Source organism: Macrosteles quadrilineatus, unplaced genomic scaffold, assembly GCF_028750875.1.
Source record: "Macrosteles quadrilineatus isolate MER2022 unplaced genomic scaffold, UCM_ALF_1.0 Scaffold_1__1_contigs__length_201487025, whole genome shotgun sequence".
Taxonomy (NCBI): Eukaryota; Metazoa; Arthropoda; class Insecta; order Hemiptera; family Cicadellidae; genus Macrosteles; species Macrosteles quadrilineatus.
This window is the reverse complement of record NW_026542594.1, coordinates 188,171,655-188,315,833: the sequence shown is the minus strand read 5'-3', so window position 1 is coordinate 188,315,833 and position 144,179 is coordinate 188,171,655. Positions and strand designations below refer to the sequence as shown.

General features: G+C 34.3%; 8 protein-coding genes across 11 annotated transcripts in view; 4 read left to right on the top strand and 4 right to left on the bottom strand.

The window, feature by feature from the left end:
• Window positions 1-5,596: 5,596 nt before the first annotated feature.
• On the bottom strand, window positions 5,597-21,154 carry LOC128992273 (coiled-coil domain-containing protein 12-like). Its single transcript, XM_054415766.1, has 4 exons — window positions 21,046-21,154; window positions 19,054-19,252; window positions 9,172-9,310; window positions 5,597-5,878 (listed from the first exon to the last, which is right to left on the bottom strand). The coding sequence occupies exons 2-4, from the start codon at window positions 19,191-19,193 to the stop codon at window positions 5,678-5,680; spliced, it is 480 nt and encodes a 159-aa protein (XP_054271741.1). The 5' UTR covers window positions 19,194-19,252; window positions 21,046-21,154; the 3' UTR covers window positions 5,597-5,677.
• A 10,855-nt stretch (window positions 21,155-32,009) lies between these two features.
• LOC129003402 (baculoviral IAP repeat-containing protein 7-A-like) lies at window positions 32,010-38,186 on the bottom strand. Its single transcript, XM_054431697.1, has 2 exons — window positions 37,811-38,186; window positions 32,010-32,182 (listed from the first exon to the last, which is right to left on the bottom strand). The coding sequence occupies exons 1-2, from the start codon at window positions 38,184-38,186 to the stop codon at window positions 32,010-32,012; spliced, it is 549 nt and encodes a 182-aa protein (XP_054287672.1).
• Window positions 38,187-63,503: 25,317 nt separating this feature from the next.
• Window positions 63,504-84,333, bottom strand: LOC128992283 (uncharacterized). The gene is made up of 3 exons (XM_054415778.1): window positions 84,233-84,333; window positions 67,783-67,917; window positions 63,504-64,300 (listed from the first exon to the last, which is right to left on the bottom strand). The coding sequence occupies exons 1-3, from the start codon at window positions 84,264-84,266 to the stop codon at window positions 64,068-64,070; spliced, it is 402 nt and encodes a 133-aa protein (XP_054271753.1). The 5' UTR covers window positions 84,267-84,333; the 3' UTR covers window positions 63,504-64,067.
• Window positions 71,043-71,445, top strand: LOC128992301 (cytochrome c-like). Its single transcript, XM_054415802.1, has one exon. It carries the CDS (start codon window positions 71,089-71,091, stop codon window positions 71,413-71,415), a length of 327 nt encoding a protein of 108 aa, XP_054271777.1. The 5' UTR covers window positions 71,043-71,088; the 3' UTR covers window positions 71,416-71,445.
• Window positions 84,334-91,709: 7,376 nt separating the features above from the next.
• Window positions 91,710-98,421, top strand: LOC128992224 (neurogenic locus Notch protein-like). Its single transcript, XM_054415698.1, has 7 exons — window positions 91,710-91,843; window positions 93,239-93,427; window positions 94,776-94,970; window positions 95,799-95,990; window positions 96,844-97,014; window positions 97,269-97,574; window positions 98,155-98,421. Exons 1-7 carry the CDS (start codon window positions 91,751-91,753, stop codon window positions 98,338-98,340), a joined length of 1,332 nt encoding a protein of 443 aa, XP_054271673.1. The 5' UTR covers window positions 91,710-91,750; the 3' UTR covers window positions 98,341-98,421.
• LOC128992242 (mitochondrial E3 ubiquitin protein ligase 1-like) lies at window positions 92,688-115,240 on the bottom strand. 4 transcript variants are annotated; one of them, XR_008490702.1, is made up of 8 exons: window positions 115,184-115,240; window positions 114,071-114,171; window positions 110,744-110,937; window positions 108,091-108,338; window positions 107,616-107,751; window positions 107,218-107,419; window positions 100,276-100,384; window positions 92,688-92,737 (listed from the first exon to the last, which is right to left on the bottom strand). XR_008490702.1 is itself a non-coding variant. In XM_054415721.1 (7 exons), exons 1-7 carry the CDS (start codon window positions 115,206-115,208, stop codon window positions 106,134-106,136), a joined length of 1,026 nt encoding a protein of 341 aa, XP_054271696.1. In that variant the 5' UTR covers window positions 115,209-115,240; the 3' UTR covers window positions 105,316-106,133. The 4 variants fall into 4 exon arrangements, 3 of the variants coding, with proteins under 3 accessions (XP_054271696.1, XP_054271705.1, XP_054271717.1); XM_054415721.1 differs by lacking the exons at window positions 92,688-92,737; window positions 100,276-100,384 and adding an exon at window positions 105,316-106,253; XM_054415730.1 differs by lacking the exons at window positions 92,688-92,737; window positions 100,276-100,384; window positions 115,184-115,240 and adding an exon at window positions 105,317-106,253 and having other exon boundaries at window positions 114,071-114,197.
• Window positions 115,241-116,663: 1,423 nt separating this feature from the next.
• LOC128992206 (microprocessor complex subunit DGCR8-like) lies at window positions 116,664-126,759 on the top strand. The gene is made up of 3 exons (XM_054415674.1): window positions 116,664-116,738; window positions 121,514-121,578; window positions 123,865-126,759. The coding sequence occupies exon 3, from the start codon at window positions 124,018-124,020 to the stop codon at window positions 126,202-126,204; it is 2,187 nt and encodes a 728-aa protein (XP_054271649.1). The 5' UTR covers window positions 116,664-116,738; window positions 121,514-121,578; window positions 123,865-124,017; the 3' UTR covers window positions 126,205-126,759.
• An 11,489-nt stretch (window positions 126,760-138,248) lies between these two features.
• Window positions 138,249-144,179, top strand: part of LOC128992217 (RUS family member 1-like) — an 11,637-nt gene continuing 5,706 nt past the window's right edge. The window contains exons 1-5 of the mRNA XM_054415686.1: window positions 138,249-138,515; window positions 139,266-139,432; window positions 140,149-140,309; window positions 140,640-140,835; window positions 143,098-143,213. Of these exons, the coding sequence (XP_054271661.1) occupies window positions 138,443-138,515; window positions 139,266-139,432; window positions 140,149-140,309; window positions 140,640-140,835; window positions 143,098-143,213 (713 nt within the window). The 5' untranslated portion in view covers window positions 138,249-138,442. The remainder of the gene's footprint in view (window positions 138,516-139,265; window positions 139,433-140,148; window positions 140,310-140,639; window positions 140,836-143,097; window positions 143,214-144,179) is intronic.

Sequence of the window (144,179 nt, the reverse complement as noted above, 5' to 3'; positions counted from 1 at the left end):
AGGGTTAAGCTATAATTGATTACAATGTAAGGTGGATTCCCCATCTTGAATGAATATAAATATATGAATACATTATTATACGAGTGTATCTTTTTATTTAAAAATTACCGTATACAGAATGATCCAAAATGATGTAAACAATGCGTTGAGAATATTACTCATTATGTAAATTGTGTACGTTTTAAAACTACTCCCTTTTTACTTTTATTTAAATTTTGTTAAAATTTTTATAATTTGATTTTCAATGGTGGTTAATGAAAAAAATAGGTTTGTGTAGGCCTACATACTTCAGGTTTATTGGACTTAAATGCTAAAACCTTAAAACTCAAATATCTAATCGATATTCAGTAGATGTAGTCCATGATGGACTTCTGTTGGTTCCTTCATCTGCACAACGCAACCCGCAATGCTTGAGTGAAAAGAGGGTGTTGCGTGGACAAAATGCAGGCGCTTCAAATGTGCAAGATGCCAGTATGTTGTGCAGCTTTTGTCCAACAATACGGTGATTTTTTAAAGTTATTTGTACAGTAAATAATGTTTTTCTGTGTGGTTACTCACATTTTAGATTTTAATATTAATTTTCAAAATTTGTACGTGCATTACACTAGTGAATAAAGTAAATATATTTGGATTATCAAAATTGTTAAATGGAAGGATGTTTCTATATCATGGATTGAACTTGCCATCAAGAATTACATTTAGTTTGAACATAATTTCCGTGTCCGGAAATCAGACTTCGCTTTTCCAAAAATTAGCTACCGATATGGCTTTGTCATTCACTTGTAAAATATCATCTAATGTGCAAGACTGGCCTAGGCTTGGACAGATCAGCAGATGGCCAGGATCCTGAACAGCACCACACGCACACAAGATGTTTTCTTCGTCTGGTAAGAGACCCCATTTCTGCATGTTTGTCTTGCATTTTGGTACCTCGACTCTAATTCGATTTAGGGTCTTCCACATCATGTAATGAAGGCCCCCACCAGGAGCCAGTTCCTCCCTGGCTGGTATGGGAGGGTTATTCAACGTGGCCTCCCACCTTGCCGATTGCTTGACAGTGTCCATCCAGGACTCGTGTCCGTGATAAAAAGCTCTTTCTGGACCGAAGAAGTCGCTCTGCAGGTTAGTGGCAGTGTAATGGGTGACAAGGTTCTGTCTCTTGCTTAGTCCTTTCTGCATCGGCAGCGACATCACGTCGGATTGTCGATTGATGGAGGGGCGATCCCTATGATAGGAGTTTGTGTACTGGGGTTGGTTTCAAACGCCCAGTTACAATCCGAGCCATGTCATTGACTGCAATGTCAACCTTTTTTGCATGTGACGATGCATTCTATACTGGTGCAGCGTACTCCACAGCCGACACACTGAGCGCTAAAGCTGAGGTTCTGAGGACATTAGGGTTAGCACCCCAACATCTGCTGGTGAGCTTCCTGATGATATTATTCCTCGCTGAGACTTTACCTCTTGTCGCAATACAATGCGCCTTAAATGTCAGTGTGCGGTCCAGTATGACACCAAGATAGGTGTAGGGCTGAAGACAGAACTTTTGTTTAAACATAAAACACATACTAAAATTGTGCAACTAAGTAGGTGTTTAAAGTACTAAAAAACAGGGATAATTCAGGGAGAGAGGTACCCACAGTTTCTAAGATATAAATTATGATCTTCAGATTCTCAGATAACATTTGTTTTCATTAAATCTTGTATAATATAAATATATTTAAATATATAATTCAGAAATTAAACTCCAATATAATTATCAGGGGTTCTCAACCTTTTTCGCTTCAAACCCCCCTTTTTTTGTCCTAGGACGCTAGGCACGAGCCTGGGATTGTTTTTCATATTACTTCAGGCTAGACCTAGGGGTTGCGGCATTATCACTTAGATAAAATCCATTGGTGACTTGGCGGGGATCGAATCCGGGAGCTCAGGGACTGAAGTCCCGTGCTCTAACCACTACGCCACCTCGCCCCCCCTTATAACCCTGCATTTTTTCACCTCTCAGCCCCCCACCAACCATCTCTTATATCATATTTAATTGCGATTCTAATCTCTCTGTGTAATGAATGATCGATATTATATTTTTGATAGGGTAATGTGAATAAATTTAAAGTCTTTATATGGCTACAATCATTGACTATACACAGAAAGTGTATAGTCAATGCTACAATCCCAAATTAATTTTATATTAATTTAGATTTATAATTTGTTTATGTTTATTCTCTTTCCAGGAGAGTGCCCTGAAATCCTTCCACACCCGCAGTTGAGAACCACTTAATACAAAGAAGAACTTCAGGGGAAGTCTTGGAATCTTTATAAGGTAAAGGTTTACACGGTTCACACGAGCGACACACCTAGCTGACTAGGTAAGCAGGACTATATAGCGGACCACAGGATCAAATGGAGCCGTTCACACGAGAGCACGGCAACGGCAATCGAGCCGCGATTGAGCTTGGTGTCGCTAACCATCACCAGGCCCTTCTTCCTAGCCAAGTGTCGCCACTTATCGCAGCTAGCAAGTCAATTGCTCTAGCGGCATAGCAGTACACGTAGCCATATGGGAGCGGTCGGTCATCACGCTGCAGCTCGCATAGTTGCCTTTGTTTTCATTGTGTGCCAGTGATGTTTCCGAGTAGCTTTGATTTAGATATTTTCTTTGAATCAGTGAAGCAACACCCGTGTCTTTGGAAAACTTGTCTTTTTGGAATAGCATGATGAAAATAAGAAAACAAAGACAAATGTGTGGGAGGAAGTTTGTTGTGTTTTTTACTCAGAATTATAATTTTGAGCGTTATTGATTGAAAGAATATAAGCAATGTTCTAAATTGCATACAGCTTTTTGGTAAATTGTGTATTACAAGTCCAATAATACAAATAAACAAAATTTCAGTTGATAAACGACTGAGAGGTTTCTAAAGTATAATTTGAAACTGCCCTAAATCCTCTTAACAATAATGATTTTTGGAACCAGTTAGATTGATGGTTTGTTACCTGAATTTTATTTGTATATGTGAATTTGGTTACAAAAAAACTTTGATAATTGTCTAAAACATCGTTATTGTCCACAACATTAATGCAACAAAACATCTTTAACTAACCATCGCTGCAAGAAACATGAAATATTGATAGCAAACATTGGCTTATCAAAAACATAGTTTATCGATGCCCATTTATGTCACGCTTGCGATCTAGTCGGTGGACTCGTCGCTCATGTGAACACGTGTTGCCGGGTCGTGAGGAACGCATATCTGAATATCTGAGGTCCGTTACAGTAGGAGCGACATATCTAGCTGACTGACATTGACTAGTCAGTCAGCTAGATATGTCGCTCGTGTGAACCCTGCCTTATAGTTTACTTAAGTGTATTGATCCCCAATTTTGAAAATAATTAATTGACACACTATTAATATATTGATTTAAGGTCCTTTAGAATAGTTTGCAAGTCACCTAAAAACTTAATTTGCTGTTCCCATTTATTTGTTTGAGTGCAGTTGGTACTACATTACAGTGACTTGGCATGTAGATAGATTTAACTGTTTACTACAGCTTATGTGCAATTGATATTACAATGCGTTTACTTGGCATGGGGTAGGGCCTCGTCTAGGGTAATTTAGCCGCTGAACATTTCACCAAGATCTTTGATGAAAAAGTTTTTTACTAACGGCACAGTTATAAAAAAGATTAATTAAATTTTTGTTATAGCCTCCTACAACTTGGCAGATTGGTAAGGGATTCACCCTTTTACATAGCACATTTTATACCTTAATTAACTTACCCTTTAAAATCATTAATGTCTAGGAATCGGATGGTGCTGCAGGGACGCTGGTTCGTTTGCCAAACACTTGATAAGAACATACATTTTTTTACTGTTGGCTATGTTCAAGGCTAGGATTGGGAAAACGTTTCTCCACACATTTAGCTGTTCAAATCCGTTCAAACCAAACCTTGAATGGTCAATCATAAGTCATCTTTTACCAACCAATTTTAACTCAAACCTTGTAAAATTTTCCATTATGTGATGGAAAAGGGGGAAAAGTTATCTGCAGTGTTGACAGCAAAAAAGACTCAAACAAAGTTCAAGTTTTTAAGACACAAAAAAAGGTCCAAAGCTAAATAGAGTGTCTTACGCAATAAAATGCAACAAATTGTCCTCCCATATATAATGGTAATGCACCTTAATAACGACTAATCAAATTTACAAGAAACATTGATCTTAAAAAAATTATCACCGGTACTGCGAGTTAGAGATGACTTGCAGGTTTTTGAACAAATATTGATTTACAGTCCGTTCTTACAAACAGCAACATTAAGTAAATGTGATGTAAATTTGACACGAGTTACTTGCACACGCAATGAGTGCCTTAATAAACAAATAACGAAAAACTATTTAACTGTTATAAGGACGATTGGATGAATTATTATAAGTCTAAAAATAGCTTCGCTGGTACCTAGAGGGTTTACCACCAGAAAATTTGTATTGTTTTCTAATTTTATTTGATATTTTTTCTTAGTTCTTCTATTTCTACCCTGATAAAACGTATTTTTGTGTCTTAATGTATAACATTATTTGACACATATCACAAAGCTTATGGAATTTTTCTTAACACTTGAGATAAAAATTTTTGAGCTATCTTCTATGTTTGAGGTCAGTGGTTCCGCAGGGCTGTATAACATAGGTTCAAACATTTAAATATAATGTTTTTACAAAGGTATAACTTTTATCCTTTTGCACTTAAAAATAATTAATAAAAATAAAAAACCTTTTTAAAATACCATGTTTTTAAACACACTAAAAAGTAGAAAATAATTTATAAATATGTGGAGAGAATAAATACTTGTAAGATTTAAAATAAAAAAACGTGGGACGCTTGCATTAGCTAATTTACGATTATCTTAACCTATTGAATTATTATTAACTATTACATGCGCCCCACGTTTTTCGTTTTTAATCTTACAATGATTTATTCCCTCCACATATTTATAAATTATTTTCTATTTTTTGTGCGTTTAAAAATGTGGTATTTTAAATAGGATCACATATTTTAAATAGTATAACTGCAATCACATGTTGTTGCTACTTTTCTCATAATCATAAAATAGAATCTCTCGGGGAGCAGAACCTTTACCTCTTAACCTCTTTGATAAAACTGTCAAATTAAAGTACGGTATTTACATCTGACTTTAATTGATATATTTACATTCATCCAAAATGTAAACATAAAAAATTTGGAAGCCCATGGGGTGTATCCCAAGGGAAATATGAAAATTAATATTGCATTGTCATCCATTTGTGAACTATGTTTCAAGTTTCAAGTCTCTAGCTTATCGGAAAGTTGTTTTAAAATCGGTTGCTAAATTTGTACAGAACAGACAAGAAAGCGAGCTAATAAAGACGTTTTAAAAACAGTAAATTTTATTTAAACAGACAGCTGACTGAAATTATGTAATAATATTTTCCACAAGCGGAAAATTTAGCATTATATAATGGTAGAACCATAATAGTTTTCCAAAGAGCCACACCATTCCCTTTTTCTCCTGATGCAAAATTACACTAGTTAGGTAAATACTAAATAGGTTACCACAGAGGTGTTTCAGAAAATATAAATTATTTAGGTTCAGTACAAAAATGTATTGGTAATATTTACATGGATATTTACAACCTAAGATCTACAACTGTCTAGTCCTCGTCAACATCTTCTTGCGTTGCACGAGCTCCTATGTTGACACTGGTGGCAAGGTCCGTTTGTCCTGTCTTGAGCCGATCTCTAATCAATTCTGCGATGGCCCGCTGAGTTCTCTTCTCTAACCTCTCGAGTTTTTTCGCAACATCTCGCTTCAAGTCCCAGTCTGGTTTGCGAGGAGCCAAATTTGAAAGGTCCTGAAACATAGCAACACAACAGTGTGTAATATTTTTGTATACATTCGTTTTATTATTAGACTCAAGTAGTTTAAAATAAAAATGACACATTAATCTATGCTTTGCATGATTTGATTAATTAATTTGAATTGTTGCTGTGTGCAGTGTGCAGACTTGCAGCCTCAGCCACCGGATATTAGTACAACAAGAGCCTACTTGGTGCGGAAGCTTGTGGCACAAGGGGATGCGACTCAACGCGAGACCCAGCAAACGCCTTGCTCAACTTTTCAAAAGTGCAGCTAAAAGAGGGTGAAAAATGTTTTAATTTGGTCCAAAGCTCTACCTACAATGATATCGCCAAGCATCTCAAACAGCTGGGGGTCCTAGCTTTCAAAAGATACATGAACAAATTGTAAAATAATTCTGTGTATGGTTCTTATTTTATCATACTCGTTGTTTTGATCATAATTACTGCATATGTTATTTTATTATTATTTGACAAGAGTAAACCTTTAAAGCAGTGTTTGTACTGAACTCAGAAATAAAGGAATTTTTCATTATTAATTTGTGATGTTTATTTTATTTTTATTTTTTACCTTTGATTGTTTAATTTAAAAGGATTTTAAGATACAAAAAGGTTGATATTTGGACGATCACAAGTAGGCAACCATGATAAACTTTGTTATACAACTATTTCTGCAAGTGAATCTCAACAAAAAAAGTTGACATGAGCTGCAACCTAGAAGTCAAGCTTGAAACTACAATGTTGGAACGCTGGGTTTATTACTTTGGGTTAGAAACAAACTCTTTCAATAGAACCTTTGACTATTAGAAATTCCATCCCCATGTTTAAGTTGTCGCCAGTTGTTTAAACAAAATTGTCGTAGTTGATGTGAGCCACCTACAGATTGCGCTCATCTAATTTACTGATTTATTTTTAGTAAAAGAACTTTTTTCCATTTCAGACTGATTCAACGACTTATTGTGAGCTATAGCAACTGTCATGACCCATAAACTATGTTAGCGACAAAATTTAACTTACAAAATAGCATTTTAGACACTAGCGTATTCTATGACTGGCTCACACAACAACTATGTTCTTTTTCAATAAATAATTGGTGACAGCTGGTCCATATAGATGGGATGTCTACTTCAGTATCCAATAGCCAATAGCCAATGATAGAACTCCTTGATTAGAAACAAGTAGGCCTACTTTGGGTTTATTACTCAATTAATTATCAATTAATTGAGAGGGGAATGCAACCTAGGTGCGTATTTAAACCCAAGTATAAGCGAAGGATGAGTGTAGAATGGAGTGAGATGATCTGTGTAGCTTTTAACTAAGATCAGCTGTTTCATTAGCCAGGATCATTTACTTAAAACCCAATGATCAGGGACAGCTGGGTCCAGTCAAATGATCTTAAAGCTACTGAGTTTCACAAGATCGAACTGGCGACCTTTTAATTGTTAGTCGAGCACTATAACCACTCAGTTACTAATGCTGCTGTACATGCTGTACATATATACACTAACCAAACTAACCAATAACTAAGGAGTCTAAGGCATATTTAAAGAACTATCTAACTAGTCCAAATAATGTAATCATCCTACTAATATTATAAATGAGAAAGTTTAGATGTATGGATGTATGGATGTATGTTTGTGACAAGTGAACGCGAAAAATACTGGTCGGATTGGGCTGAAATTTGGCATGATGATAGCTCACATTCCCGATTAACATATAGGCATATTCTTATTTCAAAAATCCTTTCGGGCTCCGCCCCAATGGCTCTGGAGTTTCCCATGTTAACCTTATGAGAAATGGAATTATTGAATCTTAACAGCTGATTCAACTAAACAAGTTGGTTCTGTTCTATGATGTTCAATAGCATTAAAGTTACAAGGATTACCAACAGGGTGCAGCACTATTATTTCTTTTACATTTATGACAACAGCTAATTTGCAACCAAAAGGTGAGTGAGCGTAGCGAACGAACTTCAACCTGGAGGCAAATTAGCGTAGCGAATGAGCTAACCTGAAGGCAAGTGAGCGCAGCGAACGAGCTCCAACCTAAAGGTGAGTGAGCGTAGCGAACGAGCTCCAACTTAAAGGTGAGTGAGCGTAGCGAACAAACTTCAACCAGGACGTGATTGAGCCATGCGAACGAGATAATCTTAAAAATTAAGAAGTTAAACGGGGCAAAGCCCGCGGGTTACAGCTAGTTATATATAATACTTGAAGGCGATTTCTATGAAACACTACTACTCCGTTAATAATGGACAGATTTTTACAAACGATGAGTCAAAATGAAGGATTGTTTGAGTAGATGCCTCTTTTCACCAATTCCTGTAATAAAAGTCCTCGGGCTTTGCCCCACAAGCCATTAAAATCCCAATGTATCTCTTATGGATAAAAGATTTTGTTTACTTAAACGGACGAGTAAATTGTATTAGTATTAATTACAGCTGTTCATAGTAAAAACATGACACACACAAGAGCGTTCGTTTTCAGTTTCTATAACTCTAGTGGAGTGATTGATTACATTATCTTTGAGTTGACTTTTGGACTGTTATTCGTTTTGAAATAACGCCCGTAATACTTTGCAATTGCTTGAATTAAAGCAACAGGTGCACTAGTACAATTATAATTGGAGAGAATGATTGTATGTGTTAGTCTGTTGTTCCATCACATGAAAACTACATGTCCAATAGTATAAATAGAAAAATGTCCAATAGTACATGTCCAATAGTACTGAGATCGTGCAGGTAAAAGCTCGGCTCAAAATATTAACCCACTAACAGATTATTTGTGAAGTCCATTTTCCTAAAAAAAGTCCTTGCAGGCACCCGGCAACTGTTGTGTACACCCTTAGGGAAATACGGCCCAGAGCATAATACGACTAAACAATGTCTCAATTGTCCTCGTTGCATTTTTTACTAAATATGTGTTGGATACAAATACAAAATGTCCCAAAATGTATTTAATAGAGATAAATTATGTATTTTAAATTGTGCCAATATTTCTTTCTTCTATTTTATTTTAATGCAGATTTTACAGGGAAATTTAAGTTACTACTAACGTACACCACAATAAAGCACCCATTCCTAGCTAAACGCAGACATAAAAATACCCGATCTTTCTTTAAATGCTGTGCAAAAATTTAACGGAATATAGGGGGGAGCATTTAGCGTGACAGAAAGGAACTATAGCAGTCACCGGTGAGTGGCCTGCAGCGAACGTGTTAATCAGCTCTCAATCGTAGCAATAATTACTTAGAAAGAACCTTCATAAACATTACATAACTAAACACTGACCAGTTCTTCAATGACCACTTTGGAGTTAGCTGCCTCTAGTTGGGACTTGACTTCACTTTCTACATCTCCAGGTTTAGCTGCAGGAACGACATTCTCCTTCAGTGATTCATCCTCAGGAACGTAACTCCGGAATTTGGGTCTGGGGAAACACAAAGAATTAATAATCACTTTACTAAGCCAAGCGGTAATTAGGCTTTAACACTTCATCTAGGCCTACATACTTTAATCTTCATATGAACACAGGGTGAGTGTAAAATCCAGTGGATCTGGGTACCTATGTTACTGACTAAGATCAGTTGTTTCTTTAGACAAGATAATTGTTTGAAGACCCAATGAACAAGGATCAGTTTCAAACCATCATATAGCTTCTGATTTCTCTCAGATGTAGCAAACGACCCTCTTTTTGGGAGTGTTACATGACGTGCAATGATATAATTCAATGACACAACGTCCAAAATATAATTTTTGAGCTCTTACGACGTCCAGTAGGCTATATAAACTATTTGACTGTTGCATGACTAACAAATCTCATCATGTCCAAAAGTACAATAACTGAAAGAAACATCTAGTCTTTCTACAAGCTTTGGACGTCATGGGATTGGTCATCGCGCTACAGCGATTTTATATTCTTAAAAATTAGCAGTAGCACCACGTCCAAAGCCACTGCTACCAGTTGCATAACGTCCAAAGCTCCTGCATAGGGAAGTAAATTAGACTGTTAAGTTTGGTAGTTTAGGTTAGGGTCAGTTAGGATAGGTTAGTATGCGCTACAGTCGGTATGGCTGTTTTCACAGTGTGCCGGCACTCTGGATGTCATGGGACAGCGCTGAGCTATTGGTCGTCGTGCAACTGGCAGTGCTATTGGACGTGGTTCAACTGCTACTTTTTTAAGAGTGTAAAGTGCGCTGTTTCACATCGACCAATCTCATGACATCCAGAGCTTGTAGAAAGACTATGATCACTGAAGTTACTGTACTTTTGGATGCCGTGCAACAGTCCAATATTTTATATTGGAAGTCACGGCACTGTCTTATATCATTGGATGTCATGAGACAAAACTCAAACAATTTTGTACAACATTTTGTATAGCCTAGTTGAAGTTTTTATAAAAAAATAACATACCTAAATACCCCCGCCGCAGCAAACCTGCAGACTAAGCGAATTTCCATTAGCCTGATAGGATCTACACTAAAATGTCTCCTTAAAAATATCATATTTATTCCCTACTAGCTGTGTACCCGTTCTACGCACGGGGATCTTATAATATTCAGTTGAAACCTTCTTATATAAAGAACAGCAGTTGGTTTGCATATTTTAAGATATGCTGGCCAAACTATTATACATAGCTTCATTTTATGTTGTTTTTTGTTGTTCCGGATCGGTATGACAATCAATAAAAGGTTAAATTACCTCTGTGTCTGCCGGTCGATCCTATAACGGTAGGCTTACTTTTATTTTTACTATCTGATCTCGTTTGCATGGCTCAATCACGTCCTGGTTGAAGTTCGTTCGCTACGCTCACTCACCTGTATGTTGGAGCTCGTTCGCTGCGCTCACTTTCCTTCAGGTTAGCTCGTTCGCTACGCTCACTTGCCTTCAGGTTAGCTCGTTCGCTACGCTCACTCGCCTCCAGGTTGCAAATTAGCTGTTGTCATAAATGTAAAAGAAATAATAGTGCTAGTGCTGCACCCTGTTGGTAATCCTTGTAACTTTAATGCTATTGAACATCACAGAACAGAACCAACTTGTTTAATTGAAACAGCTGTTAAGATTCAATAATTTCATTTCTCATAAGGTTAACATGGGCTTCCAGAAATTCCACGTCAAAAATCGACAAAAACTTGATTTTCAAGGGTTTACTGTTAAATATCTAACTGTCTCATATTCGATGAAATACGTCTAAAACCATCTCATATATGTATAGTATTTGGAAAATAAGTTTCAGGCGGGACAGTGCTATAGTTATTGAGGAGTAGTTGTAATAAAGTGCGTATTTTAGCGTTACCAAGAGAATGACAGATAGACAGACAGACAGACAGACAGACAGACAGACAGAAATTGAGATAAGGTTTGATTCGGTTTCTCTGACCTATGAAATGTAAAAATAACCAAAAAGTTCATTATTCTAAGCAATGTACAGACAAAACTCTAATTTTATTTATATAGATTTAAATAGAATTAGTTAAACGAGTACTTAGGTTTGCTGCAACAGGGTGGGTAAAAAAGTCGTTTTTTTTTTATGTTAATAGGTTAGTAAGAAATTAATGTATTTTCCAAATTCGATCAAAATATGTTCATAAACAAGCAAACTACAACAGTTGACTTTTCCATTTTTTTGAAAATCCTTTTGGATTTTAAATTTACAGTTTTTTGGAATTTTCTCCGTAACCATTAGGCGCACAATAACGCTTCAATATACTAAATTATTTGTTTTTTTATGCTCTACAAAATTATGTGAAAAGAAATTGTAAAATTTTGTGTTTTTAGGGTCAAAAATGGGAAATACCTATTTTTACGCCATAAAACCCCCCATAAACCCCCGTTCCCATAGTCCGATCATGCTGGTTCGCGAACTCGTTCGAATAAATGTAGGTTTACACGTTTATACCAAATTTCATCAAAATCGGATGATTTTTGCTCGAGTTATCGTGCTAACGGACACATATATATATATATAAATATATATATAAATATATATATATATGAATTTGAACGGATGGTGTTTTTGGCCTCTAGGGACCTCAAAACGAAAAAATAAATCCGTACCGGGTCCAGGTGTTACCATGAGTGCTACGGTAATAGCTTATTCCCTATATGGGAAATTCGCTAAAACTAATAAAACAGTATTGTCCAACAGTGCACTGACAATGTACAAACACACCAAAAAGGGTTACAGTGAAAATGTTTAAATTTAGTTTCATCCAATACGAGAGACACAGTATAGCATTTAATGTGTTTCAGTTGTTGTGGACGTAGTTTTACAAGAACCCAACAGATAGCAGCACTAAACAAGATTGTAAACAGATCAGTATTGCCTAAAGCAGAGAAAAAAGCAGGGGCAGAGTACCCGGAGACACTACCAGTAAAAGGTGCCATGTGATAACCGACACGGCACAAATTTGATGTTAGGTTCCTTCCATAATAGTACACCACACTAAACTTTTTTAGGGCAGTGCTATCTGGTTACTGACACATTTATATTTGGAAGAAAAGGGGAACAGGTGATCCCGTGCCAAAAATGGCTCGCGCGATCAGCTGTGGGAAACACCTAATGTGTTAAATGTCACAATGACATGTTGATATATTTGTTTGTTTAGGCCTAGATGTTTGATTTTATAGATTTTAAATTTAATGTTGGCAATAAGTCATAAAAGCAAAACTAGTTGGTAAATAGGGCCTATTCTGAAAATACTATCTTTGACTATTAATAAATACAACTAGACATTCCATACCCACGTTAAAGCTGTCGACAGTTTTTTAATCAAAATCGTTGTAGTTGATGTGAACCACCGATTGATTGCGCTGATCTAAATCATTATATTTCTGTTAAATATACAGGGTGTTTCAAAGCGTAGCGGGCTATGCAGATGTAGATTCTACATGCAAAAATAAGTCAAAAATGTAGAATAACTTTTGTCAATTTCGGCTTAAGTAAGCCGTAATCTGCCATTTTGTATATTTTTGAAAATAATTAATATCTCAAAAGCCCTGAAGATATTTTTATAAAACTTGGTATAAAATTTAAGTCTACAGGTATAAATATTCTCTGAAAATATCTTTGATCAGGCTCATCAAATTTAAAAGGCGGCCATTTAAACATTTTTGGAGTAAAAATCCATCAAACCAGCCATTAAAACAAAAACGTAAATGGCTACCATTTTGAAATTTGGTGAGCCTGATCAAAGGTATTTTCTGAGAATGTTTATATACCTGTAGACTTAAAGTTTATAGGCTACCAAGTTTCATAAAAATATATCCAAGCCGAAGTCCGTACGGAAATTGAGAAAGTCTCCGGGAAGCTCAGAATGCCGATCGTCCACGACCATCTGAAGGTGGAGAACACTCGCTTCACCTGGGAGGAGAATAAATTGATGGCTGGGAGAGAAGACGGAGGGCAGAAGCTACTACACATCCTCGGCAAGGACTTCACGGATTTTCTTAAGAATCTCGCTGAGAAGGGCCCTGGGAAGAGGACAGACCGCAACCCAGGTGTGAGAACAACGTACGCGGAGGCGACGAAAGTGGCGAGGGAGCAGCAGCACGTGTCGACGGCGGCGGGTACGACCAAACCGACACCGACAGTATCGCCGGTGGAGTCCATGGCTTCATCTCCAGGTGCCAAGGTCTAGGGAGTGGACGCCGATCCTGTAAGTGTCACTACTTTCAGAGCGAACAAGGAACTTAGTATATTAGCATACAATGTTTGTGGACTTAAAAATAAGCTAGAGGATAATTTATTTATAGATTTTGTCAATGAGTATGATTTAATTTTTTTACAAGAAACATTTATTAATCACGAGCAACATGATTTAGTTTTAAAAAGATTAGTTAACTTTAAGATAGATTTTAAAATTTGCAGTAAGAAATGCAACACTAGGTAGACAGTCAGGTGGTATAGTTTTAGGAATAAATAAACAGTCAAAATTCTTCAATAATATTAAGTTTGAATATTTTAGAAATATAACTGCTTTTAAGTTACTGGAAGAAAACTATAATAGAGAATTTATTATTTTGCCAATTTATTTGAATTATAGCACTTGGGAAAATTATTTCGAAAATTTGTATGAAATAATCCATGGTAACAATGGTAAAAATTTAATCGTAATTGGAGATCTAAACAGTCGAATTTCTAGTGAGCAAAACATTACTGAAGATACTAATATACTAACCAATGCATGCCTAAATTATGATCGAAAGTCAAAAGATACAGTTTTAAATGTAAATGGGAAAAAATTTTTAGAAATGTGTGATGATTTTGGATTACTTGTATTGAATGGGAGAACAAAGTGTGATTCTAAGGGTGAATTTACTTTTGTAAATAAATTGGGAGCGTCAGTGATAGACTTAGCACTTGTTTCAATTCATTGTTTACAAATAGTTAGTGATTTTAAGATAATAGAGTACATTGGGTCAGATCACTTGCCAATACAATTAACTCTTAAGATAAGGAAAGAATTAGATTCCAGAGTCGAGGGACAAGTTTTATCTTTACTTCCAAGATTAAAGTGGACCAATTTTGATGATTTTAATTTTAAGGAAAGAATACACACTGCTGCTTTAAATTTGCAATTGGACATAGACGAGGAAAGAAATGTTAAGAGTCTCATTCAATGCATTACAGAGTCAGCTCATGTTAAACAAGTAAAGTCAAATACAAATAACTCTTTCAAGTTTGCAAGGAAACAGCCATGGTTTGACTTACAGTGCGCTAAAGCTAGGCACAATGTGTTTAAACTATTGAGAAAGTACAGAAAAAGCGATGAAATTGAGATAAAAAATGAATATATTGAGGCCAACAGATCATTAAAAAATTTACTTAGAGAAAAAAAAAACTGCTTACTTTGACAATATGTATTTATCTTTGACTCAGGCTAAAGACAGTAAATGTTTATGGAAACTTATAAATAGTTTTAAGATTCAAAGTCCTAATACAGGTGGTCAAGTCAGCCCAAACGAATGGTTAGAACACTTTAAGAGCCTCTTGAACCCGCCCCTGCTGTCAGCCAATGTCTGTTATGCGCTTCCTCTTATTCAAGACGACTTTCTAGATAAAGAATTTAATTTGAACGAATTAAAAACAGTTTTATTGAAAGTAAAGAATGGTAAGGCACCAGGAGCTGACGGAATACCCTACGAGTTCTTTAAAAATGGTTCAGAGTCATTTTTAGTTAAGTTGCTGAATTTTTATAACAATATTTTCAAAACTAATAAAGTACCGAAAAGTTTTAAACAATCAATTATCTATCCTCTGTTTAAGAAAGGTGATAAAAACATTGCACAAAATTATAGGGGTTTATCATTTATAGATTGCGTAGCTAAGTTATACACAAGTTTACTGCACAACAGATTAAATCTTTGGATAACAGATCATGATAAGCTGTGTGAATATCAAGCTGGTTTCAGGAGTGGCTATTCGACAATTGATAATATTTTATTCTTTCAAATGCTGCAAAATTGTGTCTCAGTAAAAAAAAGGGTAAATTATATACTTTTTTTGTAGATTTTACTGCAGCTTTCGATACAATAGATAGAAATGCTTTGTTTTATAAGTTATCATGTCTTGGTATTTCTACGCATATGTTACGCGTTTTAATGGATTTATATAATGGTACTTCGTCAGATGTCTGGTGTAAAGATGGAATAACAGACTACTTTGAAACAGACCTCGGTCTAAAACAAGGAGATGTTTTGAGTCCTTTATGTTTTAACTTATTTGTAAATGACATTATAGATTCATTAAGTGGAGGCTGCATTTTTGGAGATGTTCAAATTAAGGCTTTGTTATATGCTGACGACATTGTGTTGATGGCTCCGACGGGAACCAGTCTGCAGTTAATGATAAATGACCTTGAGAGATATTGTCAACAATGGAACTTGACTGTGAATTTAAGTAAGTCAAAGATTATGGTTTTTAGGAAAGGAGGGAAACTGAGGAAATATGACAAATGGTATTTTCGAGGTGAAAGAATCGATGTGGTTAATGATTATAAATATTTGGGAATAAACTTAAATTCTAAACTATCCTGGGGTTTGCATTTAAAACACAAGTGCAGCTCTTCAAAATTAGCAATTAACAGTATTTGGAATACATTTCTAAATAACAAAAATGTACCTTTAAGTAAAAAATTCACTATTTATTTTTCAATTGTCAGATCAACTCTTTGTTATGGGTGTCAAATATGGGGTTTATGGGAAAGTGATTATGTAGATGGGACTCTTTGTTATTTTGTAAAGACAATTTTAGGATTGGCAAAAAATACTCCCAACTATGCATTGTATCTCGAAACTGGACTAGAAAAAGAGTCCATTTATACACTCAGCATGCATGCTCGTTACATCATACATGCTCTGTTACTGCCGCCGAACCGTCTACCAAATAAATTAGCAAAGAAAATAATCAGCGAAAATATTTATTGGAGCAGAGATTGGAAGGGTCTTGGAAGTAAACATGGAATTGAATTATCCTTTGATGTGAATTCCATTGAGGATACCCAGCGACACCTGTTATCAGTAGTAGAGGCAGTAAGGGGGGAGAGCAGGCGGGGGTTAGTCCAGGCGGCATTGGCCTCACGATACCACACAACTTATGCTTCACTGAATCTTGACCTTGGAGATAATGGATATCTATCAGATAACATTCCTGATATTGTTAGACGATGGGTATTCAAAGTAAGGACAGAGACTATTTCCTTAAATTTTAAACCTTGGATGACAGACGCTAATTTTATATGTTCTTTGTGTAATCTAAATGAGAATGAGGACACTTATCATTTTGTTGCTCGTTGTCCAATTTTAACACAAATTAGAAATAAATGGCTATTGAAACCTGTTTTAACTCACTCAGAGTTTATAGATTTTCTTAATGGTAAGGATTGGCGTTCGCTGGCAAATTTTCTTAAAGAGGCTTGGAAGTATAGGTGGGATTTGGTTTTAGAATTCAATGTCTAGCAGCAAAACAATATACATATTATAGCTTATTACAAATATTTCACATTTATAGTTGTATAAAATAAAATGTTGTCAACCCGGCAGACGGTCTTATGACCATTGCTGTAATGTGCTGTTTTTAGTAATTTTGTTGTTGTTATGCAGAAGATTATGTTTAGTTATAAGTTCATATGTATTTATGCAGTTTATTTTTGTGTTAACCCTCCGAGTGTCACGTGTTTTGGCCTTAATGTCAGCCTATTTTTTGCTCATTTGCAAGGTTTTATTAAAACTGATCTGAGAAGCTTAAAAACAATGTTAATTATACTGTTCTATATACCATTTTGTTTGGAAAATCTTGGGCTTCAATATTATATATAAAACATAAGGAAGATTTAAAAAAAAAAAAAATTTTTTAGGTAAAAAAATGTATAATTTCGAAAATTTTCAAAAAAAAATAAGTTTGCGCTCAATGAAATTGTATAAATTATAGGCCTATAAATATTTGAAAATAGCCACTTTGTTCTAAATTTTATGAGGATTACAAATCTATAATAATATAAGGAAGTAGATTTGCAAATAAAAAAGTTATGGGCAAAAAACAGATTTCAGTACATAGCGTTTAGCTAAGAATGCATAGCCCAACCATAGCTAGGAATCTGGCTGATAATTTACATCAATATTACTACCTACTTCTTCAGGATCATCAACCAGCACTTCAAAACCACTTAAATCTTCTTATAATGCACCACGTATATCACTACTTTTGATTTTTAACACTAAAACAATGATAAACGTAATAAAACACATCAGTCATCGGTCCGAGGGTAACCTAGCTGTTTACAAATACACGCACGTCGACGTCAGCTCAGTCAGCTGTCTGCTACAATATTTTCGGAACTAAAATGAATAGTGCTTAGAGACAGACCTCTGCAGAAAGCTTAGAATATTACGGACAGAACGATACCTAACTCAATCCAGTACAGTCCGATTCAGTTAGTCATAGAGCCTTCGCCGTAAACAGTGTTCGCGAGTCGCTGCAGCGACGCACGACACTATACAAAGTGCGTTACGCGTCGCTGCAGCGACGCATGACACTCGGAGGGATAATAAAGCACTTTTCATTTCATTTCATTTCATTTCAAAAATATATCCAAGAGCTTTTGAATAAACTTTGGCTAAACTAAGCCGAAATCGAAAGTGTTCAACAAAGTCAAACTATTGGAATGACTTTTGGTGAGCTATAGCAACTGTTATGACCCATCAACTTGGTCAGCAACAATAAAATAGGTGGAAAATGGAATTTTAGCCCATAGCGCATTCTGTGACTGGCTCACATAACTAGGCTATGTTCTTTTTTAGTTAAAAATTGGCGACAGCTGTTCCATATAGATGGGATGTCTACTTGCGTATCCAATCGTAACTAATCGAATAAATAGTCGATGATATTTAAGATGGGTTTTCCAAGGCACAGAAGCGGTACGTGGAGAAAGCAATTTTAATGGCGGTTCGCTTCGCTTCAAGGAAAACAGTTCTATTAAAATAGCAAAATAGCTGAGACAAGAGGTGCATGGACTCTGCACTCCCCATTCCGGGCCTAGGAAAACCCAGCTTAAGACTGAAGATGGATAAGGTAGGTAACATTTTATATCCAGGCCTTATTAGGATTCTCATTTTGGTGACAAGAATATTAAGAACTGAGCAGCCAACAAATTTCTGACAGTTAGTGATGGGATAACTGAATGGTTTCCATGGCTGAATAATCAATCAGTTATTTTTTGTCAATCGGTTATTTTTAGTTGAATGAATAACCAAATCAATTTAGTCATTATTCACTGTCCCAAACCATGACTAATTTTATCTTATGGGAAACTGAATAGCATTTAGTCATTTAGCGTCAATCAGTGATTTTTAGTCGAACGAATCGCCGAATAAATTTTAGTTACCGTACCTGAGGATGATGTGACAAACTAAATCAACTAAATAACTAAATCACCGAATCGCTCGGTAAGACCAATTTAATCGAATCTGGATAAAATAACCAAATTAGTCTGTTCAGCCTCAAACACCGATTAATTTGGTTATTTTCATTCAGTGATTCCATCCACTACTGACAGTGATGTAATTGAGTGAATAGTTCTTAAGGTACCCAGATACATCTAAGATAATTTAGGTACCTATCTTAAACCTAGGTAGACACTAAAGAGATTTAAAAGTTTGATTCATTCCACTTACTTAGGCAGCGTGCCGACCTCTGAAGTTGGTTTGCTCTCTTCTTTATCATGATCTTCAACTTTCCTCTTCAAATTTTTTAACCTTTCTTTCCTTTTGATTGCTTCTTCCTCCAAATTACCTATCTTATCTTCTGAAGTCATTTTCTTACAATTTATTTAGTATGGTTCAAAGTCAGGGTCTTAGTCTTAGCGTTTTTATCCTGTAAAAAAAGGAAAATGAAATTATTAAGTCTCAAATAATTGTTCCTTTTTTAAGTTTATGTTATGTGTGCATTTGTGCAGTCCATTAATATAGGCCTTCAAGCTCAAGATCCATTCTACTTACAAAATTAAACTATAATTATTTTGAACTTTATTTTAGGCCTACCCCGGTACACATTTTTACACTAAGTTATCACTTGGTTCAATGATGGCAATATGACATATAGAGACATTAGTCATATGAATTTAGTTGGCCTAAATGATTTACGATTCAAACTTTAAAATGATTTATATATTAGCATAAGTTACCTAATCATAAATTTGTTATAACATAATGGGACTGCTAAGTTTTTAAAAGTAATTTCAAGACTGGCAAGGTTTGATTTTTTAAGGCTCTTATCCAACCCCATAAAGATAGGAACTACCACTCTCTCTTCCATAGCCATATAAACTATGGTCTGGCATTGTGGGGGCATAGCCCCGCCACCCAAAGTCTGCTGCTACTTCAAAAGAAGGCCGTACGAATAATAACATCGTCGAGTAAAACTGACCATTGTCAGCAAATTTTCAAGGAGCTTGGTATCCTGACCATACATACCCAATATGTGCTTAACATCCTAGCCCTCCTGAAAGAAAATGAGTCATCCTTCATGACTAGAAGTGTGCAGCATGATTACGGGACGCGCAGAGCATTTGATCTTGACCTGCCCCGCTGCCAACTCAGTCACAGTCTGAACTTCTACCCATGGCTACATATTTGACTTTTTAATACGCTGCCAAAAGGAGTTTATGCTCTTGACAAAAAGTGATTTAAGTAAACGCTAAGCCAGAGTTTGCTCAGTTGACTGTTATATTCCTGGCAAGAAATGTTTGACGAGCCTCTAGTATTTTTAAATAGTACCGCCACACCTGCCATTTTTGCTTTGTTGTGTATTTTTTTGTAAATATATATTGTAAATAAGACGCAATCTATCCAACCTTGTTGGTCAAAGATGAAGAAACCAAGAATTTTTGTTTGGAAAACCTGAAACTGTTTAGCCTAGAGCTAGGGATGAGCATCGACAGTAGTTGTTTTCGAAACATCAATGTTTCTCTGTCGATGTTCAATGTTTTTTACATCGATTAATAAAAGTTATTTTAGAACGTTTAAGCTGGGGTCTGTGTCCTAAATAAGTAGGGCCTACCGAGTTTACCAATGTTTTCGTCGAACATCGATGTCTTTGACCAAGTAGGGAAGTTATTGAAATATTGATGTTTTCCATGACTGAATTGCATTAACTTACTGTAGGTTAATTAGCTAGGCCTTTGTAGCACAGAGAGCAGACAAAATACTGAAAAAAACATAGCCCTGAAAACGTTGATGTTTTTAAGTTCCTAAACTTATCGATGATCATCCCAAGAGCCTATGATAATATAGAGTAAGGTAAGTTACGTACGGATTATCTGACCCATCCCATGTTAATGTTACGGTTGGACAAGCTTGCGTTCATCAGTAAGGTTACGGTAGGCCTAATCCACTCCTAAATCTGTAAATCGGCAGTTGAAAACAGTGTTTTGGAAGCCGGCACTAATAGGCCTTCATATGCCTACCGGTACTGCTTTGAAAAGTGTTTGAAATAAATGGGCCAAGCGTTTTGGTAAACACACAAATCCTCCAGACTTGCCAAGGCCAACAGTAAAGGATTAAAGATTAAATACTGTAGGTCTAGTTTAATAGGCTACCTAATCATACTGAGAACGCATTCCAATGGCTTAAAAGTGAAGGGTTTTGTGCCTAGTTAGTAACTATTACCTTTGAAATTGAACTAGTGAACTGCAGTACTCATCCTGTAAGAATATCATAAAACTGTTTTAACTAAACTGAAGGTGAAGGTGAAGGTACAGAATGTGGAATAAATGGGATATTACGTTTTGAGGTTAGTTTTGATAGGTTAGATTAGAAAAACAAAAACAGCAAAAAGGTGCATTATGAAAAAAGGCCACGAAAGGTGAACTGGTGTTTTGTCCGTTTTGTCATGAGGCTGTGGAGTAAAGTTGAATTGGATCGGACCCGTGCGGTCCCATATGGCACGGCCGCCTTGAACTGCGGCCGTGCATATGGTCAACATTTCAAATTTAAAAACTGAAATATTCCCATATAGCCGACAGTGAATGAGATGTCAGCGATGATGTATCCGATGTATCATTGCTATCGGTCATATGTAATCCACAATCCACCCATCGAATCATACTAACAAAACAAGAGACTCTCATATTAGACGTATTGAATTGAATACATTACCGATAACGCCAACAGTAACCATGTCTCTGAACAGCAACAGCATGGTTTTCAAGAATCAAGAATTTTTATTTCCATAAAATGCAGTTACATTACTGGAAAACGTCAGTACAACCATAGATAAAACATACTCCCTTAACTACAGCTAAAATAAAAACTAAAATGGGAGAATGGTACAAGGTTTATTACCAATATAAAGAATTAAATTCCTTTTGTTTTGGCATAGATAAAACCATAGATAAAACATAAAACCATAAACAAGTATATAGTCATTTCATCCCATCGTAAATTTTTATAATTATCTTTCGTAAATCTTGCTAAGTGTCGACGATATTTTGTTTTTATTATCTTAGATAATTTTGTGATTTATTTGTGCTTTACTGTTTGGTATTATCGCTAGGGGACGAGTTATTGTCTATGATTAGATCGTTTTATTTGGTTAAACGAGGTTCAAAATTATTGAAATAACAAGAAACAAATTGTAAACAAAACACAAAATTCAGTAAAGGTTATATAATTTTTCGTGTTTTTTGAAATTAATTTCTAACACGGTAGGGTGGTGAGAAAAATAGTTCGATTATAGTGTTCTTCGTATTTTTGAAATAACAAATCCCCGCCACAGCAAACCTGCTGACTAAGCGAATTTCCACTTGCCTAATTGGATTTTCTATTAAATCTTTGTAACTGACATTAGGTTTGCTGCTAGGGATGGTAATAAAGTGTGTTTAGTAAAACATTAATTAGTAGTATAAAACAAATAAATATATCAAGTTTAATCAAAATATGTCCACAAACTAGCAAAATACAGCAGTTTACTTATTCCCCATAAGAATAAATTTGGAATTTTAAATTTACTATTTTTAGAATTTTCTCCGAAAGCAATAACCCTACAATAACACTTCAATATACTAGATTATTCTTTTGCACTCTTAAAAAATTGTTGGAAGAAAAATTGGGGATTTTTATATTGGGCAAAAATTAGAAAATCCAATTTATACCCCCCTAAAACCCCGTTCCCATTGACCGATTATGCTGCTTTGCAAACTCATTCAAGTTTATCCTGCCTTAACATCTTAAGCCAAATTTCACTGAAATCGGACAACATTTACTCCAGTTATCGATATGGAAAAGTTAATTGATCCCGGGTCTGGGTCTTACCGTGCCACCTATGGTAATCATAGACTAGTAAGTTAATAGCTACCGGTACTTCCCTATATATTCGCTAAAATGATTGGCTGTTATAATTAAATACACTTACATTCTGCTTACAACTGTTCTCCTCCTCCCGCAGTCATCAAGATTGGGATTTGTCATATTTTCTTCGAAAAATTGTTCCTCGGGATTTATGAATCGTTGTTTATCAGATCGTGTTCTTTCATAAATTTGTCTAGGTTCTAGTCAAGATGTATGGAGTAAAATTAATTTTACATTCCATTTCATTTCTTTTACTCCATACATCTTGGGTTGTGGGGTTGTAGTAGCAAGGGACTTTCCATAAGCTAATTTTTATGAAATTATAATAGCTATAGTAAATTTACGTATATCAAGTAACAAAGACTAACAATCTTTTAACCTTTCATACTATTGTTTCACAATTATGTTGTTGTGGAATATTTTACAAACATAAATAACAACACACTGTTAAGGGAGTTAACGAAGTTACGATCTACAAATTGTGCAAAGTTGGCAGAGTGAGTTTCGTGCTTTGTTTGGTCATTTACACAAATCAGCGAACATGACACCTCGTTTATCTTGATTCCTTTTTGTTGGCTGCAAAATACTGTTTCGGGGTTACTTAAGTGAGCTTTTGAAGCTGAATGAAAATTGAGTACACCAATGTGTGTGCTTATTTTCAATATATAAATTTTCATTGGCGATATTAGGCCTAATCCATCATGTTCGGTGTATCGTATTCACGAATAGTCAATTGTCTAACCAATTGCCATTAAATGTACTCCCTTTTACTTCTGATAGTCGACCTAAACAATTTGAATAATTGTACCAACTGAGTATCTTTCTCATATGATTGAGAACGTATGGAGAATGGAGATAGGCTACTATGTGTAATGGAAAAATGAATTGTAGTTTACCAAGTAATAAATATTAGTTATGGGGAATTATTAAATTTAATATTTTTGTTTGATTCAAAAAATATACGCAGGGACTACTTCTTTACACGGATTGGAGAGTGGTTTCAATCCTCATTCATTTTGAACTCGAGCTAGTATATAGAAAAGATTCACTTAAAGTACATTAGTACAATGTTTCGCTGTAGTTTTACTCTTTTTGCAGATAGAAAGAAATTAATATTTTTAGAAGAAAACAATTAATATGTCGAATTGCATTGCCCTAGGTAGGTAGTCTATGAATTATTATGTATTAGCATTGATAAGAATTAATACCTTGAAAAAATATAAGAATAAATAGTCCAACAATTAATAAAAGAACTGCTTCAAGCGTAATAAAGAAAATGGTGTTTGATTAAACACTGTTTGATTATTAAAAATATATACTTTGGTATATCATAAACATAGCACATTGAAAATTCTAAAATCAAGGAAAAGATATAAAGATAATACCCCCGCCGCAGCAAACCTGCAGACTAAGCGAATTTCCATTTGACTGATTGGATTTACACTGAAATGTCTACTTAAAAATATAACATTTATTCTTGATTTAAATAGAATTAGTTTAACAAGTACTTAGGTTTGCTGCATCAGGGAGGGTAAAACTTTTTTTTGTAAAATGTGAATAGGTAGTGAGAAATAAAAACATTTTCCAAATTTGATCAAAATATGTTCACAAACAAGCAAACTACAACAGTTTACTTATTCTCCATAAGAATAACATGGGAATTTTAAATTTACAATTTTTTGGAATTTTTTCCGTAACTATTAGGCGCATAATAACGCTTCAATATACTAAATTATTTGTTTTTTTAAGCTCTACAAAATGGTTTGGAAAGAAATTGCTAAATTTTATGTTTTTTGGGTCAAAAATAGGAAAAACCTATTTTTACCCCATAAAACCCCCCGTAAGCCCCCGTTCCCATGGTCCGATCATGCTGGATCGCGAACTCGTTCGAATAAACGTATGTTTACACGTTTGTACCAAATTTCATCCAAATCGGATCTTTTTTGCTCGAGTTATCGTGCTGACGGACACATATATATATATATATAAATATATAAATATATATATATATATATGAATTTGAACGGATGGTGTTTTTGGCCTCTAGGGACCTCAAAACGAAAAAAAAAATCGGTCCCGCGTCCAGGTCTTACCATGAGTACTAATAGCTTATTCCCTATATGGGAAATTCGCTAAAAAAAGATAAAGAGGTAAAAATACAGTGTAAAATCTGTGAAAATCACTCAATGTACAAGCTAATAAAAACGCATGACATTTCATTTATCCAAGTTACGTTTCAACAATGAAATAAATAAAGAAACAATAAATCAATAAGTATAATGCATACAAAGTAAAATGTTTCAAACAAACCCAATGCAGGAGAAGTATCAAAGCGTATTAGAAGCATTGAAAGGGATTTGTTGCTTGGCAACAAACATATGAAAGGCTCCACAAGCTGATTCTGAAGATGAAGAGAAGAAGAATATCTTCAATACACTGTTGGACCTTTTGATACTCTGTTAAGAACCTAACGCTGTAAAAAGATTTTTTATATAGATTTAACTTTTACTTCGTCAAAATTCTAAGTTGAGACGTTTTTAGATCTAATCCTCGAATAAAAGTTGTTGATCGTTTGTTTGATAAATTCTGATTCTTTGTCTTAAATTTTTTGAATTGAGTTAGGTCCAAGTAAGTAGAATAATATTTCAACATGAAATATAATTTGTTGTATACTTAAATGAAGTTAGTACCTATATTACATAAATTCAGGATGGTACAACTGATAATGGGGGTAAAAAAATCAATAACTAGAAATCCCAGGATTAGTGTCTGTTTGTGATTGTGATATTGATATCTTAAGTTTAGAAACCCAATTTTCACGATATTTTAAGAGTAAACTTAAAAAACTTAAGTTATCGTGTTTACGGACATATATATATATATAAACAATAGTACAATTTGAACCTTGCCAGAATTTAGTCTATGAAAACGTGTTAGGTAGGTAAAAAAATAAATGATAATTAAACTAAAATAACATACAACAACAATAAATATATGACACTAATTTAATCAACTTATATTTATATTCTAGAAGCTTTATATTTACGTGTTTTACCGATTTAACGAACAGCATGTTATACATGTAAATACCAAATAGTATCCTCTATGGAAGCTTCTGTGAGAACTTATAACTTTGTGGAATTTCGCGGTAACATTTCTCTGAACGCGTTTAACAAGAATTCCAGGAAGTTAACTCCAAAGCTGGTAACTTTTAAAGTCCAATTAAGGAATTTAGTCGTTTATGTTACATCTCTATAAAGTGGAAGGTAAAATAACATTTTTATTTTCCAAATTGTGTTGTGTTCCGAAAAGATAAAACAATTGTACACGATTTGAAAGATGTTCTGTACAACATTTTTCAATACTGCAACGTAAATATTTTATCCAATTTAATCATTCTTGTTCAGCTAGCTCTTTCTTTATTGGCAACTAATGTAGTAGCTGCTGTACCTGTGTTTTGTAACGTAAAAAAGACGTGAATATACACGACTAAGTTCTTTAGATATAAGAATCGTTCTTGTTACTAAGCTACCTAGTAAGCTACCTAGTATGATTGGCAATGGACAATGTTGGAACAAATTAGACTCACTGATGCACGTATCTAATTGATCTAACTATATTATTTTATTTTTAAAAGCCACGTTTACCTACACGTATATCAACTAGAATAACTTATTTTAAAATTAATCTATAATTTCAAGATATTGCAGTTAACTGTTAAATTAGTTATCCGGTGTCTTAGCTAGTTAATACTGTTCAATGAAATGGCGACCATACATAGTATGTATTTTAAGCCAAGTATGAATGGAGATGAGTGACGCAAGGAGGAACTTTAGCTCTTGTAAAATTAGGCACAATGATACTACGATTACCAACCCTTCCTAAACTGGATAAATTCAAGGTGGATTCGACGCTTAGGATAACTTCTTGTAGTAGATACAAAACAATAAAATCAGAATGAATTACAAAATATCGAGCATAGCTACGGTACCACATTTTTGTTTTTAGTTTCCCTATTCGGGACCGCGTCTCGTTGTCCCTCCGTCTCGTTGTCCCTCCGTCTACTTGTACCTCGAGGCCTAGGGACAACTAGTCGTAGGTACAACTAGACGGAGGGACAAGTAGACGGTGGCTCACCCGACTAGTTGTACCTGCAGATTTTTAGGAGGTACAACTAGACGTAGGTACAAGTAGACGTAGGTACAACTAGACGTGTATCCCACCGACAAGTAGTATCACCTAGCTTGTACGGATGCGACCAGTTGTCCCTACGACTAGTAGTCCCTACGACTAGTAGTCTCTACGACTAGTGGTCCCTCCGTCTAGTAGTCCCTACGTCTAGTTGTACCTACGCGTATTTTGCGTCCTTATAGTCTAGTTGTATCTATCCTTCAATTCGTTAACCTGTTTAATTGATTACTGCACGAGTACTTTTTAATAATACCCTTAATTAAATCAGGAACTGCAGTGTTCCGAGTCGATTGAGTATGATTGGCAAATATTTTTCACCGCAATACGTTGTTTTAGTAGTTTTACAGACGTTAATTGGAGGCTGAAAGCTACGCATTGCTGTCCAGGGTCGAAATGGCAGCTATAGTTGTGATTAAAATTTCCCAGCCCTAGTACCGAAAATCGCTTATTTAATTAAAACATTTATATATAACATTAAATATACAAGCAGTATATCCCTAATGAATTGCAATAGACCGCTGCCCAGCAATTATGTATTACTATTTTTGCTGATTCCTTTAAATATTTTTTCACATAACCTTAAAGTATTTGCATTGATTAGTGTGCATATCTTATAGTTTACAATGGATTTCCCAGTTATCAAAGTGTACAATGAAGTTGAGGTCCAGCGGTTGAAAACTCGACAAAAACTATGCAATGTACTACACATACTTCTCCATTTAACATACACTGTAAATAATAAATGTGATTGGAATATGTTCCATTTGTTTTGATTTTATTTTCATAATTAGTTGTTATTTCGTCACCAGCATAGCAACCCGTTAAACCCATGTTAGTTTTAAACATTTGTAATTCTTTTTTTATGTCTTTTTAGCCTATTTTAATTTATAAAGGCATTCTGTAGATCGACAGGAAAATACATTTCCGCCGATATGCGGATATTTTCTGTGTGATGTTCACGAGCTGATAAAAAGGTTGTAAAGAAACATGCTTGCCTACATTATTGATATATTTTCTCAGTTTTGTATAGTTTGGTGAAAAACAGCAATCGTACCACGGACCGATTTCATCTTCGTCTCGAACTTAAAAATGATCCCGAGCTGAAAAAAAGCCATTTTCGGCCCCAGGTACGAAATGTACTCTTAAACTATCGTAGGATCGGTGGATACTAAACTCTATCTTGAAATTGCATACACTCGCTCCTATCTTTAAGTTTACGTTGTTGCCATACAATAAATGTATAAATAAACACAAAAATTCACAAGTTTTGTTGTAAGTACCTATATCATGTATAAATAAAAACATACAATAGCATCATGTGTAAGTGTATTCTGTAAAACTTTAAACAAATATTAGTAAAATAGTTTTCAGGTAAACTATTGTTGAATGAATTAGTTTTAAGTTGTTAAATTAACCTCGACCCGTGCTATATTTTTAATGGAGTTTGTCCGAAAAAATACCATGGTAAAATTAAATCAAATAAATAAAATCAAAAGCAATTCATAACAAAAAAATAATAGATACAGAATGAACGTAATTTCTGAAAATCGACAGAGCCTACATATGCGAAGCCTGTGCGTGGGGACCAAGTTGACTAATAATTGGCAATTTGTCATAGTCTTGTAACATAATTAACTACCACTACTATAATTATCAATACATTTTCAAAGGAGAAACAAACGTCCGATTATTTCTAGGCAGCCACAACAGATAACTTTAGAAAACTACGTTATAAGAATTAGAACAACTCAAAAATTAAATTGTTAACATGATTTGTTTAGCCTAACGAAGAAAATCATGAAAACCAAATTTAACTCCCATAAGAAAAACATGGGGAGCAATTTCGTTTACGTATAAGCCGAGTGAGATAATAGAAAAATATACGCCGATGCTTGATGGCAAATCTGTGCGTGCATACCTTTAATTTGAGACCTCAATAATAAAAATGGTCGGGTAGCAGAGCCAAACGAATAACCCATTTTCTTAAATTTATAAGATTATTTAATTATTTATTTATTTTAATTATTTATTTATTTTAATTATTTATATATTTTACTTGACTGTTAATACCAAAGCAAAAGCTTCAACTTCGTATGCTTCCGGATTACGAATAAACCTAAAACAATCTTACACCAATTTACCAATAAGTTTAATAAACCAAAATTGCTCATACTCCGGACAGATTTCTAGAGATGCTATGACAATATGATCAAATCTCTATTTAATATAGTTTAGGTTGTGTATTGATTAGTCAGGACATTGATTGAATAAATAAATATTTAAACAGTATATATATATATATACTAAAACATAAATACAGCACAAAACAAACATATAAAACATAAATGTAAAACATAAAACATAAATGTACAGTACATAAATGGCCTAATTGTTACATTAAATTAACAATGATCATTTGTTAAATTAATCAGTTCAATGTTATTTATATAATTCGACCATAAAGATAGGCGAATGTCTCTCGTGTTTATTAGGACAATAACACAATATACCTTATTGAACACGCCATGAACAGCTATTTCTGAGAAAGGTGAACGAAATACCTGTTGTAAAATGCAACTAAAGACATCTGCTACAACGTATTTGACTTATTGTTTAATATAAGCAAAACCATATAGATTCAGTACTTGGAAAGGCAAAGGAAATATTTTGTAAACAGCGTACAGAATGTCCCGTTAATCCCCACACGTTACTCAGAATGGGCTTCATTTGCAAATTCTTAGAGTTTCCTTTCACAACAATCCATTCCAGTTATTGGGGTGTTGGGTCAGCCCTCTATCGCGTAGTTGCGAGAAAGTGATTGGCCTCCAATCAACCTAAATATTGTTTTGATTTTACGTAGTACTGTGGTAGTTGCTAAAAAAAAACTCTTTCACTCACAGTATTAAACATTTTCAAAAAAATGTTGATTATATCAAACTGTTATGAACAGTGTGATTTTTTTATTAATAACATAAGCTTTTAGTTGAGTATTTTAAACTCCTTGAATGACAAAAGTTTTAATGTAAAACAGATCTATAATCTGATGTACGCTGCCCAACAAAGACGTTATTTATTTATTAGTTTTGAAATAATTCCTGGTAATACACATAGCTTAAAAATTATTCGATTTCGAGAAACAGGTACACTACATTATAGTGCAAACAAAACGTAAATAACACTTAGATTTTCAATCCATTACTGATTTTATACTGATTTTAAGTCTAAATCTACACAGGCAACGTAACTTATGAAATACTCTTAGTTTATGAAGGCTTGGTATAAAAAGTCTTGTAAAGTGCCATTCTTGTGTGTTCTCTGGTTAGGAAACTAGCCTTAATATTTAGTTGTTTATGATATAAGCGGTCAGATTCATACCTACAGTGTATTCAGGTTTTGGACTGGCTAGGCCTATATACAAATATGCATGAGTGTTCGATGTCATCATGAGCGTTGGAATGTTTACCTAAAAAAATGTCGTAGTAGAGGGTGATAGTGTAAATCATAGCTGTTCCCTGGTCTATCGGCCGGTGCCTCGAGGGATAATGACCGACGGACTAGGGATAGAGCTGATGACTCATCCGGTCATGTGAACATCGATATATTAACTAATCCTACTATTTAATAGTAACTAGGTGAAACTTGTCGAAATCGACGGTTACTTTCAAGGACTACGTTAATTCACCTAACTGCGTTAAATTGGATAAAATATAGGCTACATATTTTGAGCATTTAGCATTGTTTAAAGAATAATAAGTGTAAAAACAATATTGATATTAATTGTGTTAGTCGCCAAATTCGGTTGATCATTCAATGAATAAAATATTCCCCTTACCGTACGTCATCGGAGTTATTATTAGTATGTCATCTGGTATCTCTTCCTTTTGAAGAACCTTTAAATAGTATTAAAATCGTATTGGTGGATCTTTTGTAGTTAAACACTTCCGTGATTTCATCAGTGTAATATGATTTTATTTGAAAAGAAAACTTTTTTTGGGAAGACATATTCAAAGGGAGGTATATCCGTTACAGTGTAAGTTTGATTTTTCCTTCGTCACGTCGCGTCAGTTCATATCTTACTTCTGTGCCAACAAATGCACCCTCTAGCTTACTTTTGAGAAATTTATTTTGAGGTTACTGTTGAAGCTGGAATTTCTTGACATGGGGGATGTCAGTTAGTTGTCTCAGTCTTATCAATAACATAAAGTTGTCAATATAATCTCTCTACGGAATGTTAGGTGTAGTGTAATACTTGAAGTGAAGTTGGATTTTATTCTTGAACTGTTAGGGGCCTCTTATTTCATACGGCCTTTTGACTTTATTGGCAGCAAATAATGCAAATGACATAGCAATGGGACATTTCCAAAAACAAAAAATACTGTAAATTGGCTGTTACGTATACATTGACGTTTAAATATTGTTAATCAACGTATTTTATAAAGGATTATGTGATCTAGTTTAAATGGAATATGACCTTTCTGTCATGACAGTAGCTGCATAAATAGTATTTTCTCTCTGTACCATATCTTACAGCCAACATGTCGTGTTATTTTCAATAATGTTACCAGTGCACCAAAGTTCGTAATATAGGCAGGTGCAAATAATTTGTCAAGATATGTACCATTTTAGGCAATGTTTCTATGTTTGGATTTTATTGGACATGATAAGAGCAGATATTTGTACATAAATATTTGATATGTGTAGAATAATATGATAAAATGTAGGCAAAAGTGGTGAAAAAGGCAGACACCATCCAGTACAATAGATATAAGATAGTTCAATAAGAAATAATTTATGAATTGCTGTGATAAAAGGATTTTGCACTGATTTCGTAATGGAATGTTACATTGCAAAACATGGCTGAAAAATAAGAAAAACAATTTTAAAATAAAAAAATAACATTAACTCCGTTGTTTGAAATACAATTTAAAAATAAACAGCTGTTTCATTAAAAAGTATGATTCACATGGCCAAAATGTAAACAACTCTGTGGAGGGATCTTTAAAGGCTTCTAGGGCAGAGTCCTAAGGGATTTTGCTTAGTTTTTCTTTTGATAACTCATCTACAGACCAATACATACCTTTCTTTGGACACCTCTACCAAGTGGTGTCGCGAAGTTTGCGTACAGCGAAATTTGCGTACAGCTGGAATTTAGCGAAGACTGCGTACGACCCGCCAGGTTGATGTTTGACGAGGGTGAGACAAGGCCTGACCTTTGTGTCAGTGGAATTTGACAAGCGAAGTTTGCGTACACCAACAAGAACCACGGCTAGGTGTTGACTATTTGACTAACATTTGACTAAAGCAACCAATCAGTTCTCACTGATTAAATAAAACTTACTAACTATATTAAGTAGTAATAAAAATATACCGCTTTTAAATTACTATCTAGATAAATAAATGTATATGTAACTTGGTCTTATGTGATTGTTGGATGTAACAGCCGCTCATACACTAGACAGAATTGTCACGTATGGAAATGTATAAGCGGTCTTTCGGCCTTGACGGTTTTATTCATATTTACAGTTCTGATTATGTAAATACTTAGCGGCTACTATTACAATTAACGTTATTAGTAATCTACAATAGTACAGTTTCTAAATTAAAACTATTTACATTAGTCAGTTCTTTTGGTCTTAACAAACTTAGTTAAATATAGTTACTACCCAAGTTTGTGGAGGTATAATATCGCTTTAAACACGGAGCTATGTCTCTATTGTAATGATACCGGTATTGTTTGCGTATTCTTTCGATCCTTTGGTCCAGCATAAGATAGCGACCAGAAATTATAACGTAGCCAAAATAAAGTGTCTCCTAAAACTAATAATGTTTAATGGTAGCTCAACGTTATTATCTGAAGCAACATTGATTGAAACCCAGATTTGTGTATGTTAAAAATAGTATTTATATGTTACTATAACTTTTACAGTTAAAGATATTTAACAAGGGATTGCGACGTTGTATTCCGCGTTGGCTGGTTACTACATTTAGCTATGTAAAACAGGTTAGTTAAACCTTCAAACCTAACAGAATTGAGCGATAAATAATTAATTGTAATTAAGAAACTGTAAATATTGTACATTACTAATAACGTTGATGTAAATAGTGGCCGCTAAGAATGTACATGGTAAGAACAGCATATAGGAATACAACTGAAAAGACCAAAAGGCCGCTTCATACATTTCCAGACTTGAATTTGGCTTAAGTAAAATTTGTCTAGTAATGTATGAGCGACTGTTACATCTACACTCTATCTATTCTATCTGTATATTATTTACGTGAGCCGATTCTTTGCGTCAAAATTGTGGTGATGAGAGACTGGGAAATCGTAGAACGACGGGAGAGGGCTCAAATTAAAGGTCTTGACCCCGTGACGGCGGGAAAAATAGTGAAATTTTAACACAAAATTAGATATAACGTAAAATATTCTCCATAAGAATAGCATTGGAAGTCATTTGCTGCTGATTTTTGTTTACTTCAATACAGCTGATTGTGATTTATCATCAAGCCAGTAAGCAATATGTTACTTCATTTTTGTTGTTTTTTCCTCCCACAATATCTAAATTATTACTAGAGGTTAAAATACCTTATAATACGTCAGTGTGACTTTTTGATCACACTGACGGATTATAAGGTATTTTAACCTCTAGTAATAATTAAATATATTACCTTTGGACTACTTATTTGCCAGCCAATTCTGCAATGTAGCCTACTGTACACAATATAAAACCACGAATAACCTTACTTATAATAATTCAGACTTTTTAGTTAGTCTTACAATGTTGAAATCATTATTTAACTGTGCAATTTACAAACTTGTGTATTTTTTTGTAAATTAGTTAAACACGTGATAAGTAGTAGAATCATCGGAGATGGCTCAAATCAAAGGAATTTAACTTAGAATAGCTGAAAAAATAATGAAGTTTTTTCTTATAACTTGAAGGTTATTTTTGTGTTGAAGGAATGTTTAACATGAAATAACCACATTGACTAAAAAATAAACGATTCAGGATTTAATGGAAAACTTTTGCTTTGTTTTAATTTCAAAACATATGTTCAAGATTTATTCAATTTTTTATATTTTATTTTACCAATTTTAATTTTAGATTAATTTATTGTGGTGTTTAATCAATTATTGTATAAAGGGATAAACCTCAACGGCCACTCTTGGAAATCAACCTGGGAATAAAGATGAAATAGGTTCGTTCAGGACAGGCAATGTATTTGTTCATTAATCATCAAGTAAGTACTATGACAAGTTCCAATGGGCGGAAACACATAATTTTTTAGAGGAGATTTTAACCAGGTACTGCAAAAAAGGTTCAAATAATATAGCCCAGCATGTACGGTGGTAAAGGAAGCATCCATATATAACAGTAAAACCTAGAGGTAGTTTCCGTTTCTTAAAACCAACCAAAAATATGCATGTCGAAGATTCTGATGAAAAGTAATTAATTGTTTTTTAACTGGGTAATGGAAACCTAACCAGTCGCAAAATAGTTAGGAATCAGCCGTTGAATAGACCCCTTTTTGATAGAATATTTAAAATCAATCGCACCTTTAGGAGGAATACCACCACATAATCTTACACTAGGCTAATAGTAGTTTTTATGTTGATCAGAAACAAATCTAGCGATACGTTTGGTCAATGGGATGCTTTTACTTTACACTAATTTTGTTAAACCTTTCCAAAAGGAGCATAAACATAGAAATAATAACTTCGTAGGGATGCTAATTTAGCGGTTTTGACCAAGAACTAAGCTTATCTCAACACACCTTTATTTGCCTTTTCATTTTTGACGAAGACGATTTCCAATCTTTCAATCAGGGAAGCCTTTTTATCATCATTATCATCAAACACAAGACCAAAGCTACCTTAGTAAACCAATATTTATTCACAAACATGTTTGCTGCCTTTAGTAGTTGAGTTAAACCTCTGGAGTAATATAAATTATTTATTAAAAATAACGTCAACAAAAGCAAAGAAAGACTAATAACAAACTGTTTTTGTACAAAATATACAGTATATTGTACTGGGATTTCTAACCTGACATAGATAATTTGATTCTGAGTTTGTTTAAATATTATAATAATTTGTTTTGTATTTGAGCTTTTTAGGGACTTTTAGGGACTGGTTCGGTTATGCGCAATATTATATGCCTATTTAGTTTTCAAACCAGCTTTGTTGAATTGTGAATCTGTATACTATATACTAATGTGTATTTGGAATACGCTATATTTATTTTTTTAATCTAATTTATTTTTATAAGATATACCTTTACATTACTTTTCCTTATTATGTGACTTATTTTTATATGTGTTGTCAATGTTTAGACCTAGAATTCATTGTGATGTTTGATCTCGGCTTGGCTTAGGAGTATGCACAATGTTTTAATATTTCAACACCAGTTACTAATTATAACCAGGCCCTTAGTAATATTATTTAAATGAAACACTTTGTTTGTTAAGGATATGTAATTTGGCTCCAGTTTTACAATTGTCTTAGTTTACTGAAAGGTAGATGGAAAAGAAACATATGCCATACACTGCATTCCCGGCGCCGGGGACGTTTCGTGGAAATACATCTCACCCCCATCCCTCCCGTAGGTATAAGTAAATGCCAGATATGCAAGATGTCAGTTCGTCTTGAGCAGTGGTCATAGAAGTTGGTGAATTATCGTGCTGAGCTATGTCTGCTGTGTCTTTTAAATCGAAATTTGGTGGGGTTTGGTGGTCAGATGATAAAAGTTTTGTGTATAAACCTAAGAAATAGAGTTTAAGTGGAAAAAACAATGATAGCAGATCTTGACAAGAAATAAGGAAAACCAAAGTGTAATATGGAAAAGGACTGACCAAGGGACACAAGTACGTTTTTGTCAAGAACAGGGGTTTCTCAATGAGCTGCAGACAAGCCAAATTTTCCTGGCTTTTGTAGCAAGTTGTTTATAATAAATTGTTGTAAGATTGTATGATTTTTAAAGAAATAAAATTAATCTCTTAAACCGGTGACAAGTTGAAGGGGAGATAGTAGTGGATACATAGGGCTGCTGAGGAGTGACGTCACAAGAGCCATGTGGTGCTTAATTGACGGTTAAGCATCTGGTGGTAATGGTGCGTGACCTAGCACGTGGTGTGGTGGGTTACGGTATGGTGACGTCATGATGACGACATGCTGAGGTGTGAAAGTTAGGTGGATCGATATTTTCAAGGTTATTGTTGTGGTTTAAAAAAAACAGCATATCGGTAAAGGGATAAGTACCGATATGCTGATTTTTAAATTCTTTATTGAAAAATCAAAATTGACATACGAGGAATATAATTGTTTTCAAACTTAAACCTAATACAGATCTAAGCTAAACTAAACATTTGGATCATAGAGTTAGGTCTACTACAGTAACAACAGTTGTCAAATTGTCATCCACACATGTCGCAAGCGAAACAGTGTTTGCATTGGTAAGAAGAGTAAATTACGATTTTTTTTGTCCATGCATATTATACACTCAAAGTTTGCTTCTTTTATTGGAAACATAGTAGGAATTTTGTTAAATTTGAGAAATTAGCTATATATACGACATAAAACTGTGCGAGATAACTATTTGTACATGTTACCTTTGCAATGTTTGCGATATAATTTGTTGTTAATGAGATGTTGTCTTTAGCTAGTTCCACTACAGACTGATGAGAGACCGATCTTACACATTCTTTTTATGCTGTTTATGATTGCTATCTGGCATACAGCAAACAGTCGCAATTAAAATATTTCCACTTTTGTCTTTGCATTTTATAAGATCGTTAAGTGAAAAGTTTGTTATTATGTACATATTACGAAAAGTGTTTGGATTTTGGTTTGCAATGTTTCGTACAGAAAACTGATTAAAAACCATTATTTTATTATGTCGCCATTATAAACATAAATTCAGATCTAAACTAAAATATCACTTTAATCCAGCAAGGTGTATCAGCTATTTAACTGGTATGGAAAAGTAATGTACACAGTGTTTCTACTTCTTCGTGAACAGTTGGCGGTACATGCGGGCAGATCATTGTTCCACTAATTACAACCATGTGCCACATTTGCAACATAGGCCTAGTACCTTATATTTCTAAGACTGGTTTATTCATTCAAATCGTTATGCTTTTGAATGATTTTTAAAATAACAAACATTTGGTATATTGCACATTGATTAATATTAGACGTACAAACGATCAAGCTATATAAAAACAAATTTCCCGCTCTTTACCCTATAATTTACTATTTATTTAAAGCAAATGTTAACTCTCATTAAATACTCTTGGTTGTATTGTAATCCAAAGTATTTCTGTTTATCGTTTGTCCTTTTGTAAAACTGTTTGAATGTTTTTTTATTGCTAGTTGTAGTACAGAAAACTATTCAATTTAACTAATTTCACCGTTAGGTACGGTTTCTTTCACCGTCATCTAGTCTTTCTAATATATCTATCACTTCATTGCTAAACATGGATCTTTTTACACTGTATGATATTATATAAGCATCGGTTCATGACCTAGCACGTGACCTAGGACATGGTGTAGTGGGTTACGTCATGGTGACGTGTCAGAGCTAGGATAGATCGATATTTTCAAGGTCGTTGTTTGGGTTTAAAAAAAAATCAGCATATCGGTAGTGGGATGAATACCGATATGCTGGTTTTTTTAAATTCTTTATTGAAAATTTAAAATACACACAATATAAGGAATATAGTTGTTTTGAAAACTTAAACCTAATACAGATCTAAACTAAAAACACTTGGATCATAGAAATTATAGGAGCTCTACAGTAACAACAGTTATCGAATCGCCATCCGCATATGTCACAAGCGAAACAGTGTTTGCATGGCAAGAAGAGTAAATTACGATTTTTGTTCATGCATATTATACACTCGATGTTTGATTCTTCTATCGGTGGGGGTACAGCAATGTTGTTTGTTGGAATCCTTTTCTTTTGTAGGGCGTTTCTTTCGGTTCTGGATCTCATTTCGTTGACGAAATCTTGTCCTTTGTGTACCAATACGAACGGACACTTGGGAAACCATTTCGCGTGTTCTTCCCAAGGATCATCGATATCTTGCCAATGGTGTAGTCCACCACCGCAGTAAAAACAAATCGTTTGGTCCTTTTTTCCTGCGTAGAAGAATCCTGCTTCAGCGAGTTCGATTCTGCATTCGCTAACAAAACTTCTCGTTCGGGCGTGTATGTACGAGTTGATCCTATCATTTTCTTTTGAATATTCAGGATGTTTTATACACCACGACATGTTACTTCGAGCTCCAATGAGAGTAAAGTGGATAGTAGTAGGTCTCGCATCGTCCTTTTATGCGGTAGGTACCTTATTTTCGTGGAATGAAAACCCGCTTCTGATTGGTTGATTACAGCAGACGTTGCAATGTTCAAGGTCATCCAAAGTAAATTTAAAAAAAAACAACATATCGGTATTGAAACAAAATACCGATACGATCTAGCTTTTCTTTTTCCCATATTTATTTCTAACATTTAGATAAACATATTTACAATAAACATTAATTTGACTACGCTAAATTATTACATTTGCAAAAACTAAACCTAAGATACAAATCAAATAAAGGTGAGGTGTAATGAAGAGGGTTCCCGATGATGGTGGTGTAAAATTCTCCTGTTTTGACTTGTGGTCAGGTCGGAAATTTATGGAGTTATTTCGTACTGAAGGAGTAGATTGATTGTGTTTAGTCTCGTTGCAAAGATTTGGTGTAATGGTGTAGACTTCTGATTGTAGCGGTGGGGTAGAGCACTCCTCGTCGTAGTCAGACCCGTTGTAATCACTAAAGTTCATAAATGGTAAATATTGTCCATGCTCCTTTAAGAATATCCCCCTCGTTTGTTGATGTTCAAATATTAGATTCCAATCCAAATGATCTTTGTAGTTTTCGATAAAACTTTCAGAAAGGTTTTGATATTTACAAATTTCCTTCCAACAGCAGTTGTTGAAAGTAGGAATCATCTCTACGAGTATTTCTTCTGAGAATCTTTGTCTTTTTAAAACGTGAAACCAATTCACCCTGTGAAAGTACATCCTCAACATTTCTATAGTGAAAATGTAGTGCAAAGAAAGAAGTTCCCAGTCCATAAACGTGTCGAAACGTTGCACAAAATTATCGGATAACACTCCGTGAGGAAATCGAGGTTCTTGCGAGATTAAACTCCAAGCACTCACGTTGGTACCCATCGTGTTATCGTGAACCTTAGAGTGTGCAAACTGAACACTGGAAAACTGTGGCAACCCTTTTATGTGATTGTAACAAACTTAGGTGTGGTGATGTTTGCAGAATTAAATTTGATAACTTAAACCTAGAGATATTTTTTTTGTTATTCAGATGATCTGGTTTCATATGGTTTGAGAACCAAAGCTAGCTCATTAAGTAAGCGTGTGATGTTACTTCTGTTTAAGCCAATGCTACAACAAACACAAGTATCGGGACCACAAGTTGCATCATCCTTTGACCATGGACATTCATTGTAATGTTCACCATATTTGGACTTTGTTTTTTCTGACAAACCATGCCTATCTATTTTTCTCTGGATTTCAATAATGTTTTTGATTATTCTTTCGAACTTCAGTACAGCTTCTAAATTCCAACTCACCAACCCTAGTGCGGGATGTGTTAAAACTCGATACAATTCGTTGTTCATGATGGGTTTCCTTTAGCTGGTTCTACTTCAGACTGATGAGCGACCGATGTTACACCCCCCTTTTATGTTGTAAAGTTCAAGGTCATCCAAATTTGTTAAAAAAAAAAAACAGCATATCGGTATCAAAACAAATACCGATATGCTGTTTTTTTACTCTTTATTTATTTATTAAATCTTTTACAAAAGTACATTCTACAAACAGAACTTAAATCTAAGGACGTTGTGACATGTGAAGAGATAATTCTGTAGAGTTGTTTCCGCTTGATCCACGAGACACCAGGTACAGGGATCCGGGTTCGATGCTTCTCAGATCTTCATTTTGTAGAAGATGTACAAATCGTTTAGGGAGAAATACTTGAAACTTCGGTTCATCCCCCGAAGTAAATGGTGCATCACTTAAAGAAACCACGATGGCATCCCCGATGGAAGTGTCAATCTTCTTGATATTGTGAATTGTATAATGTTTGTTTTCTTTTAGTTCTGAACACTTTTTAGTAAGTAAACAGTTTGATTTGGACTGTGCGTTGAATTGATCAACAAACGTTTGTAGGAAATGTGAACTCATGATTTATTTAGTTCGTCGTTGTTGCTAGCTTGGAGTCTAGAGTAATACTCATGCATTGTCAAGGTTTGCTCTTCGTATTTATACCCATCGCTACCCCCACCACTCCTCATAGGCTCCAAAAAAGCTGCTAATCGGTACACATTTTTCAATGCGCACTGTGATTGTGTATGTTGTTTGTTTTTTACTAGTCGACATATATTTTCCAACTTAGGAGATTCGAAATTTTTATCCAATATCACGTCGTAAACTTGCCGAGTCGTATATGCTTGTATCCAATTACGTTTTTCTAATCCTCTTGTGTATACAGTTGTAAACTCATTACAAAAATGATACATAATATTTTCGAGACTCTTGTAGTTTGTAAACCCTTCACACCAATCGATACTATGGAAGTATCTCGTAGTCCATTTATTGGTTCTTTTCGTTTTGCTGTTGAGATTATTAAATGCGAATGGAGGTTCAAATAGAAATGGAAAGACAATCCCTGTATTTAAATCTAGGAATACTAGTTCCTTTATGATATATTCATTTTTGTTTCCTCGAAAAGCTTGAAATTCTACTACACAAGGTTTTTCTTGAATCTCTTCAACTCCGTCAGCGAAGGAAATCTTCCTCTCCATATCGTTTTAAGATAACAACTGGTTTCCACACCACGGTAGATCCCTTTTTTATAGATCAGGCCGTACAGTTGTCAGCGCGTTGGTGTATATTTAACGTGGGCACCTTCCCCCCCCCCCCACCCCCCCCCCCCCAGTAGGCCTACCCCACGTGATGTTAACATATTTGCTGTCCTGTTTACATCTGCTACAGCTTATCTGTTGTTTCCTTTTTTTATTTCTTCTATTTTTCTCCGTCTTGCAAATTCATTACACCTTTAACATCACTCGTCTGTTCTGCTACTGTTGAAATTGTTTCGTGGTTTTCCTCCGTCACTTGTTCCTCCGTTACACTCACAGAACTAGATCCTTCTATCTTTTCTTCGTCGATGTTTTCCCTCTGTTCCAACGCGTTAACTTGTCTCCACATTTCCACCTCTTCAGGTATCCGGTTGAAAATCGATGTATCCACAGGTCCATGCAATATCTGAACGTCTGGTTGTTTTTCCATCGTTTCCACTAAGTAATCTTTCACGACAGGGGAAGAAAAAACTAGCTGTCTCATGTATCTTGTTATCGATGATGTAGCACAACTCAATAAATAAAATTCAGAATTGGTAAGTAAAATTCTTTCATCGTGTTTGGTTAGCTCCCTAAATCTAACTTGCTGCTCCCCTCGCTGTTTAACAACATCTATCTCGATGTCGCAGTCTGAGAGCCTGATTGCAGTTTTTCTTCCAAACAGATTGTTCTCCAAATAACATTCTATCAAATGCAAATGTTTAATAAACGATTCCCAAGCATTTTCCGAAAACAACAAAGTTTTAGCACCATGGGTCAATAGCACTGTTGGAGAATAATCCAACGGTTTGTACATACCGATAGATATAATTTTTGTCATACATCTTGAAACTGGATATGATATACGAAGAAATACTTCTATCAACTTGTGTAGTGGCATTTCCTCTTCTTGTTTCCTTTTCCTTTTTCCGATTACCTTCGTTACGTTGTTGGTGTTTACATCATTTTCTGTACGTGATTCTTCTTCGTTAAAATATAAAAATTCAGATACCGCTTCTTTACATTGGTTTTTGTTTTCTTTATCTTTTAATAACATCGTTGTTGTTGTATCCGTTGCACACTGCGATGATCCCATCTTTGAAAGCGATGTTTTCCGTACTGAGAGTATGGATAAACTGAAGCTTTCCGTTTACTCCGAGTTTTATTTATACCCTCCCACAACGAGTGTTTCTATATACAACACTACTTTTACAATTCCTTTTAGAGGGGTGTATGTTAAAATCTTATCATGCAAAATCAAACAATAAGCGGATGTTCCTTCAGGTTTATTTTCATCCAACTCCAATTACAACTTTATATCCACGCTTGAAGATTTTACAGATTCATTTTGTTTGGAACAATCTATAACCACGACTGGAGCTTTTGAGACACCTAATTTGTTAGAGATCTTCTTCACTATCCACCACTACGGTCTTAAATGTTGATAGATTTTTTCTTTGTTCACCATCATACAAAGGTGTGATATAGCGTTTTTCCTCATTCCAAACAAACTTTGATCCCATGTGTGTTATAAGCTTTCCACCAACGCGATATACGTGTGTGCGAAACTTGTAATCTCCACCACGATATGTTGCAAATCCACTCATACTTGTAGCTTTTGCTATTATTACAGGTTTTGAAGGACTATTTACAACCAAATCAAATTCAACATCACCACATTTAAATATATCCTTTTCAAAATCATATGTCAATGTTTGACTGATAGTGCTTACATCATCTTTGTTAATACCTTTGGCCACATGAGTAATTCTTTTATTTTTACCATCGTAGCAACATCCTTCTGGAGGAAAAACAGCTTCCTTGACTTCTTTTACTGTTAACTTAAGGTCATTATTGGAGGATTTCAAGTTTTCAGTTAATGTTGAAAAGCCATTACTCATTTCCTGCAGTTTTTCCAACTTTTTATTTAGGTCGCTAAGTCTTTCTTCCAATTCTTTCAATTCCAGTTTATTAATATAGTAACGGGTTAAATAACCTCTTGTTACTGCTTGACGTGCGGTTTCAGGATCCGACGAAACCCTAAACCGTTTAGTATCTTCATCGTCATAATCTTCGTATTCATCTTCCAAATCTTTTCTTTCTCGTTTTTGGGTGTACAGAGAGTGACCAAACTTATCAATAATGTGATGTTTTATCATTGGAGATGTTTACTGTAGAGTATATGTAAACCAAATAAGTATAATCCGAGAACCTAGCAATACTTATACTCCAATAAAAATATTGGACGGATAAGAATGATTTTTCTACTTAAGCTATTTTTAATAAGTGTTTACTTGATCTTGTTCAAATGAAGACAAACTGTTATTCTCTCGTTTCTAAAATCAACCAGTCTGTTATCTTGATCCATAATTTTGAGCGTAATATTACTAATTGTCTGGGTTGTTAATGGCAAGTAAATGACAGGATTAGGTATTTCAACTAGTTTATAGCCGGGTGGTACAGCAGGAAAGAATTGATAAATCACATGAGATTGTTCGTTGTTTAGATATGAGCCTGTCGTCACATTACAAATAACTCTTATTGTGTTTACCTTAAAAATGTCTACAATGTTTTCAGAATAATAACTGATTCCAGGTTTAGCTACAATATTTCCAAATCCTAAAAGTTTTCCAATTGAATTAGGCATGGAAAAATCTACTTCCACAGTACATTTGATCATTGATTGAAGAGTATTGTTGTTAGTTCCTAGATGAATGTAGTATTTCTTTTCCTTTGTTGTTATTTTGTGAAACTTCTCTTGTATGTAATCTCTTATATCCTGCACCTCGTATGCACCTTTTGGAATAGTAATCACTTTATCACCATCAAAATGAAATTGGTTGTTTGTTTCATCAACGTTTGGTATTGAGTTGTACGATTCAAAACTAAGAAGACCTATTTCATATTCATCAATATTTCCTATTTCAATAGGTGGGAAATAATTTACGGAGAGCACTGAGCTCCTACCTGAAAGTGTCAGTGTCTTGGACATAACTGATGACTAATAAGCATAACAATATTTATTTATAGATGGCTAGTGCTTTTACTAAAAAAATGAAACATAAATTACCACAGATCAACGTATCATCTAGTGGTTGTTGTCTATTATAATTATAAAATACGTTCTTGACTGGTTTAAAGTATTTAGAAATATTTTCGAAGTTCCTTTGAAGTTACTGATAATTCTGCTGCTTTTTACATTCAACATTGTTATTTATAGCAAACAATGAGTGCACTCTATAATAGTTTTAATATTGTTTATTAACTTAGACTATATACATGCTGTTATTTTTACAACATTTCTCAATTTTAAGCAATTATCCTCCGATTACGTAGTTTATCAACTAAAGCTACTCATTCGTTTTCCAAAAAAGTATGATCGGCTTCCAATAGCTTCATGTATTAACCGCATTAAGTTAATTAATTTGTTTGCATTGTTGTATTATATATTATGTTAGTGTTAGAAGACTCTTTTTAAATAATCCTTCTCCAGAACGAGTTAAAGTCCGGTATCCTCTTTTCTTTTTTCTTCTATAAATTGGATCAATATCGACTTATTACATTGTTCTTCGTTTAACTCTTCTGACTTCTGATGTAAACATTCCAAAATGATATTTGTGTATTTTACAGATCTATTCCTAAGTATTGATAAATTTGAGTTATATGCTTTTTCTGTGAAGGTTTGTTCTACTACAGATATTCTTAAACAAAAGTTTGTTCTACTACAGATATTCTTAAACAAAACTAAAAGACGAAAAATAGATTTTATCGGAAATAGCCGAAACAATTATAATAAAGATTTAGTATGTTGTAGCTACCCTTTAAATTCTGAACAAAATAGTAGAACCTTTGATTATACGGGGTGTTTTTTTAAGTGTGCCACCATTGGGATCTCAGTAACTAATGATTCTACAGCAAACTTTAAATGGGGAAGATTCCCTTGTTTTTAAAGAGATTCAAAAATTATTTAATAATATTTTTTGTAAATGGTCACCATTTTCCAATATGGCGGTCAACTTTGAAATTTCTTATAGGACACCCCCCCCTATATTTTATCATGTCTTCGGATAGAACATGCAATTTAAAAACTTTATCATTATTGACATTTTTTCGATAAACCCCCTTGTTTAGGAGTTAAAGCCTATGGAACAATAACTTCCGATGTACATTTTACATCATGTAGCTCCTAAAAAAGTAGGTTTGTAGCGAAAATGCGAAGTGTAAGTAAGTCAAATAAGTCCTAAAACTGCACCCACATTCCATAAAGACCATAAAAAACGTTAAAAATATTCATTCTATTATTTCAAAAATGGCGAGCATTTTTTGCAAAATGGTGACAAACTTGAAAAGTGGAAAACTGTGTATATTTTATGGTCTTATGTATTTTATGTATAGCATTAACTAATGTTCTATGGTCAATGGTAGAACATCCATTCCTGTAACAATTACGGTCCATAAACTATTGTAACTTAAATTATTATTTTCCTATAAAACTACATGAAATAAAAACAAAAAATGGATTTGATAAAAACCGTTTATGTTTGAATTACTACATTTGTGATCCTTATGGTATTTAAACAACATGGTGCAACTCCAACATAGTCGCTAGATGTCGATGTAATCGGTAGCAAAACGTATGTATATTTAAAAGAATAACTTATACAAACTGTTGACATTTTGTTTTTAAGACGCAAGAACTACAAAATGATCTATTCTCCACTCTGTATTTTTTTTAGTCTAGTGTTTTCATAAAATTTATTCAGACGGTTTCGAAAGCAATAAAACGAAAACTATAATATTAGTCAATGTAAATAGTTCAATTTATTGGTAAAAACTGTTTCGGCCTAATTAGGCCTCATCAGGTGGAGATAGACAAACAGCTTAAATATATAAATTGTAAACTGTGTAAATATTGGAAGTTTACAATTTAACATTTAACAGCTGTAAAATGTCACTCACACGACAGTTTTTTTTTTGTTTTTTTTTTGTGTTTTTTGTGTTTTTTTTTAATGTAATTGCGAACATAAACCAACAAATTATCTATTACCCGCTCTGCGTTCTTTTCGCTTTAACTTTAGTATCAGTTTTAATCATCATCTACAGTTAAGGATAACACTCCTATGAGTCCAGCATTGACAGTATCGATCATAAAAGTTTGGTATTCCATTAAATCCTCTCGGAGAGACGCATTATATATTCGATCTTCGAATATCGGGGATAATGTTTCTTCACTAAAAATGCCAAATCGAAATATGCATCCAAAAAAAGGAGAACCATGGACTGCCAGGTCAAAGAAACTCTCACATACACCATCCATATTGTAAATCATCTTGTTGATCTGCATTGTAGGTGTAGGTGCCAAAGGGAGAATGATATCATACAGTTTAAGCTGTGCTTTTATACGTAACAGTGGAAGAGAAGGGGGTTGAGAGGAAAATGGGGGGGGGGGGGATTAATAGGTATATATGCTATGCAATTGGACGCAACAAGTTTTGCAACGTTTGATGATTTTTAATGCGTTTTACCACAGCTTTAAACTGTTTTAAAATATTTTTTCATTCCCGTATACGTACATTTTATTTGTAATTCAAAAAATGGTGTGGTTTAAATAAATATTGTATAAGAAATGAACAACTAAATTTTTTAGGTTCTAATTCCATTTCTATCATCACTCAAAGAATACAAAACCAATACTTGCTAAGCATTTTTACTGCCATGTCAAAAGTAAAAACCCAAATCTTTAATTAAAATACCATCCTATAAAAAAATATCGGTTAAACGTTAATCCAGTATAATGATTCAATGCTTCACTAGAATTGTGATGTCAGTTAACAAAACCTGTATGATAATTATTAGTTATAAAATCTTTTAATTAGATGACATACATCTGTCATTAGACCTTAAATGGTGAATGTAGTTTGGATTACTTAAATGTTATTTGTTCCTTTACTACATAAATAGATTCTAGGTCAAGAGTAGATTACTGGTCAAAATAGATTCAAACCAGACTAAAAAAATGTTGACCGAATGAGGTGAATCCATAACACGAACCACGGTGTTCCATCATTCGGTTAAATTTGCACTTACTTTTGCTGCATTAGCCTTACTTTTAACATGGGTATACAAATTATAAATGCTGCAGCAGCAAATGATTATTACTGTTAAAACAGCAAAAGAAAGTTCGACCAATGTCTCTTAATAATTAATTAAAAAATTGGTTAGTTTTTAAGTTACCTCTCTTAATACAAAATTTAAATAAGAATAGCAAACTCTTTCTGCAATATTGAAACACTCCTGATGTTAGTAAAAATTAATAAAAACAAATTTAAATGTTTCTTAAAAAATAGAAAAAATAAGATAAAATATATATGATTAGTCAACTTTTATAGATTAATTTATTGGTAAAAACTGTTTCGGCCTTTTTGGGCCTCTTCAGGCGGAGATAGACAAACAGCTTAAATATATAAATTGTAAACTGCGTAAAATATTGGAAGTTTACAATTTAACATTTAACAGCTGTAAAATGTCACTCACACGACAGTTTTTTTTGTTTTTTTTTGTTTTTTCTACTTTTTTTACATTTTTATACATTTTAAATATTTCATTCTAGTTTCTTGAATTGATTGGCAATCACTATTCAAATTTGAACTTATTATCATTTTTGTCATATTTAAATAATTTGTTTAATAGTTCGTTTGGTTCAGATGTTCTTAATGACTTCGGAAGCTTAATCCATACAGTTTTTTCTGCCGATTGAAATTTTGCATTACCATTTGCGTCGTAATTGACCAATTTATAGATAAAATTTTTATTTAGCTTGTGCAGCTTCTTTACTTTTTTCTGACTGTTATTTACAGCATTGTTTTGTGGAGTACTTGAAAGACTTGTTTGTATCATTGTTAATTTTTTTTCAATTTCATTAATCTTCTTTTTCAAATCTTCATTATTGTTTTTAGTTCGAAGCAAATGCTCAACTTTTGACTCCAATTCTTGAGAATGAGTCTGAATGTTTCTTAAGTTTTCATCAATTTTGCTATAATTTGTTTTAGGTTTTTTCTCTTCTTCTTTTTTTGTGTGTATGGTACAGAATTCTCCTCTCGTCCAAGTTTGGCATCTTTCACCTTTCTTAGGTTTTTTCACATAGATGTATTTACAAAGATTTTTTGTTGGTTGAGGGGAAATTACAATAATTTTTCTTTTTTCTTCTACCGGTTTGTCTTTTTTTGAAATTTCATTTGCTTTTTCTTTAGCCCTTTCATTTGTGGATTTAACGTCATCTTCATCTTCAGAAGATGATGATAAAACGAACTCGTTACTTGTAAATTTAGATTTTTTTTTGTCTGATGGTTTTTCTTCTTCTATAGTTACTGCTTCCTCAACAATAATATCAAGTAAATTTTGCACTGATGTGCTAGTTTCTACATCACTAACTTCTAAATCTTCTTCTAATTGAGTTTTCTTCTTTTTAGGAATTGATTCTTCAGCTTGTTCTTGTAGCCTCTTCATTGGTGCTAATACTGGCCTGGGCAATGTTCTTTTTCTAAGGCATGGGTCTTCATCCATTTTTATCGAAACGGAACGCTCTGAAACACAGCACACAATGACAAGAGAGCTACCTATGCTGTGTTATATATGATTCCCTCACTTCCCCCACCCTCAACACAAAGGGTTTTTATAAAATGTAAGGATTAAAACTCACATATTTCAGAAATCATTGTTTATCAAAACATTAGAATTAACTTAACTTATTAACTTATGTAATAGTTTAGTTTATCATTATTTGTTTCTTTTGTCTATAAAATGAATCTAGGTCAAGGTCACTCCAGACTTAAAAAAATAAAACCCGAATGAGGTGGATCCGTAACACAAACCACCGTGTTCCTCATTCGGGTTAAAAGTATTCTTACTTTTGCTGATTTTAACTTTATTTTAAATGATAGTATAATAAACAAATGGTGCACCAGAAAATGTTAATTAACAGCAAAAGAAAGATTACTCAGTGCCCCTAAAAGACTAATATAATTTACTGTAACAGTCGTTTAGTTTTTATTAAATTAGGTAATTTAACTTTATTATATTCGATTTGGATATATAATGTTTTGATAATAGTAATTAAGTTATATCCAAAAGCATAAATGACTAGTATAAATTATATCAAAGAACGCGCATTTGTAAAATAATCCTGATGTTTTTTTATTTGAGAAATTTAAAATCTGTATTTTGTATTTCTAATTTTAGGGTTTTAGACAAGGATTAACACTGTTTCATTCAAAAATAATTTTACTTTTGATGTGAGTTGGAACTATTCATGTTTCAAAGATCACAGTTAACGTACAAACTGCTAGAGCTATGTTTCCACAGAATATTTGCCCACATGAATTATTGTTTTACTTTTTAATTTTGTTAAACAATTTCAAAGATATGTTAGTATTTCTCTATGTTGATAAACCACTGGTCACTAAAAATCGCTAAGGATTTTTTTTTAGATCCGCTGGGTTTTAGACAAGGATTAACACTGTTTTACTTTTTAATTTTGTTAAACAATTTCAAAGATATGTTAGTATTTCTCCATGTTGATAAACTACTGGTCACTTAAAATCGCTAAGGATTTTTTTTTTAGATCCGCTGGGTTTTAGACAAGGATTAACACTGTTTCATTCAAAAATAATTCTACTTTTGATGTGAGTTGGAACTATTCATGTTTCAAAGATCACAGTTAACGTACAAACTGCTAGAGCTACGTTTCCACAGAATATTTCTCACATGAATTATTGTTTTACTTTTTAATTTTGTTAAACAATTTCAAAGATATGTTAGTATTTCTCCATGTTGATAAACCACTGGTCACTTAAAATCGCTAAGGATTTTTTTAGATCCGCTGGGTTTTAGACAAGGATTAACACTGTTTTACTTTTTAATTTTGTTAAACAATTTCAAAGATATGTTAGTGTTTCACCATGTTGATAAACCACTGGTCACTTAAAATCGCTAAGGATTTTTTTAGATCCGCTGGGTTTTAGACAAGGATTAACACTGTTTCATTCAAAAATAATTCTACTTTTGATGTGAGTTGGAACTATTCATGTTTCAAAGATCACAGTTAACGTACAAACTGCTAGAGCTACGTTTCCACAGAATATTTCTCACATGAATTATTGTTTTACTTTTTAATTTTGTTAAACAATTTCAAAGATATGTTAGTATTTCTCCATGTTGATAAACCACTGGTCACTTAAAATCGCTAAGGATTTTTTTAGATCCGCTGGGTTTTAGACAAGGATTAACACTGTTTTACTTTTTAATTTTGTTAAACAATTTCAAAGATATGTTAGTGTTTCACCATGTTGATAAACCACTGGTCACTTAAAATCGCTAAGGATTTTTTTAGATCCGCTGGGTTTTAGACAAGGATTAACACTGTTTTACTTTTTAATTTTGTTAAACAATTTCAAAGATATGTTAGTGTTTCACCATGTTGATAAACCACTGGTCACTAAAAATCGCTAAGGATTTTTTTAGATCCGCTGGGTTTTAGACAAGGATTAACACTGTTTTACTTTTTAATTTTGTTAAACAATTTCAAAGATATGTTAGTGTTTCACCATGTTGATAAACCACTGGTCACTTAAAATCGCTAAGGATTTTTTAGATCCGCTGGGTTTTAGACAAGGATTAACACTGTTTTACTTTTTAATTTTGTTAAACAATTTCATAGATATGTTAGTGTTTCACCATGTTGATAAACCACTGGTCACTTAAAATCGCTAAGGATTTTTTTAGATCCGCTGGGTTTTAGACAAGGATTAACACTGTTTTACTTTTTAATTTAGTTAAACAATTTCAAAGATATGTTAGTATTTCTCCATGTTGATAAACCACTGGTCACTTAAAATCGCTAAGGATTTTTTTAGATCCGCTGGGTTTTAGACAAGGATTAACACTGTTTCATTCAAAAATAATTTAACTTTTGATATGAGTTGAAACTATTCATGTTTCAAAGATCATAGGTCATGTACAAGCTGCTAGAGCTACGTTTCCGCAAAATATTTTCCACATGAATTATAACATCCCTATGCTTTGAATTCTAAAGTTTAAATATTACTTAAACAATTGACATAACAAAAGTACTAATACTAAATAAACTATTAGAAAACCTCATATGCTAAATTAATGTTTGTAAAACATCTTAATAACATTTATAAACTAAACATAGCTTACTTAACTTAATATTACCCATACGATTATTTGTTAGTACTAGCTACCCAAGCACATGCTATCTACAATGCAACATGCAGCTAAGTGTACATTTAGATTTTGCGATCCTCCTTTAATGCTCCTGGTAGGGGGAGGGACTTCACCTCAACCAATCAGGATCCAGTGTTTGATAATTATATATTTGTTTCACTATGAACGGTTATATTTTCGCAAATTTCAATTGTAAGACTTGATGAAACTAAACAAATTTTTGTTTGATAGCAATTTAGTTATAAATTCATTTAAAGCATTCTAATTTTTCCATGGGTTGAAGTCCAATCTATCACTATTATTTGTTAATATACGTAAACTTTTAAGATAGAATGGCTTCGTGTACAATTCCATTATTTAAATTTAGAACCTAGCCATAAATATTTTACGATTAAACTTAACAGGTAAATAGTAAGTAAGTATTACAATGTTGGTCAGACATTGCAATAATTCTTACATTTTACACAGTTCACCTTTTGATGTTCGACCTCAACTATCAAACGATGAACTGTGTAACAATGATGGCTTGCGCAGTCTCTTTATAGACAGTAGGCGTGGTTTTACTAATTAATGCGAGGGGCACTTCAGTGCGCAGGGTCACCCTATTGGTGTGGGCGTGGTCTACTCAACCAATGAAATGCGGGCATGGCGTGCATAACAATCCTAAAGATTGCATAGAATAAATTATACCGGTACAAAGATAGCGCACCTTAATCTTACAGTGAAATTTAACTTTACTTGTGAGTTACCATGATAGCAACGATAAAATATATGATATGTTTGCATTTGAACCAGGAGGTTTAAATAATGACGGTCAAATGTTAAGTATATTATATAATACTAGTGTACCTACCTATTGCTAGAATTCGAGAAATTGCAATGTATTCCAAGCCTTAATTTAAAACGAATAACAGTCGTAATTTCCAACTCAAAAATGATGTAATCAATCACTCGGATACAGTTGTTATCAAAAACTGAAAACACACGTTTTTGTGTGTATGATGTGGTTACTACAAACAGCTGTAATTATTATATAATTAATACGAAATACGCTACATGAAACTTTTGTCGGTTGAACTCCTCAACCATTTATAAACCGATTTTATCCATTGACGTCTCATTGGAAAGAGCGTGTCGCGTAGATTTACAAACTGGCCTTACATTTTTTGGTAAATATTCCCCCTTGGGCTCAGCCCCAGTAGCTTTTTTTAAAGTTCCCCGTGTTATCCTTATGAAGAACATAATTGTTTACATTTTTTGATCAGCTGTATAATTTAATTGAAGTTATTTATTTTTCAATTCCACAAAACGCATTGGGTACATTAAAGAAAGGATTGAATTAAAATATTTTACTACTTTGTAAAAAATGTTATCGCTATAAAAATTGACTGAAATTTGTAAACGTACTGACGACAACGGGTAGTACCACGGTAGGACTATGTAGACTACATTATTATTGACAAAGATCAACATGGACAACCTAATGTGGCTATAAGTGGGAAAGATTTGTAGAATACACTAAAAACCCAGATCAGCTTTTGAAAAATGATTAAATATTTACAAGAAATGATGATTGTGTGGAACTGTTAGGTACGTAATCTATGAGTTGAGTCTTTTTAAACTCATCGGAAATTATAACTTTTATTCGTTTTTAAATAAGTTATTTGTTTTAAAATACTGTAACTACTTTACTTCTTTGCAATTGCTCGATTTCGAGCAACATTTGCGCTAGTTATTACAAATTATTCGTCTGTTTAAGTAAACATAATATTTTCTTCATAAGAAATACATTGAGATTTTGATAACCTGTGGGGGTTAAGCCTGAGCACTTTTATTACAGGAATTGGTAAAATAGGGCGTCTACACAAAAAATTCTTAATTTTGATACTTCGTTTGTAAAAAAATCGTTCATTATTAATGGAGGAGTAGTGTTTCGTAGAAATCACCTTCACTCAGTAGGAGGGAATAGAGCTACAAAAAATAAACATGTGAAAAGCTCGTTACTCAAATATAAATTTGCATTGCAATAATAATAATAACATTTAGATTGTGTAGAATAAATAATAACCAACCTTAATATTAAAGCTTCTAGCAAAAAAAAAGAAAATCTAACTATTAAACTTATGTCTATTTATATACAACAAATATTTACCTGTGTTAATGAAATGTCTGGAGAACTGCAGAAATTATAAACTGAAGTATACAATTGAATCTATCTCCAAACAAGTTAACTATATAACTTTGCTTTACACTGTTTATTATAAACTGACTATAAATAATTAAAAACAATTATTAAAAGAACATAGTAAAATGATAATTACAAAACAATATAAATAATAAAATATAGTTTTATCATACACTCATAAACAACGGTTACTGGAATACGCTGGACAAACTAACGACAAACAATGACCACTGCAAAAGCTGGACAAATGAACAACCAAACAATGACCATTGCGAAAAATGGCCGTTGCACATGTGCCAACGGTTTTAGACAAAGATAGAACTATAATGCGGGTTGAAGTTTATCAATCAAACTTGGAGGAACTGGCGGACCCTTAACTGTTTAGTCATTTCTGTTCATACTCACCGTATGATGCAATCGCTGCACCATACAACCATTAGGCCCATAACCAATATCTCTCGGGTACTTACGCGTACCAAATTATTCATAATAACCTTTTCGACGACAATCCTTGATACCGGTACTTTTCCCTAGTATACACGGCCTCCCTACTTAAGAAATTAAATTACAAACGTCCAAAAACCCAGCATTTTGTGATTTTTGTCATATTTCATTCTGATGTTTAAAGACATACCAATCATTGTTTAGAGAATATGCATACATACATAGTCTATTAAATAACAAACAGTTGTTTGTATAAGGTTTTTTCAAATTGACATCAATAAGTTTACATTAAAAGTTGTTTACGAATAAAGCAATTAATAGGAAATAACTTTGTTTGCTGATAACCTTTTACGAGAAAATCCGAAACCAAGAATTTACTAACCTTGAGACTTGATTAACGCATTTCATTTGTCGGTCGTAATTCTTAACTATAAACGTTGGTTTTTGGTACTTGTTCTTTTCCTTATAATCGTTGGTAGCAGCAAGAATAATTTTTACGTACCAACACATCACTGTAATTTAAAAATTAGTTATCATCGGTGTTGCACCTTATTTTATACAGTCGTATTACAACCGTATTCAATTTTAATTGATGTCTTAACTGTATAAGTTTTGCTTTTTATATCTAGATTCCAAATTGTTAGTTAATGCTAAGAAAATGATAACTCATTTAAGTAACACATTTGTTCAGAAAACCATCATGAATCGTTTACGATTTACGTTATTTATGTATCAATAGTTCGTGGCCTATTTTGCCTAAATTTTATATATACTTTGTTATGCTTTAAACGTAGCAAATTCTCTCACTAAGTTCTGTATTTTTGTGTGTATGTCTGTTGGTAACGCAATAATTTCCTTATTTTTCAATGTCACGAAAAGGACAAGAGCACCTTGATAATGAAAATGTCAACCCTAATAAAGTGAATTGTGAGGTTGAGGTAGTACTTTAAATACTTTTAACCATTGTGGGAAGTAACTTTCAACTGTAGGCTTACCTTAGGACAATGCCTCATAGATCTAGATCTATAAAGCTTTTTAAGTTTAATCATTGGATTTAACATATAGACCACGTATTTCTATCCTTTCACTATTTAACAATTAACTAATGAATGTTTGCAATGGTCAAATAGTTTTACTTTATAATGTTCCAGATAGAAACGTTCTGAATACAAAACTTTAAAGATCTAGCTTGCTGCGATGTGTTTTACTTCAACGTAAAAGAACCAAGTAAAGAGTATTTTCTCAATGACAGTGGGGTGATTGAACGTTTCAGCTCTCTGGATTGGAACATCACGAAGAACGAACCGTTGAAACACATGCGGGCGTTACAGGGATCTTCACTAACTGGAGAAGCTACCGTTGAAACAATGAAATTACCAGTAACCGTATTAGTTTTGGTCTACACGCTTTGTCAATTCATTTTGTTTTCATTTGAATTAAAAGGATATTTTTCCGAATTGGTTTTAAAATAACAAACAATTTGCAAGTCAACAATTTTGTTAGGGATTGTACACAACCTCTTGATGACACGATGTAGCTTACGTGATAGTGTTAATATAAATATCTCGCAGTAAGTTTATATAATGTAAAAGATTGTTTGCTAAAAAACGCTAATTTGCTTTAAAATTAATTGTAGATAACAGTATTGAAGGAAGGGATTTTATTTTGTACACCTTGGTTGTTTATACAATACATGTAACAATACATCTATATTGTTTGATTGGTAAACTCGCATAAAGTGGTTTCACTAGAGACAGACAAATGGAATCCAACAATTCAAAGTTAAATAATAACAACATACAAGATAACACTATTTCATCCACTACAGATAATATTCCTTATCTGAGCTACAATAGAGCATTACATCAAGACATTCCAGAACAAATAAATATAATATCATCTAGTGTAAAAAGATCCATATTTAGCAAGGAAGTGATGGATATATTAGAAAGACTGGTTGACGGTGAAAGAAGCCTTACCTAACATTTGAACATATTTAACAGTGAAATTAGTTAAATTGAATAGTTTTCTGTACTACAACTAGCAATAAAAAAACATTCAAACAGTTTCACAAAAGGACAAACGATAAACAGAAATACGTTGGATTACAATACAACCAAGAGTAATGAGAGTTAACATTTGCTTTAAATAAATAGTAAATTATAGGGTAAAGAGTGGGAAATTTGTTTTTATATAGCTTGATCGTTTGTACGTCTAACATTAAGCAATGTGCAATATACCAAATGTTTGTTATTTTAAAAATCATTCAAAAACATAACGATTTGAATGAATAAACAAGTCTTAGAAATATAAGGTACTAGCCCTATGTTGCAAATGTGGCACATGGTTGTAATTAGTGGAACAATGCTCTGCCCGCATGTACCGCCAACTGTTCACGAAGAAGTAGAAACACTGTGTACATTACTTTTCCATACCAGTTAAATAGCTGATACACCTTGCAGGATTAAAGTGATATTTTAGTTTAGTTCTGAATTTATGTTTATAATGGTGACATAATAAAATAGTGGTTTTTAATAAGTTTTCTCACAGAAACATTGCAAACCAAAATCCAAACACTTTTCGTAATATGTACATAATAACAAACTTTTCACTTGACGATCTTATAAAATGCAAAGACAAAAGTGGAAATATTTCAATTGCGAATGTTTGCTGTATACCAGATAGCAATCATAAACAGCATAAAAGAATGTGTATGATGGGTCTCTCATTAGTCTGTAGTGGAACTAGCTAAAGACAACATCTCATTAACAACAAATTATATCGCAAACATTGCAAAGGTAACATGTACAAATAGTTATCTCCAACAGTTTTATGTCGTATATATAGCTAATTTCTCAAATTTAACAAAATTCCTACTATGTTTTCAATAAAAGAAGCAAACTTTGAGTGTATAATATGCATGGACAAAAAAATCGTAATTTACTCTTCTTACCAATGCAAACACTGTTTCGCTTGCGACATGTGTGGATGACAATTTGACAACTGTTGTTACTGTAGTAGATCTCCTATAACTTCTATGATCCAAATGTTTAGTTTAGCTTAGATCTGTATTAGGTTTAAGTTTTCAAAACAATTATATTCCTTTTATGTAAATTTTGATTTTTCAATAAAGAATTAAAAATCAGCATATCGGTACTTATCCCTTTACCGATATGCTGATTTTTTTTAAACCACAACAATAACCTTGAAAATATCGATCTATCCTAGCTCTGACACGTCACCATGACGTAACCCACTACACCATGTCCTAGGTCACGTGCTAGGTCATGAACCGATGCTTATATAATATCATACAGTGTAAAAAGATCCATGTTTAGCAATGAAGTGATAGATATATTAGAAAGACTAGATGACGGTGAAAGAAACCGTACCTAACGGTGAAATTAGTTAAATTGAATAGTTTTCTGTACTACAACTAGCAATAAAAAAACATTCAAACAGTTTTACAAAAGGACAAACGATAAACAGAAATACTTTGGATTACAATACAACCAAGAGTATTTAATGAGAGTTAACATTTGCTTTAAATAAATAGTAAATTATAGGGTAAAGAGCGGGAAATTTGTTTTTATATAGCTTGATCGTTTGTACGTCTAATATTAATCAATGTGCAATATACCAAATGTTTGTTATTTTAAAAATCATTCAAAAGCATAACGATTTGAATGAATAAACCAGTCTTAGAAATATAAGGTACTAGGCCTATGTTGCAAATGTGGCACATGGTTGTAATTAGTGGAACAATGATCTGCCCGCATGTACCGCCAACTGTTCACGAAGAAGTAGAAACACTGTGTACATTACTTTTCCATACCAGTTAAATAGCTGATACACCTTGCTGGATTAAAGTGATATTTTAGTTTAGATCTGAATTTATGTTTATAATGGCGACATAATAAAATAATGGTTTTTAATCAGTTTTCTGTACGAAACATTGCAAACCAAAATCCAAACACTTTTCGTAATATGTACATAATAACAAACTTTTCACTTAACGATCTTATAAAATGCAAAGACAAAAGTGGAAATATTTTAATTGCGACTGTTTGCTGTATGCCAGATAGCAATCATAAACAGCATAAAAAGAATGTGTAAGATCGGTCTCTCATCAGTCTGTAGTGGAACTAGCTAAAGACAACATCTCATTAACAACAAATTATATCGCAAACATTGCAAAGGTAACATGTACAAATAGTTATCTCGCACAGTTTTATATCACATATATAGCTAATTTATCAAATTTAACGAAATTCCTACTATGTTTCCAATAAAAGAAACAAACTTTGAGTGTATAATATGCATGGACAAAAAATCGTAATTTACTCTTCTTACCAATGCAAACACTGTTTCGCTTGCGACATGTGTGGATGATAATTTGACAACTGTTGTTACTGTAGTAGACCTCCTATAACTTCTATGATCCAAATGTTTAGTTTAGCTTAGATCTGTATTAGGTTTAAGTTTTCAAAACAATTATATTCCTTTTATGTAAATTTTGATTTTTCAATAAAGAATTAAAAATCAGCATATCGGTACTTATCCCTTTACCGATATGCTGATTTTTTTTTAAACCACAACAATAACCTTGAAAATATCGATCCACCCTAGGTCTGACACGTCAGCATGACGTCACCATACCGTAACCCACCACACCACGTGCTAGGTCACGCACCATTACCACCAGATGCTTAACCGTCAATTAAGCACCACATGGCTCTTGTGACGTCACTCCTCAGCAGCCCTATGTATCCACTACTGGAGATACAACTAGCCGCAGGTACAACTAGACGTAGGTACAAGTAGGCGTAGGTACAACTAGTCGTAGGTACAAGTAGTCGTAGGTACAAGTAGTCGTAGGTACAAGTAGTCGTAGGTACAAGTAGTCGTAGGTACAAGTAGACGCAGACGTATGAGGTACAAGTAGACGGTGACGTTCCCGACTAGTTGTACCTGTAGATTTTTAAGAGGTACAACTAGACGTAGAGACAACTAGACGTAGAGACAACTAGACGTCCGCACCATCGTCAAGTTGTCTCTACAGCTTTGGACGGGGTACAACTAGACGCCTGTCACCAAAATGCAGCAGGTACAACTAGACGCCGGTACAAGTAGACATCGCCCCCCCTATTCCATTTCCATCCCTAAATGGTTTTAATATTCTTCAAATTAAAAATGCACACTTTTCTGTTGGGAATAAATAATATTTTTCATCTCATGGCAATATTAAGTTTTACAAATTCACAACACACGGTTGAAAGTTTGTACGAAACATACATTTATCACCTGTACATCTGGCAGGTGCTACCCGATTGTTGCTTAGCAACCACCTCCCTCCCTTTACCTCCCCATGCATTCCCTCCCTCCAAAACACCCCGTAACATATTACAGTCAGCTGTTACTTGATATTTTGCCGGGTTAACTGCGCCAATAACGCCAGTACCAGCTGCCATTTAACTATACAACGCGGAAAACGTTTACTAATAGTACAGTAAAAATATGTTTTGACCCAAAAAAAAAAAAAATAGCACAACCGGGGTATTTGGTACAGATGTTGGGTGTACCTTCCTTTTGAACATACTAAAAGTCCCCTAAAATTGAAGCTGTGCTACGGCCGCCATATTGGAAAATGGCGGCATATTTCAGTATTTTTCGCTATAGTGACTTTATTATTAGAGATACAGGGAAAATATAAATATACAAAATGTAGGTCATCTAAAAATACACATTTTTTGTATTTACCATCTTTCTCTAAACCCAACGGTTTTTGAGTTTTTTGTTATTAAGTATATTTAGTTTTTTCTATTTATCCAAAATAGGTGAAACACATGGAAATTGACCGTTACTATCAAGGATTATGATAATGTATTATATTTAGTTAAATAGTATGATACTATAAAATCTCAAAATTTAAGCTTATTTTATGAGTAAAACCAACGCCACAGCAAACCTGCAGACTCAGCAAATTTCCATTTGATTGGATGTTTTATTAAAAAATGTATATAAATAAAATTAGGTTCAACAGGTACCTAGGTTTGCTGCTACAGGTAGGTTATTATATTGTCTTTTTTTTAAGTAAAATATCAATACCTTACAATAAAATAACTAATTTTCCAAGTTTGATCAAAATATATCTATAAACAAGCAAACTGCAACAGTTAACTAATTCATAAGAATAGCATGGGAGTTTTAAATTTACAATAAACAAATTTGAATATACAAATTTTGGTTGTGTTTACTAAAAAGGTGGCGATTATTCGTCACGATTAGAATATTAACCAAATGGGTTTTCAAAAGGAGATGGAGCCTGTTATTTATGTAATATTAATTCGTACCAACCACCAAAAATATTGCATGCAGTAAGGTAATCTACCATATTTTGTAAAGTACGCAATAGTCATATAAATATTTTATCTTCATTTTTTACCCATTTAATAGTTAACATTTTAGTATTTTGATGGCACCACCACACTAACTAACTATACTTGACATCCCATTGTAAATTTGGAAGGGTGTTTTTCGTGTCTAGTTCATGTTGGTGACTAATTAAGTATGGTATAGTATAGTTTGTTTTATTTATCAAAAATCGGTGAAACCCATCGCAATCGACGGTTACTTTCAAGGTTTACGACAATTATTCATCCCACTTAGTTGATATCAGAGTGATAGTGGTAAGCCATCAAAATATTAAAATGTTAATTTATTAATTGGGTAAAAATGAGTATAAAATATTAATATGACTATTGCGTAGTTTACAAAATATGGATTTCCTCACTGTATACAATATTTCCGATACTTGGTACGAGTTAATATTACAGTACTTAAATTACTTGCTTCATCTCCTTTTGAAAACCCCTTCGGTTAGTATTCGAATCGTGACGAATAATCGCCATCTTTTTAGTAAACACAACAAAAATTTGTATATTAAAATTTGTAAATTGTAAATCTTAAGCTAACATGCTATTATTATTAATTAGTTAACTGTTGCAGTTTGTTTGTTTATAGATTTATTATGATCAAACTTGGAAAATTAATTATTTTATACTAAGTTATTGATATTTTACTAAAAAAAAACACACTATAATAACCTACCTATAGCAAACCTAGGTACCTGTTGAATCTAATTTTATTTAAATACAATTAATAAAACATCCAATCAAACAGAAATTTGCTGAGTCTGAAGGTTTACTGTGGCAGAGTTGTTTTACTTATAAAATAAGCTTAAATTTTAATATTTTATAGTATCACACTATTTAACTAAATGGGATAAATTATCATAATTTTTGAAAGTAACGGTCAATTTCCACGTGTTTCACCTATTTTTGATAAACAGAAAAAACTAAATATACTTAATAACAAATAACTCAAAAACCGTTGGGTTTAGAGAAAGATGGTAAATACAAAAAATGTGTATTTTTAGATGACCTACATTTTGTATATCTATCTTTTTCCTGTATCTCTAATAATAAAGTCACTATAGCGAAAAATACTGAAATATGCCGCCATTTTCCAATATGGCGGCCGTAGCACAGCTTCAATTTTAGGGGACTTTTAGTATGTTCAAAAGGAAGGTACACCCAACATCTGTACCAAATTCCCCGGTTGTGCTAATTTTTTTTAGGTTTATGGAATTTTTCTCTTATTTTTACTGCACTATAAGTAGTCTGTCATATTTCTTTACGGAAAGTGAATAAAAGAAACGTCTTATAAGACTTAAAAACATATTTACACTTATACTGTTACTCACAAGACGGTAAATATACATAACAGATGGTAAGTGGTGATCGATTTCGATTGGACACTCCAATAATCAACAGACCCAATAGGTGAATGATAAGATTTTTTAGCCTGCTGAGAGAGAAGTTATAGATATTCGTATACACCACCTTGAGTATTAGTATTTTCTTTTTTATTGTGTAATATGCATATATCGGTTTTATCTGAGTGTTAGGCTACCCTGAGGACATAATAGTTTCTTTGGTGTATTTCGAATTTTTTTTGAGAATACCTTTAAATTTTTGCTGAACAATGCATTTTCCTAGTTATGTACAGTAAATGTCCATGAGTATATAGATTTCTTTTAGGTATATATTTCGGGGTTTCCTAAGAATATAGTGTTTCTTCCTGATTATATGTATTAAACTTACCTCAGGATTTATACCACCATTTTCTGAGTACATACAGCGCCTTTTCCTGAGTATATATTGCACCATTGGGACATGTCTTATGTATATGTAGCGCATTTCGTTTTTTAAATAGCTTTCAGAACTGTACAATTTGATTAAGGACAAATTTTTTTTTTTATAATTCTTCCACTTCAAAAGATACGATCTGGAAATTTCGTCGATACGTTATTGGTTTATTTATTTATTACTTGATGTTTTTAAATCGCAAAAACTAACCATGTCAAATTCATAAATTTGTCCCGATTTAAAAATTATACTTTTATGTCATTCTAAATTGGCTGATTCTAAAACATGTTTGATAAACAATTAAAGAAGAACTTAATATGTTATTCGTTTATTGATAATTAGTTACAACTGTATAAGTATAACAAATTTCCGAAATTACCAAGTTTCAAAACATATTTACAAACGTGAGAGCAGTTTACCGGCAGAGCGATAGAAGGCAATGGAGAAGACACGGAGTAATATCAAGTTAGCAGTGGAGCTGCGCCGGAAATGAAGTTTCTCAGCTGTTTCTGGCTTTATTGTGCTCTCTAGAATTGCTTCCGGTCTTGAAAACATCAACTTAAGAGTTATTTGATTTGAGAAAAGCACTAACTTCGTCTCGAGCACGTTTCCTTTGTAATGAAGACATAAAGTTCCAAGTATGTCTGTCCGTTTGCAACAATTTAAACATCTTCAAGTCAACACATATTTTGCTGTGTTTATTTGTTTGGTTATGATGGCTATGTAGTTTTATAACTTTATAAGCTAACTTAATGTTAAAATTTTCTTTTCTATTAAAATCTGTAAAACGTTTAAAAATTTTCGTATATTAGGAGAACCTGAATCTGAGTATTGAAATAGGTGTTCCCACACACAACATTTTTATTTGTCTCAAAACGATGGCAAACATTTCTCAAATATTACAAGGGATCTGATTTTTTTTGCAAACATCTACCAATCGTGTTAACTTCAATATAGCTTTAATTACAAAAGTTAAATTAATTTTGTTCACCCGAAATAAATTACTTTCAGAAACTAATTTAATCTACGTGTAAGTTGTATTGTTTGAAAACCAAACCGAAGGAGTAATTGAAAAGCTCACTGGAATACAATGGAGGTAAATACTGAATTGTGACTGTTTCGTATTGAACAGGAATGCATTGTTTTTATCGAATCACTCACTTCCAAACAAAACCCATTTAACATGCTGATTGAGTTCTATTTGATTTTTGTTATTGAAAAGCACACTGGAAAACAATGAAAGTCGATACTGGACTTTGATTTAGGTTTTTACTGTACGAAAGTATTTGTACGTAAACGTTTGTATTTTTACAGTTTTGTATTGTGAATCAATGACTTTTTGGATCATCTTAACGAAACCTAATTAGCTTCATTAATTGACTTTCTTTTGCATAATTCAACAACTAACATCTTTTACTATGATGGGCGGATTTGAATTTTTTGTAAGTATGAACTTATTATTTTTAAGCACATTCGAATTTTTTCAATATTTAACTTTAGGAGTTCGCTCTAACCTGAAGTGTTAAAGGGGTGAAATGAAATCAATCACAATTTCTACGTCTAATATACATTTCTAACAACGTGGAGCACAATATTTACAAAACACATATAATTATGACTTATGACTTTTAATTACATAGTATCATATTACCTAGTGATAGTATTGAGCACAACTTAACTCTAGAGTATAAAAATAATATTTTGAGTACTGTTATTTTTCTTTCTAACAAAATTGTCAAAATAATTAAGCACATTATTTTCACTGTTCGTGTTACATTTTTTATTACGACATTTTACCATATTTGTAAATTATAAAATATAAATCCTAAATCTATTTACCATTTTAATCCTTTACTTGATAAGTATGATAATATTTTGTAGTTTTACTATGGACCTTTCAATTTTTGTGAATCGTAGACGTATTACACAAAATTTGCTTTTAAAAAATATTATTTACACAGTATAAGCTTTTCTACGTCAATTTTATAAATTTAATGGTTATTTTCAAGATATTGTAATTAAAAATCCTGTTGGATCTGATCCATTACTTAAACGACTTAACAAACTTGTCTTCCACAATCCGTTAGCCGAAGTGAAACAATATTGATAACTATCAGCTGATGTTAATTGTTGAACTTATTAAGGTCCATCACTGATCACATGTTCACTACGCCAGATGTACCAAGATGGCCGCCGCGATTGCTATGCTGACCGTTGGCGGCGCTAGTGTCGTGGCCAGGTCCTTGTTGCAGCCGGTTGTCTTGCAGCAGGACACGCAGAAGAACTCCTCTTTGGAGGTGTCACAGTCGCCGAAGATTCCGAGGCCTTTGTGGATCGCTTCGTCCTCAAATGTGCAAGGTCCCAGGCCGCACTCTCTCTTCAGCGTGTAGCCCGTGCTGGCTGAAACAGAAGGTTCATATCTTTTAAAGCTTTCGCGGGCGTTGTTATTAGAATCTGTAGTTTGTTAGGTTAGGTTAGGCTATATAGGTTAGGTTAGGTTAGGCGTTGTCATTAGATTCTGTAGTTTGTTAGGTTAGGTTAGGTTATATAGGTTAGGTTAGGTTAGGTTGGCGTTGTCATTAGAGTCTGTAGTTTGTTAGGTTAGGTTAGGTTATATAGGTTAGGTTAGGTTAGGCGTTGTCATTAGATTCTGTAGTTTGTTAGGTTAGGTTAGGTTATATAGGTTAGGTTAGGTTAGGCGTTGTCATTAGATTCTGTAGTTTGTTAGGTTAGGTTAGGTTATATAGGTTAGGTTAGGTTAGGCGTTGTCATTAGATTCTGTAGTTTGTTAGGTTAGGTTAGGTTATATAGGTTAGGTTAGGTTAGGTTGGCGTTGTCATTAGAGTCTGTAGTTTGTTAGGTTAGGTTAGGTTGTATAGGTTAGGTTAGGTTAGGCGTTGTCATTAGAGCCTGTAGTTTGTTTTTAGCGTCAACTGTGTCTTAAGTTGTGGATTGCAGACGTTTCATCCTTACTTTGAAGTGGCGTCATCAGTAGTTTGGCTCAGATTGAGGTAGTTTTCGAAAATCTGAGACTGTCTAAACCCAACAAATGAGGACACCTCTTTCAAAACAAGGACAAAACGTCTGGTAGCACTTTTCAACTGTAAACCTGGTTGACGCCGAAAAGTACTATGCATTCTAGGAAAACTTACACGAAAAAGGTTCTACGTGGTAAGTGAAGATTTTTAAGGAATTAAATTTGCCTCGTTATCAGAAATCCATCGTTATCTGCAGATCTGAGGTGAATTTATCAATTCTTCCAAACACATAATATACATTGGCATCTTCGATATTTATCTTTAAAACTGAAATTCCACTCGGTTCTCTCTCTAAATTTTGGGAATCCCCCGTTTAAGAAGGTTTATTTTCCCTTGTGTCATTTCGTTTTTCAATTTTTTACTAGCTTTTATTACTGCCTGAGTTTTGTTGTGAAAACTTTTACTCTTTGTAAAAAACTAGTGTACATGTTGCTCGAAATCGACCAATCGCAAAGAAGTAAAGGAGTTATTTAAAAACAAATAACTTATTTAAGAAAAAATATAAGTCATAAATTCCGATGAGTTTAAAAGAGTCAACTAAAAGATTACGTAACTAATAATAATACTTACAATGTACTTAACAGTTCAATATAATCAACAATTCTTGTAAATATTTTATCATGTTTCAAAAGCTGATCTGGCTTTTAGTCTATTGTAGAAATGTTTCCCACTTATAGCCGCAATAGGTTGTCCATATTGGTCTTTGTCAATTGTAGTCTGCATGGTATCACCCATTGTCGCCAGTACTTTTACAAATTTCAGTCTTTATTTTAATAGCACCAAATAACCATTAACTACCAGATTTTCTGCATAACCTCTCTGTCACAATTTTACAATTAACATATGTTCTTCTTCTCACTTTTAATTTCTGACAACAACTGGAGTTTCATAACAATGTTTCTTTCCCATGTTAATCTTATGGAGAAATACAAAACTTTAAAGGGTCCCAGGGCCTCACTCTCTAATTATTTCCCTAAAAAGAAAGTTTCCTGCACAACTTCACGTTACGCTCTTTCCCATGACACCAAAAACATGTCAATCGGTTCAGTAGTTTCGGAGGAGTAATTGTCACAAAAACCTGCTTGCGTATTAAATAAGTAATAGATGATGAACTACCTATATGGCAAATAAAAAGCTTGATGAAAAGTTAAATATTGTTTATTGTGTTGATTCTATTTATTTATCCTATTTAACGGAATGAGGTGTGTGCATCACCGTATTGTATCCAATGCAAAACATTAGTTTGCTAATAAAATGTTAGGGCAGTAATTCTAAACAAGCCATGTAGGAAAATCACACATTAGCACACTAAAACTGAGATAATGGATTCAAACTGGACTATAAACTTCTACCAAATTGGTGCTTCGAACCTAAAATATACGTTAGCAACAACAATAACAATATACATAAATAGTAAAAATCCCCCCAACTTTTTCCAAACTTTAATGAAAAGGCTGAAAATCAGAAGTTTGATGAGAAAGAACGTTCATTTGTGGTGCCTCCTCTCTGTAATCTTTCCGTCCTCCCTTCTATACAACTAACAAATCAGTGAGCTGAACAATGATCAAAAGCTGTCCCTCGTTTCCTCCCCTTGACTCAGCTCTTGGAAAGTTAAACGAACCTGCTTTTGACCGGTTTTCCTGATGTTTTCCCCGTGTCTTTTTCACCCAATACGCGGTGATGATTAAAAATAAAGTAATGCTCGAATAATTTAAACGATATATTGGAAAATGAAAACTCCAAAGTACGTATTTTTGGTCAAATTTGAAGAAGTATTAGTGTTTCATGAACTAAACGATAGCCTCTTATAACAAACTGAAATCTTTTAATTATGGAATCTGCAATGTAAATGCCAAAACTGGAATATTTGAATAGCCAAATTGGAACATATTACATTAGTTTACTACCACTAGTTTTTAGAGCAATAGATTATTAGTAATACAAGGGGTGGTGAATTAAACTTTGGTTAGGTTAGGTTAGGTTAGTTTATAGTTTAGTATAGAGTTAGAAAACCCTAACCTAACCACATTCCACTAGTGGTAGTGAATTAACGAAGGTCCCCAAATATTATCACTGCAACAAAGAAATATTGAGTTCCCTATGAGATAAAGTAAACTCAAACGTAGCTTAATCTGCAAGTGAAATGACTTCTAAGAACTTGATCAATTATAATTTCAAATGTCTTCATTGTATCTCGGTGTGTAAATATTTATTCACGTCTTCTAAACTTATTGTATATTCTCTTCGTTACATTAAAACTATACGAATGTGTTGAAAAAAATATGTTTTGTCTGAGACATGGTGCGTACACACTTTAATTACAGTTTGATTATCAATAGGCCTGCTACATAGTGATCCTTATCACTTTGATCTTCTAAAATATTCAGGATACAAAACACGTGTCCTCTATCAATATACGATCCACGCACACGCCTTTAACGCCAATGTGCGAAGGTAAATGCAATATTGAATGAAGCTGCCATTTTACATGATCTATGATCAAAATTTGTACCAATTTGGTCTAGCTATTTTCGCGATTAAAGGACAGACATATATTTTAGCTGAGTGCTTTTAGTGCTTGCCTTGCAACGTGAAAGACGCCAGTTTGACCCTGAGGAAAGCCAGAATTTGTTTATATGGTTAGAAACTAAACCTGGGTTTTAATCATTGGGCTTGTACTAATAATGGTCAGCTAAATAAACAGCTGATCTCAGTTGGTAACGAAGATAAACTTTCATTCAACACTCATTACTTTATCTTCCCATAAAAATTTGTCTGTCAGCGTACATATACATAATTCGTATGACACTATAGTTAAAGTGTATGAGTGTATTGTCCTCTTACCGTCTTTGGTGATGTGTGTAACGCAGCGGTCCTTGTTGGAAGGACACGGGAGCAGGAACTCTGGACCACACTGTGTATTGCTGGTCCTCACACACTGGTAACAGCTCAGGTTGTGTGCCTCACTGATGGACAACACTGAAATATGAAACAGTGTAGAAAGAGAACATATCAAAGGGATCAGTGATGCAAAGTAAAATAAAAACACTGTTGACTTCCTCTTTACCATCAGTAACAAAACAAAATCAAAGGGATCAGTGTTATAAAGTAAAATAAAAACACTGACTTCCTCTTTGATATCAGTGTCTTAAGAGTGGAGGTTAGTCAGGGTGTAACAATTCAGGTTAGGTTAGGTAAGGTCTAATTATATTGAGTGATTTGATCAAATGGGAGGTCGTGGACTAAGCTGGTTTGAAAACAATTTTACTTGAAACTGCGACCACCCTAAGATGACGATAAGAACACTTTTGATCATCTATTATTGTTTAAACATAGCCTAATATTTATTTATTTTACTAGGTCCACTATTCTATTAACAGCTCCTATGTACCTGGATGTCTATTGTCTAGGAGTGTTTCTAGATTTTAGGATGAACATTTTCGACAAATGACTTTTATGAGATATATAGTTCTACGATGAAGAAATAGTTTTAAAGTTTGGTATACATATTCTTCATTGTTTAGTAGTTAAATTGATCTACAGCTTAAAGTGTGCTTCAGGACCATCTGTTTAATGTGTTAACACAGAGGGATTTGATCCCGAACTGTTACGACAGAATTCACAATCCAAACCACTAGCCCAGCCTCAACCCTAATGTTATACAGATTTTCAACGATCGTTTACATAAAATATACAAATAGAAAACTAGTATCCAGTAAGTACACGACTTATTTTGTTAGAGCTTTCGTGATATGTGGCAATGCCGGCGGTTCGAAGCTTACTTTAAGCTAATAATAATTGTAAAAAAATAACATTGACATGAAGAGGTATGTAAAGAGAAGAAAACTATTTCACGTAGATGAACCTCCTCAGCTAGCAATAAAATCATATGTGGTTGAGAGTAAAAAATAACCCTACATCAAACTGAGCGATGAACCCATCTAGTAAAACACAATGAAATAAATGTGTTTACGTTTTGTCTACAGACCAATGCTAAGCCCACATCTTGGTTTTATTTCCAAATAAAAAAGAGACAAAATTGTCTGTAACAGGGGTGTAAAGTTTATGGTGATGAACACAGAGAACGTTTAGTGAGATGAGCTGTAAAAACTCTATAAACTGGACGTGTTTACAATGTCTGCTACAAAATGGTATAAACAAGTTATTACACATTTTAGTAAATTTCCGTATACGGAGGAAGATAACACCGTAGGTAGCACGGTAAGACCTAGATCTGGGACGGATATATTTTTTTAGTTTATTGAACATTCGTCAAAATTTGTGTATGTCCTGTGAACACGAGAACTCGTGCGATTATGGTCCGATTTTGATATCATTTGGCATAAATAAATTTATATGATGAGACAAACTTTATAAACGGGGTCCGCAAACTCGAACCAGTGAGATTGGGTTAATGGAACGGGGTTTTTCAGAAATTTCTTTTCCAACATTTGACCTTTAAAAGATAAAAAATGTCAATTTGTATTGCAACTATCGTGTATAACTTAAAACATATTGAAGCATTGTTGTACAAAGTTAAGAGAAAAACCTCAAAACTTTATACTTAAAGTCCTGTGCTATTCTTACTAAAAAAGTCGACTGTTTCAGTTTGCTTGTTTATGCATAATATGAAAAATGTATTTGTTTTGTACCTCACTATTAACAAACACACAAACATACACTCGTAAAAACGATAATGAGTAATTTTTGATCCAATTTTGATAAAATTTGGGCGTGAATGTGAGGACAGGTAAAACTATGCAAAAATATAGGTAGTAATTTTGACGAGTAGCGGTTTTGCTCTGAGATATAAAAAAATGAAAAAGTAAATCGGTCCCAGTTCTTACTTTGCCAGCAACGGTAATAGCTATTTTCCAAAGGGAAATTCGCCTACACATATCTATACCAATATGATTCCTATCTTTAGATTCCCTGTATATTTCGAAATTTGATTCAGAGAAATCCCTTTTCACTCAAGCATCACCCACTGAGGGAAGGGTGGAATAATAAATGGATAGTGAATAATTATTATCGTCCCATTGTGGCTGTCACCAGCCCTTCTTCTTCTTCTTCACTCCCCTCTCTTCCTCTCCTGTGTTATCGTTTAACTGGAAGATTAACGATCAACCAGAGATTACCTTTTGAATGGATAATCAAGTCGTTGTGTTGTTGGGGCCTAACAGGGAGACATACGCAGCTTTCGTCTTGGCAATAATATATAAAAAACATCGAACTAAAATAATGATAAAGATTTCTCGCATTTATATGTCAATCCTGTGTTTTGTATAGTGAAATATGCATATAAAAATATAAACGTTTTAACATACGAATACAACCCGTTTTCGCCTTGTCATAACCAATTTTCGTACTGTACTAGAACTTATGGTAGAATACTCATTTATTATCGTCTAGAAAAATGGATGAGCCAATTTTAAAAGTTAAATGTTTGTCAACGGCAATACTGGTTCCTTATCTGGATTTAATTCAGATGCTGTTGCCCTCATTCTGATTTGGATTTTGGTTCCTAAGACCAAAATTTTAGTTTTTTAGGTATATAAAATTAAGCATAACAATAAATTAACCAACGAAACAGGTTTTTTAAATGGCAGATATTTTACAGTTGAAGCTGTGTTACTCTCCTAATGTTTGTTTGTAGAGCAGTAGATTTCTCATCCCAATGGAACAGCTGAAGACAATTTTATTGTTAGTTCTGTACGGTTTATGTAGAGGTCGTGTTTTGTTTACAATTTGTTTCCCGTTAATACAGTCATTTAAAACCTCGTTTAGCCAAATAATACGATCTAATCATAAACAATAACTTGTTCCCTAGTTATATAACCAAACAGTAAAGCACAAATCAATAAATTAACCCTAAAATAATAGAAACAAAATTTCGTCGACACTAGCGCCCAGTGTGGCGTACATGAACTAGACATGAAAAACGAGCTTCAAAATTAACAATGGGATGAGAAGTCTACTTGTGTTGGTTGTTAATTCTATCTGTTCTTCAAGGACCTCTCCCCCTACTTACTGTAAAATTATTCCATCTGTAAATTAAATTTAAGATCAGCTGATTTCCACAATAAACAAACGTGACTTGCTTGTAAACAAAATTTCAAATCAAAACGTTTATAGTAAATCCTAAACAAAATGGTTATTCCTCCCGGAGATGCTGAGAAAGGAAAGAAAGTGTTTGTACAAAAGTGTTCTCAATGTCACACGGTGGAGAAGGGGGGAAAACACAAAGTAGGGCCCAACTTGCACGGCCTGCTGGGTAGACAGACAGGGCAAGCTCCTGGGTTTGCCTACACCGATGCAAACGTCAGCAAAGGCATCGTCTGGAGCCAAGAGACGCTGTTTGAGTATCTGGAGAACCCGAAGAAGTACATTCCTGGGACGAAGATGATCTTCGCGGGCATCAAGAAGGAACAGGAGCGAGCTGACTTGATAGCTTACCTGGAGGATGCAACTAAGTGAAGGATGCTAATGTGAAGAATAGACTAAGTGAAGGAGTGATGGATACACGTTGGTGTATATATGTTGAAGTGAATGATATACAGTTAAAATTGTAGGTTTGAACTATGTAAAATATTCTTTTGGAAAATGAATTTGATTATGTAATAATATGTGTAAGCATTTTTCTTGTGGGAAATATTTTTTTTACATACGTACCAATCTGTATACTCTCTAGCGTTGCACTTAGGCTATTTTGCGTAAAAGTTACTTGCCTACATTTGGATAACCAAGCATTAGAACAACAAAATAAACTGTAGGTCCCTTAGTTGTCATTTAGCTGTATGGGCTATTAATTAACAGCTGTGTCTAAGGAACATGTCGACCTTAGTCACTAACAAGACTACAAGATCGCGCCACTCATCCTACACTCATCCTTCACTCATATTTGGGTTAAAATACGCACATAGTGGCGTCCCCATAATTGATAATTGATAATTGACATTAGACTCGATTAGAACTAATTGGAATCAATCGTATCAGACAAGAGGTTGTTTGAACTAGGATTATGGAACATTAGAGGAAATTACAGCAAGTAGGTTCCGATTCTCAAACAAATGCAGCTTTTTACATGGTTTTAAATCGTACTTAACTACCCTGGATAATTTGTCTATGAAAACATTTTTTGCATTAGAAATATTTAATCAATTTACATACAATCATCCTTGGAATTTTCTATGTTATTCAATTAATTATTCTACAGAGCGACAGAAAATAAATCCACCAATAAAACGCGACATCACGAACCCAATAAATCCCCGCGTTGTCAACCCCTTATCTCGTTTTAGGGGATGAAACGAGTGGTTTTTGTAATAAAGCCATAAATTCCAACAGCGGCATTTTACCAACCAGATTACATGGTGGAGATGTAATGAATGTCGATATTTCCGGGAATCGGAGAGAATAAAACGGACTTTTGGCAAACAGCCACTTTGCTGGGGTAAACTGCCCTAATGTGAGGTTCGCTGACTGATATCCATCCTTGTATTTCGCAGCTGTTGGCGCTGTTTACAATATTTTAAACCTCGAGATATTTCCAATATACTATTCAATACTGTTCAATGAAATGGCAACCATACATAGTAGGTATTTTAAGCCAAGTATGAATGGAGATGAGTGTAGGATGAGTGGCGTGATCTTGTACTCTTGTTAGTGACTAAGGCCGAAATTCCTTAGACACAGCTGTTATAGCCCATACAGCTAATGGCGACTAAGGAACCTACAGTTTATAGTGGAATCCGAACCACATTTTCCTTGGTATATACGAATTGGTATAATTATCAGGATAGTACTGCGGATAGTCGTAGTACTCACTCATGCGGACGTTAATCCACACCAGGGAGTATTGCATCCACAGTGTGTGCCTATAAATATCCACAATTTGTGACCTCCTAGTAGCTGGATTACAGGTCTAAGTTAACACTTTAAAACAACTGTAATACCTTTCAATTGTGGCAGATCAGACTAAGATGTGACAGTATTATTTTATTGACGGTAACATTTTATTCACATTAATTTTTTTCAAAATTGAGTGCCTTTTACAAAGGAGGGACAAATACAAATTTAAATCGAACTTAGCTGAAAAAAATACTCTTTTTCAGGTACAAACCGTTACTAGGAACTATTAATGCCAGGAAAATTGGTAATTTTGATCATAAACATAAATATAATAATGCTAACACTGTATGGAGGCCAGAGTGCCTTCAATCATTGAACAGCAATTTGAAGCCTGTGTTTATATTGCCTACGCTTAACTGTAAGGCGCGGCGCTATGTAATAGGCTTAGGCTTACATAATACAGACAGTACTGTGAGTCTGATTTTAGACATTATTATTAATTCTTATGCTAGGGTATATTCAAAATTAATTGAAAACATGAAGCAACTGATTCTGCGTTTACTATGATTGTTTCACTCGTAGAAAATGCATAGATACATAAGTTAAATACAAGAAGTTTATTTAACATACTTGCAAAGGGAATTTAATAAGAAATCATCAATCAATAAAATTTAATTTTTAAGGTTGATATACACAAATAATTGTTTTAGTATTGAAAAATTTATTATTTATATAACTGGCATTATTTGCAGCTTTTAAACAAATATACATGGGCCTAACGAAATATTTGAGTTAAAACTGGTTTCAATGCATATCTGCCATTTGGAAATAATAACCAAACATTTACTAGCAAAATGGTATGATGTTCAATATGATTAAAGTTACAAGGATTACCAACAGGGTGCAGCACTATTATTTCTTTTACATTTATGACAACAGCTAATTTGCAACCAAAAGGTGAGTGAGCGTAGCGAACGAACTTCAACCTGGAGGCGAGATAGCGTAGCGAACGAGCTAACCTGAAGGCAAGTGAGCACAGCGAACGAGCTCAAACCTAAAGGTGAGCGTAGCGAACGAGCTCCAACCTAAAGGTGAGTGAGCGTACCGAACAAACTTCAACCAGGACGTGATTGAGCCATGCGAACCAGATAATCTTGAAAATTAAGAAGTTAAACGGGGCAAAGCCCGCGGGTTACAGCTAGTAATATTTTAAATGAGAAAGTTTGGGTGTATTGATGTATGTATGTTTGTGACAAGTAAACGCGGAAAATACTGGTCGGATTGGGCTGAAATTTGGCATGATGATAGCTCGCATTCCTGATTAACATATAGGCATAATCTTATCTCAAAAATCCTTTCGGGCTCCGCCCCAGTGGCTCTGCAGTTCACCATGTTAACCTTATGAGGATTCATATTTTTAAAGGGAATTAAAAAAATAGCCAGCTGTGTCAACTAAAAGAGTTAGTTCTATAATGTGCAAAAGCTTAAACATTTATAAGATTTACCAACAGGTTGCAGCACTATTATTTTTTTCAGCAACAAAAAACTATGATACATAATGAGATCTGTCAAAGTAGGATTGCTATTACATGTTCATGTTTTTAATTTCATGAATAATTTGTGATATTTTGCGAATTTTTAATAATCTATTTTTCTCTATTGTGTACGTGAAGTGGTAGAATATTATGGCTATGTTAGATGTGTAATATTATAGCATACCGTAAATTTGAGGAAGCAAATTTTCACAAACCGTGTCTTCTCACATTGAAAACGCAAATATCGAGTATAACATTTATACTTATTTGCCAACCCCATACGAAGGACGGGTACTCTGCTAGTTATGAATAAAATAATTACTAGCATCGATCAATTATTTCAAGCCATGCTAAAGCACAACAGTGTGTTTTTGTGCCAAAGCTCCAGGGTCTAAAACCTCTCGAATTTAGCAAACACCTGATGTTTAAAGGGTAAAACGTTATCTCACAGCAGGGGTGGCAAACTGCGCGGTTTATTGCTATTTTACAACCCCTGGCAGTAAAACAGAGCGCCCCTTGAGTGACTTCACATGTTCACTTCGCACTTACAATCCCCTACAATATTGTACTGTATCTGAAATAATTAAGCAAATAGTTTTAATGCGTTGATTAATAATTAAGTGTTGACAAAAAGAAATTCGATGCTGAGATCTAACTGTAAATAATTAACTGTTCCACTATATTATTCAGTTGTCAAAAAATGCAATATTTCCCTAATTGTATCTGATACAGTATTTATGGCAAGAATGCTGGTAGCAGAACCTATTCCCTGCTAAAAGTAATATAACTTATTATAGGTATTATCATAGACAATAGAGTAAATATTATTTAACAAAGTTTTACAAACATGTAATTACATGAAATCAGCTGATTATACAATAAGTCGTTGCATCACTTTCAGTGGCAAACGAAAACATAACCTCTCTAAGAAGTTATGAGTAGTAATCTTTTGTAATTAAAAACCAGATTTTTAGAAAAAAAAACCAGATTTTTAGAAATTAAAAAACGGTCGTAGGTAAAGTAGTGTACGCAACTTGCGTAGTCTTTACGCAATCGTTGTATAAACTACTATCAATTAGTTATTACTAGCTCCTGAAATAATGATACTTTTTTGTAATAATTGCTTGAAATTTAACTAATATCTGTGATATACAAATAGGTTTGATTTATGATTCTTATATTGTTTCTAATAAGTAGATGCGAACGTTTCTGTCTGTTCTAAGCGAACCTATATAGCGCCGTTCAAGTTGGTGTAGGCAATATGGATGGTGACTTCAAATTGCTGGTCCACGAATGAAGGCGTTCTGGCCTCAATACAGTATTAGCATTGCATTGATGATTAAAATTAAAATTACCAATTCTTCTGTCATGATTTAACACAACAATATTTTTGATTAAAACAACAACATCCATCTTGAAATAATGGAATTTTCTAGAATTCTAGAATAATTTTCTAGTTTAACTTTTAGACGATTTGTTGTAAATTTTGCATCAGAAAGATCACATTTTTTGTGCCGGTTATGGCTTAATCTGACTAAAGTATATTTTTTACTAATTGCTAAATAATGTAGATTTTTCTCCCTTTATCTTTTAATCATGAATTTTCCGATACACATAGGTCTTTAAGGTCTGCTCTAGTATCAAAATACCAATCAAAGCAAAAGATGAGCCAGGACACATATATATTTTTTGTTTGGAGAAGTATTTTTGAATAGTTATACCATAATTTATTTTTACAAACACATTGTAATTCCAAGTACAAAATTGTACTTCATAGCTAACAAAATAAAAATGCACGAATTATATAAATCCTAAAAGAAAACGAAAATACAAAACACAGAGTGAAATTTTATGAACTGTAAAATTGTGGTAAAATGTGCTGGTGTTCGCAAAAAGCTTTAAAGACCAGAAAATATAATCCCAGTATGACCTCTAGGCTCTTGTCGCATGGCTTAATTAAATGAAATCCTTTCCTCAACTCTGTATTGTGTTGTTTCTAATTTTTTACAATTTAATATACAAAAAGTTGAGAATAGTTACTTTCAGTTACAGCATTTTGGCATTTTAATGTTCACAGTTTATTCTTGTTGCTAAGAGTTTTAACAAATTAATTAATTAGTGTTTTATTTAATTTGAACTTTTCAAGGTATGATTTAATCCTTAGTTATTGGTACATAGGTAATAATTTAATGAACTAACAATTACAATTATTTTAAAGCAAAGGTGGAGTTACAAGGGGCTTAGTTTGAAAAAGTAATAGACTGTGGAACTAAGGTAGTCATGTTATGGGTTCGAGTCCGGTATAAGCTCTAAAAAATATATTATCACAATCCATTCTAGGACCACTCCTGGCTTTCCACGAAATGTTCCATGCACAAATGAATAAGTAAAACATAATTTTCTTTTGCTTAAAGAATGTCTCACCAAAATGTTTCTTGTTATAAAAAATTTAACAATATTATAATTAATCAATAACATAAAAGACATATTCATTTTTTAGTAACAATTTTAAACTAACCTGGCTGAAATAAAACAAATCTTTTACGGCAAATCGTTTAAACGATACAAGAAACACCAAAGAATTAGCGCCAGGAGAGCAAACAAAGGCAAACTTCAGACATCTCCTGTTAATTACACTAAGCACAAAACTGTTGGGCATTCGTCCAGACACTTTTCTCACTCCTCAAACATTTGTATCTAACCTTTGTATTTCGAAAAGACTTTAAAAGATATGCTTTATAAACTCTTTCTAATTTGTAATTATAAGATAATACAAATCTTTTAGCTTTCATGATTTTTCAATCATGACAACCTTGTTCCTTTATACAGTGTTTTAATGTTGAAATGCCGACAAAACTTCTTAACCTACTCTTGAAGTCATTCAATATTTTTTTGGAGATATAGCCCAGTAGTTTAACTCAAAACTCTTGCAAAACAAACTCTACTCTCAACCTAAAATGTAACAATAGTTTCCTCATCTTGTTTTAAGCACCAGAAAATGCATTTTGATGTGTCACTTCATTAAGTTGTTAATATACGAGTAGAATTTCTGGTTCAATAGATAGAGCAAAATTACACAAAAACTGAAGAGAGATTCAGAAGAGTACAGCTTGACTGCAAGGTTTAGTAGAAGGTTCAAAAGGATTATTGATCCAACATTGATGTTGTCAAACTTGGACGTTTCATGTCGAGTTGGACATGTCCCAAGACCGTGTTACGACCTCATGTAGAGAGAGTTCGGTTTTACTCCAAGATCGTAAAGAGAATATTACACTAAATAATTTTCTTACGGAGAAAATATAGACCCACTTAATACAACATATGGATGTAGTTGAGTTAATTCACAGACAAAGTGTGTTAGTATGAACATTACTAATTTATGTCAAATACACCAACTTTTTAACTAAGGCAAAGTTATAAGACTTTTTATTATAAGCTATGGATCTTCTGGGTCACGTCAACTATTTCAATAGGTAGAAAATGACATTTTTAACGAAATTGTATTTTTTTTATAAAAAGTTAACCTACAGCTGAACATTTTCTATTTTCAAAATTTAATAACTTATCAGAATGGGAGCGAGTATTCCAATTAGCCTACAGTTTAAATACCCACTTGATCCCTGCGTTCCACATGCTTCAACGATAATAACAGTTCTCATTTACTGATTAAATACTTTTTATAGCAAATAAACAGACATCAAATGTAATTATCTAATAGTATTAATGACTATATTTTAATAATCTTCAAAAAAAGGACGATAGCTAGGGGAGTTTTATGTCTTTCTGATGTAAAACTATTTATTTTATGCAGTTTCTCACTATCCTGTATTGTCTTAAAATGTGTTAAATTTGCTCAGTTCACTAAATGAATTGTTATTACTTAAGTTAATAAGTTGTTACGTGACCAAATTATTATAAACCTTAGAACATACAACAAAGTAAGAAATCAAGAGACAACTTTAAAAATCATTAATGTATGAAATTAACGAAATGAATTTGCAGATAAGTTTAAATATAAAACATTAGCTCTCTTTCAAACATTTAAATGGCCTAGGTACTTCAAAAACTTTGTAAGTAACTTTTTCACGATGATGTGTAAAGAAACATCGTAACCAAATAAGTTTGTTGACTTTAATATACAATATTACTGCAGTCAATAATTCGGTATAGAACATTCCACAATAAAAACATTTCACACAAAGCCATTCTACCACACCGGGATCTTCAATTTTTCTCTCCCTGCTGAATCAACAGTTCCTGCCTGGAATCAATGAGCGGGAAAGTGATACATTGCTGGAGAGGGGAAGAAAAGGGGGATTGGGGGATGAAAGTGGTGATAATGGAGCAGTTTGTCTCTATCATCATATCATCACATCATAACGAGCTTGTTGCATCATCATATTTCAATCATCATAATTGACCACGTAATCGACCAAGCTTCAGTGGAAATTTCAATTACGCTTTCCCTGTACAGTAATGTTTTGTGTAACTTGTGTAGCTTCCATTACACTATAATAAAATAAACTTTTTTGTAGTAATAGGCATAATGTTATGGAATTATTGGACCATATATTAAATAAACGGTATCAGCACTCTGACACATCTGCATATAGTAATCCTTTGTTGCTGATTTAGGCAACTAGTTTCGGTTCTTGTTTTGAACCATCTTCAGGGCTCAAGGAGTCAAGTGATCACTTCATTCAAAGGTCGTTAACAGAGTTCAATAAATAAAACATATACAAAACATATATTGAACTCTGTTAACGACCTTCGAATGAAGTGATCACTTGACACCTTGAGGCCTGAAGATGGTTTAAAACAAGAACTGAAACTAGTTGCCTAAATCAGCAACAAAGGATTACTATATGCAGGTAGTGTAAACCATTTTAAGGAAGATATTAGTCTGAGAGAAAATCGTGAATAGTATTTGTTACAATAGGCTTCATTCACAAGCCAGTCATGCATGGTTAAGATAATCACTCCATTATATTTCCTCAGGTAGTAAATTCGAAAGATAATACAGTATAGAGAGATATAGTGACAATAATTTTTAGTTTTCGGTAAATAAAACGAGTACCGGTATCTTAGTGTGGATTTTTCATAAGATCATAGTTTTTGGGTTTAAAACCATAAAAAAAATCAAAAACGAATCAATCACAGTTACATTAAATTAGGTTGTTATACGAAAAAAATAAAAATAATCTTCCACTGATAAGAGAATAAGAATAAGAATAAGAATATGTGTATTGTCTTTCAGGCTACATAAGCATTAACAAAGTCAAATTTACAGCAGAAATGCCAAGAAATGCTATACTAATAATTAGGCCTAAGGGTAATATCACATATCATAGAAATATACAATTCATAGGAACTATACAAGAATAAAAAATTATACATAACAGATTTCAAACATTAAAATTCTATCTGTTTTAATAAGAAAAATTCACTAAGTGAATAGAAAGGATTTTTAGATAACCACTCATTAAAATTGTTCTTAAAAACTTTAACAGTATATTTCTTACTAAGATTAATTACTTTATTATATCTTAAGGGATAGTACTACATGACTAGACAGTGATTTGCTGAGCCTATTTTACTCAATTGATAGTGCCATAGATGCCGTCAACATTACACCTATTAAACAGATTTATTTAAACGTTCAATTAGATCAAGGATAAAGTTAATTGTAACATTTTCGTAATTAAATAGAACGTTAACACCAAAGAGAAGATAGTAAATAACTTGACAAAGAGGCTAAGAGGTGTCTGGAGAAATGCCCAAAAACTCTGTCCCTTAGTTAATGTGGTAATGGCTACAGAACTCACTTTGTTCATTTGCACTAAATCTCCGGTGTTTATTTTATAATTTTGTAACTCTTCGTCTGTAAATTTGTTCACTTAATTACTTTTCAGTATCTGTTTGTGTCTAATCATGATTCATACAAGCAACTTCCAATCAAAGCAATTAGCAATTTCCTTAAATCTCATGGTAAAACATAGCTCCAGTAATAAATATTTGTTTGTTTGCAATGTTCTTGACGATAAAATAAAATGAGGTATTCTAATGTGTTATAGGGATGGAAAACTGTTTTGTAAAGGTAATTAAAATGTAAGTAAAACAACTAAAACTAAATTGATCTTCTAATTCTTTAAAGCTAGTGTAACGTCAGACTAATTAACAGGCAGAAAAGAAATCTCATTTCATTTTCAGAATGTTTTCCTGCTACCAATTTACTTTTACATGTGCCATTTTATAATGACTATCCTCATTATTTTCCCACAACTGAAATACCCCTTTTTTAATACCGCCCATTAATATTCCACCCCCAAAGGGATGAAATATTGACATTTTAGACATCTACATCTACATATACCTCTAAAATCTAAAGAATCTCTTTAGATGTTATTTCTAATAATCTCTACCTTTGAAAATTTAAGCATTTAATCGCGTAGGCCTAACTAAAATGAGGGTGTAAAATAGTTCAAAATGCTCAAAAGCACCCATCATAAGTGGTACTTAAAAAATTGTTAATGTCTTTAAATGGTTGAAATAAGAATAATTAATATTAGTTTGTTATTTCAATTTAGTATAAACCTGTAGCACTTTGAAAATGAATAGTTAGTTACCAATCTAATTAAATTTTTAACACATAGATGAAGTTAGAGTAAGATGTATCTTCCTTAGAAGTTTATTTAGCGATGTCCATAACTAATTCGTAATTTCAAATCATAATTCTAAATGATGACGAGACAGGGAATTCTTTAGTTGATGACAATCTTTATGTTAAATGTGTTTTACCTTAAACAATCAAGAAATCAGGGGAAAATCAAGAATTTTGACCCCAGGGCAGCTACAGCCTCATATTCAGGGTCAGACTGACATCAAGTTAAGGGATCGATTATTGAGGGGGCGGGAATTCCCCCCCCCCCCCGATGTCCACCCCCCCCCCCCTAGCTGTCATTGTCAAGGGCCTAGACAGCATAAACAAACTCATGTAAAACAATGTTTGTTCTTTGAAAGGCTTTCTTACCTCAATGTTTTGGAGTCGTTTGAATAAAAAATGTATTGTTTATGATTAGATAGTCACTGAGTAATGGAAAATCTATTTTCTTTCAGGATGAGACACTATAGCCTCGTAATTCTAGTCATACAAATTGCACAAGCATTGGTTTATTTACAATTAAAATTATCTAAAGGATTGCAATATTTCCTATACCATAGAAGAAAGATGTCAATAACCTGTACACTTAAAACATCTAAAAATTAATAAGGGATTAAATATTTCAATCAATTAAAATGTAGGTTCAAATTTTTGAAAACTCAGGTTTTGAGTCTTGCTACTGGTTTCGCAAAATCGGATCACGTTCAAATTGTTGTTTTAGGATGAAATTAAGCATAAAAAACTAAGGTTTTTACAGTTCATTTGTTTTGCACAAAAGTAATAGTGTTCTATTGTCCTTTAGATTTATTTCATTTCTAAGTTTTTTAATGTCAAAGACTCTTTTACAAAGAGTTTGTTAAGGTAAAGTTCAACTGCCTGTCTTTTACCATTAGGAAAGCTAGCAAGTAGTTTACGCATTGCAAGAGTTTGGTGCTGAAAGATACTGGTTTTTGTTGTTAGCAAGTTCGATTCTGCACCTCTTGCACTTTTTGTGCTATCAATTAATGACGATATCTAACAAAAAACTCATGAGATTAAAACATTACCAAATAGAACGATGAAAAATCATAGTACTATATCAATTATCAAATAAATTTAGATCAGGATTCACAATCAATTATTTAACTACGATTTTTATACAATTACATTTCTACAGTTCATTCACATTAAACAATAAAAATATAAAAAGATTTTATGTAAAATGAAATGAATCCTCAAAGGCAACGCTAGAGCAAAGGTTAAACTTAATTAGCAAATTCTCTGGAGTGCTTAAACGAAGGCCAGATTCCATAAGTTCTTTTGAATTCCTTTATTTTGCTAATTTTAATTTTAATAGTTCATTACTTTCTTGGATTTAATAAATAAAAACTAATCAAATTTTAAACAGTAACCTACATTGAATATCAGAAAATAAATAAATAAGTTTGTTACATTTCAAATTGAAACACCGTAAACTAAATAATATCAAAAGTTGAACACAATTATTGGTATTGAGAAAATTCTTAATCAGTTACAAACATGTTGAAACAATACCTATGCAAATTTCGCTTTAAGAAATTGAAAGAGATTTGAATAAAGAATGCTAATTCTCATCTAAAGCGGGGAATTTCTTGACTGAGAACAAAGGGAGCTCTCCAGGTACCTTCCTCATTCATATAAATGAACACTGATGCTGACATTGCAGAGGGGGAATTGTAACCCCCTACCCCATTCCTCTCCTGCAAAACGGTATTCCCGAAATCCTTGATATTTGATGGGAATCGGTGAAATTGAGTTTTTGTCAAACTAAATGGAAATCCTGTTCTAGTGATTGAAAATCGATCCTTCCGTAACACATCTTTTTGGGAGGGGCAAAGGAAATATATTCTGCAGATAGTGGTTAATTTTTAACAGCTTTGGGGTCTTATTATGATGAGCATTTAGAGTATAGTGTAAATATTATGTATCGTGTTTATATACAAATTGAAAATGCAATGCTATTTTTTTCTAACAATACTAAATAATAATAAAAAGGTTTTACCATGCAAGCACTTTTCAACAACAATTCTGAGCAGAACAATTCTGCTTTTTCACAACATCTCTTCATTAATGAAGTTAAATTACATATTACCTATGATTAAAAGTGAAAGAAGTGGACTTGAACATTTTTTATCATACTGGTGTACGTCTTATCTTCTTCTACATTATGTTATTATAGAGGGAACTAACATCGACATCCATTCATAATCTGACAATCTTAATGTTCATATTAGGATTATTGGTTAGTGTTTTGGGAGAGCAACTGATACGGAGTAGAGCCAGAACTTCTGTCCTAATGAGTAATGATCCCAGGCTAAAATTCCAACAATCTAAAATGACAGTTTGTTAATCTATAATACAGTTAGTGATTTGGATCACTCGTTAACATGTATACAAAAAAAACATCACGTAAAAATAATTATGAGAATTAGATGAAGAGAACTCATGTATTATAAGATATACAACTCCCTTAATTTATATTTGCATTTTTGAATTAGTGGATGAATGAGTGACAAACTGAAATATACTCTTCCCTTTCCATTTTCAAAAACATGATTAAATATTCATTATTTTCAATCAAATTTTGCAATAGGCCTATCACCCTTTGGAAATGTATAAACAATTTATAAAATAAAATATGATAATATTATTTTTGCAAAAATGTATACTTATTAAAGCTTCGAGTTTATACATTTTTATATCATACAACCTATTGATTATAAATAAAATTGTTTTAGTATTATATAGTTGCACTAATTGAATGCGAAACAAGATTTGATTCACTAATAATGCTACATGAAAATTAAACATAAAATAAAAATATATACCATAATTAACCAAAATACTGTGTTGAGGAACCAGAGATAATTAAATTTGACATGTAAGCTTTTTTATAAACATATATTTAAAAATTGTAAGTATGCCTACATAGCTACGATTTTAAAAATATTAATACTTTAAATTACAGGTATTTTAAATTGATTTTAATATCGATTTTGACTATAGTAAATTTATTGTTAACGAGGAAATAGTTATGAATATTATTCAAATATATAGAACATTGTATATCAATTTAAAAGTATTATAAGAGTAAAACATATCAATATAAAGTAAGTATAAGTAAAACGCTGTAAAATCAATTAACTCACAAATAATAATTTAAATTTGTAAATTTCACTTATCAAAAAATACACAATTAAATTGCATGACAAAATTTATAAATAACTACCTGCTATCCACAAGACAAAGATAGTTGGTATCATTCCGGTAATCAGCAATCGTGGTTCACTAACAACTATCACCCTTCCCTGGACAGCGGCAAACTGAGCAGCCTGCATCCCTAAACTGCCCCCCCCCCAACCCCCCCCCTATATGTCAGGGGGAGGCCACGAGGGGGGGCAATTGGTGTACAGTGTTGGTATTCACTCCTTGTTCCCCATATGAGAAGTCCCTCCCCCCTTGAAATGCCTCATCTTTAGCACGTTAGGGGTTGGAATTATGTTGAAGCAGTGTGGTTATGAATAGGAATTACTTAAAACAGTGTTTCATTAAGCCACATAACAATTAGGTTTCAAAATTCAATTAGTTTGTTTTTGTGTGAATAAGATGTAAGTTGTAATATAGGATTTGAAAAGATTTAGTGATCATGTATAGTGAAGCTTTTTGAGTTATTTTATTCACTCACTATTGATTTTTATTTTATAGTATTACTGCGCTTCAAGGCCAGGAAGTAGGCAAAAGCATGATAGTTCCTGAGCTCATACCTTTACCAGCTCGATTGGTTGTGCAAAATGCTTTATGCCACACTACAAGTAAGAAATAAACCCATACAAACAACAACAACATAGTTAAATACCATTACCATTTGAGATGGGGATGTCACATACATGCGTATTACCATTGTGTTACCTAATGTTCATTCAACCTTTTAAAAGAAAAAAGGGAACACTTTTAATACCCCCGCCGCAGCAAACCTGCAGACTAAGCGAATTTCCATTTGCCTGGTTGGATTTACACTAAAATGTCTCCTTAAAAATATCACATTTATTCCCTATTTAAATCAAATCAGTTTAACACATACTTAGGTTTGCTGCAACAGGGAGGGTTAAAGTGTTTTTTTATGTAAAATGTTAATAGTTAGTAAGAAATAAAAACATTTTCCAAATTTGGGCAAAATATGTTAATAAATAAGCAAACTACAACAGTTTACTTATCCTCCATAAGAATAACATGGGAATTTTAAATTTAAAATTTTTTTGAATTTTCTCCGCAACCATTAGGCGCATTATAACGCTTCAATATACTAAATTATTTGTTTTTTTAAGCTCTACAAAATAGTTTGTAAAGAAATTGCAAAAATTTAAGTTTTTTGGGTCAAAAATGGGAAAAACCCATTTTTACCCCATAAAAGCCCCCATAAACCCCCGTTCCCATGGTCCGATCATGCTGGTTCGCGAACTCGTTCGAATAAACGTAGGTTTACACGTTTGTACCAAATTTCATCAAAATCGGATCATTTTTGCTCGAGTTATCGCGCTAACGGACACATATATATATAAATATATATATAAATAAATATATATATATATATATATATGAATTTGAACGGATGCTATTTTTGGCCTCTAGGGACCTCAAAACGAAAAAAAAAATCGGTCCCGGGTCCAGGTCTTACCATGAGTACTACGGTAATAGCTTATTCCCTATATGGGAAATTCGCTAAAAGGGAAAAGTTTATAGACATTTCTAATATTTATTGTGAAAGTGTTATGTGCCTGTCCAAACTTGCTTGATAATTTTTGTGTAGCTTCTCTTAGAGAATACTGAAAAATATGCCTTTTGAAAAATCGATCTCCAGCTGATTTTAATGGACCTCAGCTGATTTTACAAATTTTTTACTGAAAAACCAACAACTGTTTGGCCTACAAAGAGACCAGAAACCAGCTGCTTACATGTGGCAAAATACATGTAATCAAGTTGTGGAGTAGAGAAGAAGAGGAGTATGAGGGGAGCCTATTGTGCTAGAAGATGAATACCCCTTTCAAGACACATCTGGCTTATTTCGAGAGAAAAAGTTTATTATTTTTGCATTTAATTTATATTTTTCACTCTTATTACCACAACAGTAGCAGTTGTTAATGACATAGATTTCTGTATAATATAAAAATGCCATTATTTTTTCAAATCATTTAAATACTGTTGCAGCAAATCTGCAGACTCGGCAAATTTCCAGATGTTTTATTCACGGGTTTATTTTTTTAAAAGTAATTTACTGCTATAGTATAAAATAGAGCTTTTGTTTGAATATATATATTTTATACTAGGCCTATATGTATAGGATAAAACAATTGGATTGACCACTTGTGTAATCGTAGCTGCTATGAATAAGTCAACAAATTATTTTCAATTTAAATTCCAAAATTAAACTATGAAATAAAACATTTTCAAAATTTTATTATTATTTTATTTACCATCTCGCTTTTTCGTAATATATTGGATCTGCAGTTTTCTCACACAGTAACCAGTTTTGAATATTGTTGAACATTTTTATTGAGTTTCTAATAATTATATTAACATGCTAAATGTAGTAGGGCTACAGAGTTAAAGAGCATTTATTTACTGATTTGAAGTTTTTTTCAATTGTATGCCTAAAATTACAGGTTGTAAATGGTAATGAATAAACTATGTTATCACTAGTTCTAAACAAGACTTTTCAAATCTTTTGTTCAATTGAAGTACTTGGAAAGTTGTTTTAAAGTTTATATTTGTTTTGTAATATAAACTAAATTAGTGTCAGTTATTACTTTAATGATCAAATATAATTAAAAAACTACAGCATTGAAGAACAAAATATGATACTTACTGTAGAAAAATTAAATAAAACAAAGTGTATTTTTGTGTATTTAGAGGTGGAAATGTTGAACAAGTAATATAAGATTCTCGCCCTGAGAGATGAAAGCTGCAACGTTTCAATAGCAAGTTTCTGATCCTGCCACAAGCTGCGTCTTCCTATAACACCTTCATCACAGCTTACCGAGGCTTACATGTTTCTTTCCATCTTATATAAAGGGACTTTTTATAGCAGACCAATTTTATAAAAATCTAGGACTACTTTTTTTGCATTTTACTATCCCACAATGATGTGTTTTACTCTTCCTGATTTATATTATGGGGTCATATTACTTTGGCATTGAAATGACAGAAAACAGCTGTAGAATAAACCAACAATCTGGATGGTTCTCAAAGCTGTAGCATGTAAAAATTATTTTACCTAACCCGCCATGTTAAACTTCCCTATCCCAAGCGTGATGTATACAACTTCCTTACTTCTCGAGTGGTGTAAAGTTGAAAAAAACTCACTCGGTGATGTAATGAAACCCATTTAAATAACATTGAGTGGATAACTTAAAAAATATACCTCTATGGAGCCAACGACGTTCAACGCTAGAAATCAGCTGTGTGTTTGAATTTTATTGTTATGCTTTGAAGAATTTTCCTAACCTAGCTTTTGTTTGTAAATGAACGTTACTGTTAGAAGATGAGTGAAATTGATAATGAAGCATATTGCCCGTAACCTCCAGAATATTGTCGGGTCAGGTAAAATCTTGTACGTTACACGTTACGCAAGAGCGTGTTTACATCACTTCGGTGAATTATGCAACTCGCCTTCGCTCGTTGCACAACATTCACCTGCGTGATGTAAAAACGCTCTTACTACACTTGTAATGTAAATAGCTATTAGATCATTGCAAATTATAACTTTTCCCCCACCTGTTATACATAGAGTTACTGCATGTAAATGAAAATTAACTCTTCATCAAGAGGACTTAAAATTATAATTACAGCCCAAGATATGAGCGTAACCTAAAATTAACTCAAGACTAAGTAAATGAATCAATAATATTCCAACAGCACAGTTTGTTCAATCAATTTTAAATTTCTTTAAGAAAACTTTAAAATTATTCTTATTTATGATGATTCAAAAAATAGTTTCCACAATAATATTCGTCCTCCTCTACAGAATTTGTGAGATACAACTTATTAAACGATTTTAGATTTTACTTAGTAGATCAGCCGATCAGCCATGATTTTTCTAGGTTTGATATTGTCCTAAGCCCTAGAAATCCTTAGATAACTATAGTTTAAGAACTAACTGAAGATGTGTTAAGGATAGATGGGTTTTTTATTTCAATGTTTAGTTAAATGTTAATTAAATAGGGAATAAATCTGGAAGGTCTAAGGAAATGTTTTTACAAAAAACCAATACAAAATGTAAATTTTCTCAATCTGCAGGTTTGCTTCGCCACGGGTATTCATCTCTTTCAAATGATAGGTACTGCCTAAATTACAATATATATTCAGTTTTAACCATAGCTAACCACTAAAAACATGTAAGGAAACTGGCAAACTTTTCTACACCCCGAGAATAAAATAGCTGAGAACTTTGTCTAACTTCAATATGTTCTCTCAAGTTTTCACTAACTTAGTTAGAAACAATAACTCAATCCTTCGTGCGTGATCAAAAGGCTCCTTCCTTTCAAGTCTTGCTTCTAAAGTTTGTTGATGGTTAATCTAATTCAAACTTCGAGAAAATCATTACTATGACACATATTTTACAGCTAATCATATATCAACAATCACTTACGGTACCGTATGTAAACAAAAATATATTTTGTTAATATTCAGTCTAGTGTATACAAAACAGTATGCAGGTATATATGGGTACTGTTCAGTAGTAATAGTGAGTTGATGACTATTTTTGCAAGAGACTGTGAAAAACCAAAGCAGCGATGTTGAGGGTTCAAGTCCCAATGATATCACTATTATTGGTACCGTTCATATACCACAACTTCACATCTTGTTTTGCCTCATATATTCCATATATAGAACCTGAGGATAGGTAAATTCATGATCAAAGAGACTGTAACCTCTTTAAAAATTTTATATTAATCAGATGATGATCAGCATACTACTCATCTCATTGCAAAATCTAGAGCCTGTTTAGGTATTTTTATAGTATATCTGTATTACTCAATATTACTATTATTGAATGTGTTACTAGCATAGTGATTAGTGTCTTGGACTTCGATGCAGGAGTGGGTTCGAATCTCAGCACATTTACAACAGGGGTACAAAAATATGATAATAAATCATAAACTCACAATTTTGTATTAAAATTGTAAAAACAATATTTGAATTGAGAGTGAAATGTCGTAATGTTTGACATGCAAGTGAACTTCCCACCTGTACAAACATCCCCTGTCACAAGTGATGGATTATCGGTTTAACAGTGTTCTCTCCAGCGGATTAATCAATCTTTCTACGCCAGTGGACCACCATGTCTTTATAACTGGTTATTCAATTGTACTCGGTGATACTGCCAAAACGCTAGTAAATTCAGTAAAAAATTTAATTAAAATCATGATTATTAATTTATGACAGTCGTTAGACCACTTAGTTAGTTCCTTTGGGTGTTAAAACATCTTTCATAATTAATTTAATAATGTTTTATACTAAAGTAATAGACTATTAAGTAAATTTTTTTCATTTATTTGGAAAATCCAATATTCTCAATAACGGCCCTAACGATTTTGATAGAGATGTATTATGTTATAATCCTTTAAATTCCAAACAAATAGGTACAACTCCCATCCTGTAAAAATTACGGGTTGAAAGTTATTGTAACTTGTTTTATTTTCCTATTAAAAACCCCATTAAATAAGAGAAAATCAGGTTTTTGAGAAAAAACTAGTTTTTAATTGAAATTAGTATGTTATGGTCCTTATAATTATAAAAAAATAGTGCAACCGCCCATTGCTGTAAAAATTACGGTTCAAATGCTATTGCAAGTTTTGTGATTTTCCTATTATTCATATTCAAACATCTTTATTCATCATAAGAAATGTAGTTTGGTGGGGTGGTGGATAGTGTCAAAATACATACAATAACAATACTATTTCTATTTCTGGGAGGTGGAAAACTCATCAAAAGAATATAATGCTAAATTTATTATATACTCTTTTAGAATTTTCTTGATCTTGAATAGGTCCATTTTTTTTATGAACTCAGGGACAAATTTTAGAAAATCTTTACCAGCGTATGAGGGTTTTTAAAAAAAAACATTTAATTTATGAAGCTGGACAAACTCTCTTCTCCTCCTGAAATTATAAGAATGCACTGAATTTATTACTCCCTCTGATTAATTTTTTTGCAATAAGAATTGTTTAATAATTATATTGCTCATAAACTGTAAAATTTTGTAATTTCTTAACATTTTCTTTTGCTGAATCATCTCGTTAAAGCTTAAGCATAATTTTGATAGCCTATTTTTGCCGCTTCAGAATAATATACAAATATTAAATTTTTTTGTTGACCCATACAACGCAAAGCCGAATGAAAGATGAGAGTGAATGTGAGCAAAATATACTTTTTAGAGGTTTCAAATTACAATAAAAAGACATTTTTTATATGAAAATATTCCAAAATTACTCCACCAAAAATATCACAGTTACTCCCTTCGCTTACTCATGATAAAGATTGTTGACAAACAAATGGGAGAAAGTATGAGTCAGATTGCTGATACAGTTTATTTTTAAATTTTAGTGCCACTGCAGTTCGTGAACAGTAATAAAGACAAACAAACAACCATAACACATGTTCTTGTGCCATTAACTGAGTAATTTTCTAAGGAACAGCGATTGAACACGTCTTCTGGTTCAATGTTGTGAATTTTCTGCACAGCTCTTCATAAAAACCAGGAAACTATTTACACTTTCATTACAAAAAATGTTAATACTTTAATTCAAGATTGATTTAATAAAATAAAGTTGTTGTCATAGTAGGATTTATGTGAACCAAGGCCGTAAGAATAAATCCAGGCAATAACAAATTTAAGCACCTTAAAAAAATGCATGTATGTTACAATAAGTTAGTCAGGTACTTTGTGTATTTTCAGCTTATAATATGTACCTATTGTGTGTGCTGTCATAATGAAGAGATCAAACCCTTCAGGTACTTGAAAGTATAGAAAAATTAACCTTTTTTGACACTAATTGATTTGAAGTTATCTCAAAATTATTTCAACTTGATATTGATGATATCTTAGAACTATTATGGATCCAAACAAATCCATTCTATTAAGTTTTTGATTATTTTATAAATTGTTTTTATCAATTAATTACTGTTATAAAGGATTAATTGTGCACCACTTTCACAAAAGACGTGAGACAAGCGATCTAAGTGGCCCTTTCCTCCAATCAATACAAGCTTCATCAGTCTTTAGAAAATATATTGCCTCTCTCCGTCTCTGCCAACTAGATTTACTTGTGATTTAACTTGTCAACTTGAACTTGTAATTTAAATTTCTCTTTACAAATAAAAAAAAAACTTTTTAAAACCGAAAGACAGACTAAAATAATTGAATCTTACGATTACAATGATTATATTTCACTAAACTATTCAAAAAAGTTATTACTACTGAAAAATTGTATTTGATAAGGTAGGAAAACAAACCAAACCACTTTAATCAACATTTATAGATGCTCAAAGTTTATGTATGTCAATTAGCATCAGCATTTATGGGAAGTACTGGAGAAGTTAGCATTCTAATCAGTAAATCTTATAATTTGTGAAACCTGTTCTCAAAAAACAATACAGAGAGTTGAGAGCACGTTTTGATGTGTATATATACTGTAGACAAGGTCAGTAATACCAACATCGCTTCTCAGTTGGTGTTCACTAGTTCATCATGATGGTTCAATCCTGGGTACTCTTTCCATTGGCTCTAGCTGTGTTTACTTCTTCTCAGATTCAAACTGCATCTGCGGATGATAAAAAAGTGGTAATTATCATTATTTTCTGATGGATTATTATTTTAGTATCATATTTGCACTAAATAAATCTAATTTTTGTTAGTTTTTTCTCAGAATAAAATAACATCTGCGGATAAAAAAGTGAAAATTATTTTTATTTCCTGTTGGATTATCTTAGTTTTATCTTTGCACTGAATAAACGTATTTGTTGTTAGTTATTTCTCAGAATATCTGCAAATTAAACTACATTCATTATTGTTATTTGCTTTTTTTTATCTTGGCATCAAAAATGGCTGCTACACTATAGGAGTATGAAAATAATTAGAATTTAATCATTTTCAGAAGAGTCTTATGAGTAAAAATAATTAGGTTTGTAACTGGCCATGTTAATATTCCTACTCCTATTAATACAGCTTTCTTACGTGTCTTGCCCCAGAATAGATTGTCAATTTACGTTATAAAAATTTAGTTAAACTCCACAGAAGTATGCCACTGTCCCAAACTAAATATAAGGAAAAGTCTATGATAAAGTATCGTATGTAATAAGCAATTTCCAAATGCAAGGGTTAATGAAGCATTTATACAGCTATTTTGTGTATTAGGAGCGCAAAGTATGTTATTGCCGCTCGAGAACTAAAGGGGATGGCCGCACAAATCTTTAGATGAGTGTGGCCATATATTTCGAGAGTGGCTATAGCTGTTTGTGGTCGTAATACACCCAAGATCTTTAACTACCATCATAATAAACTTATAACACAGATTAACTTTTTAGATGTACTTAAAATATCATTTGGGTTATGTTTGCTTTTTAGGGTTATATTATTTCTTACTGGTTGTTAACTACTTACTGGATCCACTGATGTGGTTGGTCTAGAAACAACAACTGGGAAATCAGCTAGAGCAGCAATGAGCAATTTTGTGTACTGTTAACAGGTATGGCAATGTGATAATTTCCATTGTTCAGAGAATAGGTATTCTTTAAACCACTTTGACTCTCGTTTATTTGCAAATCTGTCTATAAAGGTTTATTCATTGGGATCGAAAGAGAAAGATGATTTTCAAAGTCTAGGGACCAATATTGCAATAAACTATCAACTGCGGCAAACTTCAGCATATTTTATGCCTTAAGGCAACATTGTTGTACTTTTTCTCTCCTGTGCATTGTCTTACTAAGAAACAAAAGGCTGAGAAAAAATTTAGTACACCTAGTAAAATTAATAACGCCAAACATCTTTGGCCAGGAGATGAAAAATAATAATAATACATTCATTTTACTATACAGGTACAGGAAATATAATGCTAACACATCATTGTGCATATTTTAAGACGAAGACCAGTGAACAATGGGTCGAATGGATGAGCAATGAGATGATAGTGGGTTGACAAGTTGAGCAACCGATTTAATTTCCACAACTATTTTTCAGCCATGTTACGACAAAAACGACTGTGGTCTTAACGGCCAAGTATGCAATTATTCAACAGGGAAATGTGTGCGGAACCCCTGCAACACTGTGCGCCCTAAGAAGGGTTACACTTGTGTGGTGGTGTATGAGGATGAAGATGGTTACCCATGTCCCCCCGAATGTGATTGTCAACCAGACTATCATGACAAGGTTGGTAGTTTTGTGTTAAAATGTTAAAAATGATGGTAATATTGTACAGAGATTTGGAATTCTGGTTTTACTTTCTTTTAGACATTTAGTGGGGAATATAATTAATTATTCTTTGTGACAATAATGCATACTTGGGTTCTTATTTTAAGCTGAAAGTTAATGTGGTGTAGAATGTCTTACTTCTATCTTCCCTGCAGCAGCAAACCTAATTACTCAATAAACCTAATTTCATGTTGAAGCTTGGTTTACACAGGTAGAGTTTAGTTTCTAGTCAAGTAACTCTACTCATGTAAACATTCACTGCATTTTTTTAGTAGGCGTCTAGTTGCTAGTGAAGTAGCTAGTAGGTGGTAGGAGCTACTAGCAGCATGTTGGAAAGTAGCTCTACTCTACTTCCCCCACCACTAGAAAAATTGTCACACTCTTTTACTTTAAACTTAGATCTTTCTACAGCGATGAATATTTGTCTTGGCAAGAACTTGAATGACTATAAATAATGTTTTCACTGCAAAGACTCTAATCAACTACATTTTTTAAGTTGACAACTCATTGTATTGATGCCTTTTTCAATCTTTAAGATTGCAAAATAAAATACTCTTGTATTGTGTAAACGTGATCTTTTGGCAGTAGAGTAGAGTTTTCAGTAGATTGACGCTGTCTTGTGACTGGTTTCAAACACTTATTTTGGGAATGGAGGATAATGTCTACTCTTTTGCTATTATCACTTTTTTATCACTTAAACGGCCCACGAGGAGTCCCCTTAAGGGATGATAGCTTAAAAAGTGATCATAGCTTAAAAGATATTTATGGCTATTATTATTGATAAACCAAGTCTCATTACTTAATCTATATCGGTAAAAAATATACTACACCGTTCCGGAACTTTTCAACCAAACTGTAAAGTTTATTTCATAACAAGAGTAGAAAGTGAGTCATTACATATCTGAGACCATCAATAGTCAATGAAATGATGAAAGTGCGAGATTTATAGAAAATTTACTGATTGTACGAATAATAATAGGTTAAATACCTTTGCCCGTCTTCAGTCCTTAATAATAGTCTAGGGATTATTTTGAATGCCCAAATTTAAACCCACACAAATTAGTCCATAAATCCGACGGATATCTTCAATAAATAAACACACTTCAACACACAAAGTTCACATTTTGACTCAGATACAATTAAATTAAATGTAGGCCGACCACATTACGTATAGGTACAGGACAAACCGACAAACATTGCACGGCGGACATGATGGAAATAGTCGTTGTCCAGTTGGTAACATTGACCTTTGTGGTAGGGGTTAATCAGTTAAGCAACTTACTAAATTTCCACAACTATTTTTCAGCCATGTTACGACGAAAACAACTGCGGTCATAGCAACAAAGTATGCGATTATTCAACAGGGAAATGTGTGCCGGACCCGTGCAAAACTGTAGACTGCAAGAAGGGCTACACTTGTGTGGTGGTGGATGGGGATTGTCATGACGATGATTACCCATGCCCTCCCAAAGGTGAATGTCAACCAAACTATCATGAAAAGGTTGGTAGTTTTGTGTTATTAAAAATTAAATGTTGCTAACTTTGTGTGGAGATTTGCACTTACGGTTAGTTTTATTTTCTGATACTTGTAACACTTACTTGAGTTGTAATAATTGTCGTCTTCGTCGTAGACCAATGAAAATTAGTAGTCAGTTAGTATCAGAAAGCCAAGAAAGATAGAAGGATAGACATTAAGCTGGGGAAAAATTAATTATTAATTCTTTGAGACAATTAGTGCACAATTCTGTTTTGCTTCTTTTTATATTAGACCTAGTATATAGGAGGAGGGATTTCTCTTTTTAGAAAATTTCCCATTCTTTTTATTAAAAATCATCCGATTTTGATTTAATTTGGTACAAACATGTAAACCTACATTTTTGAATGAGTTTGCGAACCAACATGCTCGGACTGTGGGAAAGGATGTTTATGGGGAAAAATTGGTTTTTCCCACTTTTGACCCTAATAACATACAATTTTACAATTTCTTTCCAAATCATTTTGTAAGGAACGAAAAAGAAATAATTTAGTATGTTGATGTGTTTTTGCAGAGTTTATTGGTTAAAAGGGGAGAAAATTAAAATTTGTAAATTTAAAATTCATATGTTATTTATTGTTTATGGATATATTTTGATCAAACTTGACATATCTATTATGTAGTGAATAACATTTCTCTAGTTAAGTAACACCTTACCATCTTCCCTTTTGCAGCAAACCTAATTACTCATTAGCCCTAAGGGAACGAATCTGACATTTTTTAGAAAAAATTTCAATTCAGGTAAATTAAAATTCGCTTAACCTGCAGGTTAATTTAATTTCCAACTTTTTTCAGCCATGTTATGAGAAAAACAACTGTGATCATAGCTACCAAGTATGCGATACTTCATCAGGGAAATGTATGGATAACCCCTGCAACACTGTTCGGTGCAAGGGGGGCTACAAGTGTGTGGTGGTGTACAAGAAATGTTCTCATGATGAATACCCATGTTACCCCAAAGCTGAATGCCAACCAATAGATGATAAGGTTGGTAGTTGTATGTTAAAAATGTTTATAATATTGCACAGAAATTTTCAATTCTGGTCAGATATATTTTCTGATAGACTTAATTGTACCGGAGATATAAAAGTAAAGTAGTAAGTAGTAAGTAAGGTCGAAATAATGTCAAGTAGTCTTCATTTAAATATTCCTCGTAGTGGAGTTTGTTGAAAGTTTAATAAATAAGTAACAAAACACATAACACGCAACACGAAACAAAACATTTAACACTGGTCGACCTGTCGGTAACAAACACATGCTACGGAGCCTTACGACCTAATGATGTGCTCAATTTGAAGCATGAAACAGTTGTAGTCTTAACAATAGTTCCGACGATAACAAGTATTTTAAACCACTATATAGTTAATTCAGACAATCCAGAGGCCATTCCTTAATGAAATTAATCATTGGCAACTTTTTGATTGTAGGAGAGCACTATAACTCCTCAGCTGCCCAGTTATGATTTTTTACACATTTTTATGAAAACTAGAACGTTTAGAACAGGAACTCTTGCCGCGTTTTTCATTGATTTTACATCTCTTTCCTCTTAGATACAAAAACGATTCAACCAAGAAAAAGGTCTTTTGGCTACACTACTGTGAAAAGACCTGTTTTTTTGCATGTTTATCACCTGCGAACATCCATCATTACATTGTTTACTACGGAAAAAGAATGTTTACTGTGCAAAAGTAATGTTAACTATCTTCTTTGGATTTCGCCGGGGTAAACAAACAAAGATTTGTTATTGGTCTGTCAACTATTTCAATTCTACTAGAAAAAATTACTGCATTATAATTTGTTATTAATTATCTTCATAATCATTCTGTCTTTCTTTTTTCAGTGTTATAAAGACAGCGACTGCAAAAGCAACGAGATTTGTGAATCAGGAAAATGCAAAGAGAACTATTGCAAAGATGTATATTGCCGCTACGGTTACGAGTGTTACATAAAAAAGGATCAATGCAAGAAAGCCCCTTGTCCTCCACCAGTCGCTGCATGTCAACTAGACCAAGTTGGTTGTTTTCTATGATTCTAGTAAACAAGTAAAGCGTAGTTTGTAATTTGTAGGAGTTCAAAGAATTCTTTGAGTACATAAAAGCAAAAGGCAGCACACCTTGCAACCTTCTATTTGTGGATCTTGTTGATTTAAGCTCATTAAGATGATGGTAGGTGATCCTTAATTTCTATGTATTTTTAAGAGGAAATTGATTACATATTGTGTACGTAGTTTAAAATTTTTCACCTCACAGAAGACTCTTTTCCCAGAAATGCGGTGAATATACTTCTTGCAAGTCTCACGAAGTGTGCGACCGCTCGACAAGCAAGTGTATCGACAGCCCGTGCAACTACGCCAAGTGTGGTCCAGGCAAAGAGTGCCGAGTGAACTACGTCCAGTGCTTCAAGGCCCCGTGTCCGCCACTGGCCCAGTGCGTTCCTAAACCTGGCTCATGTGATGAAGTGAAATGTGATGAAGGCAGTCATTGTGAGAATGGATATTGTGTTTTGGACAAGGCATGCGCTGCAGTATTGTGTCCCACTGGATCTTACTGCTACAAGGGAAAGTGCTTCAAGGTAAAATACATTTGGGTGAAGATATAGGTTGAAATAAGACGGTTCTTTAGCAAACCTAAGAGTATTAAGAGAAGAAAATTCAGACACTTACACCAGTGAGTGATTACCTCTCGTGAATGAAAATTTGGTATAAAACATCATATTTAGCGTTTTTTCCCTAGTCTATCACTAACGGTCTTGAAAGTACTGTAGCTTTGGAGCTCGATTGGAATCTATCCTGTCAATGGTTCAAAAAGACAGAGTCAATCATCCTTTCGCAGCACAAATGAAATTAAGTGTTCCGACCAGTTCATCTTCAAGCTTCCCACTTTAGCATCTAGTACAAACCTCAACACGTTTTAAAAGAGTTTTGAATCTTGAAACAATGAGGTTGAGCGGTTAAAGCACTCACATTAAAGGCTTTCGTTTTGAACCCATGCAAAATTGTTTCTTTTCCCAAAATTAATTTGTCATTAGATGTTATCTAACAAATTTTCGACGTTAGATTCTGACAAGATCAACGTTTTGACTGTTCCCTTGAGTAAAACTTTAAAAATGAAACCGAAAAATACTCATTTTAAAATTTGTTTTGATGTTGCAGGAAGTTAAGTGCCGAAAAGGCGAGTGTGGACCAGCCCAGAAGTGTTACGAAGGCAGTGAGTCCTGCAAGAAACCTCATTGCCCTACAAAGAGGATCTGTGTCACAGAGAGGTGCCCTTATGTGAAATGTGCCAGTGGAACTCATTGTGTTGATGGAAAATGTGTGCCTCGTCACTCTTGCCTGTAAAACTTGTGTAGTTACACCAACCTAGAAAATATATTTAGACTGCAGTGAATTTATTTATGAAAATAAATATTTTCAATGATATATTTTGTTTTTAAGTGTATATCCATCCTTACTTACTCTCTTACTCTCATGGCCATGGATACCCTAGGTGGTATTTGGCCTCGCCAACAAGTTGCCTCCATCTCCTCCTGTTCTCTGAATCTTCTTTCATTGCTCTCAATCTTTGCAAATCTTTCCCCACCTGGTCCTTCCATCGATTCTTGGGTCTTCCTCGGGGTCTTCTTCCTGCTGGGTTTTGTCTCCAAACTTCTTTTATTAGTCTGCCATCTTCTCTCCTCACATGGCCAGCCGACCTTAGTCTTCTGCTCTTTGCTTCTCCTACTATGTCTGGGGAATGGTACATGTCCCTTATTTTTTGGTTGTGCCTAATTCTCCATCCTTCTCACTCTCTAACAGGTCCAAATATTATCCATCCTACAAGTATGTATCCATCCTACAAGTATCAATTTTATCACAGCCTCAGTAGTCTGGCTTTAATCGTTCTAAAATTGTCACTACTTCGTACCAGAGTTCTACTGAATGTTGTAATTTCTGTTTACCATAGGTACCGGTACTATACGTCTTACATCTTTAGTGAGCCCTGATGTTATTTTAAAGAAAAAAGTGTTTAATGTATGTGACCGAAATGACTTAATGTGAATTAAATATAACAAAGTTGTATCTGCATAAGCATAAATAATAAATTGACAATTCTATTACATTCTAGAAGGGTAGGCTCTCTAGCCTAAAATTGTTTTACACATTACTTCAGGATAGACCTGAAGGGTCGTGGTATTATCATACAAATAAAATCCATTGGCAGGATTTGAACCCTGAATCTCAGGGACCAAAGTTCCACATAATACCAGACCAGCTTGATCCCCAAGGGTGAAAGATAATGAAAGCAGGTGTATGAAACCGTCAAACATATAATTAGTGTTAATTTCTAAATCTAAATTAATTTATAAATCTAGAATTCTAAGGTTATTTGTTAATTTCCCTGTAGGGACATCAAAATGAAAAAGTATATCGGTCCTGGCTCTCGGTCTTACTTCCTACAGGGAAATTTACTAATAAACCCTTTACCTTTATTTTATTTTTGGTGTTAGCCTCCCGATTACGTCGAATATATGATATATAGAATATATAATAACGCTTCAAAGTAATTCAAATTTTTGCAAAGACCTAACTAGTTTCGACTTCATAAAGTCATCATCAGGGGATGTCAAAATCACTTCATCAGAAGCTTGTCAATACATATATTGTACATTTACACACAAACATAGTTACGAAAAAAAGGTACATTTACTGTACAACAACTGAAAGACGAATAAAAATGGTAACAACTGTCTAGGGATACTTCGTCACAACTGGATGGGTGTAGCATCTAGACATTACATACATCCGGTCATTACACAGGTATTTACACCAATCTATATATTACCTTTATGTGCTCACAAACTAAATGTTTATTTAACCAAAGGGATGTCATGTTTATTTAAATTGTTACAAAGTTTAATTCATTTACCTAGTATAATACAGAACGCAGCACTAATTTGATTTATTCTCGGAATGTATAATTTACTAGAGTAAATACCTAAATGTCCCTTTATCTGACATAACGGATAAGTCTAAACAATCAAAACACATAAACTAAAATAAACGGAATGTTTTTATCAAGCAAATCTCGAAACGAACCACACACCAATCAGCATTTATAGATGCTCAAAGTTCATACATCAATTAGCATTTCTGTGAAGTACACAGGGGAAATTAGCATTCTAATCAGTAACTCTGATAATTTGTGAAACCTGTTTCCAAAACAGTTATACAGAGTTGAGAGCACGTTTTGGTAGCAGGAAAGTACAGTGATGTATATAGTCAAGGTCGGTATACCAGCTTTGTTTCTCATTTGGTGTTCACTAGTTGATTAGGATGGTTCAATCCTGGGTACTCTTACCATTGACTCTGGCTGTGTTTATTTTTTCTCAGATTCAAACTGCATCTGCGAATAAAACAGTGGTAATTATGATTCCATTTGGATTATTATTCAGTTTTAATTAGTTTATCTAATCAAAGCTATGTTATATTAATAAAATCTTTTTGTGGTTTTAGTAATATTTCTACTCCCATCAATACAGCTTTCTTGTTATGTCCTGCTTCTTAAACAATAGTTTGTCTTTTTAAATTATAAACATTTATTTATCCTCCAAAGATGTTTAAGGTAGAGGTACTCCTTAGGAAAAAACTATAAAAATGTCAGTATAAAAGTAGAACACTAAAAGTAAAACTTCAAATTAGGTACGGTATATTTATTGCTAATACTTTTATATTGCCTGCAAGTCATTCTAAACCTATTCAACAAAATTATATTTTTAGAAATTTAGATAATCACATCTTACATGAAACTAACAGAATCAGGTTTATCTTAGGTGTCAGAAATCAAAAGTTTCCGAGTCTAGATTGAAGGTTATATTTTATCTGTAAATACTCTCTCACATTTTTACTGAGTGTAAATAATAAATATACAAAGCATACAAGAAGCTACCAAGTCCCAAAGTTATTTGCTAACACAACATTAACGTAAAACATGAAAACATAAAAGGTGCTGAAGTTAGAGCTCGAACAATGGTTTATGTCTCATTACAGACACATTTATCTAGGAAAACTTGAGTAGCTGTTCTCTTTAACGATGTTTATATGATTTTTAGTCTTGCAACCATCGTTTGTTCAAATGAACTGTTAAAGTTACTGTTTTGTTAGCAAGAGAACCCTGGTGTACAAACATCAATGGTTTTACATATGTTAAACTAGCAGAGTACCCGTCCTTCGTACGGGGTTGGCATATAAGTGTAAAAGTACCTGGGGACCGAGCTTTGCTCGGGGAAAATCATTAGTTCACTTTGTAAGCAGTCTTAGTATTGGAGATACATAAATCCATTCCCAAACTCCACACGGCTCGCATTAACTACGTCCTACACCATTTCCTACGTCATGGACCTGTTTCCCTCCATTCCCATAGCACTTTAGGATTGTAGATACCTTAATCTAATCGTTATTAACAGTTCCCACACTCCGGACAGCTCGCCTTGGATACTTCCTTCACCACTTCCAATGTAGCGGACCTGTTTTCCTCCCTTCCCATAGCATTTCAGAATTGCAGACACCTTAATCTTATCGTCATAAACAGTTCCCACGCTCCATACTACTCGCCTTTACTACTTCCATCACCACTTCCTACGTCGCAAACCTGTTTCCCTCCCTTCCCAATGCATTTAAAGATTGCAGATACCTTAATCTAATCGTCATAAACAATTCCCACACTCCGGACAGCTCCCCTTGACTACTTCCTTCACCACTTCCTACGTCGCGGACCTGTTTCCCTCCCTTCCCATTGCATTTAAAGATTGCAGATACCTTAATCTAATCGTCATAAACAGTTCCCACACTCCGGACAGCTCGCCTTGACTACTTCCTTTACCACTTCCTACGTCGCAGACCTGTTTTCCTCCCTTCCCATAGCATTTCAGAATTGCAGACACCTTAATCTAATCGTCATAAACAGTTCCCACACTCCGGACAGCTCGCCTTGACTACTTCCTTCACCACTTCCTACATCGCGGACCTGTTTCCCTCCCTTCCCATAGCATTTTAGGATTGCTCATACCCTTATCTAATCGTCATAAACAATTCCCACGCTCCAGACAGCTCGCCTTGACTACTTCCTTCACCACTTCCTACGTCGCGGACCTGTTTCCCTCCCTTCCCATAGCATTTTAGGATTGCCCATACCCTTATCTAATCGTCATAAACAGATCCCAGACTTTGCACTGCTACCCTTGACTACAATGTATCGAGTAATCTTCAGTATAATCTTTGCTCAATATTAACAAGTGATGTTTTTCCTTTTGTACTGTATTTCTAATTTGCTAGCATACTGTGGGTAGTTGGCTTATTATGAACACATACTACAACTTCAAGACTTTTGTTTACTTTTTCCTTGTTATTTAATTCAGCCAACATGGTTACCTAGCAACCCATAAGACTTATGTTAAAAAAATTTGATTTTCAGTTTCATTTTTCTACAATTAGATTTTTGTTGGCAGTTCTAACTGCAGTAAACTCGTTTTTAGGCCAGAAATAAACTATTTACAACATTTAGGTCATAATAAGCCTTCTGTAGGTCAGTACCACAAGTGATTGTTTAATAACACTTCCTTTTGCACAACATTTCCAAACACTACACAACATTTGGCCAATCCTATTACAATAGGAGTAATCAGTATATTCCAAGGAAAGAAACTGATTGTAAACATGCCACATCATTACATTTATAAGGTTACAGGACTTTTAAATTTAGGTTAAAAATCACAGCAGTGTTAATCAGGTACATCTAAGTTTTATTTACACTATACAGTTTATACATTTTTGTCATCGAGTGACAAAACTAATTGTTCTAGATTGTAACGTACTACAATGATTTACTAGCGTCTAGACTGCCAGTGCAATTCCGAGGATCGTGGATCAGAGGCGCTGTGGCACCTCCACACCATGTCGTACGCTTCCGAATCATACCGGCGCATCAGCATAGCTTATCTAACTGTTCGCGGAAAATTGTTATCTGTATCACTGTTGCTGTCAAAACATATAATTTGTAGGTTAAATTTAAATTAAATATAATTAAACTATCATAACCTAACCAAACTTGCTGATAATGATCAACTCGAATGAAGGTTTACTAATCGAAAAAATAGCTCTGTTCTAAAAATAAAATTATAAATGTCTCAAATTCAATTTTACAATTTTTTAATTATAAAATTAAACTGTCATAACCTAACCAAACCAACCAAACTTGCTGATATGAAAAAAAATTTGTTGACAAAAAGTTAGTGCAACCAGCGGGATTCGAACCCGGCACCTTCATAATATCAGCCCGGCACGCTATCCACTACACCACCAAGGCTCATGACTCAGCTGTAATGGTTGCAGTAATGGTTGACGTCACGCCATCGGCACGGAGCGGTGGTGGGGGGTTTTTCGATCTGATCCACGATCCTAGGAGTTGCACTGCCAGTCTAGATGCTTATCAATGATTTACATAAGGTACACATGTCACTGTGGGTTTAAGGGCAATCCGTTAAGTACAAAGTTGACAAATAATTATCAAAGTAAAATAAGTTTACAATTACAACGGCGGTACAGAAAGTGAGGAACGTTTTAGAATAAAATAAAAAGTTTGTATTATCACGTGCAAGGTAGTTTAGACATTTGAAAGAACAATTAAAATATTTAAGTTTGTCGTAGTCCCGAAAGAAATTCAGGCACGTTATAGTTAGGTATTGGTGGTGGACGAGCTTTGAAATTCCTTTCTTGATCTGGACTGTAGGAATGTGTGTTAAGCGTTGTAAATATCCCATTTAAATGATCAAAGAGATATAGAGTGTGATTTGCTGTCGGGCGTTGTGTAAAAAAATAAAATTTGGGACGGCAGTTTCACCATTTTAAAACTATGCACAATCACCCGACAGCACTTTCATTTATTATGTTATTTCCAAACACTTCACACACTTAATGATCAATATCTATGGTAGGTTTAAGGACTAAAACCGTATTTGAGACTGCACCTCACAACTATCAGCATTTTCAATTGCAGCACAATTTTTAATATGATTTTTCGACAACAAGCAGCACAATTACACTTCCGCTGTGATGGCTGAACAATCATTGAGAAGGCGGATTCGTGAGTACTAGAAAGTGTGTGATCAGCGCCAGCCTATCAGCGTCAGGTGGAAACGGTCCTTACTTTCTGAACAACCCAAGTACATATCGGGACATTTTTCACTTTTGCTTGACTTACAAGCTAACATATCCCATCCTTTCATGAATGGTTTATATTAAAGATCTAGCTTAAAAATTATCCAGTAAAGTTTGATCTTAACAGACTTACTTTGATTGTTCACCACAGTTAAAGTATATATAATTTGTTCAAAAAAAAAAAATTTAAACAGCAATGATAAATTTACTACACAAACATAGTAACACAGATGTTTAAAGCACTGTAGTTTATTTGTGACCAAAACACTCTATGTACCACATGGATGCGTGGTATTATAAAATGGCTAGTCAGACAACAAATATTTATATTATGGAAAAAATATAATTTTAATTTGTACATTTTTAAACCCAAATAGGATAATGCTCTAAATTAAGCTATCACTATTAATTATTGAAAAAAAAAACCATCGACCAGATAGTGAAGAAACTACGTCTATAAAACAGCTGTTATTCCTTAATATTTTATTTTTAGATACTGCAGTAGACATCCTGGCTACACGCACCAGCCAATTTTCAAGAAGAATTATGATAATTGATCCACTCACAGGGTAGACTTGTGTCTTTTTAGCGAATTTCCCTATAGGGAAGTAGCTATTACCGTAGGTGGCACGGTAAGACCTAGACCCGGGACCGATTTACTTTTTCATTTTGATGTCCCCAGAGGCCAAAAACACCATTCGTTCAAATTTTTATATATATATAGACTTTTATATATATATATATAGACTTTTATATATATATATATACGTCCGTGAACGCGATAACTTGAGTAATTTTTGTCCGATTTTGATGAAATTTGGTTTAAAGGTGTAAAGCGGGATAAACTTGAATGAGTTCGCGAACCAGCACGATCGGACCATGGGAACGGGGCTTTACGGGGGGTTTTATGGGGTAAAAATTGGTTTTTCTCACTTTTGACCCTCAAAACACAAAATTTCCCGATTTCTCTTTGAACCTTTTTAAAGAGCTTAAAAAAAAAAATAATTTAGTGTATAAAAGTATTTTTGTTCAATTATTAGTAACGAAGAAAATTTAAAAAATTGTAAATTTAAAATTCCCATGTTATTCTTATGGAGAATATTGTCAAATGTTGTAGTTTGGTTGTTTATGGATATATTTTGATCAAACTTGGCAAATTTATTTATTTTGTACTAAGCTATCAATATTTTACTCAAAAACACACTTTATTAGTTTCCTTGTAGCAGCAAACCTAGGTACTCGTTAAACCTAATGTTATTAAAATATATTTAACTGAAAATCAATTCAGACAAATGAAAATTCGCTTAGTCGGCAGGTTTGCTGCGGCGGGGGTATTATGATCTTTGAATATCTTTGCCCTCTGTGGTAGTAGTTAAGGTGTGAAGGAGAATCACAAACTATGCAGGAGAAATTAGAATTGACTTCTTAATAACAAATTGTAATATAAACAACTCAGCTCACCACTTAGCTCAGCTTTACCACACACTAGTGTACTTCACAGCTAGTTTCGAAAGAGACCCATTTCAGGGCAAGATAGAGCACAGATACGACTAAGTTATCGAGCCCCAGAATGGATCTTTTGCGACGAGTAGTGAGCGAAACTTTTGCAATACAAAACATCACACATGCTTCGTTTGAAAAAATCTAATATTATTCCATAGTCTAGAAATTATGTTTTCATACCACAGGTTTGTACCACTCTGTTTGTTTGGGTAAGGAATGGTTATGTTTAGGACGGGCAAAAACATATGTTTTGGTAGATTCAAAATCAACGATTTTCGAATGGCTCAGCTGTGAGCAATTTTCGAATATATAATGATAAAAAATATTTACTTCTGTATCATTTAAAATTACTATACCCACAGAAATTGCACTGTTGTAAATAAACTCTTTATAAATAAATATAACACAAAGAAATGTTTAGAGGAAGGTAAAAAAGGCTACGAAAGGAACGCAGCAGCTCTAGTAGCTATATGCGCTCTACATACAGGACATGTAGATCCAAGCTGGGCGCTACAGTCTTCACACACACATAGGTGACCACACGGCAACATGATTACCTACAACACAAAGATGACACAGAGTTTACCATCAAAGAAATATAACCTGATGAATATTCAAGATTTTAAACTCATGTAAATATTGAAAAAGGTCATCGAAGCTTATTGCATTTAGACCATGTAGGACCAAAATGCTTCTTCAGCAATGGATGATTCATTGAGAAATGAAGCAGTTAGTCCTGCTGAGGGTTTTCAAAGACAAATGAAGGATGAGTTTGTCACTGTGATTCATAATTATAATATTTTATTTTTTAGGCTGGCAACAGATGAGTAAGGCATTTTGACTAAAGGTGTCTGTGACAGAGAAAACATGGGTGCTTACAGAGCACAACACACTGTAATAGAGGAGGTGAAATAGGACAAATAATTGCCTAGTAGCAAAAAGTAGCCAAGAATTTTCTTTTGTCAACATTCGCTGGCCGTGGAAGCATTTTTCACATTTGTGGGTTCCCGTGACTTCCACCATTATGCACTTAGACGGAATAATTTCCACTTTAAATGCGGATAACAGTATAAGATGCAAACACTTTTGCAATTAAATGTGTCAAGTATTCAGCAAAGGTGTCAAACATCTTGATATAACACACTGAATTAGCTTGTACACAATATTTTACGAGGAGAGACTCCTATTCCAAACTCCAAACATTTAAGTTTCACCGCTGCAGCTCTCCTACAAGTTGTGTTTCTCTTTTTAATCTTACTTGTACTTCGAGAATTAACTTTACCGGATCTGAACGCAACTATGTAATTACCTTTGTCAATCACGGGTTTATGTTACAAAATCACACTTGCAACCATTGATAAAAAACACAGTGTTTTATATTGATACAAACCGCGACAAAACTTGCCTTAATTTTTGCAGTCTGTGGCAGGTCTAAAACCAACCTACAACTACCAGCTTAGTTGTCCAACAAAGTAAATGATACAACAGTTTGTTTCACTGACAGAATCACTTGTTGCCTACCTCTCTGGGGTTGTCTTGACACACGATGCATTGCAGAGCTTGAGGTATGTTGTCTCCGTGTGTCCGTGCGTTTCGCCGTCGCTCCCTCAGTCGCCTGCGCAGATCTGCAGACTCCCTCTTCTTTTTCAGATGGATCCACAAACGACGGATCAGTAGTGCACTGGACGCTGCTGTCAAGGTGCCAGTGATAACTAGAAGAGCTCTGGAACAAAAGTTATTAGTGAAATTCTAATCTGTAAATAAAAGAATTGTTTATTTATACCTTTCATTGCAAGCTTGCTTGCTTGTATTATTACTTCTTAACATTCTGCTGGTAAAATTACAGGATCTATTGTATGTATTATGTTTACTGATTGATTAAATCTATCTAACTATCTACATATTACAAAAGCTGTTACCCGTAAAGCATCTTCTTGTCCCTAATTGTACTGAGGATAGTAGCTACGGACTGGGTGATGATGAAGAATGGTTTGTTTTTCCCTGGTGGGAGCAGAGCTTTGGTGCCATTCTCCAATACTGCGAGCTCCCCGATACCTAGGTAAATGTTTTGATTAATAAAAATTACAACAAACCCTAGCTAAAGGGAAAGGAAGGATTGTTTTTGTTTGGTGTAACCTTACAGGAAACTCTGATTTTTGGATCCGATGGCACCATTTTCCATAATTAACTAGAATTATGTGTTTTCAGGTTGATATTACGATTATCTACAAGTCCTGTTTAAATATTTTTTTACGTTGATTTGGGTTGGTTCAAGTTAGATTAGAGCCAAGATATATTATAACCTCAATTATCTTGTGTCATTCAAATTACATAGAAGCAGTGAATTAGGCCTTAAAAGGTCCAAAATTTCAGAACCAGTAAAAATAAATTCACCTGTGACGATCGTTCCCTCTTTCAACATCTCCTCCGTAGTCTCGAGGCCGTAACGTCGAATTCCGGAGAAGAAGCTCCACATGTTGGCTGCTAGAGAGTGAACCATCGGGTCGTACCTGCTGTACACAGTGTCTAAGTGAAGCTCGTCTGCTAGTAGCACGTCTTTCACCTCTATCAGGCTGCTGCCGACGACGATGGCGAAGGGAACAGTGTTGTAGGACTGATGAATAGGCCGAGACTGGTCCATCCTGCACAGGATTCAGGATTCAGGATTGTTACGAGTTAAAATTTTCACACGGACAAAAATCATTGCTTTTTGCCGGCTTGTAAGTCAATTGAGAGAATTAATTAAATATGGAGCATCCAGAAAGATCAATTAATTAGCAGAAAACAAAACTTCAGCAATGAGAAACATACAACGGATGCACAGCATTATTTCTCATCACCAGCTGCTTCAGTCCTTTTGAAAAATGAAAAGAAAATCCTTAATTTTTTCAGGAAAAGTTAGGGCTACATGACCCTTTCTTACACTTAACCTGAAATTCATAAATATAAAGAAATAAGAATACAATGGAATTACTTAATCTAATTAAACATTTACATATTTAACAATTTAAGTACATTTCTCAGAAAAAAAATATTTTAAAACATGCAATTTTAACAAAAGAAAAAACACATTTAGGCCTACACACTCTCACATGCACGCATCAGCAAACACGAAGAGAAACAGTAGCCCTAGGACACGCCAGCCGAGACCATCTGCTCAAAATAGAGCTTTTTCAGTGCCGCCACAAACTGGGAACGTTTTTCAAGGGTTTGAATGTGCAGTGGTAGGCCGTTCCACAGACGACAAGCGGTAAGAACAAAAGCCCTGTTATAAGCCGTGGATGATGATGTAAGCAATGCGATCCGAGAATAACGAGACATTCGTGAACTACTCCGAGACACAAATTTAAAATCGGATTTGAAATATTTTTGGGGAGCCTGTTTTCAAAATTGAAAAAACCAATGAAAAATTATTTTATGAATCTTCATAATTTAATTTCAGAATGTGTGCCTCAAGGTAGTATGGCTTGATATGCTCCACACGTCGTAGACCATAGACAAATCTCAAACAATAATTCTGTGACTGCTAGAGCATACCCCCCCCCCTCCCTTAAGATATGACCAGCTGCTAAGTCCAGTTTTGTGTAGCCTAATGCTAGTAAATTCACATTAAGTAACGTTACTTAGTCAACAATACCAGGGATTGAACTGTTACCTGTTGTTTGTGACCTCAGCAAGGCTTTCGATGTTGTGTCACATGACATCCTTCTGGCCAAGCTGAGAAAATATGGTATCGGTGGCGCAGTTTTCTGCTCTCTTGCGGACTACCTTGGCAACCGCAAACAAATAGTAACAATTATGGGTGCTTCTTCTACTATAGGCTCTCTTCCCCATGGAGTTCCGCAGGGATCGGTCCTGGGCCCTCTTCTTTTCACAATAATGATCAATGACCTTGCTACAACCAGCCATGCCCTCCTTTTTGCAGATGATACCACCTTGGTCACAAAGGGGAAGAACATCGACCCGCTGCTGGAGGAGGCAAACAACACCCTGAGGCTGGCCAAGGACTGGTTTATAGCCAACAAGCTTAAGATCAACGAGGAGAAGACTCAGATCCTTTTATGTTCCTTGAAGATCGCTCTTGAGGAAAACAGCGTGAAGCTGCTTGGGTTCTGGATGGATTCAAAGCTAAGTTGGCACCACCATATTGAAAAGGTATGTGTAAAGCTCTCAAGAGTTCTCCACCTTTTAAGGAAGCTTAGGACCACCATTACCAGACCGTATTTGCTAGCGGTGTATCATGCGCTGTTTCACAGTCACCTCACGTATGGCCTGGTTCTGTGGGGCCATTCTCCATGGACACAGGAATTACTTCTGCTACAGAAAAAGGCGCTGAGGATAATAACATCTTCTGGCTACAAAGCGCACTGTCGTCCCATCTTCCTGGAGCTGGGTGTGTTGACTGTTTATAGCCAGTATGTCCTCAATGTCTTGATCCTGCTGAAGGTTAATATCCACCATTTTGTTGTGAGAGACAATATTCATAGTCACCATACCCGTCAAGCTTGTGACATTGATTTGCCGAGATGCCGCCTAGCCCGCTCACTGAAGAGCTATCCTCGGTCTGCGATAAGGTTTTTTAATTCCTTGCCGGTGCATGTACGCGACCTGGACCTAGACGATTTTAAGACGGCCCTACGTGACAGGCTGGTAAATAGGCCTCTTTACAGCCTTGAAGAGCTAGGCAACGAGCCACTTTTTAGCCATTGCCACAGTGTAAATAGTGTGTAAATAGTTTTCTTAGTATTAAGTAAATATGACGCAGTCTTACCGATATCATCGGTCAACGACACAGACTTCAAGTATTCAAGTAAGTATTCAAGTACCTAAAATAAAAGGCTACGTGGCTGATGTTTATAGGGACTAGGCCTGCCCCAAAGGCGAATAACTTCTTGAATGAATGAAAATAAAGATTAGAAAGTGTAGATTGAATCTGATTAATCAAGAACACTGCAAAAAATAACTCATTGAAAATTCAGGTTAGGCTTATTATAATTCAAGGATTCCATTTTAGATAAATTGCAACAAATCACTGTTTTATACTTACCAGTAACCAGAGGAATTGCGAGTCATCACATACTCATTGGTGCTCATCCTCTGTATCACTCCAGACATGTTGGGAGCATACACACTAATGATGTTATTTCCCAATGATTTCACAGGACCTTGGACCATAGTATATCTTTTCTCGCCAGTCTGAATTTGTTCCACATCTTTGTTTTCACCCTTTGAAATCACATCCTACAACAGAATAATAATAATCCTTTGAATGTACAGAATAATAGCCTAAGGTACCGTCATTGACTATATTTTATTTTGTGGGTATATATAGTCAAAGGTAGGCCTACCATACATACAATTAGTAAGACTATATTGGTTTAAAATTAGCCAGAGGATACGCGTCCGGTAACCGGACTTGGATTAGGTGTCCGGCAGTTACTGTCATAACCTAGAACCTAACTAACCAAACTTGCTGATGATGAAAAAAATTAAATGAAGGTTAAATTATGTTCATAAAATAAAATTATAAATGTCTCAAATTCTAAAAAAAGATGTTAAGAAAAAATGGCATTCCAAGCAAAATCTTGGACATAAAGTTTGTGTCACCGATGGGATTCGATCTAGATACCTCTTGTACAAAAGCCAAGTACTCTATCCACTACACCACTGATGGCTGTAAATCGTATCGTTTAGGTAATAGCTCTACAGAATCTAATAATCCTATTATTCACCTGTATAAACTTGCAGATTAGCAACTTCAACGTTCTTCAAAGGTCAAAGACTTAGGCATCATACTCTCTCCTGACCTCAATCCTCAAGAGCACGTAAACTTATTTTCCTACAGTCACCCGACAAAGTTGGCTTAATTGTACTGTTTATAGTACAGAAAGCTGCTAATTGTTGCATATTTATACTTTGTCGTACGGTTTATACTTTGGCGCACATCAGGATTCCAACGAAACACGAAACAGCGTGGTTCTATTATGCACATAATCCGTGTACGCTTGGAAATGAGTTGGCAACACTTTTAAAGAGAATACTATGAGCAGCTGATTGACTATTATAACTACGATTTAACCTGTCATTTTGTGTTTATAGTTTCGGTATTTCTGAACTTTCTGGACTCTTCTTTTAAACCTTTTTAAAACATTCCTACGATCTTAATAAACAAGAAAATGCCTTTAAAGCATATTTTTAGGTGCGGAAACCACTTCAAATTACAATAACATACGGAACTATTTTCTCGAGTCGCGGAGCACATTGCTTGCCGATGAAAAAATAGCGGAGTGATACGGACCGGGTACTACTTTCTCTAGAGCACCTATTTGTGTTGCCAGCTGAACCTAAAAACGTGCTGTATAGTGTTTGAAAGACTAATTATTTATATGCCGGTGCTTTATAGTGACTGTAGGAAAAATATAATGTGTAACACGAGTGCAAAAGGCCTTTGCTCACTAGTTACACAAATAACTATTTTAAGAAGGCCAACTCAGAACTTAATTTCATCACCAGGGTCAGTCATTACAGATTTTCAGTATCGGCACTGGTAACTCTTTATATCCATACTTGAGTTTTCTTCCACAGTTTGGAATCCGTACCAGTCTGGAAAACACTCAAAGCCGTTTTGTTCGCCTTGGTCTACGTTTGGGGATGCAAAACCGTGCTGTTCCTGGTCATGATCTGCAACTCCAGTTGAACCTGTTGCCTCTTTCTACCAGACGTGAGGTAAATGATGTCTTGTTCTTGAAGAAGTTGATCACATCCTCCATTGATGCTCCCGACCTGCTTGTGAAACTAGACTTCCGCACTTCATGCAGCCTTCGCCATACCCAGCTGTTTGTGAGGCGGCAGTACTCAACGCAGTACATGTTTCACAGTGCATTTTCTCGTCTGCAACGTCTGGCAAACAACCTACCCGGACATTTGGATCTGTTCTGCACAAACAATGAAACATTCAAGACAAAACTTGTTAACAGCATGCGTTTCTCATTGATTTAATGACATTGTTTTGTTGTTCTTGACCATGTTATGCTTTCCAGAGTTGTTATTCTTTCTCATTTTATCCATTCTTCATTCCATTGTCTATTTATACATTCTACTACCTATTGTTACATTTCATATTTATATTGGTTACTATATTTTGTTATATTTATTTCCTACTGTTATAGCTTGTTATATCTTATATCTTTTTATTGTGATATTATTCTTCTATTTATTGAATATTACTTCACGTTGGCTGTAAATTGCTTTTAAAAATGTCCCTTTTTAAATTAAGTCAAGTTATATTACATTTTGTTATATTTATGTAGGCCTATTGGTTTGACTGTTGATATGAATAAATAAATAAATGGTGTTCTGGGGCCCACAACCCGGTGACGTCACTGCCGGATGCCTAATCCAAGTTCGGTTAATGACGGGTATCCTTAGGGTTAAAATTAAACCCTGATCATTGATCTCATTTAAATTTCTGTTAAAATTATACTTCAATTTATTACAGATTCTCATGAATTGGGTGGCTTTAAAGTGTTCCTGTGTACCCTACCTGTTGTAAATCGGACGCTTGCTAAGAATCCGTAATTTTCCAAAACTGATGATATGTCTTACTAGAAACACTTTAAACTAAACAGGGGCTAAAACTAGAGCCATTTCAAAGAAAAGCATCAAAGAGCCAAAACTCACCTGTAGGCTAGACTAGAATAATAGTCTGCAAAACAATGTAATCAATCACAAGTTACCGCAGGTTGTTTTTCGACAGTGAAGGCATGTCGAGTTAACGTGACCCAAGATGTTAGGAGTATTACTGTATGAACTTAAAAGTCTAGGCCTACTCTTGATACAAAATCTTGACGACGACCTACTATGTGTTTAAGTAAAATTTGAGGCTGCACTTTACTTGGGTACAGTTTCTTAACTGGGCTATGCTAATATCGATTGAAACTATCGAATTGAAAATACTGGATAATAATCGATATTTTAAAATCTGTCTATTATAAAATTAAACTATCATAACCTAACCTAACCAACCAAACTTGCTGATGGTGAAAAAATTGCATGAACCAATCGAATCAATAGTTTCAATCGATATTAGCATAGCCCAGTTAAGAAACTGTACCCCTTTACGTTAGGTCCTACACTCATTCGAACGAAAATATCGATCGATATATCGTTTGGTTAGTAACCTAACCTAACTAACCAAACGATATATCGATTGAAACAATCGAATAATCGATATTTTCATTTTAATGGGTGTAGGACCTAAGTAAAGTGCAGCCTTATAAACTTACATAACTTTTATTAAATTTATACCCCAAACTGTGATAGGATTAAGTAAATATTTGGGCTACAGTAAAAAACTATATAGGCCTAAGCTTACCTGTAAACACTGAATATATGTAGAAGTCTTATTATAGCTCTTGTAAAAAAAATAGCTTAAAATAGCATCAACAGAAAACACCAAAATTTCTGTCGGTAAATCTGTGTTCCATATAAAAGCCATTAGGCTAATGGTATTTGTTTACTTTAGGGGCTTCTACCGAATTTAGAAAAAAATGTTTTTCTCTCATTATTTGGCCTATTTTGAACACTTTTTACATTTGGCACTTTTGGGGCAAATGCCTATTTAACCCTGAAAATCGTGTTTGAAAATTGCAAAAAATGCTAAAAATTTGCGTAGTTTTTTTTACCCTTAATGTGTTTTTACTATTACTAAGGACCTACAGAACTAAATATAATACAACCTAACTTTATCTAATCTAACCTAACCTAACTTAACCTAACCTAACCCAACCCTACCTAACCAATGCTTAGGTTAGCAATATGCCGAAAATAGCGGATTTTTAGTTAAACCAAGGTTTGGTTACGTTAGGTTAGGTTACGTTAGGTTAGGTTAGGTTAGGTTAGGTTAGTTAAGGTTAAGTCAGGTATGGCTAGTTATTAAGTTCAATTAGCCTAAAATCACCTGAATATGTTAAATCTAACCTAACCTAACTTAACCTTACGTAAACTAACCTAACTATATTTTAACTAACCTAGCCTAACCTAACCTAACCTAACTTAACTTAACCTAACCCAATCCTACCTAACCTAACCCAACCCTACCTAACCAATGCTTAGGTTAGCAATATGCCGAAAATAGCGGATTTTTAGTTAAACCAAGGTTAGGTTAGGTTAGGCTAGGTTAAGTTAGGTTAGTTTAAATATACATCTGCTTATTACTAAAATAATAAAAACACATTTAAAGAAAGGCAAGGGGGGAAAACCCAGATTTTCTAAGTAAAAATGGCAATTGCTAAAAAATTTTCGCAATTTTCAAACGCGATTTTCAGGGTGAAATAGGCGTTTGCCCCAAAAGTGTCGAATGTAAAAAGTGTTCAAAATAGGCCAAATAATGAGAAAAAATTATTTTTTTCTAAATTCGTTAGAAGCCCCTAAAGTAAACAAATACCAGGCTAATTTGTAGAGCAAGTAATTAAAAAGAAAATATTACTGTGCAAAAATATTTCAGTTTTCATCACAACTTAACCTCAAAACTGATTAATGACAGACTGAGAAAAAGAAAAATGTAGGTCGGTAAACACTAAACAGCTGTTTCATCATAGATCATAGACAAGAATTTAGAATTTCACCGAAAGAGCGCAGCAGCTGTCAAAATACAAACACAACACAGTCATGTGCTGCCCTAAGTGGCAAATTAGTAAACTACTATTGATACTTTGCGGTTTACTCCTAAGAGCGCAGCAGCTGTCAGAAAACACAACCCTGAAATGTGCTGCTCCAAGCGGCAAATTAGTAAACTACCTCTGATTATAACAGTTGAGTTCACTCCACTCCACTAGTCCACTCCACTCCCGGACCCAGATCGGAGTCAATGTCAAGCAAGACTATGGTCATAGATAAAAGGAGGTACCACTTTGGGATAGCGCTGGGTTCACAACGATATGGTAGGCATACGGTTAAGTATCGATCGTCGTAGTATGAAAACAACTACTATCGAATATCGTAAATCGATTGGCTTCCATAGCGCCAACCAACCAACCAAAACGTAAACAAACCAGTTTAGCTGCTAACTCATGTTTTCCAATTTTTATTTTATTGGTAAAAATGTCATCGTATTTAATTATTAATTGTTTAATGTAAAACAGATTGTAAATAAACTTTGTTAAAAAAAACCAAACCAACCAACACCGACAGACAGAAAAGAGAAGACAAGAGATTACAAAAACTACTAGCACTATAGCCTAAAAGGAGAGGAAAATATTTGATTTAATTTATTCCAACATTGTTCCTTTTGATCAGTTTCATGGTGCATAGTGCATTATTATGGAGGAAATATGCAAAGGTCATCTAAACGCTTTTAAAAGTAAGGGGGTGGTAATTTAACTTATCTGGCGCTAATTGCGCAAGTTACTGGAATATTAATTTTAAAATTCCTCCGTAATTTAAGTTCTTATATATTCATCATGCTGGTTATCAGCCTTAATTGGATAATAAACATTTTCATTGGCTAATTTTATGCCAGGTTCAGATATTATGTTGTAGCCTACTTATTTATTTGCATTCACTCTCACTGTAATATTGTGAATAAAATTATGGCCTTCCATCGTCAAGGCCACATTATGACGTTTGACGACAGGGACAGACATGACATAGGAGCTATAGGAGCAGCTGCAGCAGAAGGCACTAAGGCAATAGTTTACTATTCCACCGAGGCAGCCGGTGCGGTGAGCCAGAGCCGATGCCGATACTAAAAGTCGATGTCTGTCATCCGGTAGAAAACAAGCTCGATATTTAACCGAATGCCTACCATATCGTTGTGAACCCAGCGCTATCCACCACTTTGAACTTTGAAGTTCCCTACTTGTTCTTCTTCTCTTCTACTTACTTTGCCGGTTTTATTTTTATTCTGTATCTGATCTGCCTGCACTGCTACTGCGTTGCATTCTGCTGGATGATTCGTTCTACTAGGAAGGATTTAAGGTTGGAGTTGGAAGCACGAGAACTAATTCAAGAATTTATAGGAAATAAAACGACTGGTGTCATAGGTATGTAACTTGAAATAAAAACTAGGCTATCCTATCCTAAGCCTCAGTCACACTAGGCCTAGGCTGTTAAGCATCCACTACTAATCGAATCATAGTTTCAATCAATATTGGCGTAGCCCAGTTAAGAAACTGTACCCCCAGTTAGCACGTTGACGAGCTCAGTTTGATTTTTAGGATGTAAAATTTCGAAATACACTCATTCTGAAACATGGGAGAGCAACTTATTTCATACGGATTTGTTGGACTGCATCTCTTTTTCAGAAACGCAGAGGATACGCGTCCGGTAACCAGACGTGGAAGTGGATTAGGCGTCCGGCAGTTACTGTCATAACCTAACCTAACCATCCAAACTTGCTGATAATGAAAAAAATCAAATGAAGGTTCAATTCTCTTCATAACATAAAATTATAAATGCCAAAAATTCTAATAAAAGATGTACAGTTAAGAAGAAATTACATTTAAAGCAAAGTCTGTGTCAAAAAGTTATAGAAACCGATGGGTTTCGAACTTGGGACCTCTTGGATATCAGCCGAGCACTCTATCCACTACACCACGAACAACGCTGGCCAATCATTGTATCGTTGTGGTAATGGTGTTCCGGGACCCCACAACCCGGTGACGTCACTACCGGACGCGTATCCTCTGTGTTTCAGAAATGTTCCTTTGAGCAAGACCGGAAGTTAAGGGAAGGACTAGAGACCAGACAGTTGCAACTATCTCCGTGTGAGTAAGCTTACACGGCAAAACCTGAATTCATTTTTTTGGAAACTGGTTTGTGTAAGTTACTCCCATGACTTTAAGCCTAACTAGACTTACTCCCACTGGACTCAACCCATAACACCGCCGAGGCCAAAACCTTATTAGACCTCATTATTGTTAGTGGCTCTGAAATTAAAATTTTCAATGGGCAAGTTACAGTCCCTTATATTTTACATCATGACCTTAATTAGCTTAGGTACTAGGTACCCTTGTCAAAAATCAAACAAAAGGTAAGTACGGTATTCACTTTCCCCAACTCGCCTAAAACGTTCTATAAGACGTGTTTAAAACTGTTCCTAGACACCAAAACTACAACTTTCTTAAATGACTTATTTGTCGGTGAGACTTCCTGTAGACACCACACCTAGATTAGGCTACTAGACACCACCCCTGAAAAACTTGCTTAAACATCGTGACAGGACAGTTTCCTACACTAGAAACCTCACCAAGTTACAAGACACCACACCCAGCTTACTAGACACCATTATCTAGATTAACCTAACCGTAATCTGGGTGAGGTGTCTAGTAATCTAGGTAGGCCTATGGTGTCTAGTAATCTGGGGGTGGTGTCTATTAATCTAGGTGTGGTACCTATCTACAGGAAGCCTTGGCGACAAAAAAGTCATTTGTGAAAGTTGTAACTTAGTGTTGGTGTCTAGGAACATTTTAAAAACGTCATATAGGACGTATTAAGTGAGTTGGGGAAAGTGAATAATAACCAAATTGTTAACCAATGTTCATTCAGCACCATGGGACTCCAGACACGCTCTGGAGTTCGTCAGTGATCCATGGAAAATTCCCTAAATTGCACAATTTTGAAACTCAATGAATATATGCCCTGATTGTGACCCGTAGAGTCAGCAAAAACATCCAGTCCTTTGGGTTTCTAATGAGATCCTTGGATTAGTTGCTTGTCGCGACTCTACAACTCTAGCCAAGTCAAACAGCTACTTTGTAATGCCAAACTTTGCTACATTAGTTGCTTTTTTCTGATAAAAACTTTATCATCACCCCTTTGGCGTAATGTAAAGAAGCTTGGCATTGGCAAGCAGTAAAACTCAATTCCATTATAGGGCCTATACCCAATACACGATGATGATGTCTATACAGCCATCACGTTTTCGTGTATGCGGGAGTTGGTGATGATGTCTTCACGGCCATTGGAGAAAGGTAGTCAGAATTTTTGCCGCGATCACGGGTGACGATAACCTTAATAGACTACAACGTATTACCCAATGTTAAATATCCAAATAATTGTTGTAATCTCATGATTACATTGACAACTGTAACTGCGTTTGTTTACCTCAAAAGTCAGTTAAGCGACCCTATTATTTTTTGTCTCATTCTTAATGGTTTATCTATTGTTCAGCATCCCAAGGGTTCCGATAATTTATTCAAGAGATAAGAGGTGTCCTACTCTATAAATGGCTAAAACTGAAACTAATGGTAGTACAAAGACAGATGATGGCTTAATTTGTTGGACAAATTCAATAAAATGTCAATCAAAGTTGTGCGAAATTCCATTCAAGAGATATTATTACAATACAATCACTGTATCAGTTTATCAATTTTCCCGACTATTCAAAGTTTGATAAATCGTCAATTCGGATTCAATTAAATCATTCGGTCGTTCATCCGAATTAACAATTTCAGCTTCCCAGTTCCACTTTGTGACCTGGGTCTACTTCATTGCAACCAAATTTGTAGGTTATGTTTTTACGTCTTTTGTTTTGAGATCAAAACTGTTATATTTTACTCATGAATTAATGATACCGTACATCACCAATTCGGATACAATGAATCATATTCGGTCATGCATCCGAATTGACGGTGTCCGAATTGATGATTTCAGCTTTCGAGTTCCGCTACGTGATCAGGGTCTACCTAATTGCAACCAAATTTGTAGGTTATGTTCTTAACTTCAACTTTTGTTTTGATGAGATAAAAACTGTTATAGGGCCTAATAGTTGGAATTAGTGATGTAAAATACCCAGGTATTTAAAACTCGGGGTAAATACCCTGGGTATTTACCCAGGTAAATACCCAAAATTCATAAATACCCGGGTATTTTGGGTATTTATGAAATCATTTGAAATTCTTTTTTATCTACCCCTAAATATGTTATTGTTATCATTACATGATAAATTAGGATAGTCTATTTCACCTTACAGTAACTTGAAGCTTTGCAGAATTGCTAGTACCTTTTATTTAATGATTTAGCACTTGTTTTTATGAAATCAAGACAACACCTCATCAGAGAAATAGTGAACCTAAATCTACTTCTACTGTTATTAAATTATGATAGTTAAAATTTGTATGTGTAAATGGCTTGGAAGGCTAGACAGACCCAAGGCCTGATTGATATAGGCAGAATGGCAGAATACTGAATGTACAGTAGACTCCCTCTTATCCGGACTCCTCGGGACCGAGGCTAGTCCAGATAACAGGTTTTCTGGTTAAACCGACGTCCCCAAAAACTTGTTAAAACAGAAACCGTGTACTGGTACTGTCATATTCGACTTTAATTTAGGAGAGCATTGTATTTAGATACGTGATCACTGGTCTCAAATCTTTCCCACGAGAACAGTCGTTTCAGTACCGCTCACTTCTTGCCAATCTAGTCAGGTTAAACCAATGGGCTGATAAAAATTGTCCGGTTAAAAGGTGTCCGGATAAGAGGGAGTCTACATTAAACCAATCTGTGTTACCGCTTAGTTGGGAACAATAATATATTTGGATAAACCTATTAAAAAATGTATCTCCTGATTTTTTGTCTAACTTAGGGCCTATAATATAATTTTGAAAGATTTGTTGTGCTATAGATTCAAATTTGTTGTATCACAAGTTTATGAAATTAGTTTTTTTTTTTTTTTTTATAAGTTTATCAACAAAAGATCTAGAAAAAAATATTATTAAATCCTGCCATCCTACAGATTGAATTTTAATTATTTTCTTAAGTTGTTTACACATAGGCCACTACTAGGTTAAATTTTCCTGTCTTTCTAATACAAATTATTTTTCTTCACTTTTAATAAAATAAATTCATCTATCTATCATAGAAATTAAAAAAATCATAAGTAGTCAGGACCAGTGCAACCATGCGACCAGGGTATTTATGCCGATTATGCTTTATGCTCAGACCTGGGTATTTATGGCGATCATACCGAGAAGTAAAATGCTAGTAGTGACCATATGAAATTTTGTTTAACACATTTTATTATCATTTTGCTATCCTTACAAGGTGATAATTGCAAAAAAACATCTCAATCTTCTGTAACTTTAATACAAATTATAAATACCCAGTTTTTGGGTATTTACCCGGGCCTGGGGTAAATACCCAGGTAAATACCCAATTTATATTTACCTACCCACTGGGTATTTACCCGGCCCACATCACTAGTTGGAATAATACTAATTAAATATGGTACCTGACAGAAATGACGAGCAATTAAGGTACTGTAAGAACCTTGCCACTATTTTCCTTTTTTTCCCACAGTTGAATGATTAAATGTCGTCAAACAAGCAACGTAAGCAACATGAACTTCTACTGAACCAGACTGCCACCATACGTATCCAACAGTAATTGGCAGGACATTTTTCGGGAGTCTTGACCTCTCACTCTTGTACGGCAGTAAATGTGAGAGACAGTGAAACTTTGAGTGATAAAAGTTGTTAATATCTTTAAACGACTTAATTCATTTGTTTAATGGTGTTATTATGCTTAAATCTAAACATGTTTAACAATTAAAATCTTTTAGAAAGGAAAAATACATTGTTTTTAAGACACATTGCTACAGGCCTAAGGTCTAAGACAGTGACCGAATTGATGTTTTGGGTACAAATATGCATATGTAATATAAAAACTTAAGTGAAGTATAAAAACAAGGGTAGATAAAAAACATTGGTGGTATAACATTTAATTTTTTAATTCGTTTTTATTTTTTTATCATACCTTTAAGACTTAAATTCTATCTGTTTGTGAGAATGACCCATGATAAACCTTTGTTTCATTTCAGGAATCTCTGTTCTTCCTGCAGGACAGGTCATTTGATGAAATATACTGGATCATAATGGATGCACAGTAAGTAGCCTATGCATTTATCCATCTATCATTAGAGTATTTAGTGTGCTTACTTTCACAGGGTGTCCACCAAAGTAGCCTATGCATTTACCCATCTATCATTAGAGTATTTAGTGTGCTTACTTTCACAGGGTGTCCACCAACCTGAAAAAACCAGGAATTATGCGTGATTTTTTGAACCAGGGAAAAACCGGGGGTTGTGCGTGAATTTTGGTATTTTGGCTTGACCGTAAATTTCAGGAAGGCACACTTCTAGTTATAAAAAAGTTTAATTTTTTTCTGTTACTGAGGAAGATATTCAGGATTTTGCAGTGATCTTGGAAGAGGATTATGGTCTATGACAGTCTTAGATGGTAACGATATTACCTCGATTTTGGCTTGACCGAAAATTTCAGGAAGACACACCTCTAGTTGTACATAAATTTATGGCGCAGACAAGTATAAGTCTTGAAAAACTGCTTCAGTAGGCCTAAGAAAACCATTTTCTACCACAAATTTTGTTTCAAAGTATTACATATATGTTAATTTTGGAAAATACATAAGTTTTAATTGTACAGTAATAATTATTGGTATTTACCGGTTTACAGTTAATCATAAGTAACTATCGGCATATATAACGCGAAAATCGTAATTTTCAACAGTTAAAAACTGCTTCAGGAGGCCTAGCTCATTAGTACAAGTTTATTCTGCAAAATCTTTAACTCATTAATGTTAATTTTTAACCTTAGTTTACAGTGTTTGTCAAATGAATATTAAGAGTTAATTTGCCTTAAGGGCTAATAAACGTACCTGGGTTTTTAATTATTTACCAATATCTGTTATTTTAATTTCATTTTACAACTTTTATTGGGCTTTTCTTATAAGTAGCCTATATTAGTCGCCGGGAATTTTGTACTTTTTAGCCGGGAAAACCGGGGGAAATGTGTGAATTTTGTTTATGATTCTGCTGACAACCCTGAAGCAAACAGTAATAAATAAGGAGAAGAGCGGATCAATTCTTAAATTTGGACAATAAATACAGTTCTATGAGAAACAGGACAACCGCAATAGGTTACTAAAATATTAGAAAAACTTTACATGGGCAGTGAAAAATAAAACGTAGTCAATCTAACAATAACGAGGGCAAAAGAATTTAGTCAGCCTAGCAATAGGGTCATTCCATATCAAATCAACTATGCTCTCAACCTGACCATCTTGTATTTTGATGAAATTTTGCATATTTAGTAGTATTTTGAGTCCTGAATCCAAATAGGTTTTTGAAAAAAATCTTTCTTTTATAGTATTGGCGTTTTTTAGCGTGCACGCCAATCTAAAATATTGTCTAGGATGAGTTCTATTGGTCCTATCAAGTTGTACAATGGCTCATTTTAGAGCCCTGATGTCGAACTATAGAGATTATATTGGCCATTTACACACTGGGATTATTTAAAATACAAGATAAAAACAAATAAACATAACAATAAACTACATCTCTTCTATGCTTTCTTTGTCTCCTTAATGTATAAAACAGTTGTAATATTTAACTGATTTTCACTTTGCATGTTAGAAAAACATGTAAATTAATGGGATAGTTAAAGTATTGAGTTTTTGCGTGCATGAAAACAATAAGAAGGCTCTAGTTTTTTACCTTGGCAAGCCTGTCATCAGCCGCTGTCGAAATGTCAGATATACATGACCTGTGTCGAACTGTAGGCAGTGTCGATCTAACTGTATTTATTTATTGAATTACATGTCAGTACATCATAATAATAGGACATATTGTCAATTATTAAACAAAGACTTAAAACTAATAGATAAAACTGATACATATATTTTTACACAAAAACAACTGAATCTTCCCTAAGTGTAATATTTGTACATGACAAAAATTGAGCTAGAAGGAGGGAGTATGTCTATTCATACTAATTCCAGCGGTCTCCTCCAAATAATCTGTCAATGAAAAAAAAAGATTTAGTCTTATCATATAGTGATGAACTTAGTCTGATTTAGTGTATTGTTATATATTACAGTAACCAATCATACGCTGAACTGCACGATTAGGCCCTACATTACTGGGTAGTGGCAACAAATTGGGGACGAAACGCATAACATACAAGTACTCGCTACTTGCATATACAAAACTTCCCTAATGGTAACTCTAATTTACTAATTTAATGTTCTCTTGACAGTCCAGCCTTTTCCTAAAACCGGCCTCCTGGCCGGCTGTTTAAGTTGAATTATTGAGGTTTCACTGAATTTCCTTTAATGCATTTACCCCTTTTCTAAAACTTTGTTTTTTTCTTCTAGGTGCTTGTTGTGACTTGGTGGCGCGTGTGTTTATCAAAAGATAACATTTCTACACTGTCTTCGAGAAGATAACGGTGCACCATTTTGTCTGTATGAATAGTATAGTTTTTACTAATTTTGTAATCAAGTGATTAATCCTTTAATTTTACAAAAATGTCAGACCACAGTAGTTATCCTCCTAGAAAAAAGCCACATTATTCACCGTGCCCTGAAGGAAAACTTGATAGCTCTAATGGAGAAGGGAACTCTGAGTATCGGAAAAGTAATAATTTGTCGGACGGTAGCTTTCCAGACCTACATACACATTCAAGACGTAGCTCTGAAAAGACCTTTCATTTGTCTGGTTCATCTCCCTCACCTCGCCCATCTTCCTCGTCTCGGGGATCTGCTTCTGTTCCCAAGAGTGCAACAAGAGACAAAATTGAAGAAATTTGTGATAAAGAAAAACCAAAAGAATTATCCAAGCCTAGTAGTGAAGAAGATTCCTACACCTCAGATGAAAACAACGACTCAGAAAGTCACAAGAGTTTTGGAAAACACTGTTCTAATTCTTCAGATGGTGCTACAGGTTGTGATTATAAAAATACCGATGGAAACTTGAATGAAAATCGGGAACTTGATATGTCTGATGAAAATGTAATTGAAATGTTCCCAAATCGTCACGAGTTTGATCTCCTTGATGATCTTGAAGAAAGTGAGCAGGAAGATGAGGCATGCCCTCAATCACACTCTGAATCGAGTGATTATGAAACAATAGAAGAAGATGAAGGACCAACAATAGATGATGTGGATGCCATGCTTGAAGAAGGATTACCCGAAAAGTTCAAAGATACTGGAAGGAAAGAACCCAAAGTCAGATTGAAACGCAAAGTTCAATTAGAGGAAATTGCTCACAACCATTTTGATTTACTTCCTGAAGGCTGGATCAAAATAGTGCACAGCAGTGGCATGCCAGTGTACTTGGAACAAAAGACAAGAGTGTGCACCATGACTCGACCATATTATTTAGGACCTGGAAGTACACGTAATCATAAAATACCTCTCAGTGCCATTCCCTGCCTGCAGTACAGAAGAGCATTGGAAGAAGAAAAGAAAATAAAAGAAGAGAAAGAAGGACAACTCAAAGTAAAGGAAGAGAACAAACAGAAAGAGGAGAAAGGAGACAAAGAAAACAACATAGAGCAAACTCAAAATAAGCCTCAAGAAATTCAATTATTCACGGCTAAAATAGAAACCTCTGAAGAAAACGAAGCCAAGCAGTCCCTCGAGGCTTTGGATCTCCGTGAATATTGCAAAAATCTTTTTATTTTCAAAACTACTACTACGATGCCTTTTAAATCATGGGCTGACAGAAGAAAGTATGCAAGGATGACAAAAGATTTAAAGAAAAGACAAAGGCCTACCCTACCAGGTGGTACTAAATTATTAAAGTTTCCAACACAAAATATGGATGGTACCAATTCTAGGTCTAAAGGGGAATGGATTATAAATCCTAATGGGAAGAGTTATGTTTGCATTCTACACGAATACGTTCAGCACGCATTGAAGAAACATCCTAAATACCAATTCAAAGAACTGCAAAATCCTGCCACACCCTATTCTGCTACAGTTTTCATTGACGACATGCAGTACAGCGTTGGAGTGGGTGCTAGTAAGAAACAAGCTAAAGTGGAAGCAGCCAAAGCAGCATTGGAAGTTCTCATTCCTGAAATGAAGGATAAGATAGAACGCGATGGACAGTTTGGAATGCGGTCAGGAATCGCTCAGATATCCCAGAGCAACGACGTATCTATATTCGATGAAATAAGAGTTGAGGATCCGAGAGTGGCTGAGTTTTGTGCCAAGACTACAGAACCTCCTCCCTATGCTATTCTTCTCACATGTCTGTCACGAAACTTGGGTTTGGGTGAGGTCAAAAGTCACTATGAAATGAACTCGAAGAAACATAAAGAAGATGAATACACGATGACAGTGGGCGAACATAAAGCGACAGTTGTGTGCAAAAATAAACGAGATGGTAAACAACGTGCAGCACAAGCTATCTTGCAACTTTTGCATCCAAACATCAAGCACTGGGGCTCTCTCCTCAGAATGTATGGGAACAAGTCCATCAAAAGTGTAAAAGAAAAGAAACAAGAGGAGCAAGAGATCACAAGACTTCAAAGCAAAGCTTCACTTAATCAACCTAACTTTGCCATTCTTGAAAAACTTCGTTCAGAAATGCTTAAACTAAAAGAAAAGAAAGATGCTATGAAAGCAAAAGGAAAATTTACCCCGCCTGAAAATGTCGTACTCCCATCACTTTCATCGGCAGATCTGAATAAAATCAACATCTCATAATCAACATCTACTGATCATTAAAAAGTAGTGAGGAGTGAGGAACAATGTGTTATCAAGGACTTGTCACCATTACAGAACTCCATTACCAATACCAACACGTAATGCTTTAGGTTTATCTATCTATGACTTAACTCCTCAGATAAAATTATGACCATGTTCTTAAAGTTGACAGATTTTGTTAAACAAAATATGTGACATTTTCATTTAGGTATTCATTGACATTTTATTACGTTAATTTTGTTAATCGTGTTAATTACATTGTTAATTATGTAATTTGTTAATCAGAAAGTAATTTTTTTACAATGTTTATCCACATTACACATATACAGGGTGGCTGAAAAGTAACTTACACCCCCCCTTAACTTTTCAACCGTTTGATATATTTGAAATCTGTTTGCGGCAAACTTATTAGATATGAGGGACTACAAAAATTATATTCGATTTTGAAAATTTTGCCCGTGGGGGTAGGGGGTAGCTCAAAATTTTCAAATAACAAGTATAGTCGGGTTTGGTATCACTTTACAGGTCTTGACGAAACATAACAATTAACATAAAGAAAATAGAAATCGGACCATTAATAACAAAATGGCAGGCTATTCTAGATTTAGAATTAGAAACTTTTTTTAATTTTAAAACTCTTGCAGTTTCAGAGACAAACCCCCAAAAATCAATTCTAAATCTAGTTTTAAATAGTAGTTATATTAGATTTTATGATCTTATAATATAGTTCTATTTATAATTAATTGTTATAGTTAGTTTAAGTAAATTTAATTGTTAAAGTTAATCTTATTAGGCAGATCCATAATCTTAGTTTTCTTAATTGTAGTCTGCAGCAGATAGACCTAAGAGACTAATAAATAATTCCATTTAATTTTTTATAGGAATTTTATCTGTGGACTAGACCTTTATTTGGTTTTTAATGAAATTATGAAAGTATTATACATTTTGCTAGTATAAGTAATAAAATTCAAGTGTTTCAAGAAAGTATGGATCTTATTTTACCCAACAACACAGGGGCTATTCTTTAAAACTTGCCAGCTTATTCAAAAACTAACATATATGAAATCTTATAAAATAACTTTGTAAATACATATAATGAAAATAAATTTTGTATAATTGTATTTTGATGACCATAAAACATTAAATTTGTCCAATGCTTGTGAAAGCACATATAATTCTATAATTCTAATTTGTTTGACTAATAATATTGTAGTTTATACAAAATAACAATGCCTTGTTTTTTATGCTTATGGGTGTTTGCAATACAGTTATTGATGTCAACTTGGGTAGTGGTACGATAGCTTATATCATACTTGTGGTTAATTTAACCCACATTTAAAAATGTCTTCATAATTTGGTGCCTCAATGTCTGTTATATTATTGGTTTCAATTTTAATATTGTGTTAAAATGAATAGTTATTTGTGCAACTAGTGAGAAAAGTGAGCAATTGACTCACTCGAGAGAAGGAATGGTTTCTCGAGTGAGGCAATTGTACTTTGAACTCGAGTTGCACATTATACTTTTCCTACAGTTACCATAAAACAAATAAATTGGTGAAGAAACATAACCTATTTTTACACAGAAGTGAACTTTTAACATAACATTTAATGTGAAGTGACAAATACAACAGTACAACAGCTGACCAGCTGATTTACAGCCAGTGCTGCCAACGTATTTCGCGAGCATACCACGTTGCCTGCATGTTACGCGCTCAGTATTTCGTGCCTTAACGTTGCAAATCTGGAGTGAGACAAAGTAATTAGAGCTAGACAATGTCTCACTGATGAGCGAATTGGCCACTTTGCTTTCTCAAATCAGTGAGAGAACATGTACATTGTTAGGTAACTGTAGGAAAAAGACATATTTCTCAATGTGGCTGTTTAAAATAATGAACTGATGGAATCAGAATGACTATTCTCAAATGAGCTACTTTTTAATTTAACCTAAATTAACTTAACGTAAGGTCTGATTTCGCAGTAATAGTCTGAGTAACAAATTGAAATACATTGCAGAGTGTTTTATTTACTAAAATATTTGCAAGACATCTATTTTACAATAAAACAATGCCAATAAACTGATTTTTGTCCAATGACAGGGTTCTGGTGTTTTTAAAAGGAAACTTAAGTATATATTTAGATTATTTAATATATATAGTATAAATTTACCAATAGCTTAGCGATCATGGAGCAAGCGGAAGGGTCTGGAGGGTAAACTTATTGAAGAACATTTCTATTATTACAGTATTACATAAAATTACATTTTTTTTAACCGGTTCCACTCCGTTCCACCCCATATCGATGACTGGATATCATCAACAGCACCGATCCACCGGGAGTGAAGTAGGCACAGCAAAGCCCTTGAGTCAAGGCCGCTGTTGGTGAGTTGCGGTCCAAATCTCATTTTGCGTATGAGTTGCGGCCCAGACTGAAAAAAGTTTTGTACGAGTTACGGCCCGAGTATAAACAGGTTGATTGCAGCCAAGGATATGGTTGGTTTAATGGTATATAAAAAGATCGTACATTATTTAAGAAATCTGTTTATTGTGTTAGTTCGGTTTGCACTCCATGTTGTTATAGGTTTGTCATTGTCCATAAGTTTATAATGCTGTTTAAGTTTAAAGTGTTGGTACTCCAGAAAAAAGCTGTCAGGGCACTCTCCAGCCTTGAGCGCTTAGACAGCTGCAGGGAAGCATTTAAATCCCTTAAGATCCTAACAGTGACAGCACTCTACATCCATGGAGTTGTCCTGTACACAAAAAAACTTAACCTTCCCAGAAATGAGAATTTTCACTCCTACCACACCAGAAAACCAGCCGACTACAACCTTCCGATCCACCACACTACACAATACAGCAGAAAACCCTCTTATATTGGCCGCAAAATCATCAACTCTCTTCCAAACAACCTCAAGAACGCAACAGGAAACCAATTCAAACAGCAACTCTGGGACTGGCTTGTGGACCGACCGGTGTACTCCCTTAAGGAATTTTTTGACCAATTATGAACTTTCAACACAAAGAAAATGTAAACTGTTAAAACAATCTAAATGTTAAACATTCTGAATTTTTCTGACGCCATTGTATTTCTTAAAGAAATCACAAATAAAGAAAATTGTCTATTGTCTATTTTCGTATCCATGGAAACAAAATACCAAAAACTAAAATTTTCACGACTGACACAACTAAATTGCTCTTGATAAAAATAGAAAAATAAGAGTCAAATACAAAAGCAAGACAGGAAAAATAAAGATTTTGAACTAAAGGATCATTCCAAAGCACGCCTATGGACTTACGCTCTACAAAGAGGCCACAGAACCCTACTCGGTGGTGTATCGGATACAAAGGAAAAGGACTATGAGGATTCTCCACTCAAACGACACAACGAAGGGAAACTCCATATTCTGAACGTCATCGTTGGTCAAGGATTACCAAACTCAGCAGGGAATTGTTCATTGGCAGGAGCAACAGCCAAAAGATAAGTGCATTTATCTGTTTCTTTCATTAAGTAACTTTATTAACATACACTTAATTGTAATGCGGTCAACACATTTGTCTTGGCTAACTGACAACATGTGCAATATTAAGAACCAGCGTCGTAGAACAAAATATTGTTCATTTGTCAGTTATCCAGACAATTACCTATAGTATTCGACACTGGTAGCTAACAATTTTATCAGGTTAAAAAAATGCAGCTTCAAATCAGAACACACACACATATACACTCATATACACTTAATTGTAACGCGGTCAACACATTTGTCTTGGCTAACTGACAACATATGCAATATTAAGAACCAGCGTCGTAGAACAAAATATTGTTCATTTGTCAGCTATCCAGACAATTACCTCTAGTATTAGACACTGGTAGCCAACAATTTTATCAGCTTCAAAAAAAAAAAAAATGCAGCTTCAAATCAGAACACACACACATATACACTTAATTGTAACGCAGTCAACACATTTGTCTTGGCTAACTGACAACATGTGCAATATTAAGAACCAGCGTCGTAGAACAAAATATTGTTCATTTGTCAGTTATCCAGACAATTACCTCTAGTATTAGACACTGGTAGCCAACAATTTTATCAGCTTCCAAAAAAAAAAATGCAGCTTCAAATCAGAACACACACACACATACACTTAATTGTAACGCAGTCAACACATTTGTCTTGGCTAACTGACAACATGTGCAATATTAAGAACCAGCGTCGTAGAACAAAATATTGTTCATTTGTCAGTTATCCAGACAACTACCTCTAGTATTAGACACTGGTAGCCAACAATTTTATCAGCTTCCAAAAAAAAATGCAGCTTCAAATCAGGAGGTTGTGTATTTGTTGGTTACCATTTTTCCGGCTACATTGCAAGATAGGGAATTAGTTTTGTTACATGCATTTTTACATAGGTCTCATATTATAAGTGTACAATTTACTAATCACTGTGGATTTTCTAGCCCATGGCGAGGAGTGGGAGTCAAGTCCATCGGATCAAGTGGATAACTTTCAGGGACTCTGTGAAATTTAATCTCGAAGAGGAAGAAGAAGGAGAAGGAGACGATAGCTATGGTCCATTTCCATAGCATACAACCAGCAAATGCACTAGGAATTCTCGTAGTCTACACTACATGTCTGATGAGTACCACCAGACTGTCCCTTTTCACTGCCAGAAGTTTCCTGCGAAGTTGTGAAATTCTTCATCCTAAAGTACTTGCAAGAGGAATTAGGACTTTGGTTCGAAACTAACCAGTAAAGAAGTCATTGAAATATGCAGCAATACTTAACTGCAGATGCCTTGTAGGTGGTGGTACGCTGACAGAAAATACACAATCTTCATTGCACGGGTTACTACTTATTGTATCCAATAAACAACATGTTAAAAAACAACCGAGAACGAATTATTAATTAATATTTTTGTATCTAAAATTAACTAGGATATTTAGTATTTAAAATAGTACAAAGTTTAATAATATTAATTTTTTATATGAACTAAACTATTTAACAAAAGTGTGGAGTGGACAGGTAAAAATCAACGATAAGTAACGTAAGGGATATGAGAAGAGAATACTCGAAGTAGGGCAAAAATATTCCCAAAAGATAAATAGGAAAGTTCTTGAAATACTACTTAATATGCTCAGTAAAATTAAACCAGGTTATTGGGCTGTAAAAGTTAAAGACAAAAACAATACGTATAGTATAGTTGTGTACGTCTAAGCTGGTCACACATGTCGATAGTCCTTACATTTACCAAACAAAAAGAATAAAATAAAGGTATTGATTTAGAATGTGTTTCTTATCAATATTATATTTGATACATCTCTTATATATTCCTATTTGTGATAATTTATTACAATGAACTATGGGTTAAAAGGAATATCATCTTTAATATATAATCCTAATACATATACGTGAAGGCGATTTCTACGAAACACTACTCCTCCGTTAATAATGGACGGATCTTTACAAACGATGTTTCAAAATTAAGTATTCTTTGTATAGACGCCCTCTTTCACCAATTCCTGCAATAAAGGTCTTCGGGCTTTGCCCCACAGGCCATCAAAATCTCAATGTATTCTTGTGAAAACAGACGATTGATTTGTATTAATTACAGTTGTTCATAGTAAACACACGATACGTGACGATACACACAACAGCGTTCGTTTTCAGAGTGAGTTCGTTTTCAGTTTCGATAACTAAAGTGGAGTGGTTGATGACATTATCTTTGAGTCGACTCTTTTAAGACATCGGAAATTATGACTGTTGTTCGTTTTGAAATAACGCCTGTAATACTTTGCAAAGTTGTTAGAATTATTTCCTATTTAAATAACATCGTGTTTAACGAGTACTAAGGTTTGCTGCTAATCGGAGGATAATAAAGTGTGTTTTTTTTGTTAATTGTTAATAGCTTAGTATAAAATAAATGGCCTTGACTAGTTCAGTTTAAATACATTCTAAACAAGCAAACTACAAGAATTAACTCATCCATAAAAATAACATTGGGTTTTAAATTTACCTTTTTTAGATTTTTTCAGCAACCAATAGCTGAAGTACTAAATTATTAGTTTTTTAAGCTCAACAAAATAGTTTAGAGAGAAGTTGGGAAAGTCTATGTTTTGAGGGTCATTCAAACAAAAAATTAAAATGGGTTCCGGGTCTAGGTCTTACCATGAGACGTGAGGAAACAGCTTATTTCCATAAAGGAAATTCGCCAAAACAAAAAAATTAAAAACACCTGGAGATACCATAGATTAGTATAGTATTTACATGCAAAATTTTATCAACATTGGACCTCAGGTTTCGGACACACAACAACAGAAAACATACTAGTAGTATGTTTTCTGTGCACACAACACACATGCGTGTACGCACACACGAACCCACTCACACGTAGACATCAGTTCGAAAACCACTTTTTTGGGTTCAGGGGGGCCAAAACCTATATTATAGGGGGAGAAAGAAAAAAATAATTTACAACAACATCCCTTCACACATTTTAACAACTACCTCCTACATCATAAATCAAATTCCCATTAAAATTTTGTTTCTAAGGGGCGGTTTGGGAGCTCGAGCCCAGCTAGTACTATGGCCCGCCTAGTGTTGGACGCGCCTAACTTTAGTCCCCGGACCAAAAACCAGGCTTGGGAGCTCGCGCCTAAGTTGAAATGGTCGTAGATCAAGTATAGTTGCGACTAAGTTGCAGCGCAGCTAGGTGGACAGGGAATCGCGGGCAATTCAGGTTTTGACGTTGGCAACGGCCACTGCAGATCTCGTTACCGTTGACAACAACAAAAGATGAACAATTAAAGATGGATACAATTTTATCTTGGTATATCAACGGTGGCTAATTAGTAGACTATGGTGTAAGTTTCTGCATTGTACCATTGCAAACATGTTGTTTTGTAAGATCGCTGATTTACATCTCAATTACGGCTATTTTTTATCTATGGTACTACACCTTATAAATACGTACAGAGCAACATAGGTTTCTGAAAATCAATATGATTTCTTTCAGAGATCAAAAAAAATTTTACAAAGATTACCCTGTGTGTGGAACAGTAACATCTGAATCTCCGTTTCATGCAATAAAAAGCTTCAAAATTAAACAGCAATTGCCCTGTATAATATATAGGTATTGACAGAAATAAAAAATAAAAAGTATTTTAAGTAATTGCGGAGGTTATGATTGTGTGAAGCAAATGTATATCTTTTAATACTTACAAAAAATTGTTGTCAATTTTAAACATTTTAAACATGACACTCTTTTATCTAATTTTCCTATAGGGAAGTAGCTATTACCGTAGGTAGCACTTAGTTCCGGCACCGATATACTTTTCCATTTTGATGTCTCTAGAGGCCAAAAACACTATTCGTTCAAATGTTTGTATATGTATAGCCAATATATTATATACTAGCTGTACCCGCGGGCTTCGCCCCGTTTAACTTCATAAGTATTCGCATGGCTCATTCAAGTCCTGGTTGAAGTTCGTTCGCTACGCTCACTCACCTTTAGGTTGGAGCTCGTTTGCTGCGCTCACTTGCCTTCAGGTTAGCTCGTTCGCTACGCTAACTCGCCTCCAGGTTGAAGTTCGTTCGCTATGCTCACTTACCTTTTGGTTGGAAATTAGCTGTTGTCATAAATTTAAAAAACATTAATACTGCTGCACCCTGTTGGTAATCCTTGTAACTTTTATGCTATTGAACGTCATAGAACAGAACCAACCTGTTTAATTGAAACAGCTGTTAAGATTCATTAATTCCTTTTAAATATGAAAAATCATAAGATTAACATGGGGAACTACAGGAGCCACTGGGGTGGAGCCCGAAAAGGTTTTTGAGATAAGAATATGCTTTAATGTTAATCGGGAATGTGAGCTATCGTCATGCCAAATTTCAGCCCAATCCGTCCAGTAGTTTATGCGTGATTGAGCAACAAACACACACACAAACTTTCAGATTTATAATATTAGTAAGATAAGTCCATGAACGTGACAACTTGAGTAATTTTTGTCTGATTTTGATAAAATTTGGCATGAAAGTGTAAGGTGCGATAAACCTTAATAAGTTCGTGAACCTAACCATTCGTGATCAGACCATGGGAACCCGGGGTTTTATGGGATAAAAATAGTGTTTTTCTCAATTTTAACCCCTAAAACATAAATCTTTATCTTTAAAATATTTTAAAGAGTATAAAAAACAAATTAGTATCTTAAAATGTTTTGTACGGTTATTGGCAACAGAGATTATTCAAAAAATCGTAAATTTAAAATTCCCATGTGATTAAAAGTGATTCTCATGGAGAATATGTTAACTGTTGTAGTTTGGTAGTTTATGGATATTTTTTTATGAAACTTGGCAGATTTATTTATTTTATATAAAGCTGTTAATATTTTGGTAAAAAAATGCACTTTATTGCCCTCCCTGTAGCAGCATACCTACATGTAGGTAGTTTTAGTTACTTGTTAAACCTAAAGCTATTAAAATAAATTGAATTGAAAGTCCTGAACTGAGCTCTATTACAACGCAATTAAAAAATAACGATTATGACTGTGAGCTATTTGCAGTTTTTTATGTTTTGTTTACTATCTCTTCACTCTTTCGTAGGGGGTGAGTGGGGGTTATGCATGTGGTTGCTAATTATTTCCTTAGTAATAAAATATTTATAATTAAGGTACGGGTGCTTATAGCCAAACTCTCAATTGAAAGAAATTCTATTTAGGGTCCATATTTGTATTGCAGTTAACAGTAAAAACAAAAACCAAATAATCTTTCGTTAAATTTAGTTTTAATTTGAACAACAGAAAACTAAAAAAAAGTTTTATCAAATATACTTTGAGAGTAATGAAAATGTTCGGAATTTAATAACAAATTCCAATATAACATCCTTATAGTTAACTAGCTGTACCCGCGGGCTTTGCCCCGTTTAACTTTATAAGTATTCGCATGGCTCATTCACGTCCTGGTTGAAGTTTGTTCGCTACGCTCACTCAACTTTGGAGCTCGTTCGCTGCGCTCACTTGCCTTCAGGTTAGCTCGTTCGCTACGCTAACTCGCCTCCAGGTTGAAGTTCATTCGCTACGCTCACTCACCGTTTGGTTGGAAATTAGCTGTTAAAAAAAAATAATAGTGCTGCACCCTGTTGGTAATCCTTGTAACTTTTATGCTATTGAACATCATAGAACAGAACCAACTTGTTTAATTGAAACAGCTGTTAAGATTCATTAATTCCTTTTAAATATGAAAAACCATAAGGTTGACATGGGGAACTACAGAGCCACTGGGGCGGAGCCCGAAAGGATTTTTGGGATAATAATATGTTAATCGGGAATGTGAGCTATCATCATGCCAAATTTCAGCCCAATCCGTCCAGTAGTTTATGCGTGATTGAGCAACACACACACACACACACACACACAAACACACACACAAACTCACAAACTTTCAGATTTATAATATTAGTAAGATATGTAAACAATTAACTTGCTAATGAGCTAATACCGGCATGATGTCAACTTAGACCTGCCCCCTGGCAGGACTAAAGTTGGGGACTAAACTCACTGATTTTTATGACGAAAACATAACTCTTAGTCCCGAAATTGGTCTCCCAAACCCACCGAGACTATCTCTTAGGCTGGCGCCTAAGTCTACTTGACTCCCAAACCAACAATATTTAGGCGCGAGATTATCCCTGCACAAGTTAGGCGCGCGCCTTACTGATCTCGAGCTCACAAACCCGTTTTCGAGGCGGCAGCCTAAAATACCGGAAATATCCAAATTTAGTCGCGGACTAGCGCTAATACCGAGCTCCCAAACCGCCCCTAAAAGGGATGATGCAATTTAATAAAAGATCTATATTCTGAATTTATTACAGTTTTTATGAAACAGCATACTTTACTTATTGTAATTATAGTAGGTATTGCACTTGCTGCTTGTATTGACTTACAATCAAGTTTTCACTGGACTAAGGACAAATATAATGAATGTTTTAAATAGCTGTAAAATTAATTGTATGCAAAATAAATGCATATGCTATAATTGTTGTGACAATACTATTGACTCATTATTATTTATTTAGAAATTTGATAAAATTCTTTACCACGAAATCCTATTAATGACTGTAGCACAGGAATAATATGTGGCTGGGTAGCCGAGTGGTTATAGTGCTCGCCTCGCCTAACAATCAAAAGGTCACCGTTTCTATATTGAGAAAAGCCACTAGCTTTTTGATGGTTCGAAACTGTGTTACATCCCGCGACCTCCGAATTTCAGAGTGACCCTTATAATCCTTGGTTCCTATACCTGCGATAAGACTTTCCGCGAGGGCGAAGCCCCGCCTCCCTTACACCACACCCCACCACCACCCCTTCTTAACCACTGCCTGATACCATTGTCATACACCCCTTCATTCATAAGTTAAGCATTTTAGAAGTGTATAGTCAATTCCTTATCCCAATATACTGACTGAAGAGGACAAAGTCCTAAAACAGCCTCAGGCCAGTAGGGTTTCAGCCCACTGAAACATCACGAAGAAGAACAAAATATTGGTATCTATAGTATAAAAGAGGATGTAGGTTTTTTTGTATATTTGATTAGCAGTGATAAACTCAGACACCGCTATACCGATGGAACCGTAACTTGATACATATACATGAAGACTTTCATCGAGTAGGCTTATATACCATCAATTTCATGATAACTTTCAGGGCTTAGCCCTGGAACCATGTTAAAGGTACCCATGTCAGTGATTTTGAAAGAATTTTAGTTATATTTAATGACTGTCCCAGCGCCTTATTGATTGTCCTCGCGATAGCAGAAATTAATGGAGAACTGTTGACGTTAAAGTGAAACGAAGACTCTTGGCATTTATCCCCTGCAATTTTGTGTAGGTCTTAATGTATTCCTAAAAACCATTGTTTCTCACACTGATCACTTCTTAGGACTTTACAGGTCAACACCCCTCATAATATTCGAGTGTCACCCTCTTTTATGTCGTTGGTGATAGGACATGGGACATATATATTTGAACAATAAAACAATATATAAACAATAATATTATAGATATTTTTTTTATAAAGTATATCATATTATCATTCACCCGTGGCTTCGCTTGCATTAAATTACAGCTTGGTCTTTTAAATTCCGCTTCAAGCTGACAGCAATGCATAAAATCTGGAATTTGATTTCGTCGTTAATTGTTTAATGGTAGCTAAATTAATTTTGTTCTTTTTTGTAAGCAAAATTGGTTCCAAAAATATTCATAGCTTCACAATTGCACCGATTTTGGGTTTTTATTCCTAACAATATTTATACAGGGTGAATAAAAAGTCAAGACCCCCCCGCCCCCTATAATATTTTTCCAAGTAAATATACAGAGATATCCTTTTGGTGGTCGTGCAATCATAGCGGGAAGTTTCATTTTATGATATTGAAATTTTTGACTGTCCCCCCAAAAGGGTGGATTTGGGGGCAATTCAAATATTTTAAATATAACCCCCTTCAAGTGACACCTCATTTTGAAGTGTGTACAAAAACTTAAAGAATGATGAAAACCAGAGTACGCTATCTCTTCTCTATCCAAAATGGTAGCCTATATTATCATTACGAACCATTTTCCACAACATTTGACGGGTCTTAATATATTAAAAATATTTTGTAAATATATTCAACCAAAAAATCAAAAAAATATTTAAAAAATTTATTTTTAAGACCATTAAAAAATTGTTTCATCGACCATCAGAGCCATTTACATATAGAAATACATAAAAAATCATAATCTGTAATAAATACTAACAATAATATATTCACAATATCCATCTAAGTACACAATAATAATTTATAAGACAAAATAGGATATAAATGACTGAAATGAGGGATATTTAAAAAAATGGCTAACAATGTAAAACATTTAAATAACAATAAACAATTCTTCGGCCTTAACAGCTGTTAAAGATTGCAAAATCCGCCGCTAGAGTTATCTGCTGCTAATGTCAGTTAGTATTGTCACTTGTCAGTGTCAACAACAACAACAGAACAGAACACGTGAACACGTCAATAGTTTGTAGAGACTGACTACGACGACGCTATGTAATGTAAATAAACATAAAAAACTTGAATTGGCTACCCTAGTCCCTAGGTCTAGATTTAAATTACATTCTTTTCTTCCAAGTAGATCTTTATGTAAAACATCGTCAATTTACTTAAAACACCTCAACGGTCATTCTACTATTGTGTCGATTCTCCTGCATTATGCCTCGCTCAATCATTTATAGTGAGAAATATGGAACATCAGGAATTAGCAGCATTTATGTCAGAAATTCAAGTAAGTTAAGAACATTTTACTACAAAAAAACTTTACTCTCTGTAATGGATTCTAAACTAAAAAAACCAACAATTGAATAATTTTTCTCTTTGACTAACAAGGAGCCTTATCAAGGCTATAATGATAACTTCCCCTAGGCCTACAGTAACTTAAGTATTTAAAGAAGAAATCCAAGTGATATGATCATGTTGATGATAGGCTACCCCACTACTTTGTATTTTCAAACAAGTTTTATTTTGATCGATAACCAAACCAAGGCTGTCGTAGATTAACCAAATTCCTAACAATCGATGGCTGCACTTGAGTTTACGTCCTACACTCATTCAAATGAATATATCGATTATTTCATTTGATATATCAAGTTTGGTTATTAGTTAGGTTTAAAAGCTTACCTAACTAACCGAATGAAATAATTGATATATCGAATAATCTATAGCCTATTAGGCTATCAATAACTTATTTTTCATTCAAATGAGAGTAGGACGTAAACTAAAATGCAGCCCAATCGATTATAAACGATGCAGTCGGAGTTCTTCCCAAACTTTACTGAGGCCTAACTTAAAGTTCAGGACACTAAATGTTAATTTGACATTTAAAAAACTAAACAATTAGGATTAGGCTTAGATAAAGGAAATCCATGGCTTAGTTATGTAGGCTATCTCTATTATCTACAAAAGGAGGCCTAGTTAATAATGTTAACATACAATAGATGATTAATTGTGAATATTTTTGATGTTCATTTCTACTCAGAAGGTAGCAGTTCGCTTATTGAGTTAAGTGATGGTTTGGAGAGCCCCCCTCGGACAAACATCTTTTCCCGAGCTGCAGATCTATTTACTGAAGTGTTCCTTCCTCAAGGGTTTCCTGTGAGTGTTCGTGACGACTACATTAGCTACCAGATCTGGGACACTGTCCAGGTAAATCAACAAATGGAAACATAGGTGTAGTGTTTACTTAGGCTAAGTATGGTAACTTACACTAGAAAAATTACACATGAACCTAATAAGTTTATGCAAAATTATTTAAGTTGTGTAGTTTCTGAGAGCTGCCTCTTTTGTTATCTCAAACAACTGCTGTTCATGTAGGCCTGAAATAACTGCAATGAAAACATTTTAGTGAAAAGATTAACATAACACATGAATTCTCGTGTCACATGTGTCATTTAATTTGATTGATGTGTGTCAATCAATTTTAAAATCTTGTTAAGTGTTTTTATTAGTGTCACAGAAAACCTAAAAAAATTATTAAATGCAAACTTGGTTGTATAGGTACTTGACTGATATGTAGGCCTAATGAGTGATATGAATAGTTGCGTAAGTTAGCTCAGTGGCTATAGTTAGTGGTTATGGTTAGCTTGGCGATTATGCCTAGTACCTATGTAGGCCCTAATCAAAAGGTCATCGGTTCAATTCTGAAATAAGTGTATAGCTTTTTGACGTTGTGAATCTCCCAGCTCTCCTTAATCATTGGGCTTTTAATAAATAATGATCCTGGCTAATGAAACCGCTGGGGGTGTCATTCTTCACTCTTGGGTTAAAATATACGTACCTAGGTGGTGTCTCCATCTCAATTGATGATGATTCATATGGTCTAGGCCTATATGAAAAGTGAATCAAAAATCAATTTGGCACAGGCATTCTGCAGTACGATATCTGGCATCCTGACGACACATGCTGTAATGAAGAGCGTAGGAGTGGGAGACGCAACTGCCACAGCCCTCAGTGCTACAATCACGTGGGTGTTGAAAGATGGAATTGGAATGATTGGCAGAATCATTTTTGCCTGGTGGAAGGGGTAAGGTAATTCTCCCATGTTAAATTTTTGGTAGGACGGTAGATCTCTAAGGCTAAATTCTTCATTATCACTTCGAGGCTATGTAGATTACTAAGAATATAGTCTTAAGTTGTATCGGGTCTTTTTAGTAACCAGAGCTAGGCGTGTCTAATGTATTTCACGTTTTTTAGTCTCCAAACAAAGTTTATTTCTTATTCACACTTCCTTAAAATTATCTTTGTAATTGAGAGGCTAAAAAGAGCATAGTGTATCCCTATGGCCTATGTTTTTCATTCTTTCAAAAACTATTCCTGGTTTTGGTAACCGATTGAGCCTATTTACCTGTGGCAGGCACGCACTAGACACGGATGCCAAAAAGTGGCGTTTGTTTGCCGACATAGTCAACGACGCAGCTATGTTCCTAGAACTTCTGTTGCTGCCGATGTTTCCCCAACACCCGACGCAGGTGCTTTGTCTGACTACATCAATGAAAGGCATTGTGGGAGTAGCAGGGGGCGCAAGCCGGGCTGCCATCACACAACACCATGTAAGTTAGTTGTTTCAGTACTGCGTAATTTATAGAGGTACTAAAAGTCCCTTTAAAACTTGGATTAAGAGTGAAGGAAAGAGATACACAACAAACTTATCGTAGAAAAGAGTTACAGTCAGTTGAAAGCACACTACAAGTTCACAGCATCAGGGCCGGATCTAAGAATAGGCAACATAGGCGCGCGCCTTAAAGCTAGGGTTTCCAAGATCACGCCAGCGTGATCTGTCCGGCGTGATGTCCGTTGGCGATAATTTTTGTCCGGCGGATGTCCGATGAAGTTTAGCGTGAGAGTGGTTTGCAAGAAAGCGGACATTCACAGTTTTTTCACATTTTTACAAAGAATCCTCACAGAGTCCTACACTTGTCCGCTCGGCGTGCACGCCAGAAATGACTTGGGTCATTTCCAGCGTGCCACGCTCTGGACTCACGCCGGACAGATAGCGGGAAAACTCATGTCCGGCGTGATCGCTCGCGCTTGGAAACCGCAACCCATATAAAAGCACGGCTTCAATTTAAACTTGATTACGTAATCACGCTTGTCCACTCACACTGTCCGCCCGGCGTGATCTTGGAAACCCTAGCTTAAGGCCTCAATGCCATTAAGGGGGGTGTACCACAATTAGGCCTACATTTTACAAATAAATATCACTGGTATGTTATTATCGTAAATACTACAATGTAGCAGTATGTGGCTATAAATTGTTTAGTGTGGGAGTGCTCACCATCAATAAAACACAACTCAAAATGAAAGATGTTCACGACTTCTACGCAATCACAGGAGAAACATGACTGATTTGAATGCTATTTACAATTTTTTCCACCCATACCAGCCATTGTTGAGCTCTGACTCGGAAAAACATGGGTCGCGTTTGTATATACACCTACTTTATTGAGAAAAGTCAAGATGAAACACTATTCCCACCCACGACGCCATAGTAAATACTTGATACAAGACATCTAAAATACTAAATATTTCTTTGTTCTTTTCTCGTTAACTTACCACATTTTGTTTACTTTTAATACTTCTAAAATGGCGACCATACAAAGTTAGGTATTTTAATCCAAGTATGAATGGATATAAGTGCAGGATGAGTGATACGATCTTGTAGTCTTTTTGTTGCTACCGAGACCTACAATAACGTGACTAAATTCATTATATCAAAATTGTCTAATAATATCCTAAAACTTCTCATCTTTAGTATGAACATTATGTTTTAAGTGGTAAAGTTTTATAGTTATGTTTGTTATTGTTAGGCCAATAAACACAATTTATTTAGTTTGAATTCCCTTTAAAATTGCCGTTTTGCTAATTTACTATTTTCATCACATTTTCCCAGACCGCTTCCATTGGTGGATGGGGTATTCTTAACTCCCAAACCACACCACTAGTGGCCCAGGGCCAATCACAGGGGGAACCTAGAAGCATGTAAGCCTATTTTATAAATCCGGCCCTGCATAGTACAATTATTAAAGTTTTTCGTTCCTACAAGGGGGGGGGGGGGCTTCTTCAGAAAAATTAGAATTACCTACTACTTCCTTTTGAAGAAGCACTCCTTGTAAGGGCGAAATGTCTAGTTAATTGTGCGGCGAACTTTTTGTCTGCTTTTAACTTGCCCATCTTGAGCTGTAGGTGGACTATCCTCTTTAAAAAAATTAGATATGACGGGGAAAACAATAAGTTCTCCAGGAATATGATACCCTTTACTTCACATTCTACACTCATCCTTTGCGCATATTTGGGTTATACACACATAGGTGGCATCCCCATCTTAAAAGATAATGATATCTAAACCTAGACCTCACCCCATGATAAAAACCATACCTACTATACTTTTACTATAGTTAAACAATGTATTTATACTTTCAATGATTATTAAGTTAGCCCTTCGGGAGCGAGCTGGTGTTGTGGTTAGAGCGCGGGACTTAAGTCCCAGAGGTCCCGGGTTCAAACCCCACCAAGTCACCAATGGATTTTATCTAAGAGATACTGCCGCAACCCCTAGGTCTAGCCTGAAGTAATGTGAAAAACAACCCTGGGCTCGTGCCTAGCGTCCTAGGACAAAAAAAAGTTGGCTTAACCTTTAACAAAATGAACAAATTGATTAAAAGTACATTTTTTGGTTGTTATAACAGACCAATCATCTTCACCTGTTTGTCAGGGCACTGTCAATTACACTTACTAAGCTACAGAGTATCAGACGGGATCTAATTTTGTAATGTTTCGCACAGTGAGTCTTAACGCCACTTCTTGTTGAGCAGGCCATCAGAGGCAACAACGGGGACGTGTCAGCTAAAGACGGCAGCCAGGAGACTTGTGTAAACCTCATGGCTTCCACTGTGGGAATGGCTCTTCTCACATACACCGAGGATGCAACGTGAGTAATTCAATGAAAAAAAAGTTCTAGGTTGTAGAGTTGGACGTTTTCTAATGTAATAGGATAAATATGCAATACTAATACTTAAGTGTGGCCTATTACCTTGGAAATATATTACTGAGAATACCCTATTATTTTTGTAACGTCATCTGAAATGTTAGAATGAGCGAGTGAAATAATACTGATTAAGTCTCACAGAATTTTTATTCATTTTCAATGCTTCGCACACCCCTACAAACGGTAAACTGCACTGTTCAGGGACAGAACACAGAACTCACATACACAATCAAATTTACTTGGTAATATTCCTCCAATTCACTAGTTTGGGTCTCTGGATTGTCCAGCCTTTTCGTAGATCCCAAGGCTGCCGGATTATTGAAGCACTTTACTAATACTTTTCCCTTTAAGCCAGAAACAAAGTGATATTTGATTGACATTGACAACTAAAAAAAATTGATGCTTTGGTAGTATCCACTATACTTTTGATACTTTCAAGACTGTTAAGATGTTTGCTACCAATCCCCACATATATGGGACGCTGCGGTCATTGCCACGGACCGAGATACAGTATACCTTTTAATATTATGCATCTATACCGGGTGTCACTTGGTTCACAGTACTTGCAGCCTGGGGGCCAGTGATGCAGCAAAGTAAAAAAACTGTTTTGGCAACTAACTATCATATGATTTCACTAATCATCTTATCCACAGACGAAGTGACGCATATGTGCAACAGTCATCTCTGTAGACCACTGCAAAGAATTCAGGGCCTTCAAGTAGACCGTTACGAAGATATAACCTTTTTAATAAAATTGGGACACCGATGCAAATATGTGACAACAGTCTGTGGGTAGAAACCGGCCATCGCATATGTGCATTGCTGGTCCATATGAATGAAAAATATTGTACTATTGTGGTACTGTCGCGAATGTGTTTATTAACAAATAAAAGTCTTCTACAGTAGAAC

Coding starts and splice junctions, on each gene's coding strand:
- LOC128992273 (XM_054415766.1), bottom strand. CDS start 19,193: ATGACTTCAGAAGATAAGATAGGTAATTTGGAGGAAGAAGCAATCAAA. Junction 9,311..19,053: donor GAGGTCGGCACGCTGCCTAA/GTAAGTGGAATG, acceptor GTGTTTCCCCAG/ACCCAAATTCCGGAGTTACG. Junction 5,879..9,171: donor AAGTGGTCATTGAAGAACTG/GTCAGTGTTTAG, acceptor GCTATGTTTCAG/GACCTTTCAAATTTGGCTCC.
- LOC129003402 (XM_054431697.1), bottom strand. CDS start 38,186: ATGTCGTGGTGTATAAAACATCCTGAATATTCAAAAGAAAATGATAGG. Junction 32,183..37,810: donor AGAAGAATCAAACATCGAGT/GTATAATATGCA, acceptor GTCAACACCTAG/CCGTGGTTCTTGTTGGTGTA.
- LOC128992301 (XM_054415802.1), top strand. CDS start 71,089: ATGGTTATTCCTCCCGGAGATGCTGAGAAAGGAAAGAAAGTGTTTGTA.
- LOC128992283 (XM_054415778.1), bottom strand. CDS start 84,266: ATGATACCAACTATCTTTGTCTTGTGGATAGCAG. Junction 67,918..84,232: donor CTTTGTCTTGTGGATAGCAG/GTAGTTATTTAT, acceptor TTCATATTTCAG/TGTTGTCCATCAGTGAGGCA. Junction 64,301..67,782: donor TACACACATCACCAAAGACG/GTAAGAGGACAA, acceptor CTTCTGTTTCAG/CCAGCACGGGCTACACGCTG.
- LOC128992224 (XM_054415698.1), top strand. CDS start 91,751: ATGATGGTTCAATCCTGGGTACTCTTTCCATTGGCTCTAGCTGTGTTT. Junction 91,844..93,238: donor CTGCGGATGATAAAAAAGTG/GTAATTATCATT, acceptor ACTATTTTTCAG/CCATGTTACGACAAAAACGA. Junction 97,575..98,154: donor ACAAGGGAAAGTGCTTCAAG/GTAAAATACATT, acceptor TTGATGTTGCAG/GAAGTTAAGTGCCGAAAAGG.
- LOC128992242 (XM_054415721.1), bottom strand. CDS start 115,208: ATGAAAACTGAAATATTTTTGCACA. Junction 114,172..115,183: donor AACTGAAATATTTTTGCACA/GTAATATTTTCT, acceptor TATGGAACACAG/ATTTACCGACAGAAATTTTG. Junction 110,938..114,070: donor CATATATTCAGTGTTTACAG/GTAAGCTTAGGC, acceptor ATTCTGTTGTAG/GATGTGATTTCAAAGGGTGA.
- LOC128992206 (XM_054415674.1), top strand. CDS start 124,018: ATGTCAGACCACAGTAGTTATCCTCCTAGAAAAAAGCCACATTATTCA.